The 137911-nt window shown below is 37.2% G+C and overlaps 19 protein-coding genes and 1 pseudogene across 28 annotated transcripts in view; 10 read left to right on the top strand and 10 right to left on the bottom strand.

The window, feature by feature from the left end:
* Window positions 1-431, top strand: part of LOC137711009 (uncharacterized) — a 6750-nt gene extending 6319 nt beyond the window's left edge. For all 3 annotated transcript variants that reach the window (XM_068450198.1, XM_068450199.1, XM_068450200.1), the window contains one exon: window positions 1-431. This exon is cut by the window's left edge and continues 1646 nt beyond it. The gene's annotated coding sequence lies outside the window, so the exon portion shown is untranslated.
* Window positions 432-1941: 1510 nt separating this feature from the next.
* On the bottom strand, window positions 1942-6397 carry LOC137711048 (uncharacterized). 2 transcript variants are annotated; one of them, XM_068450246.1, is made up of 5 exons: window positions 6056-6397; window positions 5235-5301; window positions 4547-4945; window positions 3263-3606; window positions 1942-2950 (listed from the first exon to the last, which is right to left on the bottom strand). In XM_068450246.1, the coding sequence occupies exons 1-5, from the start codon at window positions 6134-6136 to the stop codon at window positions 2735-2737; spliced, it is 1107 nt and encodes a 368-aa protein (XP_068306347.1). In that variant the 5' UTR covers window positions 6137-6397; the 3' UTR covers window positions 1942-2734. The 2 variants fall into 2 exon arrangements, with proteins under 2 accessions (XP_068306347.1, XP_068306348.1); XM_068450247.1 differs by lacking the exon at window positions 5235-5301.
* Window positions 6398-8201: 1804 nt separating this feature from the next.
* Window positions 8202-10914, bottom strand: LOC137711212 (uncharacterized). 2 transcript variants are annotated; one of them, XM_068450429.1, is made up of 5 exons: window positions 10653-10914; window positions 10081-10147; window positions 9755-9885; window positions 9099-9539; window positions 8202-8934 (listed from the first exon to the last, which is right to left on the bottom strand). In XM_068450429.1, the coding sequence occupies exons 2-5, from the start codon at window positions 10105-10107 to the stop codon at window positions 8520-8522; spliced, it is 1014 nt and encodes a 337-aa protein (XP_068306530.1). In that variant the 5' UTR covers window positions 10108-10147; window positions 10653-10914; the 3' UTR covers window positions 8202-8519. The 2 variants fall into 2 exon arrangements, with proteins under 2 accessions (XP_068306530.1, XP_068306531.1); XM_068450430.1 differs by lacking the exons at window positions 10081-10147; window positions 10653-10914 and having other exon boundaries at window positions 9099-9534.
* A 2057-nt stretch (window positions 10915-12971) lies between these two features.
* Window positions 12972-22142, bottom strand: LOC137709874 (protein MODIFIER OF SNC1 1-like). Of its 2 annotated transcripts, XM_068448851.1 has the most exons (11): window positions 21733-22142; window positions 20750-20826; window positions 20476-20550; window positions 20341-20385; window positions 19847-20210; window positions 18298-18400; window positions 17775-17849; window positions 16337-17645; window positions 15995-16253; window positions 13331-15925; window positions 12972-13255 (listed from the first exon to the last, which is right to left on the bottom strand). In XM_068448851.1, the coding sequence occupies exons 2-10, from the start codon at window positions 20779-20781 to the stop codon at window positions 13412-13414; spliced, it is 4776 nt and encodes a 1591-aa protein (XP_068304952.1). In that variant the 5' UTR covers window positions 20782-20826; window positions 21733-22142; the 3' UTR covers window positions 12972-13255; window positions 13331-13411. The 2 variants fall into 2 exon arrangements, with proteins under 2 accessions (XP_068304952.1, XP_068304953.1); XM_068448852.1 differs by lacking the exon at window positions 17775-17849.
* Window positions 22143-23296: 1154 nt separating this feature from the next.
* On the top strand, window positions 23297-26297 carry LOC137710674 (probable apyrase 7). 3 transcript variants are annotated; one of them, XM_068449769.1, is made up of 3 exons: window positions 23297-23405; window positions 23834-25411; window positions 25762-26297. In XM_068449769.1, the coding sequence occupies exons 2-3, from the start codon at window positions 24294-24296 to the stop codon at window positions 26288-26290; spliced, it is 1647 nt and encodes a 548-aa protein (XP_068305870.1). In that variant the 5' UTR covers window positions 23297-23405; window positions 23834-24293; the 3' UTR covers window positions 26291-26297. The 3 variants fall into 3 exon arrangements, with proteins under 3 accessions (XP_068305870.1, XP_068305868.1, XP_068305869.1); XM_068449767.1 differs by having other exon boundaries at window positions 23358-23405; window positions 23770-25411; XM_068449768.1 differs by lacking the exon at window positions 23297-23405 and having other exon boundaries at window positions 23507-25411.
* Window positions 26265-29022, bottom strand: LOC137710675 (uncharacterized). 3 transcript variants are annotated; one of them, XM_068449770.1, is made up of 6 exons: window positions 28791-29022; window positions 28082-28240; window positions 27760-27906; window positions 27410-27562; window positions 27082-27204; window positions 26265-26568 (listed from the first exon to the last, which is right to left on the bottom strand). In XM_068449770.1, exons 1-6 carry the CDS (start codon window positions 28923-28925, stop codon window positions 26491-26493), a joined length of 795 nt encoding a protein of 264 aa, XP_068305871.1. In that variant the 5' UTR covers window positions 28926-29022; the 3' UTR covers window positions 26265-26490. The 3 variants fall into 3 exon arrangements, with proteins under 3 accessions (XP_068305871.1, XP_068305872.1, XP_068305873.1); XM_068449771.1 differs by having other exon boundaries at window positions 28082-28234; XM_068449772.1 differs by lacking the exon at window positions 27410-27562.
* Window positions 29023-29908: 886 nt separating this feature from the next.
* On the bottom strand, window positions 29909-31779 carry LOC137709761 (plant UBX domain-containing protein 10-like). The gene is made up of 3 exons (XM_068448744.1): window positions 31114-31779; window positions 30604-30777; window positions 29909-30396 (listed from the first exon to the last, which is right to left on the bottom strand). Exons 1-3 carry the CDS (start codon window positions 31666-31668, stop codon window positions 30001-30003), a joined length of 1125 nt encoding a protein of 374 aa, XP_068304845.1. The 5' UTR covers window positions 31669-31779; the 3' UTR covers window positions 29909-30000.
* Window positions 31780-38385: 6606 nt separating this feature from the next.
* On the top strand, window positions 38386-42999 carry LOC137711155 (protein neprosin-like). Its single transcript, XM_068450363.1, has 7 exons — window positions 38386-39044; window positions 39404-39490; window positions 39742-39954; window positions 40164-40328; window positions 40456-40509; window positions 40637-40783; window positions 41913-42999. Exons 1-7 carry the CDS (start codon window positions 38571-38573, stop codon window positions 42288-42290), a joined length of 1518 nt encoding a protein of 505 aa, XP_068306464.1. The 5' UTR covers window positions 38386-38570; the 3' UTR covers window positions 42291-42999.
* A 1931-nt stretch (window positions 43000-44930) lies between these two features.
* On the bottom strand, window positions 44931-47765 carry LOC137709779 (arginine-specific demethylase JMJ20-like; annotated as a pseudogene).
* A 1452-nt stretch (window positions 47766-49217) lies between these two features.
* LOC137711666 (cell division cycle protein 48 homolog) lies at window positions 49218-53188 on the top strand. Its single transcript, XM_068450922.1, has 9 exons — window positions 49218-49276; window positions 49868-50033; window positions 50128-50356; window positions 50479-51245; window positions 51335-51556; window positions 51690-51761; window positions 51842-52123; window positions 52253-52612; window positions 52892-53188. The coding sequence occupies exons 1-9, from the start codon at window positions 49218-49220 to the stop codon at window positions 53186-53188; spliced, it is 2454 nt and encodes an 817-aa protein (XP_068307023.1).
* A 2697-nt stretch (window positions 53189-55885) lies between these two features.
* Window positions 55886-60574, bottom strand: LOC137710391 (LRR receptor-like serine/threonine-protein kinase RGI3). Its single transcript, XM_068449363.1, has 2 exons — window positions 57557-60574; window positions 55886-56601 (listed from the first exon to the last, which is right to left on the bottom strand). The coding sequence occupies exons 1-2, from the start codon at window positions 60426-60428 to the stop codon at window positions 56117-56119; spliced, it is 3357 nt and encodes a 1118-aa protein (XP_068305464.1). The 5' UTR covers window positions 60429-60574; the 3' UTR covers window positions 55886-56116.
* A 14341-nt stretch (window positions 60575-74915) lies between these two features.
* LOC137711092 (kinetochore protein SPC25 homolog) lies at window positions 74916-77467 on the top strand. Its single transcript, XM_068450295.1, has 8 exons — window positions 74916-75137; window positions 75349-75414; window positions 75633-75779; window positions 76004-76102; window positions 76180-76269; window positions 76374-76496; window positions 76658-76884; window positions 77058-77467. Exons 1-8 carry the CDS (start codon window positions 74969-74971, stop codon window positions 77067-77069), a joined length of 933 nt encoding a protein of 310 aa, XP_068306396.1. The 5' UTR covers window positions 74916-74968; the 3' UTR covers window positions 77070-77467.
* A 482-nt stretch (window positions 77468-77949) lies between these two features.
* Window positions 77950-81550, bottom strand: LOC137711093 (short-chain dehydrogenase TIC 32 B, chloroplastic-like). The gene is made up of 7 exons (XM_068450296.1): window positions 81381-81550; window positions 80129-80360; window positions 79917-79996; window positions 78868-79021; window positions 78698-78776; window positions 78523-78610; window positions 77950-78422 (listed from the first exon to the last, which is right to left on the bottom strand). Exons 1-7 carry the CDS (start codon window positions 81508-81510, stop codon window positions 78193-78195), a joined length of 993 nt encoding a protein of 330 aa, XP_068306397.1. The 5' UTR covers window positions 81511-81550; the 3' UTR covers window positions 77950-78192.
* An 8631-nt stretch (window positions 81551-90181) lies between these two features.
* Window positions 90182-95320, top strand: LOC137710990 (FKBP12-interacting protein of 37 kDa). The gene is made up of 14 exons (XM_068450179.1): window positions 90182-90331; window positions 90453-90492; window positions 90590-90648; window positions 91406-91473; window positions 91591-91627; window positions 91875-91962; window positions 92126-92190; window positions 92300-92377; window positions 92710-92757; window positions 92922-92975; window positions 93359-93520; window positions 94013-94082; window positions 94397-94452; window positions 94997-95320. Exons 1-14 carry the CDS (start codon window positions 90317-90319, stop codon window positions 95162-95164), a joined length of 1008 nt encoding a protein of 335 aa, XP_068306280.1. The 5' UTR covers window positions 90182-90316; the 3' UTR covers window positions 95165-95320.
* A 2687-nt stretch (window positions 95321-98007) lies between these two features.
* On the top strand, window positions 98008-101919 carry LOC137709920 (galactinol--sucrose galactosyltransferase-like). Its single transcript, XM_068448901.1, has 4 exons — window positions 98008-99228; window positions 99727-99904; window positions 100522-100886; window positions 101347-101919. The coding sequence occupies exons 1-4, from the start codon at window positions 98008-98010 to the stop codon at window positions 101917-101919; spliced, it is 2337 nt and encodes a 778-aa protein (XP_068305002.1).
* Window positions 101920-102892: 973 nt separating this feature from the next.
* Window positions 102893-105692, top strand: LOC137710944 (uncharacterized). Its single transcript, XM_068450114.1, has 4 exons — window positions 102893-103281; window positions 103566-103847; window positions 104370-104645; window positions 104736-105692. The coding sequence occupies exons 1-4, from the start codon at window positions 103084-103086 to the stop codon at window positions 105486-105488; spliced, it is 1509 nt and encodes a 502-aa protein (XP_068306215.1). The 5' UTR covers window positions 102893-103083; the 3' UTR covers window positions 105489-105692.
* A 3795-nt stretch (window positions 105693-109487) lies between these two features.
* On the top strand, window positions 109488-122063 carry LOC137711516 (tryptophan aminotransferase-related protein 2-like). Its single transcript, XM_068450754.1, has 5 exons — window positions 109488-110400; window positions 119376-119679; window positions 120941-121221; window positions 121335-121639; window positions 121741-122063. Exons 1-5 carry the CDS (start codon window positions 110141-110143, stop codon window positions 121926-121928), a joined length of 1338 nt encoding a protein of 445 aa, XP_068306855.1. The 5' UTR covers window positions 109488-110140; the 3' UTR covers window positions 121929-122063.
* A 4926-nt stretch (window positions 122064-126989) lies between these two features.
* Window positions 126990-129399, top strand: LOC137710750 (uncharacterized). The gene is made up of 2 exons (XM_068449871.1): window positions 126990-127962; window positions 129210-129399. The coding sequence occupies exon 1, from the start codon at window positions 127105-127107 to the stop codon at window positions 127957-127959; it is 855 nt and encodes a 284-aa protein (XP_068305972.1). The 5' UTR covers window positions 126990-127104; the 3' UTR covers window positions 127960-127962; window positions 129210-129399.
* A 166-nt stretch (window positions 129400-129565) lies between these two features.
* LOC137711004 (AP-1 complex subunit mu-2-like) lies at window positions 129566-132972 on the bottom strand. Its single transcript, XM_068450192.1, has 11 exons — window positions 132536-132972; window positions 132223-132369; window positions 132032-132094; window positions 131759-131935; window positions 131571-131674; window positions 131138-131245; window positions 130895-130991; window positions 130609-130706; window positions 130291-130432; window positions 130057-130179; window positions 129566-129970 (listed from the first exon to the last, which is right to left on the bottom strand). Exons 1-11 carry the CDS (start codon window positions 132662-132664, stop codon window positions 129872-129874), a joined length of 1287 nt encoding a protein of 428 aa, XP_068306293.1. The 5' UTR covers window positions 132665-132972; the 3' UTR covers window positions 129566-129871.
* Window positions 132973-133686: 714 nt separating this feature from the next.
* On the bottom strand, window positions 133687-136524 carry LOC137710177 (lysM domain receptor-like kinase 3). Its single transcript, XM_068449124.1, has 7 exons — window positions 135876-136524; window positions 135487-135669; window positions 135152-135375; window positions 134517-134872; window positions 134252-134390; window positions 134061-134159; window positions 133687-133962 (listed from the first exon to the last, which is right to left on the bottom strand). The coding sequence occupies exons 1-7, from the start codon at window positions 136522-136524 to the stop codon at window positions 133795-133797; spliced, it is 1818 nt and encodes a 605-aa protein (XP_068305225.1). The 3' UTR covers window positions 133687-133794.
* Between the last annotated feature and the right edge of the window lie 1387 nt (window positions 136525-137911).

Here is a 137911-nt window from a genome sequence, read left to right as displayed (position 1 = left end):
CATCCTTTTCTTTTCTGGATCTGCAGGGTGCATTCAGTCTCTCTATAGTTTGAGCAGACTGGTGAATGTGTCCCAGCCGGACAAAAGGAATGTTGAGGCTATGAATCCAAGTATTCTTGCAGGTCAAGCAATCCCTCTGCTCCCTGAAAGCCCATCATCATCACAGCTCAATCCTTTTTTTAATACAAGTAAAATTTAACATGATCTGACGCACCAAGTGGTCTAGATGTCTCAAGTTCGAATTCTCATTGATAAAAGATTTGTTGAACACATCTTTTACTTGTAGCTCAAGTTGTCAACTTGCTATTCGGTAGATGTTTATCAATGTCAGATTGTATAATTTGCAATTCCAACCCTGGAAAACCCATGTTGTGAATTATGAATACTCTAATGTGAAATTCTTTGTTCTAGACAAATTAGTTGTCGGTGTAGTGTACTTGTTTTATAAAAGTTGGACGATGTTGAAAATTTCCTCTTTTTTCTTTAGTTCAATGTACTTGTCTTTTTATGATATGGTTACACCCACATCTGTAGCTGAATAACAATAAAAATTTGGTGCCTTTAGGTTTAGTTTGGATTGTAGGATTTCACAGGATCAATCTCTAACGTCGTTAGACTATTGATTAAGCACACCAAAGGGAAGAAGAGAGAATTTTTTTCATATTGGATCATTTGTCTGGAGAAATGAATCCTTCTTTTATAGACTTCATCTTAATCTTGAGAGAGAGTTGTGAGACTTCTTTAAATGGTCTTATCCTTTCATGATAAGACATATCACTTATAGAAGGGTTAAAACTCTTATGATAAGTCAGACATCTTATCACACTCTTTGATTAAGTGTATATCACTACACCAATCTTATGATGTACCTCCACACATCAAATACACACATAGTAAAACCAACATCATCATGAGCATATTCCAATTGAGCCCTTGAAGTGTTTGTATAAAACTTATAGTTTCGGGCTGTTTTTTTTTTTTTTTTTCTAATTTAATACACTATTTTCTCATCTGCTTGCCAGTCACTCTCTTCTAATCCCTATCGACCTTCTGGCAAACTCATGGTGACTGAGTTGTGGGAAAAACAGGTTGGAGTTTGAGAAGAGCAAACAAAACTGGAATTACTGTGTGTTGAAAAGGTAGGTTCTTTGGAAGGTGGAAGAGATGTAGCTTCATTGCTCTGCAGCATATGAATCACCGAAGACATTGTTGGTCGATCAGCTGGAGCTTATTGAACACACAAAAACCCTACATGGATACATCTCAAAGCTTCATCAGGCTTACTGATTCATCAATCACCTCCTTTCCTCTTCCTTCTTTCCACAACTCTCATGCCTAATTAAAATGTTGAATTTTGCGGTCATTTGCAGTTGCAAGGCTTAAATATTAAATGGTCATAAGTTGGGATGTTTTTTTAGCACTTACCCATCCAGCAAGAGTTGGTGAATGTTCAAAGCGATAAAAAGCAACATTCTTCTTTCCACTCACAATCTCCAGCACCAGCACTCTGAAACTAAATATATCTAGTTTCTCAGAGAAATGGCCATACATCTAATTTCTCAAAGAAATGGTCATATCATACTCAGGAGACATGTAGCTGTTGCATCAATTAATGGTACAATAAGCAAAGGTACTAAAGTAGCGATTGCATAAGGTTTAGATGATTGAAAGCATGTTCCATATAGCCTTACAATGTGCCAACAACCCTATTGGTATTTGCTTCGGTCTGATTTATCTTGAAAATCTTTGCCATTCCAAAGTCTGATATTTTTGGGTTCATTGAGCCATCCAACAAAACATTACTTGCTTTTAGGTCCCTGTGAATGATTTCAGTCTAGAGTACTTGTGGATGTAAAGTACTCCTTGAGCGACACCTATAATTCAAAAACGCTTTCCCCAATCTAGTTCTATTTTTTCACATGGATCTGGTTGGACAAACCATGAAGGACAATGAGCTAGTGTTTTTTCGATGGAGAAACCTAATCAAAGAATATAAATCTTTGAAATAACGAGGATATAACAAACAAAAGTTTGTCCAAACTCCGAATGGGCATGTACTCGCAGATCAGTAGCAGCTCCTCCTCTTCGACACAGCAACCCAAAAGCCCAACAAGATTGGTATGCTGAAGCTTGGCTACAAGCTCCAACTCATTCCAAAACTCCTGGATGTCCTTGCCCTGACTTCTTTGACAGCCTTTTTATCGCTACATCTTGATTTTCCGACAAAATGCCGTGTAGAGGAAGGGAAATGCCGCTAAGAGAACCACCACGGTACCAATACTACTTAATTAGGTAAAAGGTTACTAAGACAAGTGAGTTCTCTGTCACCAATATTAGGTAAAAGGACAGAGCAGTCACCAATATTAGCTGCTAAACTCTGATGAGGTTTCATCAAGAAATCAGATGAGCTTGCAACTGAGTTCTCTGTCAAATTCTAAACAAATAGGATTTAATGAAACAAAAATAATCTTATGTACTCTCTCTCTCTCTCTCTCTCTCTCTCTCTCTCTCGAATTTTAAGAATCTCATTTACAAAATCCTGCAACTACCTTCTAACTTTGCTTGAGACCAGTCAAATACTTCAATGGCAATTTGCTGTCAAACTCCCGCCTGAGCGGAACTAAACCACAGAAAAAAAGGAATCTGGACCCAACTGAGATTCATTTAATTTTCTTGAGAGAAGTCTGATGGTAGTGTCACCGAGTTACATGATCCGTACATGATATTGCGGGCTTTAGGGTGGATTAGTGGTGGTGGAAGAGAAGAACCTCATAAGGAAACTTGAGAGAGACCAAATGCAGATAACTCCAAGGCATTGAAGGACATTCAACAGTGTACCCAAGGAACTGTTTATTGCCAAGTTGTGCGGTGTCGTCTCAGCTCCTCTGACTGTAAAGGACAGAGCAGTCACCAGTTGCGCTGCTCTATTCAGTTGATGCAATCTATAGACCTGCCAATCGTAACGAAAATAAACCTTTTGAATTGTAGGCCAGAATATTTACACAATTATAAACTATATACAGGAGGTCCTTCATATCATTTTTATCGTTTTTCAAATTGATTCAACTGACATTATCAAATCACATGCAGTTTAAGGACGGAGATTGATTGGTGCATATCTAATTAGACAGGCTAGAATTTAAGAACTGTCATCCAGTAGTAATCTGACAACCTACTAGACAACAAGAGACACAAGATTTTTCCTACGATCAAATTCAATTTTTATGCAACATCCGTAGTGAAAAGGAAAGGATTGGATTACTTGAAAGATGACTGGGATAACAGGCCACGAAGGTGACTTCTTATATCTTGCATACTGCTCAAATGCAAATTGGACCACTATACCAACCAGATACGGAGCAAGAGTAGCAGAAGCTGCAGGGCCAGTCCATGGCCAAACATAACCCATAGTCACCATAGGAATTATAAGACTGAGTACCAAGGAAGCAACAGACGAGATTCGCTGTCCTAATTGAGGGGCTGGGGTTCTGTTACTGGGGACAATCAATTCTGGTTCAGTTGTCCTCCTTAAACGGTCAATCAGAAGAAGAAACACCGCAACACCACTGTAGAAGAGAGCTTCCGTGAAGAACAAGATGAGAAAATCTGAGAAGAAACATATTATGGTTTAGACAAGAGAAAAAGGTTTACTTTCTAAACTGAAAGAATTAAATGAGTTCACAAAGGAAAATAGAATGTATATGTTAAGAAGGATATAGGCCAAAAGTTGTGATATGCTATAGACTTTATGAAGATGTCAACTTTTTACATAATGCCAACATTCATTTATTCCCAAGAGTTGAACCAACAACAGACATTACTTTGCCAGTCCATTGAACCACATCTAACGTTACTTCTTAGAACTTCAACTCATTATTCAATATTTCATCCATATTCAATTGATTATTGCCCTTCACTTGTAGTTATTTCTCCCCTTTCTCGTCTATTTCTATCATATTCATGTTGAAACTTTCTAACCTACGTCACACGTCACCCAAAACCACTTCCAGTCACCCAACCCTTCCCTACCACTAGGACTTGTTCAAGCAACAAGTTGGTATGGCCCCTTTCATACCTAATCCCATGGACATATCTGATCATTGAATGGAGGCCCTCCACAGGGATAGATACCCGAGTTAGGTATCAGTCCCACCTACCGATTATTAGTACAACGACCTGAAGCAAAACTCTCCTTAAAGTTTCCTAGAATCATTCCTTCACCAACAACTTTTAGAGTCCCTAACCCTCATCCATTCGAGTGGGCTGCACTAACTTTCACCTAGTATAATCACTCTAATAGAGTCACTCCAACACCCCAAGATAGTCTTACGCAAAATAAAAAATAATGCAAGTTGTGGCGTGGAGAAAGTGATACACAGAAAGGTGTATATAGATATAAGGAAACAAAATCTCAAGCTGACAAGACAAATTTTCTGTTCTGCCTATCCTATCTACTGCAATTATGGTTTTAGTTAAAAAACATGTGATGAAAAATATCTGGACTTTAATAAACATAAAATCACGACATATAAATATGCATCCTCACCTGTCAACAATGAATCCTCAAATATAGTAGATAGTATTTTGCGCAGATAGAGTGAGGGGAAAATGAAAGAAGCTAGGAGAACAGCTGGACCGATGAACCATAAGAGGCTGTTTTGGTTCCTTTCTGGATTATTTGTAGAAACTTCTTCTTCCTTTTTATATGGACGGTTATAAAATGAGACTAAACCTGGTTTTCCACCAGTACCATCAAAATGGATATATGAACTGTTAGAAGGAAATATATCTTCAGAATCAGGACGGTGATTTTCTAGCTCCGTAGCATCTGGTTTTATATCACTATATTCTGACTGGTCTTCAGCAACAGCAAAGAGAACACTGTGACTGTTTGGAATCCTTTTGCTTGCCTGCCCTATTTGATGTCTGAACACACATGAATTACCTGCTTACAGCAACAGAAAAAATAGACCAAGCATATTTAGAGCCAAAAAAATCTCGCACTTTTCAAAGTAATGGCATTACAGTTCAAAGACTATTTGGTAAAAAAGTTACCTAATAATGGTCAAATTAGAAAAAGTAGATACAATAAAATGAAATCCATAGGTTCGCTTCTACAATTTCGCTATACTCATTACCTCGGAAAAACCACATCTTATGCTGGCTACATTGCACCATAGAGAAAAAAAAAAAATTGAAGGCTTGAGTAATTATAGACCAAATATGAAGGCTACCTTTAACATATCTTAGCTGCTGAGCACCACATCGTTGGCTGCAGTACGGTACATGCAATAAGCTCAACTGGACATCAAGGGAAATATATTTATAAGCTGAAGAGTGGATAAAGTTCTTCTAAAAGGAGGCAGTCATTTGACACCATCAGACTAGAGTCATATAAGACAACTAGCTGTGGATTAAAAAAATCTCAAGACAAATGACTCTATTTAGAAAAATGACTCCGATTGGAAGTGAATTCGAGCATAGTTTACTTCAGCATAGCAAAATGACACCAATTAGTCAACAACAGTAAAATCTACCGCACAAGGTGCATTTCAAATGTGTTGATGTGAATCAATCCTAGAAGCTTAAGCTGAGTATAAGTAAAAAAATATACCTCATTCATGTAGGAGATAAAACAATAGAGCGTATGAACAAATTACTCTTGAGATGGCATAATTGCCCTAAGAGATACCTCTAGCTTCTCACAAAGCCATTCCTAAATCGAAAAAACTTGAATACTATGATGCCGAGTACAACTAAATCTCTCCCAAACTAGATTCTTTAACGTCATAATACCCTATTTCTTACATAAACGACCTTAAAAAGTATCCCACTTTTTCTTTCCTTCTTAGTTTTTTGACCAGTATTTGCAGAATCAAAATTCACCTACCAATTCCACACTTTTTGGCCTAAAACACCAATTCCAAACCATTTAGCTACCAGAAACAACCCCACTACACATTCCACAAGTTCATAGCAAACATGAAAACAAAAAACAAATATTTTGGGAGATATCAACACTTTTTCTCAGTAACCAAACGGTCCTACAACGCACCTGGGAACCCCTTCTCGTTTGGCAATGGGAAGCAGGAGAAGTGGCCAAGCAAGAAAACGAAGAACCACATTTAAGCGTCATATCTATGAAGCAATAACAAGAAGCCAAGGCAGAGTCAACGGCGGCATGTTGCGGGATTATAACGCAAACCCGTTTGATTCGATGAATATTTAAGGCTGCCCATGAAGAAAATTTTCCGGGAAAATGAAGGAAAGGATGAGAAAGTAGAGGAATTCGAAGAAACTGAGGAGTGGGGGTTTTTGGAGTTACTGAAGCGAAAGATGGCGGCTTTCGTTTGTGTGTTCGGTGGGACGAAGCGGACGACTATCGTTTTGGACAAAATCCTACTCCCAACGTTACATTTATGCGGATATTTTGTTTTTATTTCCGTCCTTTGCTTCTCACGGAGTATTCTCTATTTTTGTTTTTGGGAAATTTCTTAATACCGCATAACACCAAACAATAGAAAATTATTGAAAATAACTTCAAATCTTTACATTTTAATAAAAAAAATTCCGTCAATTTTATTTATTAATAAAGACAAATGACTAATAAAATAAAATAAACCTAACAAACCCAACTTGCGTAGAGCGCGTTCCACCTTTTTGTCCCATCGTCAGCTACATTAATAGTTTTTTTTTTTTTACCTTAGAACAAGAAAAATAGTAGTCATGATGACAAAAAACTTTTCAATATGCCCAAAATACGGGATGGTACACTTTATACAAGTTGTGATATTCTTGTGTTAAAAATTTAATAACATAAAAAATAAAATTTTCCACTACTTATATAATAACATGTGGCATATCATTTATGTTACGTGCACAAGGAAAAATTTCTCCAATATGACACCCAAGCTCAAGAAATTGAATGGAGAGTTACATTTATTATTGTAGATATATAAAAAAAGTGAGGAAATTTTAATTTGATAATTGAAAACATCTTTTTAAATATAATTACTGAGAACATAATATTCTCAAGGTTTTGATCTAAAGAGTCACTTCTTGGTTCATCATTTTTGGCGTAGTGGGTGCTTTTACAAGACCAAAAAGGGTTTCAAATCTTATGAAATTGAACCAAGAATTAAACATTATTTATAAAACTTCACCAATAAATAAACACTATTTATGAAACTAGATCAATAAGTAGACACTATTTATGAAACGAAAAAAAGAATTAGGCATTATTTCAAAAACTAAACCAATAGGTGGAAATTGTTTATGAAATTGGACTATGCACTATTTAGGAAATAGGCATTTTCGTTAAAATTTAATTCTTTTTTTTTTATTAAATAAAGTTATAACATGGTTTTTTGTTAAAATAAACTTAGCCCAAAGCCTTTTCATGAAAGTTCCCAACAATAAAATGGTGAACTACTGAGATTGAAAATTGAAGATTTAAATAGTTGTGAAAATTAAATCTAATGGTTAAAATACCTGTCATATTGAATAATACGTAACATTCAAGTCACACTTTTTTTATATCTTTAGGGCATGCTCAACATTTGTTTTTGAAAAGCCTAAATGCAATTATAAAAGTGCTTCAAGCTGCGTTTAACAAAAAAAGTTAATAGTGTTTATGAGTCATAAAAGCATTATTCGGAGAAACACATATTAGATCCTTATTCAAAAAACACACAATTTTTTTTTGAAACTGTTATTAACACTTCATAAATCTCATTCTACACTTCTCACAAGTGTATTTTTCTTTCCAATTATAGAAAGTTTGAAGTGCCAAATAAGATTTTTGAAATACTAATAACAATTTTCCTTTTTATTGAAGATTTTATTTTAACGTGTTCATAACAAAATAACTATTGAAGATTTTTTAACATGTTCAACATATGAACCAAGTATTTTCTACACAAGCTTCCCAAGGGAATCCTTTCTTCTTCTTTCTCTTCAACTCTTTTGAAGTGTTGCAATCACACCGGCACATGATGTTTCTAGTACATTATCATCCGGGCATCCATCCCGGCCCTACTTATATCTATTCCAAAAATCAAGCCCCTACAACTCGATCCATCCTTGAACCCTAATCGGTTTTCGGAAGAACGAGAGGAAGAAAGGATAAGGGAAGAATGCAGAAGATTTAAGGTGATATGCATGATGATTCTCAGACTAGCTACCAAAGCACAAAAAAGAAAAGAGCAAGTTCTACAACATCCAATTCCAAACCCCATCTCATCATGGAACCTCAAAAGCATTCGCGGCAGCTGAATACAATACAGAAACAAAATGATAGGGACCTCATCCAAAAATTAAGAATGCTACCTTGTAAAAATTACAGAAAGCGGACAAATCCGCTTGTCATGATCCTTCGACTAGCTAGACATCAAGAACAACCCCGGTCTAAAATGGGGTCCGCTGGCTCTTCGAAAAGAAACTCAAACTTCTAAAACCATCATCAGGAGCAACTCCGACTTTCAGCCATTGCTCTCACAGAAGACATTTCTCAGATGCATCTAAATGAGATTAGCCCTCTTTAGGAATCTGATTGTTCTGCAGTAATAAGGCCATATTGATTCCACAAAATCAAGGTATCTCTCGACTATCAACTCTTGCAGTGCTTTCAGCTTTCTTCTTGATAATTTCTTGTAGTCTAAATTCTTAATGTTCAGTAAAGGTTGCCAGAAACGAGTCCGTATTTCCTCTTTAAGCTTCCCATGTGCAACGTTTGTATAGGCCACCATGTAGTAGGAGGGTAAATTCTTGATTACTTTAACAGTCTGCTTGAAGCTGAAAACATAGAGTGCAAACAACCACTGAAGCATCTTGATGTAGAGAGCTACAATGAAGGGTCCTAAAACCCACAAAGGCGTCAACTCCTTTGAAACTTCGGCCCCATAAATCGTATTAACTGCCAGGTACATGGGTATGCTGCATATTTAGTGAACAATTAAAATGCCGTCGTAGATAAAAGCAAATAAATCCAAGATGTCTCACGTTAACCCCATAAAACTAAAAGTTCGTGCAAACAGAATAATCATGGACTTGGAAAAACAGACAAGCAGATGGAGAGATAGAGCACACATTATACTTACAATATAAGTAAGGGTATCTTTATTGTAGCATTTAGACTGAGAAAATTGCACCAAAACGTCCGTAGAATCCCATCCTTTTCCTTGTTTTGAACCTCATGCTTAGTTTCTGATGCCTTCATTGAAGGCGGTTCTTCCCCCAAAAGCCCATCTTCTACTTCACTTGATGATGGTGTTCGAAGCATTCTCAGCCATTTCTTAAATAAATTATGAATGATGGGGGACGATGCAATGCTTTCATTTGCTTCAGAGGCGTAAGAAAGAGGAATATCATTTGCCTGAGATTTCGTAATGGTATCCTCATTCTCTTTCAGTTTGACTGAATTCTTGGGAAGCTTTGATCCACTTGTTCTACCTCCAGATTTACCATTCTGGGCACTGCCCTTGAAGGCGGAAACTCTGAAAGGTTTAACTTTTGGTCCCCGCATGAGAGAAGCCCCTACACTGTGAAACAAGTTCTCTGAATTTAAACGATCACGATAAAAAAAATGTGTATTTGGTGTGGATGTGGGTGTGCGTATCCATTCCCTCATAGTGCATATGCAACTCCCACAAGTGCAAGTAGAAGAATTTCAATGCAAAGTGACAACCACGAAGCCTAAAGGAAAGTAAATAGAACAATTAACAAGATAACAAACTTATAGAGGAAAAACTCCCACCTCAAACAAAGGTTGCGCTTCAATATAAAGCACCTCTCTGTCCTCACCATTTGATGTGTTGTTACGCACTGCTTCAACTTCATCCCTTTGCTCCATGAGAAGGGCCTCGAGGGATACGTAACGTAAGTACCCTGAAATGCAATAGTAAAAAAACAAGAAGAAACTTCAGCATAAAAAGAGAAAGCTAGTAACAGAAAGATACAATCCCAAATTCAAGAAATCGCCGAGGTAAACTGAAAACCAAGGGGCAAACATGGATCGTCTCTCTAATAGGTCAAACGGATACAATGTAATATGAAATTCAGGGTACTCTTAATATCAATTACCTGCATTTGATGCACGACCAATGCCATCGTCTCCACCTCAACAACCAAATCATTTACTCAGCAGGGCCTAATTTCATAAACAACCACACATCAGCACCAGCTCTTGCAGCAAGCAAAGCAGAAGGAACAACTCAACACCAATAAACAGAATTCATAAACTTATCACTAACAGTTAACAATTAAAACCAAGAACACCAATTCATCTCAAGCTAGGAATATTTCGAATAATAGAATCGTAATTATTCAAAAAAAAAACCCAGAAACAAAATTAAGCAATAGCTTGAAAACTCGCATCCCTCTCTTTTTCCTCAAAATTCCCAGCAACCCAACAAGCAATGGATTCCAAAACCCACTAAACCACCCAAAAACACCAAAAAGGAGCTGAATTTTCAACAAAACAACATAAATTTCATAGCTTTAGAGTTCGCTTCTTCCCCATTTCCTCCAATTACAAAAAACCCAAACAACCAAACAATCCCAAGCTCACAAATCAAACCCTAACCAAACCAAAACAATTATATTGCATAACTGAAAGTCAGAACGAAAGCATTGGTGGGAAAATTCAAACTAACCTGCCATGAACTTCCCTCCCTTCACAAAAATTAGTGAAATTTGGGGATAAATGCTGCTTTTATCTTTGTCGCGCTCTCCGAATTGAATTTTGCCAAAAATAGAGAGTGGATAGAAGAAAGAGATAGACAGAGGAAGGTCTTCGACCCTTTTGTGGTGAAATTAGGGTTTTTATATGCAATGTTTTTTTAACAGCGGAATGTGGAGTGGAGGATAATGAAGCACGAACAACCAGAGGTTAAGGTGAAACCAAAGCCGGCGAGGAGCCACGCCAGGGAACCAGATGACAAAATTCCCTGATAAAATTAAAAGAAAATTAATAAAAAAAAGTTTTAAAACTTTATTAAGAAAAAAAATAATAATATAAAATGAATAGTGAGTATGGCTAAACCACAACAGCTTAATTTGGTATCGAATTCGTCATTCACGAGATTCGAACCTAAGATCTTTCACTTTCCAATGAAAAAGAATACATCAGACTATAATACTGAATGGCTGCACAATTAGATTTTTTAAAGTTCAATAATATTTCCGTAACTTTAAGATGAACAGTATGAGTTGTATAAGTGTGGGCATACAAGTCCTTGGACCCATGAATCTAGACCACATCGAATTTGATGTAAAACTATCTGGTTCTTACTTTTAATTTTCAATATGGTTCTAGTTAGACTCGGCTTCTGTAAAAAAAAAAACAAGTCCAAAACTGAGTTCAAATTTTGTTATGTACTGGTAACCTAGTCCAGACCGTTTAAGAGTTTCTAAACGATTGCCATTTATTAGTGGTCCACAATGAAATTAAGTAACATTATACAACATTAAATTAAATTAAGTAACATGAAACAAATTAAACAATATGAAACAACATTAAATAACATTAGCCAGCATACAAATTATATAACATAAAAAAACATTTAACAACATGAAACTTAAACAACATTTTAAAAACATTTAATAACATAAAACTTAAACGCTTGCTCTGTTTTGTTTGTTGCGCCTTACTTGAATTTCTTCATTAGACTCCTCATCTTCTCGTCTCATTTACGCCCATTTTGCTTCCAATTTGGAATTGGATGAGGACCCCCCAGTTGGAATCCGAAGAGGATCCAAAGTTGGAATTCATTGCAAACTTGAATTGAATACGATTGAATTGAAATAGATTGAATTCAAAGTTGTGTGAATTATAGCCCAATATCCATCCTAATTATAGCAAAAAAAAAAAAAATTCAAATTCATCAGCTAGATAACGTCAGCATGATTTCAGCTACCAATGGCTAGCTGACGCCAGTTAGCCTTTGGATTTGAATTTAAATTGTAGTTTTTAAATAATAAATTATGTTTGGCCCTATGGCCATTTGACCCTCGGTTGGAGACGGAGACAAATATGACCATGTACTGTTCATTAAAATATTAATATCTTGGAGGACTAGAGGGCTAAAACGAGCCCTCTGGCCAGCCCTCGGTTGGAGATGACTTAAAAATATATGTGTGAATAGCACCAGTCTTCCTTTTACGACAATAGGCTTAATTTGAGTTGTTTTTGTTCACGCCACTACAATCACTCATCTCGAATTGACATGAAAAAGCCAAAGTAGAGGTAAATAAAAAGTTCATTTCTTTTAAAATGATAAAAAATACTTTGACGAAAATATTTTTTGAACCAATCCTTAAAAATATTTTCAAACGAGTCAAAAGCTTATGCTTTGCAAAAGAAAAAACACAGATCCATTTGATTCGTAAAACCGGACCGTCCTGGCTCAACCAGCGACCACTTGAATTTATAATTTTAATATTGTTTTCCTGTGTTGATCAACCGCGGGATGACATGACAATTTGCTTTCAGGTTCACTTAACCATTTTCAAATACAATTTTCCTTGTTGATAAACAAAAAAATATTTTTACTTTAATTAGGTAACAATTTTCTTTAGAAAAACTAATGAAAGTGCTTGAAAACTTTGAGTTTTAACAAAAAACAACAAAATAAAAGATAAAATGAATGATACCATAATTGACTTTTAATGTAAAAATATAATTTTTCATTAAAGTAAATAATACGAAGAGCTTTACGTTAAAACTTCTTTTTCTTTATCCCTTACAATTTTGGTGACCTACTAACCATAAAGTGAGTACCATATCTAACCGCATAGGCATATTAGACCGTTAGATGATGAATATATTAAGTAACGCATGTTTTGTTAGGTGACACCCGATTTTCGCGTTGTTGGATTTACGTTATATATTTTAATTTTGGCCAAAAAACCTACTAATCAACAAATAGATATAAACAAAGCGAAGCGAACGGGCCAAACAAAGCAGGGAATCGAGAGAGAAATCATAAGCTATCTCTAATTTCATTCCTTTCCCGCCGCTCCAATATTAATATTTAGAGCCAAGGCAAGGGATTACGAGTCACTCTAAAACAGTAAATACAAAGGCCAGAACAAGAAAAACAAAGTTAAAATCGTTCCGTACGAAACAAGGGGTGACCATATCACAATGTTTCACATCCCATTCAATTGAAACAAGAAGATAAATAAGAACTACGACACGATCGACTACCTCCAACCGCGGCTATCTACTTCAGCACCGTCTACTTTGCCGCAAGCCCTGCTCGGTGGACAGAAGCCGTCAGTTGTCTACTTAACATGTATGAACACTAAATTTGACCAATTGATAGAATACCTGAATGCTATCATGCGTGAGTGGGAAAAAGGTGGGTTTCAGTCGATAAAAACCTCATCTTCAGAATCTTAAATCATTCAGCTACTGCTCCATATCTGCATCTACTTGGGAGGCGCCACTTTGCCGTCCATGGAAGTTACCCCCACCACGTCGCAGATGGGTCTGGCCTCTTTCCTTGACTCTTCCACCAGTATTGTAAGAACCATCTCGCGGTTCCTCGGAATTGTTGAACTTGTTATTGATGTTGTTCGGCCCTACTGGCTGGTACTCAAAATGCGGGCTGTGCCTCTGTCTCTCCCGGTTTGCAGGGTGGTTGTGCTGCCTACTATCATGCCCTGAGTAATTCCAATCCCCACGAGACTCTTGACCTCTCCCAAAACGGCTGTTTTGGTTTCCATTCTTGCGGAACCCAGTGTTAAAATGCTGCTCTTGTCTAGTATCCATACTAACAGGAGCTGTTTCAACTGGGGTAACATGACCCTGGATTGGAGAGCGGGGGCGTCCCCTGAATGAGGCTTTCCTCTCTCTCTTACTATGTCCTTCCCCTGCATTGTTTCTCTCAGATATCACCTGATCATGTTGATACTGGGCCACATATTCAGTATTATCCTTGTTAGGTGTTGCCGGACGTGGCACCGCACCTCGGGGACTGGTCTCCTTTCTGAAAGTCCGACCAACTTCCACAACAACGTTTTGACCACCACTGGCCCAATTTCCCAGTTGACTATTGCCTGAATGTGCCTGAGATTTGGGTTGCCAATGAGGCGCTGCACGTTCCCCAACAGCTCGATTCTCTCTGGAAGCAGCAGCTAAGTCTGTTTGACCCGTTTCTGAGGCTGAAAACTGATTGTTATTTTTGTAGGTATCCCCTCTGCTATTGTTCTTTTCATCCAGATCATGATTGTTTCCCATGGCTCTGTGTCCCTTGAATGGATGCTGCTTTCCCCTTCTGGTATTTCCCTGGTCTTTTGCAGATACAGAGACTGGTGCAACAGCAACAGGCTCTTCAGGCATGTTCCATCCGTCAGAATCATTCCAATCATAACTCTTTGGTTGCTCTATCTCTGAGACAACATCAGGCTTCTGGGGTTGATGATTCTGGACTGAATTTTTATCAACATTTGAAGCATACGACGGTCCATCTTCCGAACCATGCATGGCAGTTGATTCTGTTGTCCCCCGGTCCTTCCATGATCCATGTGCTTTTCCGTGCTTACTCTGTCTACTACTCCCATGCCTCGGCTCTATGGCAATCCCCACTTTTCCAATAGTTAGAGTAATAGATTGAGAACTTTCAGCAACTTGAGAACCAGAATCTGATCTCTCAATGGTCTCATTTATTGCAGTTTGATTGATTACAGAAGCCACTGGCTGTTGAGTGCTTCCTTGATGCGCCATCTCTTTAGCTACAGGTTTTGGAACATATCTCTCCATTTCAGCCCTCTTATTTTTTGAACTATTTTGCACTTTATGTTCAGTCTTTACAGCACTAACAGCCTCGACTTCATTTTTGGGGATGACTTCATCAGGTACATCAGCTTTGTTCTGTGACCGCACAGGTGCCCAGACAACAGCATCAGTGCTGTGAAATTTTTCTGAGTGCTTAATAGCTTGCGAATTCCTTGACACCCTGCGAAAATGCTGAGGTTTCCACTGGCTATTTCCTTTACCTTTAGATTCTTCATTTGATAGAGACAAGTGTTGCTCCGAAGTGTGGTATGCATCTCTAGGAATGGTCTGTGACTGACCCGAGCTAGGATCCAACTCCAACTCAGATACCCTTGGCCTTCCACTTTCAACTGTAGCATTTGCAATATCTGTTTCTTTCGATGCAGATGATGGCATTGCAGCTGCCGTCGATGTGCTCTCTGTTTTCTGCTTATTCTTTCCAATTCGGTTGTTTTTCTTTCTGGGATGAGAAGTTGACTCAAGTATGACACTGGGATTAGCAGTCTGGCTTGACTCACTGCTTGAGGCTGTTTCATTTGGTACAACTCCAAGGGATTTGGAAACATCAACCAGGTAATCTGTCTGACATTTTGTTGCATCATCTGTGCTGGTGGAAGTAAACTTTCCAGTAGGCTTCTTTTCTAACTGATTGTTCTGCTTTTGTTTAGGGGCCTGCTTAACCCTAGTAATATTGCTTTCATGAGCCTGGGGAGCATTGTTGTGATCAACGACATTAGCAACAATAACCTCCTTCGGCTTAGGCATAGATTCATCGTGCATCAGAACAGGTTCCTTGCAGACACTCTTTAGCGTGTCTGAAGGGAGGTCACTAGCCAGAACAGTTGACTTTTCAGCTTTGCCAGTGCTACTCTCATTAATCAGTGAAGCACCATCAAGATTAGATCCCAGAGCTGATTTCCTGCCACCACTTAGTGGTTCACCTGCGGTTTGAGAACCTTCTTGCTTAATCTGGATGGCACCACTTGAGTGACTTTCAATCTTCTGATTTGAACTCTCCACTTGAGTACGTCTGTTCAACTCTTCCAATTTTGCACGAGCCTTGACCATCTGCCTTCTTGTCCGTTCCTCCTCTTCCTCCTGTAACTGTTTGGTACGTTGCTTAGCTAATTCCCTCATCTTAGCACGCTGGTAAAGAAGAGATGTTAGTTGCAAAGCTGACACAAAATCTAACAAGAATATGAATAACGTGTATACCTGTGCCTCAGAATCATTTGGATCAACCAGTGGCATGGCCAATTCCTCCTCACATCTGCCTTGTGGATAAGATCCTGACTTTTCAATTGCTTCCGTTGAAACAAGGTGGTCATAAGGAATTTCAAAACGTGCAGTTGATACAACAGTTGTCGGTTCTGAGACCAAGGACTTCTTTGACCACCCTTCACCTTCTTGATTATTGAACCTTCCTCTACCACGATGATCTGATCTATTATCATGCATGGCACGATTGGATTGCCTGTAGATCAGAAAATCAGCATATTCCATTAATTTACAATAACATGTACATTCTCAATGGAAACCATAAAGTCGCCAACCAACCTGGAGATGGAAATTGTGCTGCCCACTTCAAGAGAAGGATTTATGCTCTCTGTGGCATGAGATCTTTCCGGATTTACAATACCACCACCAACAGGTTCATTAACTGAATTGTGAGCTTTAGCATTGACTTGGAATCTGTTCTTCTGCTCCTCCCTAGTGGAAACAGATGAAGTATCACTTCGTCCATCAGAAACACGTGCCTTTGCATTTAATCCCTCTATTTTCTGAATCAGACTGGAGTCTTTTGCAGCATCCAGGAGTGGTTGTGCGACTTCCGGCGTGCCATAGGCTTCAGTACCCAATTTCTTCATTGAGATGACATCAACTGTCTTTATCTGTTCCAAACTTTCAGGATACATCACTTTCTCAGGAACTGAAGCGGCTCCTTGGTTGTCAAACTTCCTTGAAGCAGCTTCTTCACCGACCATTTTCCTTTGATCCCTCACTCCCTCCTTTCTGTGATCTGATATCCAATCACGCTCTGCTCCCAACGTACTAGGATGATCCTCCCTCTCAAGAGATGATGCATCAGTTGAAAGTCCTGTGACAGCACCCTCATTCCTTTGCTCCTCATTTCTTCTATCCCAACCATCATGCTGCTTCAAAAGAACTTTGTAAGGTCCACGAGAATCAGGCGGATGAGCAGATTCAAATTGCTCCGACATCAACTTGGGGTTGGGGGGACCGTATCCACTGGGTCTGCCTTGAGAAATGGCAGGCCTGTGAGCGCTTTGGCTAGGGTAGTTATTATAAACAGGGGGACCAGCTGTCATTCCCACATACGGAACATCTCTTTCATTTGAATTGCAGTAGCCCCTTGGAGAATTGTAATAGCCCTCAAAGGCCACTGGACCAGGGTAAAAGCCAGGTCTAATTGGCATACCAGGACGGATATATGCATCCTGCATATGAGGTCTGTACATATCTCCATTTTTAGGATGGTGTCCTCTTGGTCCTGCTCCAGGTGGAGGAATGGATTGCTGATTGGCAATAGCAGCAGGTGGAATCTGTGGAGGTCCTGGAGGATAATATGGAAATGGTTCCATAGGAAAGCCACCAGGAGGGATCGGAGCTCCATAGGGAGCTCCTGGAGGTCCTCTATACCAAACACCACCTTGTGGATTATTTACTGGACCACCATGCCATCCATCATAGTGCTGGGGAGGAACATTAGCACTAGGGTAAGGGTGGGGATTTCCCTGCCACTTCTCCATACCATGTCTACCTCCATCTTCGTTGTACGAGGGATTTTCTCTTTTCCATGAATTAGCAGTTCCACCCTTCATGTTTGCATTTTCAGAAATCTCGCCTAAATATGGAAACCAAGCACATACTTATATACATGAGCGAATGAGAAACCACGGACATTAACTAATAAAAGATCAATATTGCAACACTCTAATAAAACACAAAAGAGTTTAAGAGCATGTGCACAAACCAACTACATAAGTCCCAGTCGTCTCTTTTGCCACTCTACCACTAGAAGAGCCAGGACGACTGTAAGAACTGTGATCTGTCATAAATGATTGATCAAGCAATCAGTAAACCAAAATGGAGCATCAAGTTCATTACAACAACATAATTGTCCCATAAGAAAAGAAATACAAACTTGAACTCAAAAAAATATGCATAGTTTATTTTTTCAGCTTCTTTTTTCTTCTTCCATTTGGCAAAAAAGAAAATGTATATAAACACTGGAATAAGTAAAATTGGCAGCCATTCTGGACGTGCTGGAAAATTGGCAGCTAGGTGTAAAGTTTTGCAAATTATTTTGTAAACATGGAACGGCAATTTACATGTCAGTGCCACATCAATTAATAAAAATCTGATGGCACTGCCAAAAACAGTTGATGAGGTAATGTGTGGCGTGCCAACTTAACCATCATGTGAAATTTGAAAACAATCTTGGTACACAGTGTCTTCAAATGTTAAATTATATAAGTGAAATATAGGCATAAGACCTTGTGGCTCGGCACTCTTTCCAGGATTATCTTTTTCTGAACCAAGCGTCGGAAAATCTCCAGAAGTAAGTGAAAATCCATCATTCTTCGATGACATCATCCCCTGCACGTGTGACAGCAGTTAATCAAATTAGACTTCAGATAAATACTGGGCTGACTGCAAGAGAGTAGAAATAGCAGAGGCAGTGTTCAACCACCTTTGGGCTCCCCTAAGATTGGAATGGGTAAAGCATATGGGGCAAAACCTCAATCCTAACCCTATTTTACCTTTAATACAACTCCCCTAACAATTAAAATTATTTTCCTTTAAACTAACTAAAAGCAAACTAAAAAAAATTTCAACCTACACTTCTTTTTATTTCAATATTTCCCCTCCATCTAATTTCATTAGCTAGAGTGGATGAAGGAAACACTCAACATCTATAAGTTTTTCCCGTAACAAGTCAAATTACTGCTTTCACATATACATATGTGGGTCTCATGTGGTCAATAACAAACCGTATGTTTTATAAAGGGTGTAAAGTTTCCCAAAAAAAAAATTAATAATAATTTGCTACATATAGAATGTAGCTATTTAGTCCTGAAGTACTTATCAACATGACCATATTTTCCAACTTGTCAGAGCGTTTGTAGAAGCAGCATAAAGAGGTGGGATAGTAACCGTATATAACTTACAAGGTCAGATTGGATGGTTGGAAAGAGTGGTTTGGACGAATAGCTGATATCATGCTTAACAGAATTGGATGAAGATACCAAATTGACCAAATTTGGAAAATACAGGTTAATATGGTTTAATTAAGACTAGAAATACCATATTAGCACAAACTGGAAACTACATGGTTAACATGATTAAAACTGAAACTAGAGCCATGGTGAAATGTTCAGTAAACTACAAGGGACCTTGACAATCGTATACTCTTAAGAATGAGCGTGTTATATGAATAAAATTTATTCAACACAATCAAACATAAGACATGATCAAGGAATGCAACATTAATACAATCTAACCAATATATGGGGGTATATTTCTGATTTGGGGGATTACCTGGAAGATCTGATTTCAATCCAAACAGTTGCCAAAATATTTGAACATTCATTCTAAGAGATGGAAAGGGAGAGAACAAAAGGTACTAATCAGCTATATTGCCGACGTATGGATTCTCCAGTGACATTTTCTGAGCTTTTCTTTTTCGTTTTCTTTTTATCAAAAACCCCACCACCCAAGATAAATTCTTATCTAACGAAGACCGTAGCCAAAACATCCAAGGCTCACCTACCACCCAGCTAGCTAGCAAACACACACCTAAAGGCTAAAAAGGATACGGTCTTCATCAAATCAGGTGTTAGGTGAGTCTTGGATGTTTTGGCTATAGTCTTCCTATTTTTCTGACATTCCACTAACATCAACATTATAAAGGTTTCTAACTGAACCATCTATATTGAAATGAGAGATTCCCAGGATGATCACTCACTGGTCGTAAGCTTTATTAACCAAGTAAGTGTTGCTAATACATATTCAAACACAAAGCTTACAAATGAAGGACAATACCAATTTTTCTGCGGTCCCAGGAGCACTCCACGCCACTGGATGGTCAGAGTGTTCAGCAAATCTTGATAACTGTGAACTACCAGGTCTTGTGTCAGCACTGCGAGGACGCAATGAGGTCAGTGTTGTCTGATTTGATGTCAAGGCCCCAGAAGCCGATGATGGCCTAGAATTTGAACCCCATGCATTAGAAGAAGGTTCATGCCCTTTGTCGCTACCAGCAGTTGATGGTCGAGTGCCACTTCCAGGTGAAAGGTGGCCACTGAGATGGCTTGGTGATGTGCCACCATCAGCTTTTGGGGACAATGATGGCGAACCCCATGCATTTGATGCAGAAGATGATCTACTGCCCCAACTGAGGGTGCCCCTGCAATAGTTGAAATCAAGAAACACCTAGGTGATGCGCTTGTACTAGTAGAAATAAAATATTACACACCGATCCCAACAGAAAATGGATTGGAGGGATGGAGGGAGGGAGGGATGGAGGGAGAACTTACTTGGGAACGATTTCCACACTTGGGTCTGCACCATGATTTTCTAACCTTGAACAGTCAAGACAAGAAAAGAATTTTAGCCGAAAGACAAAGGACCACAATAAATTGATTTAAGGGTAGTTTAGTAGAAAGACATACCTCTTACTGGGCAAGTTTACAGGTTTTGGAACTTTCCCTAAAACAGTCATTCCACTTCTTCTGGAGGAAGTCATCCTGCAACAGCAATGACAGAATTAAAAACCACCAGAGGATGTTGATATCTATGTGCTTGTCTGTCTCTGTATGTAAATCAGTTTTCCTAGAAAATCTCAATGCTTTTTCTTTAAATCTCCCAATATCGGACTACTCAAAAAACTTAAAACCAACAATTTCCGATGGCTGAAACATTGTGAATGTTGCCAGATTTTCATACCTCCGATCCCCAAACAACATACTCGATGTCATGTTTCAATTGTTGCCACACGATCATTCAAGCCAATTTATCAAAGCCTGGAAAAAGAGAAGACAATTGAAGATTCCATCAGCATGACATTGCAGTAACTGAACCACGTAGTCAAATACAGCATAGTTTTCTTGACAAAAATAAAAATAAAGCACAGTTTTAGCAGGGTTAGCAAGTGACATAAGACGCCACAAAAACTCAAAATTATCATATCTTCTATGAATATTTTATAGTTCATGTTGCATGCTTGCATGAAACATTTTTTTTTAGTGTTACAACTAAAAATTACAACATGACTACTTCCGGTGCATGTGTTTGCACCAACAAAGCACAAAGACGCAAACTTCATCCTTCTTAAGTAAGCCTCTGCTGTATGATCAATGCTAGGTCTTAAAATTTGTTACTCTCTTTTCTTAACCCTTTTTACAATAAAGCACTACTAAAGTTTGAGCAATTTATATAGCTTCGATCGCCAAACTAAACCTATCAAGTTTTCCATTCCAAAAAATGTACAGCACTGTTAAAGCGAGACCCAGTTTTCGACAACAACAAAAATTCCCTGACATCGAAAACATTTGTAGTAAACAATGGCCCAATACTATGATAAGAATCGATCCAACCATGACAATATCCGAAAAATCGTTCATCACTCAATGAAACAAATGATAAGCATATACCTAAAATGATTGGTAAACAGATACACACATATACATACTTAACAAAAAAGCACTGAATCCCACCACACGAATGCGTTCGCTTAGTTGGGCAACGAATCATGTGAAACGATAAGAACATTCCAAAACAGATTAAGCGTAGAAATTACAGTTTTCAATAGCAAATTCTAATTAATTTCATCCACTTTTTACAGATTTTCTATTCCCTTTATTTTCCGGGGAAACAAACAGGCCAAATTAGCATAAAATAATCGAGAAAATTAAATAACAATGACTTGCCTGGTAAAAGAATAGGTTTCTATGAGGCTCGTGGAAACCCTAGAAAGTTGATGTGGGTTTTGGGAGAGAATGAACGACCGAAACGCAGCGTTTAAGGGTTCGTGAGATCGCGAGGAAGGTTCGGAGAAACAGAGATCTCTGTGAGTTGGAAGAGAATCTGAGTGTGATCGGTTTCAGATCAAAGGAAGGCGAAGGGGAAGAGAGAGCGAGAGAAGGAGAAGAGGGGGGGGGGGGGAGAGAGAGAGAGAGAGAGAGAGAGGGAGATCGAGGATGTACGAGATGCAATCCGATAAATTGTAAATTTGTAAATACAGGAACTTCTCGCAAAATTAAATTTGAAATTTAGGCCTTTTCCAGAATTTTTTGGAATTATGAGGAGTTTTAGGATTTTGGAGAACGTATGGGTTTGGTTTTTAGATGGACTGCAGCAATATCCAATTTCGTCAAATAATATCTCTATTAATTAATAAAATACTTATTGTTAACTAAAATTCTATAAAAATATCAGTTTAACTCTCTAATTAAAACAAAACATGAATAAATAATATGGAGCAGAATTGTAATTTTACACAACCAAATTTTACTATTTTTTTTCAAAATCTCACATACATATAATTCTAACATATCTCTAATTAAAATAAATAAATAAATAAATTTCCCGCTACCACATTCTCTATCACTCTCTTCCTCTCTCCTTCTATTTCAAAAACAAAAATAAAAAATTTTCTCACACCTTATGTGTGCCCATATACCAGTTTCTAACTCAAAAAAGCACCAAGTGGTGACTCTATTTCAATTTTTTCAAAAATCGAGAAGACTCACAAAGATATTTCAGTCTTTCTTTGCCGCATCGTGCGATTTACCTGCTAATGTGTCGTTCTATGGTGATTGTGCTATAAATCCTTGATAATTTGTGTTTTATAACTTTTTTTTTTGTTGAAAAAGGGCAGAGTTCATTGTATTTTTGTTTTATCAAGTGATGTGGAAGGGGTAAGAATGTCATTTTACATTACTAGTAGCGAGATTAGGTGTAAAATGTCCTTATCCTAATTGCTTTTGTTTTAGGATATTGAATGGAGGGTTGGGATCATAGGACTATCCCTTTCACAAGTAGATTTAGTCAATCCAACGACGCTAAAGAAAGTTTAGGTGACTCTAGTTCTTACTAAACAAAAAATAAACGAGCACAAGTGTTTGTTGCTCAATCAATTAAAAACATTCACTAACGCATTCAAGTTTCGAAATTTATTTTCTCCACCATATCATTTATATAGAAAATGGCTTATATACTCATTCCTAAAACCCAACTCAAGTATTACAGTTTACAGTCCAGTGTTATTTATTTTTACTTGTAAGTGAGAAGTTTTAAATTCGATTATCGTCAAAGGTGAATTTGAACTACATTAGTGCTAGTCTATTATGGAGCTTAACTCACTCATTTTTTAGAATAGATTATATCGTCTATTAAAAAAACCTCAACCAAAATAAATGAGATCACGCCGACAAAAAGATAAATTAGACAGCCCGAACCCAATCCGAACTAGAGAATGGGTAGTATTGGGTTCGGGCCCAAACAGCGTAGAAAACCCATCGAAACACGCACGCAAGTAGTTTATACGGTTGTATGCGACGGGAAGGTTGATGAATGTTTTGCAGCCGAAACCAGAAGCCAGGTAAACACTGCTTTGCTTTAATTTCTTTCAGGCATTTCTTTATTTGGGTGGATTGGATTGGATTCAGATCTCTTTCTTTCAATCATGTCATTTTCCACATAATTATAGGCCTTTTTTTGCACGTCTCCTTTTTCGCCTACCTATCATTTTCTTCTGTGATGCCCATTTTAAGCAAACTACTTTTCCGATTTCTTGACAAAGATGGAAACTTTCTGGCTTTTGGCTAATCATGGCTGCTGGGTTTTTCATTCCTATGCTCTGTTTGGTATTTAGGATTGTCTGATTGAATCTGGCGAATTATCCAATCCAATCCTGGCATCGAACAAGGCATGACAGATTTGTTTGTTCAATGCTGATTTTATAGGTTTTCCGGCTCACTTTTTATTTACACACTGAAATTTGCTTACTAAGCATGACCTTTTCTGCAGCTTTGCCTGGCTATTTTCAATTTTGTTTCATCGAATTGAGATCGCGAAAGTTATGTCGATTAGGTCACATTCAGTTGAATGGTTTTCGATTTGGGTTTGATTTTGATCAATTGAGTAGTAAGGAAGTAGGACATTGATTGGTTTACAACTTTAGACTATTGTGCTATCTCCTAGTTGACTTGTAACAATAACATTTAGGGCTCGTTTGGTGTCCGGGATTGGATTGGATTGGATTGGATTGGATTGGAACGGATCATAATTCAAGGTCTGTGTGAAGGTAGAGGTGAATGATTTTTCATTGATGGGATTAGAAGGGATTCAACATTAATTCGAAACTTATCTCTCTTCTAATCCTACAATCAGTGTATTTCGAAGTGGGGTTTGACGGAAAATTGAAGGTGAAGTGAGCGTGAAAGAGCTGTTCTTAAATTTGGGATGCATTTTTGTTAGTGATGCATCTATGGAACCCAAATCTCCTTCAAAACTTAAGCTCTCAATCATGGGATCTACTCAATATAAACAGGCATTTAAAACAAGTATTGTGATCATAGTTATAATGCTCTTGTTCTTTGGTGCGTATTTCGGATTTAACTCCACGAAAGGCCGTAGTGCATCTAAGAGGTCATACTTTACTGTGGTGGTTGATTGTGGAAGCACGGGTACCCGAGTTAATGTGTACGAGTGGCTGGTAACGGGTGTTAGTGGTAAGGAATTGCCTACATTGTTGTACTCTTATCCGGATAATTCAACTAAGGGTATGGTTTTCAAGAGCTGTAAGTATCACTGTCTGCAAACTGAGCCTGGTTTGGATAAATTTGTTGGAAACTTGTCAGGAGTAAGAGCGTCTTTGGAACCACTAATTACATTGGCTGAACATAAGGTTCCTTCCGAAAGACGCAGAGAGACTCCTATTTTTGTTCTAGCTACTGCTGGATTAAGGAGATTGGCAGTGGAGGATTCTAGGCAGGTCTTAGATGATATCGAATCCGTCCTAAAAGCATGTTCTTTTTTGTACAAAAATAGTTGGATTAGGGTGTTGAGTGGCAAAGAAGAAGCTTATTATGGTTGGGTTGCTCTAAATTATAAAAGCCGTAGTTTTCAGAATCCTTCAAGGTCGCCCACTTTGGGACTTCTTGACTTGGGAGGTTCATCGTTGCAGGTTGTAGTGGAAACTGATGGTGCAAGAGAAGATGCAAACTTGCTGAGATCAAAATTTGGCTATGTTGAACACGAGATTTTAGCCTACTCCTTGTCAGAATTCGGATTAAATGAAGCATTTGATCGGACAGTTGCTATGCTGAGCCAACGCAGAGAAAGTGCTGCAGGTGTATTAGAGATCAGACATCCTTGTCTTCGTACTGATGTGGTCCAAAACTATACATGCTATGGTTGTGTCCGACAAAATGGTGCTGATCAGAAAAATGTCATTGGCCAATTGCAAGAAACTAAATTTCCTTCAGTGCATCTGGTAGGAGCACCGGATTGGGAGCAATGCAGAACACTTGCTAGGGCTGCTGCTATCAATTCAAGCACATCTGACGCAGAACAAAGAACAAGGTCATGTTCTGATAATGGCAAGTACTCCTTTCATTCCCCACCAGCTACAAATTATTTTGTTTTCTCAAAATTTTGATCTTTATGCACTTTGACTCGACTCATTCAGTTAAACAAAGTCTTTCCTTTGTCGAAAAGTCACATACTTTCGCGGAGAAATATATCTCAGAAAAAAATTTCGTTCATTTGGGTGAAAGGCGGGTCTCAGTTTGGCTGTTTGCATGCCCAAGTTCGAATTCCCCTTTTTTCGTTCATTACATCGTTATAACTCTATTTGCATTACTCTGTTTACTTTCTTTTTCCTTCTCATTGAAGTTGATTTTGAGGATTCATATCACAGTTGTAATTGATTCCCTGCTCATTGTCACAGGCAGTGAAATGGTCAATTTGACAGCCGTTGTTCACCCCACAGCTCGCTTTCACGCCTTATCTGGATTTTTCGCTGTTTATGACAAGTTGAATTTGAGTGGCCGAGCCACCTTGCCCAAGATATGGGAGAAAGGCCAGCAACTATGCTCCAAATCATGGTCTGACCAAACCAGCATCTCACAAAATGGTTATTTTGCTTGGCAATATTGTTGTCGGGTACCTTACATGGCATCACTCGTTGAGGATGCTCTGTGTCTTGGTGACAAAACAATCGTTTTTGGTCCTCCAGACGTTACTTGGACATTAGGAGCTGCCCTGGTCGAAGGAGAGTATTTATGGTCGAGTACAATTCGATCTCGGACTAGCATTTTGACCCTAAACATGGAGGTTGCATCCTCTCCCATTTTTGTACTTGTTTTACTTCTTTTTCTTCTGTTGGTTGTGTATTGTAGTCAAGTCAAGCTGCCCATGATCGGCAAGAAGGGTGCAGCTAGGGCATCTTTGCCAGTAAGAGAACAGAAGATGATGGATTAGATTTTACGTACTGTGAAAATTCTTTGATAAATACAGAAATTGTGATACATATGCTACATGCTTCTGTGTTAACGGATCACCGAAACTCAAAAGCACGACGCTTCTTGTCAATTGAAAATTGTTACATTGAAAGCCAGTTATATTTCTACATAAAAACATGTACTATAGTGCATCATGTCAAAACTTGAGAGTAACATTTCTCAGTCTCTAAATTTAGCTGGCACCGTTGCTTCTGTAAAGTACTCCTTCCTGACGGTCTCCACGGAGCAAAACCTCACCTTCAAAAGACAATTTCAAATGAAATGAAAGCAGACAGATAACAAAAGACAATTACTTCAAATGAAACTGCAGAAAGTAGCGGTAGGGAGGATGCTTCAGATTCACAATAGACACCTAATCACTTTCGTAACTTAATTGACAGCCCACATTGAAGAAAAAATTTAAGAACTCCGTGGTAGAAAACCTCAATAGTTTGCCTAACGTCACGGAGTAGAATAAACTTTCAGAAATTCGTGGCTAAGCATGCTTCTGGTTTGTAACGCTACATCGGTTGTTTACTTGTTCCCCTTTTCCTTTTCTCATACACAAATTGGTGGAGGAGTTTCTTAAAGCAAAACTTTCAAGAACTCTGTCGGATATCCTCTTCCTCTTAATTAGATATGCACATACTAAAGGTATCAAATTCGAATGTCGTTCCAGTACAGAACGCATTATGAAACTTCCTTTTGACCCAGAATTGGTTTTTTGAACAATATGGTACGTAGATATTCATCTTTGACTGCAATACATACCAGCGAAGAATACGATTTTAACAGTGGTTTGGCGAGCAGCCAAATTGGCTTGAATATAAACGGAGCTTCCACGAAGAGGACTTGGCCCAATCGCTTTGGATAATAGTAGTAGAAAATATCAAACTGCAAGAGATAAGGAATCAACTCACAATGGGCATCATATAATCGTCTTGACGGTTAATATGTAACTAATCGAGAAAATCTGATTAGCAGACCAAAGTTCTTTAATTATGATGCATGACAAGCAGAGGCAGCAACAAGAAAAACCGCTAATTTCTTTAAAGTAAGTAGTCAAAGGAACAATCAGCAGGTGGCTCGTAAAGCTTACCAAAAATGTTATGAAATCTAAATCTGTATTTTCTCTACCAAACCCTCGTAGATCGAAGATTCCGAGTATTTCTTCGCTCCCTTCTGGAAGGGCACTCAACGCCTTCTCAATCAAAAACACGCAGAGCTTCTCATTCTCAACCGGGTCATGCACCTGTGGCACTTTTTGTACAGTTACCAATGTACCATACAAAACTTGATCTAAGCCAAAAGTGGCAAAAGATTGATCACAATTTTCGACATGGTGTACAAACTCACACTATTTTGTTGATTAAAATTGGTATGAAACACCTCAAGAATATTAAGTTTATATGGTATGGAGTCGGACATGACCAAAAGAATAAAACTTACAGCAGGAAGATGCTTAGAAGCATCCACTATGAGAACTGGCCTGCCGTTAACATCGAGAAAGTCGTGTACATAAGCTTTTCCAGTTTCCGCTATACCCTTCACTGAATCCTGAGACAATTCGGACACTCTGAATTCTTGACGCCATTTCTATCACATGATTAGGGAAATACCAAAAAAGAAACTGTATTCAAATTACTTTTCCTGCTTAAGGTGTGAAAAATCTAAAAGGAAAGAACTTTTCCAACGTAAAATGTAAGTGACTGAACATGTTCAAGCAACGACTAATGCAAATTATGCAATTGATTGAGCTAGCGAAGGATACAATTGCTTTATTTAATCTTTCAACAGCATCTTCGACCGAAAACTTGCGGTCCTTGAGAAACCAGAGGATCATATCCTCATCATCTCTCCCATTTTTCCCTACAGGAAGACTTCGATAATCCTTCTCAAGCTTCTCCTTCACTTCCACAACCAGCTGCAACTTCTCGAAGCACAGAAGATAAGAACAACCACAATTTTCTTATCAGCAATTCAAAATACAATGCAAGCAAAACCAATTCGAACAAGATTAAGAAACATACGAATCTGTTTTTATGCTCATCAAAATTCAAACTTGCATATCCAAGATAATTTACAACTTTCCCAGTCACTTTCCCGCATTTTCCGAGTATCCAAACAGAGTACAGAGTTCAGGATAATGTAAGAAACCCAAAGATTAAGAAACATAAAAAAAAATTAAATCTTTATGCTCCCCAGAATGTGAATTAAAAAACCCAAATTTTAAAAATTCAAACTTGTATATCTAGGAATCATAATTCACAACTTTCCCAGCCACTTTCCCACATTTTCCGAGAATCCAAACTTCAAAACTCCAATCTTTCTGATCCACAAACTGTGAACCAAACATACAAACTTCAAAACTCAGCTGGCATATCTAATAACCATAATTTACAACTTTCTCAGTCACTTTCTCACATTTTCTCAGAAACCAAACAGAAACCCGAGTTAGTGGGAATTGCAGGTGCACTGACCTTGTGTGATTCGTTGACGTCTAAGCGGCAGCTCCGAACTGAGAAAGTGCGAATTGGGAAGGATTTAATTTGGTAGGAACAATTTGAGAGCACGGGAAGATGACGCAGGGGATTACAGATACTACGGAGCTCCATTTTCTCTGATTAAGTGGTCTCAAACCGCTGAATCCCAACGCGGATCTTGGTAGGAGGACGATGAGGGCATCTCACTGTGACGCCACGTAGCCCAAAAAAAAAAAAAAAAAAAAAAAAAAAGCTAATGAAACAATTTGAAAATTTAAGTTTTAAAACAAAAGGTAAAGTAGATAGCAGTATGATTAACTTTTTAGTGTAAAAATATGATTTTTCATTAAAATAAACAGTATCAAAAGTTTTTCGTTAAAGTTCAAAAAAGAAAAGAAAAAAAAGCTATTTGTCCAAGAGGACTGGTTGGTAAATAGATTTAGAAAAGAAACGACATTGGGGCGGATGCCTTATGTTAAATTAGAGATAATTCATCCAGAATTATCTTCGTAATTATCGTTTGTATTACAAGAATACATAATCTTGATGCTTATATAATTGTCGTTTGTATTGGGAGGAATGTAATTTTCGATTGTAATTAGTGTAAAATTTCAATCTAAATAGAAATTGATATAACCTTATATATTGTAATACTTCACACAACTTAATACAATGAATCATATTTCTACATGGTATGATATCGATACATATAGTAAAAGTTAAATACAGATAATTACCCATTGTTTTGGGTGATTTCAAATTGGCCATAACTATTTAAAACATTTTCAATAACTATTGTTTTAAAAATTTGACATTGATTAGGTCACATACGTTAAGTATGATGTTGACAAATATTGAAGTTGGTTTTCATTGATCGTCATTTTTTGGAGCTCTAGTCCCTAATTCGACACATTTAAGCCAAATTAAACTGCGAAAGTGATTAATTCGGGGACTCAAAGCTCTATAAATAATTGAGAGTTATAATGTGCTTCAATATTTGTCCACGTCATCACTTAACATTAGTGAACGTATGTTAAATTTTCAAAACGTTAAGTAGTTGTTTAGAATATTTTAAAAGGTTGGGTCAATTTGGAATCACCTCTCCTTAACCCCAATATTAATCTTGATCATTAATAATAATATAGTTGCAAGCTGATAATCTGCCTAAGTTTTTTATACAAATATAATTCAACTTGATATCGATCGGTCACACAAGTTCAAGAAATAGGCTTGCTCTTGGATGCAGGCCAGCATCCTTGAGTGTGATCCCCATTTGATCAACTCCGTACACTTTTCTTGGGAAGCTTGATATCAATCTGTAGTTTCCTCCTATATCAGGAACACCCAATGAATCAATGTATCTGTAAACTGCCTGCAGTTTGTCTGTGCACAAGAAGCATTGCTCTCGTCTTTCGCCGTTCGGAAACCTTATCAGTATCCGGGCAGCCTGAGGATCTTGAGGATCAATGGCAGCCTCTCTAGTTTTTCCATGCTGTTGTTTGGCAGAATGGTTCTGAAGCCTCTCATGACTTGCTTTGTTTGGGGCTTCTGCTGGTTTATGAGGTCTAACAGCTGGAGGTAAATTCTTTAGTCTCTCCTTTTCCTGCAAGTAGGCAAGAGTATGAGTTCCTCTAAGACTTTCTATTTGGTTTTGAGCTCAATTAAATTTTAAAACGCGTCAATTTTCCCTCTATCGTTAAATGTATTACATTCTCTATTAGTTTCCCCACCTGAACGGACAAAAGTAAAACCGTATGTTTAGGGGTGTTGCTGAAAATTTTCCTTTAATACAAAAGAAGTGTAAACAAACCTCGTCTATTTGTAGAGCTGCAAGATATGCTGCATCTTGTTCTTCCCTTAGACGGCGGTCTGCCATTATTTTTTCTGCCTTCTTGGCCTTTGAACTGCGAAACGCCAGCCCTTGTTCCTCCACCGTCCGCTGCAGAATCCCCACCAACTCAGTTGGGGTAATTGGCCCTTCCATCTAAACATGGACAGAGAAGAGAACAAAGAGAGTTGAAGTATCCTTATCATTAGTATTGGAAGTTGAAACTGTTGTTGTTACTAAAGAGAGAAACTTACCTACAAAGGGAGTGTCACTGTGGCGGCATCTCAAGTGAATATTATATATGATACGTTTTAATTAGCTTGTGTCACATGACATTGAGTCACTTAGGATACCGTCACAGTGACATCTCGTAGCAGGGAAGTTCTGTTAATATAGGCATTGATGGATGCAAATTTGGGCATTCAATAATAAATCTAGAACTAATGGATGACAAGTTCATTCAAATCCTTCAAGTTTAAGGTTTCAATTAACCTGCTGCAACACTGCTATGTTATCACCAGCAACGGGAGCTATAATAGCACAGAATGGAAAGCAAGTAGGACGCAGAGTTGCAGCCATTTGAAGACCTTCCTCTCCATCTGCAATTGCTCCCCAGGAAACAAAGTTAGCATCAAGAAACTGCACCACCACCTCCGAAGACAGCGTCTCCCTACAGAAAGACGGTGTGAAAGGGTGTTCCGGTGAGTGGAGATAAATGAACAAGAACTTATGCTCATCTTCTGCCATCTTTAAGGCCTCCATAAAACTACACGCATAAAAGAACGGATGCATGGTGCCATACTGCTGCTCGAAGCTAGTTAGAAAAGAAGCCGATACTTCTGGAAGGATCAGAGGCTCTTCTGGATTCTGCATTGGAAAGTTTGATGGCAGGGTTTGAGTTCTTCTTCCTGATCCTATTCCTATGAGGTGTCTACCGTGCCCCACTGCTCTCGAAAATCCTCCCATAAGGCTTCTCGGAAGGCTTACCATCCGGCGAACTATCCCACTGCAAGAGGGCTCCGCTGCCGATCTTATGCCTTCCCTCATTGCCGACAATTGAAAGTTTCTTTTGTAATAAGACCAATTGAGACAGTCCTTAATTTTTTTTTATTTACGAAAGACAGTTAATTACAACGAGAAGCCTATAGGGAAGCCATTACGAACATTATCAAACACGACAGCGGAGCTAATTGAGATATATGGTTGTTCAAAGTAGTTCAACAATCAATCAGTTCCATTGTTGCTTTATTAGATGAAAGTTCAACTGTAGAGATAAAAAGAGAATTATTAAAGAATGTGAAGATGCTTCTTTTTTAGCGTCTACAAAGATGAAAGGAGAGGATTATGCTTTGCTTGTGATACAATCCACCGTTGAATGAGCAAGAGATTCATGCAATATGGAGCATCTCTATAGACTGTAACAGATTGGTCCATCTTTTAATCGATCCTTCCAGAGTCGAATTTGAAAGATTTGTTTTAGGTGGTGCTATCTATACCCCCTTTTTTACCTGTCACACATCATTTTGGTCGTCAAATCGAAGGAATCGAAGAAAGATTGGATGACAGAAATTAACAAGAAGAGTGTGAGAGGTAAAAATGGATGTATAGACAGCATCACCCTTTTATTTTTTGACGTAAAATTTCGAAAGAATTCATGCTTTTTGCAAAAATGGATATTTCCTTAATTAAGGCCATTTCCACTGACTGTACAAATTAATCTGTTTATTTTCAGAATCTGTTCTTCCATGAATGTTTCTTTCAATACCAATTTTTGAAAAACTCTAAAAATACCAAATACTTGAAAGCTGGAAAGTGAAGGGCGGCCACAATCTTGGAACAAAGATAAAAGTTAAAGTGAATATTATGTGCGACAATTTCGTTTTCACATATCTTGGAGCTTTCCCTTTTCCTTTATGCAAAACGAAAATGGGGAAGGGGGATTTGAAAACAGGAACTCGTGGTGATACATAAAAGTTCATAAAAAAAGGATAATGAGGAGGGGTGTATACGAAGATGAAGACAGAACCTCAAATATAGGAGTAAAAGTTCTTAATAAACGATAATTAAAAGGGTATTTGAAGACAGGACCTCGAATGAAGAGATAAAAAAATTTAACCGTTTGAGCTCTCCAAGCACGTTGTAGAGCAAAGACAAAAGCTAAAGTGAATATTATGTGTAACGATTTTTGGAATTCAAATGTAGGACATTAAGTGCATGAGTATTTGAGTTTTTAATCACTTCAGCTAGGATCATCTTTTTTAGTTAGTCAATAAAGCACAACTGAAAACCTGTACCTATATATCATCATGGGTAGCCCTTTTCCCAGATTAGTATGATTATTAACTTCAAAATGTCAAGTTTAGCAACCGATAGTGGTTTTAGTACTTTAGTTGCTTGAGCACTTCCAGTCTTCCAGACCAGTTTTCTCAGAAGAATTCAAAGTTGGTCTTTCTTTCATTTTTTTTTTCTGGGTAAATCATGATGCTAAGAAATCTTTTTGACCTCCAAACCGCAACCCATATTTTCTGTCAAACTTTTAATAAAATAAAAATAAAAACCCATATAAGTTCTAACATTTTGTGGCGATGGTGGCTACCCATGTGACTGTGATAGTCCCTACATTGTGCAATTCCATCATACCTTTGAAGGTTTAAAGTGTTTTCCTTTTAAAAAAGGCAAATAATTTCAACTTTTTCTTTCATATATATAAATAGTGTAAAATAGTGTAGCTCCTATACAAAATAAACATCACATGGTCACCGTATTTATATCAGATTATGAATTTGTATGAACTATCACCATCTTCAACCTTCAAGGTAGGCACTAAGATATACATATATATATATATATGATTGTGTGTGTGTGTGTGTGTGGTGGGACTATAGCTTACTGCTGCATTATGTTCTGCAGCCACTTCTCTTTTAAGACAAGATACTCATGCTTGGTAAGCAAGCATCGCATTCAGTACTTCACCCTAGCTTGCAAGTGCTTGTACTATATATGTCTCCTGAGCTAAAAATGGACTGTTTCATGATGGGTGCTGAAAAATTAGGTCAAGAAATTTGGTGAATTTGCCAATGGGATTTTTTTTCAGTTTGTACCATTTTGGTTCATATATTTTCAATTTTTTAAAAAAAAAAAAAAAAAAAAAAACATCATTCAAGTTACGCTAATCAAAAAACAACATTTAAGGTACAAATTGTTATACTATTACTCCAAGTGCACGTTTAAATCTCAAGTCAATATATGTTTTTTGATGTAACACTTAATGGACCTATCTTTTGCTAACATAAATGCTATGTTGACGATAGATGAGTGATTTTTCATATTTAGAAGGTTAGAGTTTTCCCGTAATTCGCATTTTATTGGCCGGGCATCCATTTAAACAAACAATGAACTTTCCAAGTGCTATGACAACGAAACAAAAGTTAACTTGACAGCTAAATAGATGAAGGGATCAATGATATAACAATTTGTAACTTTAGAGTTTGTATTTTGCCAATATTTAGAAACATTGGGATCAAACTGAACCCAAATGTTGCATAATACAAGATTCCCTTCTCTTAATCTGCAATCTTAATCATTGAATGATTATGATTATATTATATTGTTCTTTCATTCCTTAATAACTACATGTACACAATTCACAAGAGAATCTTCAATCTACCAGCTGGTGCGTGCCTTCTGCTACAAACAATACAAACAGCAGATGATGGAGCCATTGAGTACAATTTTATATCATCCTAATCACACCAAGCTTGAAGAATTAGAGCAAATCTCAGCATAATCCGAGCTAGCAAGCCCCACGAAAAATTACATGGTAACTAATTGTCCTTTTGCCGGTTGGTGCCCCCTTTCAAAAAGCACGAGAATGGCAGCCTTTCACTCCAAGTCAAGTGACACAGTATTATGCACCAGAAAAAAAAAAAAAAGTTACAGTTTTATATAGTTTATGCCATGAAATGACATTAACTTTATGGATTACCAGCACAAATCACAAACCCTAAAATTATAGGATATAATCCACCCTAAGAGATCTTAATCTTTTCGATTACTTCAAAATTCAACCATGTAAAATTTCAAAAAAAAAAAGTGTTCTTTTCACTTAAATATATATAATATATATTTAAATTTGTAGCTGGAATCAATTCTGGGAGGCCTTTACAGAAGGTAGGGCCATGGAAGTACTTAGTGAGCGTGGTTTAGAGGCTGGACCAATATATATACATATTCTTCATACTGGTTGCTGCAGAGGTTGTTGGGAGTGTGAGTTAGTGGAGGGTCTTTTCTGAAAAGAAGAGAGAATTTTAAAGAATGCATGGTGTATAATTAACAAACAGTGATAAGGAGTTGGGAGGGCCATTTGAAAGTGGCAAGCACCTTTGCTTGACCAGGACCTTAGAAAGAGAGCCAAAGCGCAAAGGGCCCATACCTTTCTGCCTCCCACAAACTAGTGCCCTCGAGATTCATATCTTCATATGGTATAATTACAAAATTACTAGGTCTAGGTAGGAATCTTTTAACTTTAATCGTAATTGGTAATCCTACCTTAAAATAAAAGGCCGTAATGACATATTTTCGGTATATCATTAGGTCGAGTTACTGAATTCACTTGTGTCATGAGTATTTTTATTAGTATCATATTCTAAAGTACAATCTAGTTAATTACTTCTAGTATAATTACACATCAACTACTAACATTATGTGGCGTTGGTATGATAAGACAAATAACTTCCAAGATTTTGAGCCTAATATGATTACACATTAGACTGGTATATACATGTGGCCCTCAAGCTCTTTGTCACATCCCGGCCCGGGACGGATCACTTCCCAGGCCCGCTCCACCACCGTAGCACGATATTGTCCGCTTTGGGCTTACCATTCCCTCACGGTTTTGTTTTTGGGAACTCCTGAGCAACTTCCCAATGGGTCACCCATCATGGGATTGCTCTAGCCCCCTTCTTGTTTAACTTCGGAGTTCCTACGGAACCCGAAGCCAATGAGCTCCCAAAAGGCCTCGTGCTAGGTAGGGATGGGAATATACATTTAAGGATCACTCCCCTGGGCGATGTGGGATGTTACAATCCACTCCCCTTAGGGGCCCGACGTCCTCGTCGGCACACACGCAGCCAGGGTTAGGCTCTGATACCAAATTGTCACATCCTGCCTGGGGCGGATCACTTCCCGGGCCCGTTCCACCACCGTAGCACGATATTGTCCGCTTTAGGCTTACCATTCCCTCACGGTTTTGTTTTTGGGAACTCATGAGCAACTTCCCAGTGGGTCACCCATCATGGGATTGCTCTAGCCCCCTTCTCGCTTAACTTCGGAGTTCCTACGGAACCCGAAGCCAGTGAGCTCCCAAAAGGCCTCGTGCTAGGTAGGGATGGGAATATACATTTAAGGATCACTCCCCTGGACGATGTGGGATGTTACATCTTATTATAGAGTTTAGATTATGTAATCTCTTGTGACATTAAGCTAGCAAAGGTATAGATGCGGATTGTTACTATTGGTCGTGTACATGCAAATGGGTGGATCATTATGTCCATGTTTTATGTGTTCTACAAGTATGAATGGTCAGAATCCACTCAGTTTTACATGCGAAATTAATCCTAACATCTCCTCCCGAAAGTTAGGTTAATCACCAAAATTGAAGTTAGTTAGAATATCAATTCCAACAGTAATTCTGTTACCATTCTCTATTGGAGGGTTATTGGGATGTATCATATATGGCATCACAAATTGTCGGCATACTAGGCTTTTACACGCTTGACCATTGGCGTCAGTTACTCAAGATCAATAGATTATGACATCAATATATGGATTTCAGGATTGGACCCATCTAATCAATATGCACCGTGACCCATCTAATCAATATGCACCGTTTTCCTTGGTAAATTCTGCAATAAATTTGATCTGCCCTGGGTGAAGTAGATATTGACCCGGTGATTGTGGCTAGTTCGCAAATTCTACGTTCCTCTGCGGATACATATTCTAGTTCATTTTATTACGTTGCAGATTAAATCGTTTTTACTTTTATTAATTTAGCTGAGAGTAATTATATCGTTTGTAATAATAATAAAAAAATTGTGGCTAGTTAGTTAGAATTAGAATACTTTAATAAGCTTTGTCATCATTTTCTGTTTAAATTTTTTAAGTTTCTGTTTAGTTAAAAACTTGAAACTATATATATCATTGACTTTTTGAATTTTGGATGAATTTCAAAGCATTGACCATCCAGTAAACAAACAGTAAGGCACACCAATTTAGCAAGTTAAGCGCTGAGAGAGCACAAGAATCACATGCGGCAGAATTTTTCCTCAAATTTTCACTTGATCATACCAATTACAATACCATATTTTTTTCTTCTCTTTTCTGTCATAACTAATAAGTAATTCAGGAATCTTTTGATTACCAATAAGTCTTTGTAGTCAAAAGAAGTTATCCAATTGTAAAGTGGGAACTTATCTTTCTCTTTTTCTTTTTTTTTTGTTGTTGTAATTTTCATGGTCCAATTTGAATGATCAATATATAAGATTAAAGCACTAAGTGTTAATCAAGCGACAAACAGGGGTCCAGGCGATTTTATTAATTTTAATTAAATTTATTATACAGCATATTAAGAAATTTCTACTTATACTTAATTAGAATGACATATAGATTATAGAGCAGTAGAACATGTGGAAAACATGGGGAACAAATATATAATGAGTGTTCATTCAAATATTCAACAAGTCTCTTACAATTTATTGAAAAAATAAAATGCAAAATGAAAGTTATCTATTTTCTGTCTAAATGAGAGTCACTACCTAAGCGGGTCTAGAAGGGTAAGGTAGGCCCCTAGGTAGCTTTAGACACCCTTTCTTAATTTTCAAACCCCTAAAAACTAGTCGAGATGATGGCCAGCCACCTTGCGTCGCGCTAGACGGAAATTTTTAGAACAGTGTATAAGACACTTAAGAATGTAAGGTTGTTTGTGCATTCCAACTGTTCCACTTCCTAGTGATAACTGGTGACAACACCACCATGATCGGTCATTTTGTTTATTGAACATTATAGTTAGATAAAAAGAAATGAAATAATGAGACCGGAAAGATGCTGCAAGGGCCAAACATGGAATGAGCTTTCAGAATTGTAAAATAAAAAGATTCTTTTCGTGCAGTCCCTCTAACAATTAGTAATATCATGACGTGTTTATTTATTTAGAATGAAGTTATGAATTAAAGAAATAAACAAACACATGAAAAATCAGGACATGGAATAATCAAGACCCATGTTTTTGTAAATGCAGGAGAGACGAGAATTAAAATACTTCAAATGCGCATGCAAAGTAAGTACAAAATGCTAAAATGCGCAATTAGGTGTAATAACAATCGCGTAAAATAACATTTGGATCCATGACATTTTTTTATATTCAAAACGGAAGTTTAAAAGTGCTTCCGACTATGAAACGGAGCTTTGAGAAGCTTATTTGCGAAGCAACGACGTTCTTTTAGCCAAAAAGAAAAGCATACAACCCGTAGGCCGTCACTTGCTAGCCATACTACTTGACTTAGCTCTCAAGCAGTCGCATATCTCACCATTCTGTAAATAAACCTGAACTTGAATCACCCGTATCTTTCTTGCCCCCCTTTGTGAAAAGAATTTAAAACATTTTTGACCAAAGCCCTAATAGTTAAAACTTGGGGAAGTACAGCCCCACCCATCTTCCCCTATTTTAAAATCCTCATGCTTGCAAATTTTTCTTAGGTGTCAGGACCACCAAAAACCAAGAAAAACGCAAGAATCTCTCTCCTCAGAAGTTGTAGAGAGAGAGAAAGGGGGAGAGAGAGGGAGTTGTTTATATGCTGGAAATGGTGAGGCAGTGAGTCAAGCGAACTTAGCTGGCTGGCAGTGGCAGCGGCAGACTCTCACATCTTTGATGGTTGCTTCTGTTTTGTAAGGACATGAAGGGAGTAGGAGAAGAAGGATTTAATCCTAATCCACCACAACTTCCATGGACAAAACTGAGGAATGTGATATCCCACTACACAACAACAACTAGACAACCAGTCCAATGCAACCAAACACAAACTTCTGATTCCGTTTTTGTACCAAACAGTAGACAGAGACAGCAGCAACAACAACCTACTCCACTAATCAAACCCAAACATTCCTCTAAACTGGCTCCTCCTACTTATTCTCACACCTCCACCTCCTTCTCATTCGTCTCCATGCTTCTTGTTCTCTTACTTCTTGTTGCTTCTTCTTCTCTCTTTACTCCTGCATTGTCCCACCCAGTTGTCTCGGATTCCGGCCTACCGCGCCCCTCCCCGGCCAATCGGACTTTTCGGACCAGCTCGGAGATCAACAAGTTGACGGGGTTCCAAGTCCAATCATATTTAAAGAAAATCAACAAGCCTGCTGTCAAGACTATTCAGGCATGGCATTTCCCTTTTCTTTGATAGTGATTTCTTTGCAAATCTTCATTTTCTTCTTGTCTGCAGTTTTCAGCTGGGAAGTGATTTTCGCACTTCTCTTTTTTTCCTTATGCACTCTCTTATGCACTCTTTATTGAATATAAACAAATAGAGAAGGACAAAATGTCATTCATAAGATTTGAAAATTATGCGCCGCTAGACTAAATAGTTATTAACATTTTCTTGTTTTTGAGATTTCTTGATTGGCTTCTTGTTTATTTTTTACTGCAAACTAAATGTCGTTAGACCAAACAGTCATTTACGTTTCTCATTGTTTTTGAGATTTAACGATGTGGATTCTTGTTTTATTTCTTTTGCAGAGTCCAGATGGTGATGTGATAGATTGTGTTTCATCTCATCTCCAACCAGCTTTTGATCATCCTGAGCTCAAGGGGAAGAAGCCATTGGTAATTTCCACAATAGCCCTTCTCAATTTTGGGATAATTTTATTTGAGATGTGCTATTCACACACATCTTTTGTTAATTTTTGTCTCTTGATATTTTTCAATTCATTCAATGCTAAAAATTAAAAGAGTGTGTAAGAAATAAAAAGAAGTGTGTGAATATCACACCCCTTCTATTTTTGTCAATTTTGGGATAATTAACTTGTAAATTTATGATTAAGGGACTAATTAGGACAATGATTTTACTTTTACAGGAGGAACCAGACAGGCCCAAAAGCCATAACAGCACAGATATAGTAGGTGAGAGCTATCAGCTATGGACAGACTCAGGTGAATCATGTCCACAAGGAACAGTACCGATCCGGCGGACCGGAGAGAAAGACATTTTACGAGCAAGCTCCGTCAGAAGATTCGGCAGAAAGCCGAGAAGACATGTGAGGAGAGACTCCTCAGGCGGTGGCCATGAGGTTAGTTTTTTTTTTATTAAATTTTTAATTATTTTCGTTTGTTAATAACGACTCAATAAAAGATTAGACAGTAAAACTGCACACTACGTATGCCATCGTACTATCAAAAGCAGCCTACTGTCATCTCGCTCGGAGCTATTAAATGGTGTCCAATAATTCAATGGTCAACTACTAATATGTTGACTTTATTTTGGGTTGGATTTTTACAGCATGCGGTTGTGTTTGTAAATGGAGATCAGTACTATGGAGCAAAGGCCAGCATCAATGTGTGGACGCCACGTGTCACTGATCAGTATGAATTTAGCTTGTCTCAGATTTGGGTTATCTCTGGTTCTTTTGGCCATGATCTCAACACCATTGAAGCTGGATGGCAGGTTTGTCTTTTTCTTGGATTCTTAAAAAATTTAAGCGGAAATCGTCGTCTAGTCCTTCTCCTAATATCGCTTGTATAAAATATTTATTAATTGCGAAATTTAATATTATCTTTTTTTTTTTTTCCAGGTTAGCCCAGAGTTGTATGGAGATAATTACCCAAGATTCTTTACATACTGGACAGTGAGTTTTATTAAAATTTTTAATTAAATTCTTCTTTTTTCTTCTGCATAGAGAAGAATACAGACATAAATTATGAGGAAATAAAGTATGATTAGTGCTAATTTTGTTGCTTAATATATAATTTCAGACAGATGCATATCAAGCAACTGGATGCTACAACTTGCTTTGCTCTGGATTTGTCCAAACAAATAATAAAATTGCAATTGGGGCAGCAATCTCCCCAAGGTCCTCTTATGGTAGCAGACAATTTGACATTGGCTTGATGGTTTGGAAGGTGAGTTTTTCAAGTCAATATTCAAATCCAAAAAAAAACAAAAATAAAATCAAGTCAATAGATGATAAAAATATGGACATATTACTAGTTAATTTGGCTAAAGCGGTGTTTTTTTTTTTTTTTTTTTTTTTTTTTTTCGCTTAAGTTCCATCCCCTTTTCGCAGTTTAGATAAATTTAGTCTTATGTATAATTTTTCCTATATGAAATTTCGATTTGTTACCTTCAGGTTTAAGGTAGCCAAAACAAGAAGTGTTTTTTTCGCCAATTTTTCTTTTTAAAATAAAAAAAAAACCTTTTTCGAATTTTTTTTCATCTAGTCCACTTGTATAAACAACCTGGCCAAACATACCTTTCAATCGATCTATTTCTTTCTTATTTGAGGATATATTTACTCGTAACTCTTAATTTACTCTTAAGTGATGATAATATTCAGCATTTTATTTATGATGAGTTTAAATTTTAAGATCTGTACGATGAATAAATAAATTTTCATTTTTTCTATTTAAAGAGTGAGATTCTTTCACTGCCCCAAGGTTTTTTTTATATTTAAAGAGTGAGATTCCTTCACTTCCCCAAGATCATCCCACACGTGTCAACTTTGCTGCTTTATTTAGAAGAAATTTTTAGTTGCGATGTAAACATAAGTGGTATATCACGTGTTTTAATAGGAGTGGTGAGAAATTTTATTTTTTAAGTTATTAACTTTTTAGCACACATATCTCACAATTTGTATAATGATATGTGGTGTACCATTTCGTATACCGGTTACATTGAAAAATCTCTCCTTATTTAAAAGGGCATTTGTATTATTTACATGTTTATTCTCTCTCCTCCAACTGGCTTTGAAGCTTTATCACACAAAATTATGGTTTTATCCTGCATGTCGTTTTCTTTTTGCTTTTATTTTCTCTTTATGCACTCTTCTATAATTTTTCAAAATTTAAATTAGATAAATTAAAAGAGAATCAAAAGACAAGAAAAAAAGTATATTGGTGCAGTCATATAAGCCCAAAAACTCATCATTATGTAGTCAAGGAAAACATTGCAAGACAAAAGAAGCTAAATTGATCGCAACTATTTTTTGTTTAAAACAGAGTTAATCAACATGAAATCATGTATTTTTGGCAGGATCCAAAGCATGGACATTGGTGGCTAGAATTTGGAAATGGCCTACTGGTTGGATACTGGCCAGCATTCCTGTTCAGTCACCTGAGGAGCCATGCAAGCATGGTGCAATTTGGGGGTGAAATTGTAAACAGCAGATCTAGAGGGTACCACACATCGACACAAATGGGGAGTGGACAATTTGCAGAAGCAGGGTTTGGAAAAGCATCTTATTTCAGAAACTTGCAGGTTGTGGATTGGGATAACAATTTGCTCCCACTAGCAAATCTCCACCTCCAGGCTGATCACCCTAATTGTTATGATATAAGACAGGGAATAAATAATGTGTGGGGAACTTACTTTTACTATGGAGGTCCTGGAAGAAATGTGAGGTGTCCATGAATATAATAACAGCATAGTAATTTTTGTTTATTTTTCTTATTTCTTGTGTTTAGGTATTTGATTATTTTTTTCTCTATAGACCATATAGGGAGAGTTTCTTGTGTCCGGACGTCCGTATAGGGCACCAAACACAAAAGGATGAGTAAGACCAAGGGTAGTTTGGGTGTGCAGTTTGACTATCCACACTTGAGAATTTATCAACAACAGAGTTTGTTCTTTGTTGTATTTTTACAGGTGTTTCTATAAAAAAAAAAAAAAAATGTGTTGATAGTATTGCATGGGATCTAGGTCATAATTGGGAGAGTTTCTAGTGTCTAGACGTCCATATAGGGCACCAGACACAAAAGTATAGTGAGACCAAAATACAAGGGGCATGGGGTGCTTTATGTGTGTAGTTTGGCCGTCCGCACTTAAGAATTTATCAACAACATGATTTGTTGTATTTTGTAGTGTTTCTATATATAAAAAAAAGAAAGTGTTGACAATATTGCGAGGGATCTAGCCTCTAAGTCATTATAGGGAGAGTTTCTTGTGTCTGGACGTTTGTATAGGACACCAGACACAAAAGAATGAGTGAGACCAACATACAAAGAGCATGGGGAGCTTTGTGTGTAGTTTGGCCGTTTGCACTCAAGAGTTTATCAACAACAGGGTTTGTGGTATTTTACAATGTTTCTATATATATAAAAAATATATTGATAGTATTGTATGGATCCATAGCGTCTTTCTATTTCTTTCTTCGAATTCTTTCCACATGACAGGAGAATACACCACCGAATATAAGAAAAGCAAAGCTGAAAAATTTAAAGACAGTTTGATAATCATTTCAGTCTCAAATTAAAAAATAAAAAAAAAAGCATGTGCAAAAATTATTTCTCTTGCAAAATCCACACTGCTTTTAAAAGTACAAAACTTTCTTCTTCCCAAGCAAATATAATGCATGATTTTTTTATGTATTTTATAGGTAAAGCAAATCCTTGTTCTAAGGCCAAAGCATGTGGGCAGCAACAAGGAAGCAGACAAGGAAGTAAAGTGTAAACAAATCCAGCACACGTAACCACTTAACTACTTGGAACCTCTTTTCTACCATTATAATATTATATCCTAAGCCTTCTACATCTGCATGTAATCACAAGAATCTCAGTTTCCACACAACAACAACAATAATAATAAATAAATAAATTGTTGAAAGAAATTGGTGACATTAACATGTAGTTGTCAACCCCAATAAATATATAAAAAGCAGAAGTTTGCATTCCCAAGCCAGAGTTCAAATTTTCGGTGTCCAAAATTCGGTGCGACCTTTCTATCATTTATCTACTTGAGCGAGACATGTTTTATTTATTTATTTTGTTGAAAAGATAAGTTGAAGAATTAAAATTGTTAAGTGAAATTTAAATATATAATCATATGTCAGCAAATGAAATAGATCACAAAGAGATCACAAAAACTTTTGAGTGCAGAAGATTTAAACTCTCCCGGCTAGTGGTCTTTTTTTTATGGGTTGAAATGACCAGAGAGTGTACCACCTACCTGAGGACAGGGTGTTCAGTTTTGTAGGGACCCGGCTTTTCTATCCTTCCATTTCCCATAAATTCTTATTTCCTTTTTTCTATTTTGTGTGATCACAGTTAAAATATATCAACATTTTATATTGATTTTTATATAGATAATAAGACAAAAAACAATAGTAATATAAAATGTTAACGTGACCGCACAAATAAGAGAGGATGAGAGTGTAGGGGAAATGGGAGGGCAGAGAAGCTAGGTTTGTTTTGTAGATGGAAACTACCTACCTACCTACCTAACTCCATACTTCTCAACCAATTCTTTCATCACATCACCATCTTTTTGTGCTGAAGCTTAGGAACAAGGATGTGACAATGATTTTATGGGGGAAAGCATACTTTGGTCCATGTGGTTTGGGCAAAGTTCTAGTTCGATCTCAGGAGTTTCAATTGTCGCGATTTAAGTCTTATACGCCGTGTTTGATAGAGAATGTTAGCTTACATGCAATAATTCATAAAATTCAAGGCACATTGAATGAAAAAATAGACAACTTTTTAATTAGGTAAGTTGAGGGTAGATGATAAATCACTGATGACAAAAAAACTATCCCTTCTAATCCTACAATTTTTGTAGTTTACGAATGATTTTTATTCTTGTTTTTTCATCTTCTACCTTTAGTTTAGACAAAATTCGAGGCATGGTGTACTAATTCTATGTTTTTTTCACACATTTACCCTCACACACTCATACACATGATAATTTTGTTAAAAAAACCTGACGGGTTTAAGCTATTATCAAATTACAACCATTAGTAAACTACATAACTTTATAAGGACCAAAGTGGAATTTTGACAAACTACAGATAACAAAATCAATGTTTGGCCTACAATATATATATATATATATATATATATATATATCTATGTATGTATGTATGTATATGTAAAAGTAAAAGCACCAGAAGACCGCTTAACGTGAAAGCAAATAAAGCAGGAGGAGAAGGAGACATTTCTTTTTAGCTTTTACTTTCTGGGGCAGATGAATCATGAAATGCGTTAATAAGATTCACCACTTCCTATTTACCAAATTTAAACATCATTAAAGTACAATGCAAGTAACAAAGTAAAGCAAGCTGAACTGCTTAATCATCATTTGAACTTCATCCAAAAAGAACATATATACAGCGGTGCACGGAGGAAAAGAAAGTGATCGTTTAGTTAAGATGAAGATTCATAGAATGATACCAGTGGATTCAGCGACTCGGTAGAGTTGTTCAGACTTCGAGTTGGCATGACCATTCTTGCCATTCGGATCCCACAACCGAAAATCAAACCTTCATAAAGGAAAAGGGCAATTGTGCCGGAAGTTTAACAAACCCTCATAAGCCGAATAAGCAGCGCTGCAGGCAGATTTGTATCTTGGCGTTGAAGCACCACAAAAAAGGGTCAAGATGCACAGAACCAGTAGTTCACCATGGACATCTTGTAGCTGGATAACAATTCTCATGAAACTCTTTTCATTATACAATTTAGAGGGCGAAACATCTTCTGCAGTTTAAACATCCATGAATTCCGCAACAGCATGCTCTATAAATTTAACAAGACCCTTGGCAGTACAGACTTGAGACCTACAAGTTCCTACAATGTCCATGTCCCTCATATCATCTAACCAAGCTTTCTTAGAAGGGAGAGTTCTATTCACTTACAACACATTTTTGTCATTTTGATTAAAACTCAAAGTTTTCAAGCCTTTTTCATTAGTTTTCCTTTCTTAGTATCACAATTCCAGTCCGGTTGCATGTGTACCATCCCATATATACTTCCCAAATCAGTATTAAGTTTAAAGAACTCAGGATCAGTTAAGGCTTCCCGGAAATCCAAACGAAATCCATGACTTCCTGTCAGATCTTCAATATATTTTATATTAGATGCAACTTTTTGAACAGTTGCAAGGTTAAAGGTGAAATTCTAAGCTATTGGGGATGAATTCCGAGTGTGATTTCCATTCTTTCTAGCAAGATAACGAAGTTGGATCAAGTTGGCCGAGAAGAACCGTGCAAGGAAGATTAAGAAATCACTGAAGTTCATCCTGCATTAAAAAGAAACAATTAGCTAGTAGATTATGATTTTTCCTTTTCTTTTTCTAAAATCCCGAATTCCACCCCTCTCTTCCGGAAGCTAAGTTGATTATGCCCATGTGCTTCGGAATAGCCACTGGGGAAGTTTAAACAAGCTTTAGGCTATAATTAAATAGATATAAATTAGTACTCCCTCAAAAGCAAATCCCACTATAATTAAATAGATATAAATTAGTGCCATAGAACACTGGCATCGCCAATTTAACACGATATACTTGGCATTGAACCAATTGTGGTTAATGGAAATTCTATCTTCCTGAAAGCATTACGAACATGAATAAGATGATAAATTTTATGATAGAATGGAACAACAAGCACAAAACAAACTTGAAGAAATACCAAATTATGGACTTGATGATACCATCTGCTCGGTACAAAGATAATCTCGTTTGGTTCTTGAAGGCGCTCCAACCGGATTGCCTGCTCAATAGAAGAATACACAATCTCAACACACGAAAAGCAGCAAAAAATACAACTAGACAAGAGAAAACTTGAAGATATAGATTGATGATTTACCTTTGAAAAACCAGGAACATTAGTTTCGCTAACATCACCAGAGATATTATATACACAGCTTTTAGCTACAGAAAGAGAGAGTAAGAGTTGGATAAGCAGAGAAATACACGCTTCTTTCATCAAAGCAATACAGTATCAAAATATCCCGACATAGATCTAACTGATTATTGCAGGTAAATGTAAACTTGCCTGCCAAGCACAAGATGACTTTGAAAGGCGAGATCAAAATCCACCGCTTTTTGCCACACACATTCGCTGACCAGCTGTATGACCTGAAAACATCAGCATGAAGGGGAGTCTAAGTACCTGCATAAACCAAAGAAAGGGACAGCTAATCTCAAAAAGTTTGAGTCTGATCATATCTAAGACTAGAGAGCGAGAGAAAGAGAATGAACGTATCACTAATATTCTGTAACCTTTTGCTCCCATGTAAACAAAACGATAATCCGAGCAACTTATTTCATTATTTTTCTGAGTAAATATAGCAACATTTGGCTCATAGCTTCGTGACCTGAAGCCTCACTATGCTCCTGAATGGAGTCCCCGAGCCATTTCTCGACAAAGTCCGCAACGGTCATTTTTTCGTTCTCTTCTGTTCTGTGAATTCTCTAGTACCACAATCTGCAACCTTTAAGTGACAAACTATACCCTCACCTTAAATTAATCAAATACACAAAGCCTGAACCTTTAAGCCATTAATTATACTACAAACTACAGAAAACCAAGCAAAATAAAAGGGATTATGGGTTCTAATATCTAATTACCAAAATGCTAATCTTCTTAGTTATGTTTAATTCCTCTAACATACTTCTTAATCATGACAATCACACATCACCTTAAAACTAATTAGCATTGCAATATTACACCAAACGTATAAAGCTTGAATCTTTAACTACAGAAAACAAAAAAGAACTGATGGGTTAGCTAATATCTAGTTACCACATAATCAATCCTCTTAATTATGATTAATTCCTTCTAAACACACTTCATAATTCATGAATTTCACTGAAATCAGCTTTCTTCAAGAAATTTAGTACCTGAACTTTGGAATTTCCGAAATGGGTGGCGAAAATTTGAAGACTTGACAAGCCATTGTCGGTGACCCAGCCTCTGCAAGCCCTCCAATCGTCCATGAGACCTGTGAGCATCACAGGCTGGTTTTTCTCCATGTACCCTTCCACGAACTCATTGTACCCCAATTTTTTCCCGTTCACCTTCCCTATTTGCCCCTCAATTTGAATACCCATGTTTCTTCTTGTAACTTATGCTATCGAGTTAATCCGGATTTCCATTTTTTATGGTCAAATAATAATTTGGATTTCATACGTTCTGTTTCTCCGCGCGCCCTCTTTGATTTGCAGAAGAATACTTGAGGCCAGGCCAGAGAGAGCCGAAGTGATTTTATGGCTGGGCCCAATAAAATTTTGTCAAAAGTATTTGACTTTTTTTTTTTTTTTGGTCAAGGGTAATTTGAATACCAACAGAACAAAATTATATAAAAGGAGGTCCAAATTTCCACTCTAATTGTGATTTTCTACATTTCTCTGCTTAATTCTATCCCTTGATTTTTGGCTGAGGTATTCAATCAAATGACTAAAAATACAAAAGTGCAAAAATCACTCTCTCGTTTTCTTTTTATTTCATAGAAGCAATAGTGCAAAGGCGAGAATCAAAATTTTAAGGCATGTTTGATATTCTACTTGAATCCAACCTTTTAAACTCAAAAATAAATTTCAAGTTTTAGGCTTTAAAAACTTGTTTAATAGAACTATTTTCAAAAACTGAACTCAAGACTAACTAAAAAATATAGCTTATTATCTAAAAACATAAAAAGTGAGTTTTTAGAGTTTTTAAACTTAAACTCACTATTTTCTTTTCTGTTACTCTTCCCCTCTCACTCCAAATCTATCTCTCTATTTTCCTCTTTCTCTCTATTTTTTTTTACCTTTTTTGTCTCTCCTCTAATCTGCTATCTTCATTCTCTTGGTTCTTTTTCTCACTCCTCTTCCTCTCTATCTCATCCGATCCTCTCTATTCTTTCTCTTTCCATCAATCATCTCTTACTTTCTTTCCTCCTCTCTCCTATTTCTCCCTCTCATGCAACCCCATCTTTTTAGATCTCTTTGTCTAATTTAAGTCGTAAGATTTAAAAATTTTAAATCGCAAACCAATCAAGTTTTTGAGTCTTAAAGAAAATTGTTTTCAAGAAATGTTCTGAGAAATGATTAAAATTTTCAAATAGGATACCAAACATGCCCTTACCTTTTTCATGCATTTCTCAATTTTCAGCCGTCGAATTGAATGAATTAAAAATGATTAAATGACATAAATTAACAGGTGTATATAAAAGATAAAAAGATGTGTGCAGAATAGCACCACCCTTAATTTAGCAAAAAAATTATCAATTTAAGTTTTTTTTAATAGTAGATTACAAGTACTTAAACCCCAACAACTGAAGCTATAACGACCCAAGTGGAACTTCGCCCAAATTACAGGGATCAAACAATAAATAATCCATAAATTTTCTGTTGGCAGAGAAGTATCTTTTTCCGCAAGTAACCGGAATAAAACTCCTACTCCTTTGCTGGAGAGACCCCCTACTCCTAATCGGAATAGGTGCACTCTTTTCTCTATAGCTCCTTATAAATACGAAACACCTTTCTCACCGTCTCATACTTTACAGATTTCCAAACTCGCAAAAGCCTTTCGTTGACGATCGAAAGAAACCACCAAAAACCAAAACCAAAACCAAAGAAGCAGCAACAATGGCGCCACCTAGTCCATCTGCTCCTGATCAATCTCAGCCGTCTTCGTCCTTGGACCCGTACGTATTCGTAGCCATATGTTATTGCTCTCGCAGTTCGTATTAGCCTCTGTTTGTTTCGTGTGAAAATTTCATGAAAAGAACCTAACTTCTAAAATCTTCATGAAACTGAATAGGGTTTAGGGTTTACGGCAGTGTATATGTGTCTATGCGTGTGTTTTTTGTTTTTGTTGATTTAATGTAAACGGTATTCTACTTTAAACTAATCTAAACTTCCCCGACTAAATTCAAACTCAGTGCACATGGGGAGCACATCCGCTCTAGCTAATCTTGAACTCCATAGATTCAACCTTTCTTTTTTTTGCACCATATTTTTGTTTCCAAAGAATGCTCGTGTACTGCTGTGTTTGTATTGCTTGGTTATGGTAGGGGGAGAGAGCCACATAACAATTTTGTAGCGCAAAATTACCGGGGAGTTCATGTTTAACTTTTGCCGAAAGTCTTGTATTGCTGGATTTTGGTTTTGAATGATACAATTTGATATTCGTTAGATTCTTAATTTATGCACATTGGTGATTTTCCTTTTTGGTTTTTGATGAGTGCTTCGTTACGAGAAAGGAGAAACTAAAGTATTTATTTTTGCAAATACAGGAAAAGTAACAAGAAAGATTTTTCGACCGCCATTTCGGAACGAAAGAAGTCTCCTAATCGCCTTGTTGTTGATGAAGCTGTCAATGATGATAATTCTGTGATTTCCTTGCACCCTTCTGCAATGGAAAAGCTTCAGTTTTTCCGTGGAGACACTGTTTTAATTAAGGTATATTTCGCTCTTCTATGTTTCTAATGCCTCGAACTTTAAGTGTCTAATGGTTAGAAATTAAATCTCACTATTTCATTTTTTGGGTGTACAGGGGAAGAAAAGGAGAGACACAATTTGCATTGTTATGGCTGATAACGAATGCGAGGAGCCGAAAATCAGAATGAACAAAGTTGTGAGAGCTAATCTTAGGGTTCGCCTCGGGGATATTGTGTCTGTTCGTCTCTGCCATGATGTCAAGTATGGAAAGAAGGTTCACATCCTTCCAATCGATGATACAATTGAAGGCGTGACAGGAAGCTTATTCGATGCATATTTGAAGCGTGAGTATTCTCTTCGAAAATTATTTCCTTTTTGACTGTTTATGTCACACATAAATATTTTTTTTGCAATTACACTTTGTGCTTCTGTGACATGTCTCTTAACATTGTTACTTGGTTGACAGCATACTTTGCGGAAGCTTACCGCCCTGTGAGGAAGGGTGATCTTTTCCTGGTTCAGGGCATGATGCGAAGCATTGAGTTCAAGATCATTGAGACAGACCCTGATGAGTACTGCATTGTTGCACCGGATACTGAGATTTTCTGTGAGGGAGAGCCTGTCAAACGCGAGGACGAGGAAAGACTAGAGGATGTAGGATATGATGATGTTGGAGGTGTTAGAAAGCAAATGGCTCAGATACGCGAGTTAGTAGAACTGCCTCTTAGACATCCACAGCTCTTCAAATCGATTGGAGTGAAACCCCCGAAGGGGATTTTACTCTATGGGCCACCCGGGACGGGGAAAACATTGATTGCAAGGGCTGTAGCAAATGAGACTGGAGCGTTCTTCTTTTCGATCAATGGACCTGAAATAATGTCCAAGATGGCAGGTGAAAGTGAAAGCAACTTGAGGAAGGCGTTTGAGGAAGCTGAAAAGAATGCACCCTCAATCATTTTTATTGATGAGATAGATTCTATTGCTCCGAAGAGGGAAAAGACCCACGGTGAAGTGGGAAGGCGTATAGTTTCCCAGCTCCTGACTTTAATGGACGGCCTTAAGTCCCGTGCACATGTCATTGTAATGGGAGCAACGAATAGGCCAAACAGCATCGACCCTGCTCTAAGGAGATTTGGAAGATTCGATAGAGAGATTGACATTGGTGTCCCGGATGAAGTTGGAAGATTGGAAGTTTTGCGAATCCATACAAAGAGGATGAAACTTGCAGATGATGTAAGATCTTCTATCCTCAAATTTTCATATTGTTTATCCTGCATTGCGATAAATTATGTTAATTACTTGGTGTTTTGCTACTATTACAGGTTGATCTCGAACGAGTTGCAAAAGATACCCATGGTTTTGTTGGTGCAGATCTTGCCGCTCTCTCCACAGAGGCTGCGCTCCAGTGCATCCGTGAAAAAATGGATGTTATTGACTTGGAAGACGATACGATTGATGCTGAGGTGTTGAATTCGATGGCTGTGACGAATGAAAACTTCCAGACCGCACTGTCCTCTACAAATCCTTCTGCCTTGCGTGAAACTGTAAGTTTTTATTTATTTATTTTTTTTTTGAAGTTTTGGGGTAGCAAGCTTTACTTGTTTTTTAGAAGTTGCTACTCAGAGAGTTAGAATATCTTTGGACTTGAGAATGATAACTTGTTTTCTTGGTTTACAGGTTGTGGACGTACCTAATGTTTCGTGGGATGCCATTGGCGGGTTGGAGAACGTCAAAAGAGAACTTCAAGAGGTTTGTGATTCGATTCATCTTCCTCTTCAATACGTAATATTTTTGGACCAAATTTATACTAATTACTTTACCTCTGGCAGACTATTAAACTCCCCGTGGAGCATCCAGAGATGTTTGAGAAATTTGGGATGTCACCTTCAAAAGGCGTTCTCTTTTATGGACCACCTGGCTGTGGGAAAACCCTTCTCGCCAAGGCAATTGCCAATGAATGTCAGGCCAACTTCATCAGTATCAAAGGACCTGAGCTGCTAACAATGTGGTTCGGAGAAAGTGAGGCAAATGTGCGCGAGATATTTGACAAGGCTCGCCAATCCGCTCCTTGTGTTCTTTTCTTTGATGAGCTGGACTCAATTGCAACTCAGGTACTTACGATTATATTTTTGTTCCCTTCAATCACATTCTAAATTCTGTTTGCGGGTTCATTTACTTGTTTCTTTTGAGGTTAACTATTTTTCACTTTGAACTAACTCACAAACCCCCTCCTCTATCAGCGTGGCAATTCTGTGGGGGATGCTGGTGGTGCCGGAGACAGAGTCTTGAACCAACTTCTAACCGAAATGGATGGAATGAATGCAAAGAAAACCGTCTTTGTCATTGGGGCGACAAACAGGCCAGACATTATTGACCCGGCATTGCTCAGGCCTGGACGTCTTGACCAACTTATCTACATCCCGCTCCCAGATGAGGCTTCGCGCCTTCAGATTTTTAAAGCATGTCTGCGCAAGTCACCCATCTCTAAGGATATTGACCTAGCAGCTCTTGCCCGTTATACGCGCGGTTTTAGTGGTGCAGATATCACCGAGATATGTCAACGTGCCTGCAAATATGCCATCAGAGAAGACATTGAGAAGGTAAGAGGTTTTCTCCCACTTGAGTTAATTGAGCAATTATTTGCAGCACAAGCAAGAAGCCTAATTGCAGAAGAAAATTTATGCTCCTTACAGATTTTTTTCGTTTTCTAATACAAAATTTCCTTAACATTCCTTGACACACAAGAAATCTAATCGCAGCATAAACATGATCCATAGATGATGGTTGAAGTTGATTCTGAATTTTTATTATAAATCACATGAAAATCACAACACTCGTGAAAATTATGCTAATCTTTTCCTCTTTTCAAACATTTATAGGATATTGAGAGGCAAAGAAGAAAGAACGAGAACTCCGAAGCCATGGAGGAAGATGAAACTGATGAGGGACCCGAGATCAAGCCAGTGCACTTTGAGGAATCGATGAAACATGCCCGAAGAAGTGTGAGTGATGCAGACATCAAGAAGTACCAGGTGTTTGCTCAGACTTTGCAACAATCTCGTGGGTTTGGATCTGAATTTCGATTTCCACAGACAGAGAACAATGGAGGAGAAGCAGCTCCAACCCCATTTTCTTCAGCCACAGTTGCTGGAGAGGAAGATGATCTCTACGATTGAGAATTACAACCAATTCTTTTTTAGCTTTTAGATACTTTAGCAGCCTAGGTAAATATTCAGCTTTGAGGTTATACTTTGATGAGGAAGAATTGTCATATTAATGTAATAAATATTAACTTTGAGGTCATATTTTGTTTATTGTATAAATATTTGGATGAAAGTAAATTAGACTACCGAATTGGTTATTGTTCTGCAATCTTTGTCTGATAAATAACAATTATAGCCTCATTTGATAGTGATTTTAAAATGATTGAAAGTGGTTTTTTTTTATAAAAAAAATGGGTTTTAAAAATAAGTGTTTTCTGTAAGAAGCACCAGTTATGTGTTTTCTGTAAGAAGCACCAGTTATGTGTTTCTTGTAGGGTGCACTTTCAAGGGTTTTTTAAAATTCATTTGGATTTTTTATTAAAATTTAATTTCAAAAATATTTTTACAAAAAAACGTTTTTAACTATTTTAAAGGTAGTTCCAAATAAACCCTACTTTAGTGACCTTCTACCAAAGAAAACTAAACTCTCACATTAACAAAGACAACGTCTCTTTTGGGTCTTAAATTTTCAGATGTACCCTTTCTCCCTCCCAACAAATTGAAAGTCACAAATCATATTTTATGCGTCTTACAAACATGAATGACGAAAACTAACCAGATCAAAAAGTATGGACGGCCATAATCAACCCGTGCAAACGTATTTGCGACTGACCTAACATTTCCATCTGTAATAGTAACTAAGAATGTGAATTACAAAAACTGGGCTCCACGCCTGCCTTGGTTTCCTTAGGCCTTTGAGCATCATATAGCCGTTAGATCATGAACAGTGGACCCTACAACGTTGCAAACTGCTGCATATACAGCCATACAAGTCCCTCATGATCTACACTGGGAATCTTTGATGTGTGCTTTTGAAAGAAAAAAAAGTAATATCAACACCAAGAAAATAAGAGATCTCAGATCTCTCATCTCACATGCTAGCACGTGTATCACGTGAGCTCAAGCGAGCAAAAGGATCACCAGACAGGTATCCTTTCTTTTCTTTTTTTTCCTGTCTACCTTTCTGCACCAGTATGGAAGATACTGCTAAATATTTTCATTTTATAACTTTTAGGTTTTTAGGTTTGGAGTGATTTTTAAAATGGATTATAAATTTTTAATTTTTTCATATTGGAGGTCTTAAAATTGTTTTAATATGTGTGTTCGGTCGGATTTATTATATGATAATTCATTAAACTGATGATTGGTGAGCTTGAGATCCTTATATAAGTTAACATGTAAGACAAATTTGCATTGTATTGACAAAAATACTCATCAGTTTAATAGATGGTTAGATGTTTAAAGAGATAAAAGGTGTAAACGGATACAATTTCAAAACTTAAGGGTGCGATATTGAGAAAATGAAACCTCAAAAGTCACCTCAAACTTGAAAGGTATAAAATGTAGCTAGCCATAAATTAAAGCAGAAATACAGAATAAATACTCTTATGATACAATATTGTTTTCATACAAGCAACATTTTATTTTATACTAATCCAAACTACATGAATGATTTATCATAAAACCAATTGCCAAAATATAGACTAACCCAACTCGTTATAAGGACATACAAGTTTGGCTCAACTCAATGTTAGACATTTCTTCAAATCCTAAAACGGCCACATGCGTGTGATAAGGTGTGAGGAATTTTCCGTTCTTACATATAAACAAAACAAATCGGATGACGTAGAGCACTTGTAAGCCTAGGCTTCACACATGGATTAACTTACTATAATACCATGAACAAATTTAAATTATCCTATAAAATTAATTGACGGTATGAGAAATAACCCGACTCTGTATTAGTAAATGCAATCTTTAGTAAACTTCCAAGGTGAAATTCTTTACAATTCAAACTCGAGTGCATCCGTTCTAAACAATGTAGCTACAACCATGATTTCATAAAAAGATTTAGATATTATTTGTTTATTCTGATTAAGATAAATTCTTGTGTCCAATACTATCACATGGTGGGCCTTGATGCTGCTGATTATCTTTAAAACAGCGACTGTGGGAAAGATAAGGAGGTTGGCTTCTCAAATTATAATAGCTGCCCACATTTCCCCACCACACATAAATCCCCTACCTTTCTCTCGCCCACCTTCACATCCCCGAGAAGAGAAAAATAAGACATTGTATCTGCAATCTGCATGCACACAACACACGCATTTTTGAGAAACAAATTATGGAAAATGACTTCACATTCAAGCAATAGAAGTAGTTTTGTTGTCCCCCCTTCTCTCTCTCTCTCTCTCTCTCTCTCTCTCTCTCTCTCTCTCTCTCTCATATTATCGAATTATAGAATTTCTCTGTGTATGACGTTTGTTCTTTACTCTAGAGAATGAATGCGCATCGATATTGTTGAAATTGCTTCGATATCATGTCTGTACGTTATGTTGGTCATAGTAACATTGACATGGTGTTGATACTGTATTGAAATTTGTCGTTTATTAAAGAAAAGAATCAGGCCAATGGCATGGGAGTTTGTTCCATAGCCCGACAAATTGAATTAAGCGTCATTTTCAAGGATAATGCATGTGATTAACTGATATTTGAAAAGACTTACGAGCTAATAAAAATCATTAACAACCGTTCGTACGCGTGCTGTATGTGGATTGCAACTCATTATCCGTAACATTAATAAGATGTGAAAGTAAATTGAAATTCAAGAAATTGATGGCTGGCCTCTCATTCATTACTCACTAATTAGTACAATAATGTCAAGTTGCTGTACAATCACTGTGCTCAACTTGTGATATCAATTAATCCATATCACTCTTGCAAATTAAGCACTCTTTGGCAATGCCCATATTATGTTGCCCTAATCCTACAAATAATCTCACACCTAATCCTAATTCCTAACGAATAATTATATGTTTTCAACAACATATGACATTATTGTTATTGAGTTCCTGACAGATAACCAGCTGAAGCAGATGAGTAAGCAAGTGAGCAATGAGAGGAGCCTTGCAGCTGAAGCAACTGAGCCGGTGTCACAGAAGACGATGAATTCTTCAAGGCGTTGGTAGCCGGCTTATGCACCTCGCTTGCCACCGGGCCCTGATCGTGTCGAATTTCTCTCAACAATGCCGCCACGTCCTTCATCGTGGGACGATCCTCCGCCCGGTTGCTGGTGCAGAGGAGTGAGATTCCAAGAGCTTGGAGCATTTCTTGTATCTGTGTGTCTGGATAACCTTGAAGTTTAGGATCAAGAATCTCAACAGGGTCCTTCTTGCTCTTCAGGTGGTCTCGGACCCACTGAATCACATGTTGCCCATCTGTGAATGATGGGTCCACTGGCCTTTTCCCAGTTATGATCTCCAAAAGGACAACCCCATAACTATACACATCGCTTTTTGCAGTGATTTTTAGCATGCAGGCATATTCTGCAGATAACAACTGAATTATCAGCTTTGGTGTTGTGGAAAACTATGCAAGTTTTTAAGGAGATTTTCTGATATATACCGATGAATTCTATATATCAGGAGTTTTAACCGTTAGATTTTTCACAAAAATACAATACCCGAGACTTAATAATTAATTTTTATTAAAAACACGACACTCAAAAGCACCGTAAAATTTTCGGTTTTCTGAGAGGAAGACAAATGCAAAAAGATGAAATGAAAACCATGCAAATATTGCTGAAAAAGTAAGCATCTTTTGATGTTAGCTAGCACCAAGAATGTGATGTTTTGGACACTTGATATATCAAGGTGAAAGACATGTCATGTCACACAGTTTAAAGCCCCTTTTTCCAATAACCCCAACAGCATATGGACCATATAGGTGATTTAACTAAACAAATACCAAGCAACAAGAAAAGCTACAATTAGAAGGGTCCGTCTACTAAAGCTGTACTACTACTTGCCCATCTTGAGTCCCACTTAGTGGATTCTAGCTTTCCATCCCAGATACAGCGCTCTCTTTCTATCTCTATCTTATCATGTGATGTGAGTGACACTGATAGCGAGAAAAAATTCCGAGTACATCTAAGTGGATGAAAATTTGGTAATGGCGGAGGTTCTCTTCCTGCTAGACATATTAACATCTGTCATACTCACATCAATTCCATCATATTCATCTAAAGTCACCTAATCAAACTCATAATTGAACCAAAAGTCTAATGGTAATCACTAATTGATGTCAAATTACTGTCTAGAAGCTAAATTTGATGTGTTTAGACCTAAGTTCTTTTCCTAGACATGCTTAATTAAAAATCTAATTACCACAATCAGAAGTCATTCATAACGGGTATAATGACTGAGCAAAGACAATGATGGTTAAAAGTAAAACCCATGATTAAGACAACTAAAACGAAATTAATTGTTTTTTAAACTTTACCCGGCGCAATGTAGCCGTAGGACCCGGCAAATTGGGGGTTGGCTGAAAATGGACCGTTTGGATCGTCCTCCACCAGCCTAGCAAGTCCAAAGTCCGCCAAAACGGCCTCGTATCGATCCCCCAGCAGAATGTTTTGCGCCTTCACGTCGCGGTGTAAGATAGCCGGCTGGCAATCGTGGTGCAAGTACGCCAACCCCTCCGCCACGCCCGACGCTATCCTGAACCGGGTGTCCCACTCCACTAATCCTGCGCACCCCTCGTGCAGCAACGAACCCAGATTACCGTTGACCAGATGGTCGTAAAACAGTAACTTCGTCCTCCGGTTCGCGCCCCAACCGAGTAACCGTACGATGTTACGGTGTCGTATTCTTGCCAACGTGGCAATCTCCGAGGAAAATGCGGAGGCCGAGTATTTCTCTGACGGACGGAATCTTTTTACTGCGATGGATAAGCCTGAGGGGATGGTGACTTGATAAACGACGCCCGAGCGGCCCCGTCCGATGACGTTGCAAGGAGTTAAACTTCGCGCCACGTCGACAATCGACAGGTCGAGCTTCTGGTAAAGCGTAACCTCCCACGGTGGGCCCACGTCTAACTCGCTGCCGTCCTCCGGGTCGGGCTCATGGGACCCTCCGAAGAGTCCGGCCGGGCCCCGCATCTTTGCTCCGAGGATAATGTAGAACGCCGTGAGAAGAAGCGTGCACGCGGTGCACAGTAGCACCACCATGGCCACGCGCGCTGCTACATTGCGGCGGCGGGATCCGTCGGGATTTTTGTTCGCGGCGGAGCACTGGTTGTTTCCGGAGAGACAGAGCGAGGGATTGCCGGACAAGACGCTCAGTGGAAGCTTCGAAAAGAAGGGCGTGTCTGGGACTCTCCCTGAGAAGTTGTTGTGCGAGATATTGAGGACCACGAGATTTTGCATGTCCGCAAGAAATTGGAGGTCGCCGGAGAGCTGATTGTGAGAGACGTCTAGAATCCCGAGCTTGTCCAAATCGGCGAACTCCTTCGGTATCTCGCCGGAGAGTTGGTTCAAGCTCAGGTTCAGAGCGATTTCCAGCGCGGGAATCTTGCCCAAGCTGGCCGGAATATTCCCTGTCAGCTCGTTCCCGCTCAAATCCAACAACTGTAGCTTCGAGCACGAACCGAGTTCACTCGGAATCGCACCCGCGAACCGATTATTTCCCAAAACGAGCTTGGTGAGTGAACTCAGTGATCCGATTGCAGGTCTCAACGTCCCTTCGATCAAATTGTCTGAGAAATCCACGAATTGGAGATATACAAGCTTATCAAAACCTCCAGGCAAATCTCCCCCAATCGAATTGGAATGCAAATCCAGAAACGTCAGATTCCGGCAGCCGGAGATCTCCTCCGGTATGGTTCGACTAAGCCGATTCGATCCAAGATCCAAGAAATTCAAGTTTCTCAAATTCCCAATCTGCGGCGGAATCCCTCCCGCGAGTTTGTTGCCGCTGGCCCGAAACCGAATCAGCGACGAGCAGTTTCCGATCTCCGACGGAATTTCACCGGAGAAGTTGTTAGATAGCAGCAGCAGCTTGGTGAGATTCTGGAGATTGAAGAGCCCTCCGGGAATCGGCCCCGTCAAGCCGTTCTGTGACAAATCAACGGACTCGAGGTTAACACAGTTGGAAATCGACGGCGGAACGCTTCCTTCGAGCTTGTTCTGCCACAAGAAAAGAAGAGAAAGGTTCGATAAGTTTCCGAACTCCGCCGGTATCGAACCGGTGATCTGGTTATTGTCGAGCTCGATCTGCGTCAGTTTCCGGCAGTTTCCGAGCTGCGCCGGAATCTCGCCCGATATTTGATTGACGCTCAGCTGCAGCTCCTGAAGCGAAGTCAAGTTTCCGAAAGACAGGGGAATGATTCCAGTCAATGAGTTCATCGAGATGTCGATGACTAATAGCTGCAGGCAGTTGCCGAGCTCCGGCGGAATGACTCCCACCAAGTTGTTCTGCCAGAGAAGAAGGTTCTGAAGGTTGTTTAACTTCCCCAATTGGCTTGGGACCGATCCCGTTATCGAATTCTCATACAAATAGATGTCCCGGAGCTCGGAGCAGTCTCCAAGCTCCGGTGGGATCGGACCTGAGAGTAAGGCGGTGTAGATTGCGAGTGTTTCGAGTTTCTTGAGGAGGCCAAGAGATGGAGGGAGGAAGCCCGAAATGCTGGTTTCTGCCAATCCCAGCATTACCAAATTGTTGCAGCTTCCAATCTCGTGGGGCACAGGGCCTTCGAGGTTCTTGTTCCCGCCGGCTCTGATCACTTCAAGATTGTGCAAATCGCCAATCGATTTCGGAATGTTGCCGCTGAGCTGGTTGTCGTAAAGAACCAGCCATTTCAAGCTGGTGAGGTTGCCGATTTGGGTTGGGATTTCGCCTTCCAATCGATTCGCGCTGAGGTGAAGCTGCTCGAGCTTCGGCAGCGAGCAGATCTCGGTTGGGATTTCGCCGGTTAATGCATTGTCGCTCAAGTCCAGTACGGTGAGGTCTCTGAGAGTGGAAATCTGTTTCGGGATCGAGCCGGTGAGGTTGGTGCCGGAGAGCGTGAGCTTGGTGATGGTCGACAACGAGGTGAAGTTACAAGGGAGCTGACCCAGCAAATCAAGGTACTTCAAATTCAACTCCACAACTTGGCCGTTGGAGTTGCAGGTGACCCCAAACCACCCGCACGGCGCTTCGTCATTCGGGTCCCAATTTCCCAATGCGCTCGTGGAAACAGAGCCGTTGAGACTCTGCTTCCACGAGAGCAAAGCTCGGCTTTGCGGGTTCAAGGCCGAGGCGGCGAGAGAAAAAGAGAGGAGGAGCAACATGAATAAGGAGGAGGAGAGGAGGGTCATCCATGGATGAACAGGCATTACAACAAACAGCTGGCTGCAGGCTACGGAAAGAAAGGGGTGAGAAGTCCGAGGAGGAGGAGGGGGAGGAGGTGCAGCAGCTGCCTAGGAGGGAGGGACAAGGAGAGGAAGCCAATCATGTTGGTGGGCTAGGATGTTATATATTAAATAGGGTTTAGGACCCAAAAGCTCGGGATCCAAGAAGAGCAACAGCCAGGCCATGATGTTTGAGCAGAGTGAAATGGAATTTTAGATGGTTGTTTTTTTCTGCATTTTTTTATTTGTTTTACAGTTGAAGGAAGTATATAGGTGGAGGGAAGAGGAGGAGGGGATAACTTTTTTTTTTTTTTTTTTTGAAAACAATTGGTGGGGGAGAAAGAGATTGGTGGGTGAGATTTTTCTATATATATTTTTTTCTTTGTTTTTTATGATAAACTTTTCCTTTTTTATATTTTTAGGCATCGGACATGGACAATGATCTTTCACTGTCTCTTGGATTTGTATTTCTTTTTTTCATCATATTCTTTGATTTTTTGCATGAAATTCAGAAAACGATTGGACTGAAAATACAATATTCAGACACAAAAAATTGACATAGTTGTTGACAACTTGATGTACACTCTCTGTAAAGAAAGATGTAACCTATTTTTATTTACGTGTGTCTCGGCAAGCATGTGAATTTTGTGTATCAAAATGGTAAAATTGTATATGTCCAACCACAAATTGATATCCTTTTCGGATCTCTCTATCCAAAGTCGACGGATCTCGAAATCTGAACCGTTCAAAAGCTCGATTTTGTATAAAATAAACTTGTGAAATAAATTAATGAGTACCAAATAATTTAAATTGAATGGTCGGACGGGCGACTACGGACACAGAGATCTGGAAAGTTTTCGATTCCAAAGTCACCATTTAAAAGTTTTTCAAAAGCTGTAAAATGAAAAACAAAGCTGAAAGGTGAAATACTATATATTTGTTTATATTGGCTCCATGTCCATATTATTTTAAGCAATAATATTCATATCTACTGTAAAATTGCAGATCCTAATCCTAACGTTAAAACTGAGCTCAGATTTGGATCCAAATCTATATTAGAAAAATATGGACTCGAACAGAAATGTATGGTTCTCAATAGAGTTTGCATTCAAGTACTGCTCCATTAAGATATTGCATTATACAGTAATCCATATACTGTATATACACATTTATACATATACACACATAATACAGCGCTAAACACTAGTATGGACTCGGACCACATAGTAATTTCATGATTCGATCAATTTATTTTTTAGGTCATCATTCATATAACATCTTTATAAAAAATTAATCAACTCAAAAAAATCATTCAGTCATTCTATTATTATTGTGAACATTTCATTGTTTATCAACAATTATGTTCGTCTCTAGTCACAATAAGATAACTAAACAAATTTCGATTTGAGTGAAATATTTGCACAGAGAAATTTTATTTGAACCCATATAATCACCTCTATACCCAAATTTATCCTATTGCATAATTACTATGAAGTATAAGATGAAATTAACAATGAAACTAAAATTTATCAATAAACCCACACTCAATAATCAATCTCTACCACCACGCAATCTTTATCTTATGTCCATTCTGGCTAAAATAAAGAGTTACAAGAGAAAAAAAATAAGAGACAAAAGTTTTAACTGAGTTATCCAAAAAGATCATTGATCTACACTATAACAAGTTTGGAACCATGACTCGCCAATTTTTAAATTAAAAACCAAAACTCCAATTGAATTAAATTCTTAAGTCAATACTCCATTTTTCTCATCAGAATGTGATCATGACAACCAATACTTACAATAATTTTTTTTGTATTTTAAAACATAAAAAGAAATAAAGAACATGGATATGGATATGGAGACTATACCATGAAATTTTAATTTCCTTGGCATCAGTCTATGATTTAATAATCAAGGCCTGCAATTGTTCACCTCTTTGTTGTACCTTGTTGCTTTGGTATCGACCTTCTTTGCAACATGCTTCGGTACAGTTCTTAATGCTTCATTTCAAGTATCATACGGTTCTCGATTTTGGATTTATATTTTATAAATGGGTGTAAAGATAAATTTACGTATTGAATTGGGTTTGTGAGAGTACTTTAGGTTGTAAATTTGGGTTAAAGAGATATTGATAGATTAGTTAAAAGTAATATGGGTGTAGAAAGTAAGTTGAGTATAAAAAAAGGTTATATGAGTCCAAATAAAATTTCTCATTTGCATATTATTCTTTCAATGATAACCTAAAATAAGATATGTTCATATTATTCGAAATAGATCTAGATTATCTCCCCTCTCGTTCTTCCCTCTCCTCCCCTCCTATTTGAATGCTCAAGATTAAGCCGCATCATCATCTTGTTTTAGCTTCTTTGTAGATAGAGAAAAAAGAAGAGGAAATTAAGAGAGGAGGGGAGGAAGGAGAGGGGAAAAGGCCAGAAAAGGGGATCATTGGAGATCGAACTCGCATCAGAGTGTATACGTAAAATTGTGTTTCACCACTACAGTAAAATGTCATTTGCTCTTATTGCTTGAGCTTATTTCATCCTATAAATTTCATATTCTTTTAGAATGATTCCTCTGGATAAGAATTTTAAAAATAAATAAATAAATAAAAATAGCACACCAATCTGATTTATTTAGCTCTCAAATCCATCATATTTTTACTAGATCAAAATCTAGCTAAATAATAATTTCATCCAATTATAATTAACCAGATTTATATTGCTTGGTGGGATTGTTTGACTTGGTGGCCTGCAACCCACTAAATCTGCCACCTTAATTTTCTATTAAATACTTAAATCCCACTAACACTCGAGAATTGCAATTAGTGGGGGGAAAACCGGTCACGTGGTGTCGTATGACAAGAGGCCATAATGAGAATAATACGAATCCCTTGTGTTTTTAATTAAGATTTGGGTTTTGATTATATTATTTAATTATGTTTAGTCAGCCACACACATAATGCCTTGCTTGCTTGCAACCTCGTGACTTGACTGAGTGGTTTGCTATTAATCCAATCAAATTATCTTACAAGTGTGTTTAATTAGGATTCCAAGCACTTGATTGCGAGGAGGGCTAGTTAGGGTTTTGCTTTGCACATGAGAGGTGAGAGAAAGTGGGAGAAGAGGGAGATAAGAATCGAGAAGCTCTTTGAATTTTTGTGTACGAAGCCAACGAACCAGGTAATTCGAAGTATAAATTTTAAATTTTGTGTTTTTTATTGTCCATTTTATTGGCCTACTTCACATAAAGTAAGAATTCGAATCTCTATCTTAAACGACCGAAATTATCTGATCTTTAAGCTCTACAAAGATCTCAATTTTAAGTACAGGACATACATCTTTTCAGTGTATTATTAGTCCTTTTTGCATTGTCGTTGGCAAAGGGAAAGAGACAAGCACATCCCATCACAAATAGTAGACGTATCACTTCACTATATTATACATCCATCTCACTCATTCTCTAAATTGTCTTCTATAATATTTGCTATCTACCACTACCATTCCAATATTGAACTAAAAATTATCAAATACAATCATCCTTTTTTAGATTTTTTTTGAGATTTTGTGTTTAATTTCCCGTTTGTATTATTGAAAAAAAAGAAATTTGATTGTGTTGTAGGCCTATTTGATGGAATGATTTAGGCTTTAGAGAGAGAGGGGGCTGTCTATGGTTAGAGAGAAGAGAGAGTGATTTAATTGTGAGGTGTGTTTGATTCACCCCATTGTGCCTTTATTTATAGTAGTAGGATAGGTAAAAACCTTTCCCTTTAGGATTACAACATTTAATAGGTAATCTACTCCTAATAGGATTATAAGATACATTCCTATATCTACTAGGATTTACATAATTACATTCTTATTCTAAATATGACTGCAACACTTCCCCTTAAGTGTGTAAATACTTAACAAACCATCGCATCAGATCTTCAGCAGATAAGGTAGAATAGTTGATGAAGTCATCAGCACAACGTGTGATTGCGGGTCCTTCTTTGCAACATGCTTTGGTACAGTTCTTAATGCTCCATTTCAAGTATTATATAGTTCTCGATTTTGGATTTATATTTTATAAATGGGTGTAAAGATAAATTTATGTATTGAATTGAGTTTGTGAGAGTACTTTAGGTTGTAAATTTGGGTTAAAGAGATATTGATAGATTAATTAAAAGTAATATGAGTGTAGAAAGTAAGTTAAGTGTAAAAAGAGGTTATATGGGTCCGAATAAAATTTCTCATTTGCACATTATTCTTTCAATGATAACCTAAAATAAGATATTTTCATATTATTCAAAATAGATCTAGATTCTCTCCCCTCTCGTTCTCCCCTCTCCTCCCCACCTATTTGAATGCTCAAGATTAAGCCGCATCATCATCTTGTTTTAGCTTCTCTGTAGTGAGAGAAAGAAGAAGAGGAAACTAAGAGAGGAGGGGAGGAAGGAGAGGGGAAAAGGCCAGAAAAGGGGATCATTGGAGATCAAACTCGCACTAGAGTGTATACGCAAAATTGTTTTCCGTCATTACGGTAAAATGTCATCTGCTCTTATTGCTTGAGCTTATTTCATCCTATAAATTTCATATTCTTTTAGAATGATTCCTCTGGATAAGAATTAAAAAAAAAAAAAATAACACACCAATCTGATTTATTTAGCTCTCAAATCCATCATATTTTTACTAGATCAAAATCTAGCTAAATAATAATTTCATCCAATTATGATTAACCAGATTTATATTGCTTGCTGGGATTATTTTACTTGGTGGCCTGCAACGCACTAAATCTGCCACCTTAATTTTCTATTAAATACTTAAATCCCACTAACACTCGAGAATTGCAATTAGTGGGGGGAAAACTGGTCACGTGGTGTCGTGTGACAAGAGGCCATAATGAGAATAATACGAATCCCATGTGTTTTTAATTAAGATTTGAATGTTTTGATATAGACGTCTCGTTTTTTTAATTTTTTAGACAAAACATACACTCTTTTTGAAAATTTGATCAAACATTTTCCTAAAATTTTGGTTATTAATTTCATTTTTTCACGTAAGTTTATTTTGTTTAGAATTTTAGTTTTTCACGACTTTTCCTAGACATTTCGTTTTTTTTTTCTTTTCTTTTCCTCTTATTCCTATATTTATGCATTTATTATCCATCTCTATGCATTTTTTTTTATTGTTTGTTATAATTTTACTTCTTCTTTTTTTGTGAATATAGTAGAATATTTATAAAAAAAATTGTAAGATTTTAATTATTTAGAAGACTCAACACATAATAAAGATTTGTTTGATTATATAGCTACATCTAGTTACCTATAATATGGACACATTTAGTTTTATAGTGGATTTGATTTTTTGTATTTCTCAGTACATTTGGAATGTAAATGTACCAAAAGGGTTATTAGATAGAGACATTTGGTTTTGTGGTACATTTGTGATTTTTTGTTCATTTGGTCTTTTGGTACATTTGGAATCTAAACGTATCAAAATGATTACTTGACAATGGGCACATTTGGTTTATCAGTACATTTGAAATCTAAACGTACCAAAATGGTTACATAACAATGGGTACATTTGGTTTTATGGTACATTTGAATTTTTGGTACATTTGGTTTATCGGTACATTTGAAATCTAAACGTACCAAAAGTTGATACTTTTGTTCTCAAATGTACCATAAGTTTTAAGTATATTTTTTATATATCTATACGTGAAAAAATATATATTGAAAACTTTTTATTGAGACGTTTTTAATAGAAAGGGATTTTTTTTTTTTAAATACTGATAATAAGGTAATGAGGAATTAGTTAATTAATTATTTTTTATTTTATTAAAAAAAATGTCATTTAATGTGTAGAAGGGGATTGACGAAATTATATTCTTATATCGTAGGCAATTAGTTGCTAAGTTACCTTATGCCTCTATATAAATGCATTTAAATTAATGACATGGAAATTAAATAAATAGAAAATTATTGAGGTGGCAATTGATCAAAGCACCTTAATCAAATCTTTAAAGGGATGAATGTTTAATCTAACAACTATAGAAAATATTTAGGACATTCTAATTTTCCCTTTTGATTATGCTATTTAATTATGTTTAGTCAGTCACACACATAATGCCTTGCTTGCTTACAGCCCCGTGACTTGACTGAGTGGCTTGCTATTAATCCAATCAAATTATCTTACAAGTGTGTTTAATTAGGAATCCAAGCACGAGATTGTGAGGAGGGCTAGTTAGGGTTTTGCCTTGCACATGAGAGGTGAGAGAAAGTGGGAGAAGATGGAGATAGGAATCGAGACACTCTTTGGATTTTTGTGTACGAAGCCAACGGATCAGGTGATTCGAAGTACACATTTTAAATTTTGTGTTTTTTATTGTCCATTTTACTGACCTACTTTACATAAAGTAAGAATCCGAATCTCTATCTTGAATGACCGAAATCATCTGATTTTTAAGCTCTACAGAGATCTCAATTTTGAGTATAAGACATACATCTTTTTAGTGTATTATTAGTCCTTTTTGCATTGTCGTTGGCAAAGGGAAAGAGACAAGCACATCCCATCACAAAAAGTAGACGTATCACTTCACTGTATTATACATCCATCTCACTCATTCTCTAATTTGCCTTCTATAATATTTGCTATCTACGACTACAAATCCAATATTGAACTAAAAATTATCAAATACAATCATCCTTTTTTAGATTTTTTTTAGATTTTGTGTTCGATTTCCCATTTGTATTATTGAAGAAAGAAATTTGATTGAACGATCTGGGGTTTAGAGAGAGAGAGAGAGGGGCCGACTATGGTTAGAGAGAAGAGAGACTGATTTAATTGTGAGGTAAATAGAGATCAAATCCGAAAACTTGGTGAATTTCTATGCCCTATATTGTTGCTGCAGGACAATATTGGTGACATGGAAGGTTGAATAAGTCTTCTCTAGGAGATTTGATTCGGTTAGTTCCACTTTGCAGAATTTCAACAATGAACGGATTCTACAAACTTCAAAGTTGTTGTATTCATTCACGAACTTAAAGTCCTGGAAGCGAAGATGCTGCCAGTCGTGTCTTACTTCGGGCAAGTATATGTCTTTCTGGTGATCGAAACGGTCGGCCGGAGCAAGCCAGAGGGTGCGTGGGTCCTCCTCAGCGAGATACTCAGTCTACAGTGCATCATGGATGTGTCTTCGAATGAAGATCATTGCAGTAGCCTTATGAGCTTCGTCAATAGGTTTGTCGGCGATAGGTGTCTCGATGATGGCTCTAGTACCCTTTGCAATCAAATGGAGCTTCACGTTTTGTACCTACTTTAGATAGTTTCTTCCAGAGACTTCTAGAATGGAGAAATCGAGCTTGTTCAAGTTCGACATGTCACTAAAATAGAGGGAAAAACGTGAGTAGTCATATGGTAAGCCATAGACATATATTGTAGAACATGCAAGTTCTATAGACATGTATTGGTTTAATTTATGCATGAAAACTACAGGTTTCATGTGGTATGTTTTGGATGAAAACTTCAGGTTTCAAAGGCACTAAATTTGAAACTATAAGTTCAATTTAGTTTTTATGAACAATTAGTTCATAATGAGAGGTTCCTGCAAAAAAACACAGAATGCAATATACTAATTTGAATATAGTGGATTTGAGGTTCTTCGGGAACTTAAGTGTGAGAGCTTCGGTACTACAAAAGTATGTGATGGTTCAAAGTATAAAAATAAATTATTGAATCGTTAATGTCCAAAAGTGATCTCCAGGTCATTAATTTTGGATTCATTACCAGATTAATGGACTACAGGTCACTTTTAATTAATTCAATAAATCGGGCCATACGGGGTCGATTGTAGAAGCTAAATAATATTATTGGATTGAAAAATATAGCCCCAAAAATATTTGGGCTTGGTGCTGTGGATAAGGGGCATGGGTTAGGTGCCTTAAGTAGAAGGCAGGGCCTAAAAAAGGGCCTCGGGAGTGAACTGCAGGTCACAGGGGTGGGCCCGGCCGTGTAGGCTGGCATGTTGGGCCAATGGGGGTCACGGGTGAGGTCCAGCGTAGTGCTGGCTGTGGGTTGGGCGCGTAAGGGTTAAGCCCAGCTTTGTGGGCTGGTGCAGGCCGTGGGAAAAATCCCAGCCAACTGGCCTGGATTGGATGGCAACAGGCCAGGGCTGCAGGCCTCGTCGAGATGGACCCTAGGCCGAGTCCTGGTGGCTGTGAGGGTCAGCTGGGCTTCAGACCAGCAAGCTTGCCAACTGTGGTGGTGTGTTGCATCATGTCTAATTCCCCCTTCTTCATTTTTTTCAAATCCCCTAGAGTTTAGGAAACCCAAATTTGCTTCTAATTTAATTTGATACTTTGACTCACAAATTCCACATAACAATTTAATTGTGCAATGCATGAAACAAATATATATTGACAAATATATGAACGTATACAATATATATATATATATATATTAGAAGGAAAATATAAACATAGAGGGGTTCATGCATCATGGGGAATGTTTTCATGCTTTGTGGACATTTCAAATATCTTCTTTTATTTTAAGCGTACCTAATTAGCAGAAAACGAATAAGCCTTTGAATTTGGTGGATGATAGCCTCCTCCTACGATGCGTCAGTTCCTCAGCTTCTGGCAAGAGCGTGCTGATGACATGTTGTAGGCCTATTTGATTGATCGATTTAGGGTTTAGAGAGAAAGAGGAGGGCCAACTATGGTTAGAGAGAAGAGAGAGTGATTTAATTGTGAGGTTGTTTGATTCACCATATTGTGCCTTTATTTATAGTAGTAGGATAAGTAAAAACCTTTCCCTTTAGGATTAGGATTACAACATTTAATAGGTAATCTACTCCTAATAGAAATATAAGATACATTCCGATATCTACTAGAATTTACACAATCACATTCCTATTCTAAATATGACTACAACAGATTATGTTTTGTTAGACAAGTTATTTTCTTAACTAGACCTAAATCATAAGACAATGAACGAAAATTGATAACCTAAATCATGCATTGGTCGTGGATCGCTAATTATTGCTCACCCCCTTGATTGGTGCATGATAAGCATTATAGTCATTGACGAGTGTGATTTAATCTTTGCGCTACAAACATTTTGAAATTCGTACTAGTTTAACGCTGCTTGTATTATGTGCCCTCGAGACTTTGCAATTTAAGTTTCTTTTCTCTCAAAATATTCACTTGTTTAACGACAGTTAATGAGGTGATAAAGCTAGCTCATCACTACTTAAGCAAAGTAATGAGCAAAAATGCTCCCTTGGTATTGTCAATATCAATATATTGGTTTGAATGCATAGCTAACGTAACATTACTCTGAGCGTATATCTTCTTAAATAGTTGCATGGAGGAAAGCAAAGCACATCATGTGCATAGCAGACGTTAGACACCAAATCTTGGCCAGGCTGCTTTGCAAAGGATATTTAGCTTAATTTCAGCCTTCACCGATTTATTTTTTTATTTTAGCCATGGGTTTGGGCCACGAGGCGCGTTAGGTCAAACCTGTCACCCTTTTGAGATAATTTTTTCTCTTTCAATTTCATGAGTAATTTAAATTTATGAATTCATCCGATAAAATAAAAATTGAGTGTTGTTAGAATAAATTGTCGTGCAACAAAGTAAAGGTTAAATGTTGCTAAATCAAATAGTTTATATATAATAAATAGTTATCTTATTATATCATTTATATTATAACATGTAAATCAATAACACATTATATACAATATAATCATGTAGTCGAAGAATTTGGGAGGATGATATGACTTCCCTTTTTTATGATAATATTAGCATAGCATGGATTGAGTATTCTACTTTTTAATTTCCAAACTTTTTTATTAGTTATTTAAATAGCGATCATATATTTCTATCGACCAAGTGACTTTGTGTGTGTGTTTTATTTTTTGAGGAGAATGCATTATTGCTGGAATCTCAACAACTCTCTAAATCATACTTTATATATATATATATATATATATATATATATATATATAATCATTCCCTCATTGGATTTGTTGTTATATATTCTTAATTGTTGTTCTTTAATGTCCTTCTTAATGTATACCATTTTTCAAATATACTGACTTAGAGCATTTTTAAAGAATATGTCAAATATAATATGTTAAAATTTTATTTGATTGCTAATGAATGTGTTAAATATTTATTTATTAATATATTGGGCCTTATAGTTACATTAATTATTAAAAAATAATTAAAAATTCATCCTATTGGTTGTCAATGAGATCCATACATTAAAAAATTAAATTAAAGGCATTAGACTCCATCTTTGTTAGCGGACAAAGAAAACAACTAGAAAGCAATGACTAAATAACTCAGCTACCACGTCATATATGACATTTTCTTAGAGAACGCTTTGATGTCTTTAAGTCCTAGTTAGCGTATTTGACATCTCCTTATAGTTAATTACAAATTTAGAGTAAATGGTGCAATATTACGTGACCTATTAATCTATCTATAGGTATATGTTGTTAGTTAGTATTGAGAAAAATCTTGTAAACGTTGTAATATCTACTCTCTCTGTCTCTCTCTTTCGACGCCTTCAAATTCTAAAGATTCAGAAAGGAGAGATTCTATAATGCACATTTGTAACATGTTATGTAGTTTTTGCTAGCTTTTTTCCCTTAAAATAATAATAATAATAATAATAAAAAACCATATGGTGGCTTCACAATGGCAATCCATACTTCCGGAAATTGTGAAGACTTACAATAGCATTTTAGCCTCCTCTTAACCACTATCTTATGATTCACCAACGCTAGGAATCAAACTCATAACATGTCGTGTGAAATATAGATTTGAAATTCGTTCCCAACCACTGAATCATTCCATAGTGATTTAAACAATAAGAGCAAAAACGATCCCAATGAAAAAGGTTATATCATCAAGGGTTCGTCATCAACCATGAGGCTTTTTGACTAAGAAACTTTTCCATTTTCCAAGCATGAATGCATATATGCATGGCCCATTTGGGTCACCAACAAGAGTGGAAAACGCACGAACTGATGATGGTAGATATACATATGATTAATTGAACAAAGTTGTTAATTAATGGAATTAAGTAACATTAATTTGTTTGAATTATATGTCATCAATTACGAACTTATGTGTGCATTATTGCAGTCTAATTAATCATTAGTAATGAGTTAATCTCGTATTTAAATAATTAAACACACGTAGTGAAGGCTAACTATTCTTTTCTTTGAGGGTATGGTAGTTGTCCTAGCTTTCATCTTTGACGAACTTTTGAGGTGGTGGTGGGTTTTTGTTGTATTGCTTTTAATATATAGAAGGACTTTCTTCCCTTCTTTCAAGGTTAATGGCCTAATTAGCTTTCCTTCTTTCGGCGCGATATATATAATTAAATCTGATTAACATACAATATATATTCATAGCTTTATCTCTTTAAGACTGAATGATCATCTTTCAATTTTGAATTAAGCAAGAAAACTTTTGTCCATGCATGCATGCATGGACCTCTACGTACCAATGCATACACACACATGCCGTGTGTTACTCATGGATCCTTTTCGGATATTTATTAACGGGTGATGTTAGAAAGATCAAATTGTTAGATAATCTTTTATAAATTCAATGATGTGCCAGTTGATGGTTGAATTCATTCTTTAAATCAATTAAAAATTAGTCCAGCCATCAACCACTACATCATATACGTGATTTACAATATATGATCTAAAAATTTGTCTGGCTAACTTTTTCTTTAGTAACAGACTACTATTTGTTGACTTTTAAATTGTTGCGAGGATTTCGAGCCTTCACATTTAACTTAAAATGATAAAGAGAGACGGAGAGAGGTTGATCCTTGCTCGTTGCATTGCGTGCACCTTGTAATTCGAAATAAGTGGTCAAATTTATGGAGAAATTTTTTGTTGCGACCGGAACAAAAGTGATACATTATGTGTTATTATATAAGTGGTGAAAAATTTAATTTATTAAGTTATTAATTTTTTAATATATATATCCCATAATTTGTATAATGACACGTAATGTACCATCCTATGTTCCTGTCACATTAAAAAATCTCTCAAATCTATGAGTACTCTCTCTCTCTCTATGAAAAAAGGGTGTCAAACCTAGCCTAGACTGCATGTGAATTGTGATGTGCCCAACAACAAACTGCCGTGAATAGTAATGGTTTGTTGCGTGGAATCTTATATAGCTGGATTGATTAAGTAGTTAATTAGCAATATAATAATTTTTTACAAGTTATGAGCCCATAATTATGGAGAATATATACATTAACATGCACTAATACAACTCCGTCTTTGATTTGGTTTGCAAGAAAGATCATTACGACTCCCTTAATTTTCTTGGAATACATCATATATATATGCATGCATGAAGCATCTCAAACAATCATTGTACTTTCTTGTTATTTTAACAACATTCTAATTTAAAGAAAAGGAAGATTGTAGTCCAAGTAAACATATATTTGATACAATGATCATAATCCATGTGGGTCTTACATGTTCTTTCCACTCTCACACAATTGTTTGGCTTTAAAGGTCAAAGAATTACTTATTGATTATGCACCTGGTAGCAGCTGACAGTTAGGTGTCATGCGTATGTTCTTCCAGTTCGAAGTTGTGGGTATGCCCTAGCGCTGGTGGTGAGAGTAATCAATCTCCCCCTAAACTTTTAATAGAAAACTTCATTTTAATCCTTAAAAAAGATGAGTTTTAGACTATAACCTTGTGTAAGATTAAAATCCAATTTTAGTCCCCTAGTACATTTAATCATATCATTTATTAGCTATATTTTGATGTTTTATTTATCTTTTTATTTTTATTTTAATGTATTAATTACATTTAAATTTAATTTTTATTTCATTCATCATAATATATTTTAATGTCTACATTTAGGGAACTAATTTTTTTTATAATATATATTCCGATATAACAATTTTTTATGTTCTTCATTTAGGTACATTAATACATTTGAATATTTTGGTATATCCATCGGTACAAACATATAATTACATTGATTCAATATAATGCATTTCGGTCAATATAATGCATTTCATTACGTACATTTTGGTACACACATTTGAGTATTGACTTTTAGGTACATTAATTCAATATATTATATTTCGGTACATACATTTAGGTACGTACATTTTGGTACATACATTTCGGTATTGACATTTAGGTACATACATTTTGGTATTGACATTTAGGTATGTACATTTTGGTACATACATTTCATACGTACATACATTTCGGTATTGACATTTAGGTACATACATTTCGGTATTGACGTTTAGGTACGTACATTTTGGTACATATATTTCGGTATTGACATTTAGGTACATTAACTCAATATAATACATTTAGGTTCATTATAATATATTTCGGTACAATCATGTAGGTACAATATTTCGGTACAAAAAAGTCAATTATATATTTCGGCACAATCATTTCTGTACACTAATGTATTTATATATTTTTGTATCACAAATTTCTTTTAATATTTTCTCATTTACATTCATTTATCATTAAAAAACTAAATATGTGCATATTAATAAAATTAAAATTTAATGTGGAGAGATTAATTAAAAATACACATTAAATAACAAAAACTGAATGTAAATTTTGATAAAAGTACACTTCAAGGATTAAATTGAATATATAATCTAGCACCAGGTTTTTTTTTTTAAATTTTAATTTTTTACAAGGACTAATGTTCACAAACCACAACTTTTAATTACCCAAGAAAATGATGAATTTGAATGATACATGGTTGTTTAGGTATAAGATAAACTAACATGTTTATTTATTTGGAATGCAAGTAGTCATGAATGACAATAATACATTAATTTCAACAATCCTCCGTGGTTATCTCATACTTGCTTGTTTACGTATGACATACATAATCTTAATGTGAGGAAAACTTACTATTTCAATATTTATTCCATGTTAGTAAACTCATGATATATAAAAAATTTAGGAATGTGACATTCAATATCGGTATTTTTTCTTGATTGTTCATGTATTACAACAATTTTTACGTGCCGTGCGGTAAAATACTGTTAGAGGGACCAAATTTAACTCTCGTTGGAGATTGCTTTATCTAAAACACACTTATGGTTATAAGCGATTTTACTGAAAGTGTTTCTATTATTAACGCAATCAAATTTTTTATAAAAATCCTAGTGTTTTTCCTTTCGTGAAGAAGCATCCACCACCTGCTTTTCCAGAAAACGCTTTGGCAATTTCAGAGGCATTTCCAAACAAAACCTTAGTTTGATCAGTTCAACAACCACAACCCAAATCCCAAAACCCAAATCGGGTTTATCCATGAGGCCCATATATTTGTCCGGCCCATATGCCTGCAACCAAATCCAATACGGCCCATATGTCTGCAACCAAATCCAATGCGCTCACCGAAAAAAAAAAAAAATAAATAAAAATTGGCGGGCGCAAAAATTTCATTTTTTCAAAAAATAGTCCGACGCTCCCTCTTTCCTCACACGCTCCTCAGTCCTTAGCAAATGGACGGCAAACCAGAGGAGTCCGTACGGACGAAGATGGAGTCGCTACGGATGGCCTGCGAGAGTGAGATTCCTATCCACCAGCAGGATTTGGATGCCTTCACGGCGTCGTTTCGGGATTCCCTGGCTTCCGTCCGCGCTACCGCACAAGAAACCCTCCAGTCCCAAGGTCCAGCTTCTCATTTAACTCTTTAATATACTCGATTTGTCAAAAAGCACTTCAATTTAGGGTTTATATTTGTGTTTTTGTTGTCATTCGTGCATAAATTAGGGTTCTTGAGCAGAGTTAGGATGTGTGGTTGGTGCGAAATTAGGGTTTCGGATTTAAATTTTTGTACATCTCATTTGGCTGAAGTTTGTTTTCTTTTGAATAAGTGCAGGTAAATTAGGAGAGGCTAAAGCTAAATTGAGGGAAGCTGAGGATGATTTGTTTAAAGCCCTAGCAGGTATATTTCTGCATTTTGTATTTATAATTTTAATGGAAATTAGAAATTACTGGGGAAAATTTGTAGTTAAAATTGCAAAGAAATTACACAAATTTTGTGAAAGCTAATCAATTTAGTTGCTGCTTTTGCTATGATTAGCTGTAATCTTTTTTCTTTTAAGATATTTTGTTTCTTCAAATTAATCTGTGTTAGTTTATATTTCTTATTATTCTTTGTAGTGAAGACCCGTAAAGAGGCCAAGCGAATGGCATTGATGGAGGCCATTGAAGCTAGGAAAGCTAGAATTGGAGTACTTAAGAGAACAGTGCAAGATCAAAGGGCTAAGAGGGATGAATATGCTGCAATCCTTTCTCAGCAATCTTTCGGTAATTTCCTCTTATTATTTCAGTTATTGGATTATTGCTGGTTTTTGGTTATAGCTTTCTATCATTTTTATAGTTATTAATAGTTAAACTTTTTCTCTTTGTTTGATTGCATTCTGGCTTTGTTAAAGGAGGGAGACTCGGTATTTCAAGGGACATCAATATATAATTGTGATTCCAAATTTTGTTACTTTTCTTAAATTTTAGTAACGTTCAAACTTTGGCAGAATCTGAAGAAAATTGTATCCCAGACAGAAAGGATGAAATAAAAGAGGCCATCTCGTGGTATAATAGGGTTCTTGGTTTCTACATTGAAGGCGGATATGGTAATTTAAGTTATTTGATTGTGCAATATTTCTCATATACTGTTTATGGGGAATGACATACATCCGTCTGTGACTAGGTGTAAAATTCACATTCAAAAACATTAGTTTGAAGAATCCAGATCAGGAATTCTGTTTCACTGTTCGCCATGCATATGATACTTACACCTGTAAGTATTGTCCCTCTTATTTGTAGGTTATAGTTTAATCTTGAATGTACATCTTATATTGTCTATCTCCAACTTTCTAATTTTGCATTTCTTTTAATGTTTAGTGTTAGATTGTGATCCGTACTTGAACGAGACCAAAGAGATGATTCGCGAATTGAACAGAACCAATGAGTTATTTAAATTTGCCAGAGATATGAGAGTGAAGTTTCAAGATGCTGCAGCTCAAGGTAGGCCTTCTCTCTTGTATTTCCCTAAAATCTTCTGTGCTGGAAGGGGAACATCCTCAAATAATGGCCCCGTATATTATTCTAAAAGCTGTTTTAGTTCCTGACTCTACTGCACTTATTGATATACGGTATTGATTTTTGTGTCCATTATGGCTCAACAGGATTACCAGCTGTTCTTCCTCAAGATTCTTCCACAGTTTCTGGGTCTGCTCCAGTTTTGTCTGTCTCAACTGAGAGAAGTGAATCTCCGGCCAAGATTTATGACCACCAAGTTCAATACGGAGAAGAAAATAGACATTTCAAGAAACCAAACCATGGGAAGGGGAGTAGAGCAGCAATTCTATCTCCTGCCTCTGCATTATCTATTCGTCGGTCTCCTCGTTTAAGGGTATTTCCTTATTTTGGTTTATAGGTTTCATTTTCTTTTCTAAGTTTCTGCTTGCTATTTATTTTCATTGCTCGCAGTTCTTTAATGCTTTGCAATAATCTTTGTTTCCTTTTTGGAAAATATAACTGGTGATGTAGAATTCCTTTGATAACATCTATTGAAAACCATGGCAGGTCAAGAAATGAAGATGGGAGGAGACACTTGACAACGTTGAATGTTTATAATTCACAACCCAAGATGCTTAATGATGTTGATGTTTGACTTGTCAGCCAGGAAACTTGATTTCTGTGTGTAGTAGACAGAAAGAAAGAGCTTCATTGTTAAGAGTTGCAGCCCAACTTGACAGCACCACCTTGTTGCTGGGTTTGTTTCACTCGTGTACTCAGCGTCTTCCTTGAACGGAACAGCTAATCCGTAATGAATATGTAAGCCTTGTAATCCACAACCTTCTTTGCTAGTGAACGTGTGTGTTTCACTTGTATTTTCATCGTATCCTAGATTTCGGTGTATTATCATTTCATGAATTGTGTTTTTACTGTGTAGTAGATGGCATGGGTTATGAGAATGTATCTTTGTTTCCCTTCTTCACAATTTGTTCGGTTGTAGTTTCACTTTCACCTTCCCATGACACACAGGATGTCTTCTGGTATCTCATTTTTGTTGGTTTTGATCATGCAGTTTACGGTAAATTATGATATAACTACTCTGATATTACTGATATTTTTTATCCAATTGCCAGAATTTTTTGGTTTTTGGCAACCGTGGCTTGAACCTTGTCCCTGCCTTGACATTAGGGATATGTCCAGGTGACGAGCAAGAATTATATACGCTAGTGGGATGTATGATTTTGGTTATGGATTTCTCAAGTTCATATTGTTCGATGTGTAAGTCCTTGATTTAAATATTTGACTGTATATACTGCCACAGATATACATCATTATGCTCTGAATTTATCTATCATGTTTTCGGAGAATACAAGCAGGCAAAATTGCATCTAGAAGTCGAATTTCAGATTTTGTTATGTAAATATCGATTTTCTTGTATGAAAACAGTGACAACATAGGGTATGTAAGTTCTTTCAGTTATTAATTACCTTGGAATTTATACATTCTTTTCTCTATTTGGGTGGTGGGAGGAATTTATCAGTGTCACGGTCGCACCACCAAGTGATGATTCTTTGGTTCCGGAGTCTGATCATTATGTAGTCTCCATATACTAAGCCTCTCTAACTACCTTTTGCTTATATAAATCCCCTTATATACATGGCTGAATGGCAGAGGTATGGAATACACATTTTTCTCGTTGTTCTTAAGCTGTTGGTTGAGAAAGTCGTCTATGGATTAGCAGACGAGTCTGCTTCCACAACTTACGAGCTTCAGATTCATCGTTTGCTAGTTTCGAGCAGGTGCTTTCGTTGCAGTCTGCAAAGTATCTCCCACTCACTCCTTCCAGCTCCGGGCTTAAAGCAACATAGCACGTTGTTGAAGCACCCTGAGATGTCGATTTTAGTAACTTGGACGCGATGAAGAACACAGAATCTGCATGTAAACAAAAAGGTTCCGAGAAGTTAGATTTCGTTCTGCAAAACTGTATGATGTCATTCACATGTAAGCTTAGATCAAAGGAATGAATCCATGCCTGTGATAAAGCCCTTATGAGCTCGCATAATTCCCGTCTTCACAATTCCCGGATGTATGGCATTGATCGTTACTCTTGCATTTCTTGCCTGTAACGTTTAAGAAACGTCCTGGTTAGAGATTGTTATATATAACCGGCGCATTACAAAAAAAAATCTTCGAAAAATGGTAGCTACCTTCAGCTGTCTTGCCAGTTCCTTGGCATGCAATATGTTAGCCAATTTGGATTGAGCATATGCTTTTGTACCATTATAACTGCATGAACAAACACGATTAGTGCTTGTACGGATATTACTAATCACGCCTTAGTAATGGTTAATTAGGATTAAGTGTGTGATTAATTTACTTGTTAGGGTTGAGCAATTGGTTGAAGGAGAAGTCATCTCTCTTAACCCAGCTGTGGATCACAGAAGAAACGTTGATTATTCTCCCTCGGATGCCGGTCTGAGCTGCTGTTTCCACCATTTTTTCCAGCAGCTTTTCTGTCAAAAAATGGTGTCCTGCCAAAGAAAAGGACTGAATGGTCATGCGCTTTCCCAAATGGGCTGTTTTTTTTTTGTCACGGGCAAGAATGAAAAGGGGTTCTTGTAGAGAATCCAAAAACGTGCCTTGTGGTCCATTTCACACATACTCTAGGCCACATGAGCATGCCCAAGTTTTCTTGGCATCTTTTGGAAGGGAGCAAAAGGTTGGTGTTATCTACACCCTCTTTTTATCTCACACATTGTTTTAAATTTATGACTGTCAGATTGAATAAATTGAAGAAGGTCAAAATATAGAAATTAACAAAATGTGTGTGAGAAGTAAAAATGGATGTGTGGATAGAACCACTCAAAACAAAATTTGTACTCCAGCAATTGAGGCCATTGCTTGCATGTGAATACCTCATTCATGTCCCAAACTACGGTTTTTTTGGGTAGTTCACAGTCATTGTCCGTGTGATATTACTGATTCATATGTTTTAATATGAGTAAACGATGTATGTTTTTTTCCTTACAAATGCAGACTAATATCATTAGAATGTAGTATTAGTGGCAACTAAATGACATAATTAGTTGTCCGTGAACTTATAATATATAATATTAATAAATGAATACGCGTGTTATGGAAGAGGATCCCCTCCTGAGCTCAGGATGGGGATCCTCCTAACCAATTCATCCGGACCGTTCAAATTTAATCTAACGGCTCCAAACAAGGGGACCCTCTAAAAGTTATAATAATTGCAACCATTGGATTAAATTTGACTGTCCGGATGGGTTGGTCAGGAGGATCCCCATCCCGAGCTCAGGAGAGGATCCTTTTCCGCGTGTTATAACAAGAAAAATTTTGTAACACTAGGTGGTTGTGTGATGGTCTAACATAAAAAAATTTCATGGGTAGTGAAATAGAAGTTACCCAAGTAATTTGTAGCAAATGTCATCTCAATTTTGTCTTCAGAATATTCCAAAGCCTGAGAAAACATCCCACCATTGTTTCTGCAAATTGTGCAGATTTCATACATTAGAGCCAACCAAAAACACAAACACACATATATTCATACATATATATGCATATATGTATGTATGTATGTGTGTGTGTGTGTGTGTGTGTAAATGAAAAAAACTTACATGAGGATGTTGAGGGGAAGTCTTAGAGCTAAGAACTCAGAACAAAATCGATCAACAGAAGCAAGTGAGCTCAGGTCAATCTCCAAGATTATAACCTCAGCCTCTGGACTCTCCCTTTGAATCCCCTCCTTCACTTCCGCTGCCTTCGATAAATCTCTGGCCGGAATCACGACCCTAACTCCTCTCTTTGCCACCACTCTTGCCGTTTCAGCTCCGATCCCTGATGTTGCTCCTGTAATTCCCAGGTAATAGAGTAATTAATTAATTAATTAGGGTAAATAGTGCATGATTAAATGGTCCAGAAAGCAGTTGTGATATAGAGAGCAACTCTGAACCAATGGGAGAATACTATTCAAAAGAGACAAAAACCATATCTTGCTAGGGCCAAAAAGAACCACTTGCAAGAAATTAATATACAACTTAAATTCCTTGCATGGAATATATGTATTCATTAAAATAGTAATTAAAATATTCTAGCGTATCAAAATTTGGTGGGATTGGACAGGAATTTAGGTATGTTTTTATATTTTTCAGGATTATTGTGATGACCTTTATGTTTCCATCCAAGAAAGCATGGATTGAAGAGTTCTTCTGTAAACGGTCCCTTCATTTTTCATATCATTATGAAGCGAAACAAATGAGATCGGGGAGAAGAAGAATTGTTTAGAGAGAGATATAAAGGGTTAAAAAAAATGAATAAGTCTTTGAATTATGTTACTGAAAATTAACAAAAACATTATAAAAAAAAAATTAAAAAAAAAGAAAATACGACACATATCCAAATTAATGGAGCAAAATAAGGTGAGAGAGATAATAGAAATATGGTTAGAAATATGTATATGTATACATATATTCATGAGACTGAAAAACTAAGAGAATGCTATCGATAACAGTAAAAACCTTTTTTCATGTAACTGCAGTAAAGGCCACTGAAAAACCAGAGAGAGAGAGAGAGAGAGAGAGAGAGATTGAAAGAGAGCCTGAAAAATCTGAAATCAACCATACACTATATATATATATATATATTCATGTGTTCCAATGTTTTTCTGATCAGAAATCTCTTCGACCTTTGTTTAGTGAAAATTATCAACAAGGGATACATATAGAACATATTTGGAAAAATTGCATCCAAATTACCATGCAATTGTAAAGGATAATGAGATGCATGTGTGTGCATATTTGTAATTTGCTCATATTACTATCTATAATTCTCTTGGGTTTTATAAGAGATGGTTGGTTCTGATAAACTAACCAGTGATTATGGCAGTGAGTTGAGAAGGGACTGAGGAAGAACAATCCCGAGTGACTTGCTCAGCAGTTGATTTTGAGCCATAACCACTTGGCCCTGCAATTCCTGCCAAGTACCTTAGTGTCTCCTTCATGGGGCTCCCAAAAACAAAGAATCCTAGCTAGAAACTGCAATTCTGCAAGAAAGTGCTACTTTTGGTGGAAAATCACATAAATTTATAGTGCATATATACAGAAGACAAGTATTTTTAGGGCACCGATTGGACCACCCTAGTTAGGGTGGTCTCAACCAATAAACACAATTTGTAGAATTTTCTGATACCAGTCAAATGAAAATGATTGGTTGAGGTGGGCTATGTGTTTTTGAGCATTTACAACTTTAGGGTTTAGAGGAAAAACCCTATTCAGAAAAAAAATTCACCCATTACTTTTTGTCTTTGTTTAATCTAATTATTACTGTCTGTGCCCCTCATTGAGTGGCTTCCATTTGTATATATTTTGTGATGGATAGGATGTGAGTTTGTCATTTCCAGTGGCATGACTTTCAATTTCAAGTGCATTTTATTGCTTACCATTATGTAAAATTAATCATCATCCATCCCAATTCACAAAAAGAAAAAGTATCAATATTGTAGTATATTCTCAAGTAAAATGGTGGTTGAATGTTGCCCGCACCTTTATTATCTTCTGAACTTGGATCTGCTTGGTTTGGATAGCCACGAGTAAACTTTGCGTATTAGATAATATCTTCTTATCCAATCATCTCAGAGAAATTACTGTCCTCTGATGCCGGCCAAAGCTAAAGGAAAGTAATAATAATGATGTTGTGCTTAGTTATTAGGCGTTTGATTGCTTGTTTAAGTGTAAATTAAGATTAATCAACCATGCATGTTAACTTCAGAAGTCTAATCTTACTGTGCATGAGAAACATGACAGCATTTGGCATATACCCATGTCACTGATACATCATCTATAATATTGCTGCCGTGGAATGGCTGATTAGGTTAGGTTTTTTTGTTTATTTATCACATTTAGCAATATCTCAGATAGTGATGTGGCCTCACTTGTTAGCGATGATTTTGATGTGGTCTCTCTTGGTGGCAATGACTCTGTGTATGCTTCGATACAGGTTTTTTTCTTTTCTTTTTTCAAACTTCGGTTTCTATCCTATATGCTGCCCATGCATACATAGTACTCAAACTACATCCACCAAATTGAAAATTTTAGAAAGAAAAAAAAAGGTGTAGATTAGAAAGCCCTACACACGTGCACACGTAGGAAATGATCTTGTAGATGATAATTACACTACATGCAATCGTTGATAATTTGAATTTTATGAGACAACAGAGAATTTACCATTTAAATGTGGACTTTTGCATATATTGGCCATAGATATGTATAAGTGGCATAGACAAAAATGCTTTGTTTGCGTGCGATATGTCCTCTCCACGTCTCTACTTTAGTCCTTTTTGTCCCCATAGCCATTTCATTTTTCCAAACTTTTGTGTTGAGAAATAATCATGATAGACGGTGTTGGATCTTTGATGGACTAAAAGAGAGCAATGAGGTTGACTCCTCAGCAATGGAGTGTGAACTGGCTATTGCACAAGGGTCCCATTGTGTTTCCAAACTTGCATACACCTCTCATGACAGGCCACACACGAAGATGCACTTCTTTCTCACTCACTTTCTCTATTTACATCCAATGCTTCGTATACTTTTACAATAAAACTACTCGGACACACAAAATCGACACACTTATCAACACAATGTTCGGTAAATTTGAGCTCTATCATTATAGGTAAGATTCACTTATATTAGAAACTATGTTAACAAATATGTTAATTTTGTGTTTACGAATAAATCACTTACACTGCGTTAATTTTGTATTTACGAATAAATCACTTGCACTTTATGTCCAAAATTTCTTACCCTAACTTTATTTGCTTCATATTCATGACATGGTATGCTAAAAAGTGTAAACACTAAAGTCCATATATTGGACTGAAAAAGCCATTTGTTTGGGTACATATGCGCATATATACATGCACGCTTGCAGCTTGTAGGATACAAAAGGTAAAGAAGGATGAGAGAATGTGAATGGCTTTAACTTGTTTTCGAATTCGAACTATTTTTGCATGTAGTTTTGTCGTGCGCGTGACCTATGAGAACAATGCTTTTTTTGGAGAAATTTATACTTCTATTTCTATACCATGTTATATATATCTATTTCTATACCATGTTATATATATCTTGCAGGAGATGAATCATCTTCTACTCTCTTCATTTAGAAGACAATCTTATAATATCTTATTAAGATAAATATTATATTGTTGTCGCTGATAAAATCAAGCATTTTTACTAAAGTTACTTGATTAATTAAGCGTCCATATCTACAGTCTAACGACAAATCCAACCACCATAGTTCATTTTTAGGGTTTATCTTAATGCTAAACCAACCCCAAATCTAAACCACAAACTCAATATATGTTAGTTTCACTCGATAAATCCATGTTTAAAACTAGACTAATTCAAAATCATGATAAACTCGTTTTATTAAAACATAAATATCAAATTTTGACTAATTTTTGTTGATCACTAAACTTCCATCTTCTAATTCAATATTATAAGTTTGTAGGGTAATGTAGAATAAATGGCCGAATGGATTAAAGAGGGAATGAACTGATGAAAGACAAAGAGACAGTGGGAATTTGCAGATTTGGGGTCCGAGTTTCGAATTGAAGCCATGATACCTTTTTGGAAAAGGGAACAATATCGTGGTTCCAATTGCTGTGATATATGATGGATTTTAACCATTTGAGGCCGTTTAGGCTTCCAAAACAACATTTTAATTTCTGAAATAATAAGCAGACCTTTCGATTTCCGTCCGATTAATGTTGTTTTAATTATCAAAGTCCTTTGAGTTGTTCCTACCGTTGTAACCTTTTATTTATGTCATAGGATGCTTCAATTGTAATTATTCAAGAATTAATCAAATACAAACCCTTTAGGTTTTCTCTCAGAACCTAATGGACTCCAGATCTAATTCTTCAAGAGCTTACATTGGTAACCCTTTTGTTTACTTAGTGTTGCGTCATAGGGTCTTGTTTTATGATTTTAAATGACTCTAATCAATTAGTTGAAAATTGGGGCTTATTCTTTTCCCGATTCTTACTTATGCTAAGCACAAAATTAGTATATATAAATATCTTTTATTCAAAAAAGCACAAAATTATGAAATAAACAAAGGAGAAAAATACAACTTGATATATTATTTTCTTTCTAATTTTGGAGGTGGATACGTACCTACTTAATGTGATTCATGTGATAGATTAATTAAGAAAAGGTGGTACACTTTATACGTTAAAAAACATAGATTTAGTAGATCAAAATCTATTAAAATAAGACTATTAGTTCAATAACTTAATTCCTAATCATCTTTTGATATTGTTGGTCAACTTAGTTACTATTCCAAATAAATGGCCAACAACTCCACCAAACTAATATTGGTCAAGAAGTCTATGAGAGGTTAGAACACAATCTCCACCTAACCTAAAGAAAATGATGTTATTTTTTCAACAACCCGTAATTCACTTAAGAATGTGGTCACATTTTCTCATTGATAATTTGATAGGGAAGAAAATTGAAATGAGTCCAAAGGAACCAAAGGCCCCAAGTGTTAAAAAGATGTCTCCTCCCTCCACAAAAATTCATACCTGAATTGATGCGTTCTGTATATCTTTAAATTCCCATTGCCGACAAACCCTAATTTTTTTCCTCATATCAATCATATCAACCAACCCTTTTTGCCATCCATGAAGATTAAGGAAAAAGGTTTAATCTTGATGACTGCCACTCACAAGCCAACCATTGGATAACTAATTAAGGGACCGTCACAAGTGAGTAGTTTTCAGTGTGTTCATAACATGATCACACAACGTTATTATTTCAAGTTATAACACCTAAATTCGTATTTTTATAAATATATTCTGAATGTGGAACAAATAAACTATATTATGAGAAATTTTATTTGAACCTATGTAACATCTTTTTACACCTAGCTTAAATTTAAATTGTTAATTGTCTATTTTGTCCTATTGCATAATTAATATTAAGTACAAAATGAAATTAATAATAAAACTCAAATTTATCAATAAACCCATTAAAACCCTACCATCACTTCTTGTTTATCCTACGTTCATTCTGACTAAAACCCTAATAGGTCTTGTAGAGAAAAACAAGTTTTTTTTATTGATGGATGGTGATTTTGAAGTTTTGAATCCTCCAACTAAGGTATGACTCAATTTATGAATATTTTGTTCGTTTGATTTGAATTTTTTTTTAAGTTTAGAAGATGAGTATTTGGGTTTCAATTTTTTTCATCAATCCCGAATGGTTTGTTAAACTTTTTGCAATTGGAAAATTCTATAGGAAAAACTTCTTACCAATGTTCTTAGATTATAAACTTCCTTGCTTGTTGATAAGTATAAGAGGATGAATTGTTTGATTTTGTTACTTATGCATATCAATAGAAAGAAAAAAAAAGGCAAATGTCTGGGTTTGATAGCAGGAAAAAAAAAAAAAAAGTCGTCATGAAAATGCTTGTTGGAAGAAGGGGGGGGGGGGCAAAGACGCCTCTTTTTAAAAAAAAAAATAAAAAATCAATTACAGATGTTATTTATAAATGGAATGAGTGTAAAGATAACTTAGCATTTTGAAATGGGTTTGAAAGGGTAGTTTAGGTAATAAATTTGAGTTTAAAGAGAGATTAATTCTTTAATAAAAAATAATATGGGTGAAGAGAATAAATTTGGTGTAGAAAGATGTTAAATGAGTTTAAATAAAATTTCTCATATATTATCCATCTTTGTTAAAACACGTAAAATCATACATTATCTAACTTTTGTGTTTTCCGATACCATAAAAGTTTCTCACAAATTTATCCTCACAAGAAGAGTCAATCACGGGAGAAATTGTATTATAAGCTAGATTATTAATTATGATCTCTCACCTATGCTAAAAAGCTAATTTACTAATTAATTACTATATATTCCTAATTTTTTTCCTTGGCTGGGTCAATCTATGCAAGATTTGGAGAAAAGGGAGTTTTTTTTTTTTTTGAAAACCGGAGAAAAGGGGGTTTGTCTTCATCTTCCATATATATGTGAACCTTATCGGACCAAAACGACGTGGGATTATTTTAAAATGGAAGCCTAGAACCAGCTAGTTAGTGTGAGGGTTTGATTGAAGACATGGACATACCTCCTTCCCACCAACATTAATTAAAAAATTAACTAAACGCATACATTAATTTGTGATTAGCACTGGTGGATCACTTGAACTAGTTGTTAATACTAGCCAGGGGTGGTGGGAAATGAGAGATTTTTTAATGTGCTGGGAACACGGTCTGATATACCGAGTGTTATAATACAATTGTTTTGAGTGTATTTCAAGTTTTTTTTTTTATCGAGTTTTTTCAAGTTTTCAACCGATCGCATTATTACACTTGGTGTACCAAGTCGTGTTTATGACACACTGAAAAATTTCTCGTAGGAAAGGAGACATGAAACAGACCAATCAAAATCCAAAGACAAGCATAATACATGTGTTTGCCATTCTTGGTGAGTGGATTATCCTATGTAGAACTTGGTTGGAGCAAATTCCAGACATATTTTCTGCAGGGAAATGATGATACTAATTGATCCATGGAGTTTAAAAATACTTTTGAGCTTGATCTTGTAGATGGCTCTTCGATAAACATCAATTAAAGTGAAACCAATCGTTATCTTGAAGAGTGTTCAAATACACATCAATATACATTATATAATTTAATACGACACAGACAATCTTGAAACTCATCATGTAATTCGAATAATTCATTTTCTTCAAATTCTCTTCCTAAAAACATTAGTGCAAAAAAAAATTGGAAATTAATTATGCTGTGAGAATGGACATTTGCTTAGGTAACTCCTCATCTTTTTTATTTCATTGATTTTTTTGTGCGTGATTTTTTACAAGGGGTTTGAGAAAATTGAGGATTTAGCGTATGAAACCACATTATCAAGGAGAATTTAAAAAAGCGTTGTGTGCCGTGGTAATAACTTTTAAAGAAAAATTAGGTTCCCATCCTTATTTTTCCTACTCCATTGATTAAAACTTTATTCATTTTCAATTTTTGATTAAAGTCCCTAGATTTTAATAAACATCATTAATTATTTCAATAATAAAATATTTTTTATTTCTAAATATATTCATTTAATATTAGAAACGTTACATTTGTTATATTTATATCCATGGCTAAATTTTTTATCATATATTTTTATTTTTAGTTTGTATCCATTTTTAATTTGCAACTTTTATTGTGACATCCCACATCGTCCAGGGGAGTGATCCTTAAATGTATATTCTCATCGCTACCTAGCACGAGGCCTTTTGGGAGCTCACTGGCTTCGGGTTCCGTAGGAACTCCGAAGTTAAGCGAGAAGAGGCTTAGAGCAATCCCATGATGGGTGACCCACTGGGAAGTTGCTCGTGAGTTCCCAAAAACAAAACCGTGAGGGAATGGTAAGCCCAAAGCGGACAATATCATGCTACGGTGGTGGAGTCAGGCGGGGGAAGTGATCCTATGGGGAGTGATCTTTATATGTATATTCTCATCTCTACTTAGCACGAGGCCTTTTGGGAGCTCACTGGCTTCGAGTTCTGTAGGAACTCCGAAGTTAAGCGAGAAGGGGGCTAGAGCAATCTCATGATGGGTGATCCATTGGGAAGTTACTCGTGTTTTCCAAACAAAACCGTAAGGGAATGGTAAGCCCAAAGCGGACAATATCGTTCTACGGTGGTAGAGCAGGCCCGGGAAGTGATCCGCCCCAGGGGGGGATGTGACAATTGGTATCAGAGCCTAACCTTGGTCGTGGTGTGCCGACTAGGACGTCGGGCCCCTAAGGGGGTGGATTGTAAGATCCCACATCACCCAGGGGTGTGATCCTTAAATATATATTCTCATCCCTACCTAGCACGAGACCTTTTGGGAGCTTACTGGCTTCGGGTTCCGTAAGAACTCCGAAGTTAAGCGAGAATGGGGCTAGAGCAATCCTATGATGAGTGACCCACTGGGAAGTTGCTCGTGAGTTCCCAAAAACAAAACTGTGAGGGAATGCTAAGCCCAAAGCGGACAATATCGTGCTACGGTGGTGGAGCGGGCCTGGGAAGTAATCCGCCCCGGGCCGGAATGTGACTTTTTTATTTTTAATTTTTAAATTTGTACCAATTTTCTTTTTAGTTTTAATTTGTACCTTTATATTAATTCCTTTTTGTGCCCATTTTTTAAAAAAACTCTTATTTATATTTGTACCCATATTTTTTAATTTATTTGTACCCATTTTTAATTTTGCTAAATATACCCAAGCTAATTATATGTATTTATTTTATGTTTTAAAATATATCAATAGTTAATTTTTAAAATATGTTAATATTTATGTGGGTACATTATTTTTTTTTTGCTATAATTTTTGTGAAGAACAATATTACTCTAAAATTGATTTTTAAGTATTTATTATATTTAAAAATATTATTTGAATTTGTTTAAATTTCATAATGTGACATCCCACATCGCCTAGGGGAGTGATCCTTATATGTATATTCTCATCCCTACCTAGCACGAGGCCTTTTGGGAGCTCACTGGCTTCGGGTTCTGTGGGAACTCCGAAGTTAAGCGAGAAGGGGGTTAGAGCAATCCCATGATGGGTGACCCACTGGGAAGTTGCTCGTGAGTTCCCAAAAACAAAACCGTGAGGGCGTGGTTGGGGCCCAAAGCGGACAATATCGTGCTACGGTGGTGGAGCGGGGCGGGGAAGTGATCTGTCCCGGGGCGGGATGTGACACATAATTTGTGGGACATTAAACGTATAAATGCATGAGTTAAATCTCTTAGACCATCTCCAATGGTTGGGCTAAAAGTCAAATTTTTTAGCCCGAAAAAATTAGTTTTTAGCCCAAAAACAGCTTTTCTACTCCAACCATTCTACCCTAAAATTTTAGCCCGGGATTATTAAAGAATGAATTTAGGCTATTTTTTTTGTTAAATTATTTTTTTTTAAAATAAATATGTAGACTATCATAAATTAATTTTATGAACATTTTAATCTAAAAAAATTTAAATTCCGATAAATATTGGGTAGAGTCCACCCCGATTTCTGGGCTAAATTTCGGGGGGAATTTGACATTGGTTTAGCATTTAGCTCAAAATTTCCCCTTGGGTTGGAGTACGTTTGGAGGGAAATTTTGGGGGGTAATTTGGCTTTTAGCCCACCATTGGAGTTCGTCTTAAATGAGGTTAAGGACCTCGATCAATATATTTAAGCAAATAAGGTTCCAGTCTAACAATTAGGTTGATTATGAACCAAAATCAAAATGACCCTAATTTTAATAATAACTGGTGGATAGATTAGGTGATCAGAGATTTCCTCTTAAATTAAAAATCTTATGTTTCCCGAATCATGACAAGTGGCCTACAAGAAAAAAAGGTGAGGTCCTGGTTCGAGACTTTGTAAGATGTGAATCAACTTGATCCTGACCACAAGTAGTGGAATTCCTAACTAGCCTCTTCCATACACGAAAGTACTGGATAACTGTGGTTCGCCACTAATTGTCCCGCTTTAAAAAAAAGAAAAATTTCGAAAATGACATAGTTATAGATTCATCCCTTAAAAGCCCAATGGATCATTTTTATAAAATGGGCTATATTTCTTAGAAGGCCTATCGAGAATATTACACTAAGGCGGTCGAACTGTGGAACCGCGCGCAGCTGATAACTGCTCTTTCCCCCCAAACCCAAAATCCCTTTGTTTCCGATCCGCACTGCATCAAACGGCTTGTGCTTCCAGCTTCGCAGCTACAGTTCGCTTATCAAGTTCTAGGGTTTTGAAGATTTCAAATTCCATGGCTACCCATGACGTAAGCCCTCCAAACCCCTTTAGCTACTACCTCAATTTCCGCTTTTAGTTCGATTTTAGGGTTTAATTGTTCTAATTCTCAGTGATTAATTCGACCACGTTTTTGATTCGTTAAAATACAGGATGATGACTTCGGTGGCGATTCTCCCAGTCCCAGGCGTGGTATGTTTAACTTTCTTGGCAACCAAACAGCGTGGCTCTGAATGTGTGATTGAATTTTGCTTATTGATTTCTGTATCTTTGTGTTTTATCAATCTAGGTAAAAAGAGAAGCTTTGGCGATGACGACTTAGAATTTGATCCTTTCGGCTCGAAACAGGTATTGCATTTTATTCCTGCCAGGCGTCTGCTTGAAATTGCTTCTCTGACTCATAAGTGCTTTTGCTGGAAGTGCTACTATGAGAAGCACATCGAAAATTTTAATAAATCTAAGTGCATTTTGAAAAAGCACTTGATAGAAGCACATAGTAGGTGCTTCTTCTGAAAAGCACTTTTGGCTTGTTCCTTCAGAAGTGATTTTAGCTGTTTTAAAAGCACTTAGATCTGGGTATCTTTATTCTTTGGCCTACTGTCTAGGTTGGACCTATATGAAACAATGGTAAAGAAAAAAAAATTCTTGGATTCACAACAGTATTGGTGTACAACAGTGTGTTTTAGCAAATAGTTTAGGTGAAGAACCAAAGTATTGAAGAATGCAGAGATGATGTTTCGTAAGTTAGGTTCCATTTGTGGAGAAAGCATTTAAAGTTTTCGGGTGAGAAAAAAGACGTGACGTGAAAGAATTTAAAGTATGTTGATGCACTTCAAAGAGCAGTTATAGTTGGGACGTGATGTGAAATTTATTTCCCACAGCCAACAAATTTTGTAAAAGAGTAGGATATATAATGTGTATCTAAATCGAATAGTTTTTATTAAATTGTACTTGTCAAACGGAAGGATGCTCCTAAGAAGCTGCCTCTGATAAACATGCATTGCCCTCCACAGATTCTTTCTTATATAAGAGTTTTCTTTGTATGTTCCCCTTTCTTCAGTTTTCGTTCCATTGAAGGAAAATAAAATGATCTTTTACAATATAGGGTAACTCGAAAGTTGAAGAAACTGCTCCTGGTGGTGCAACAGCGATGATTTTGACTCTTCGTGAGAGGTATTATGAAGTAATGTGTTATGTTCTACTGATCAAACTTCCATACCACTGGCAATACTAATGCTTTGAATTTTCTTTAGGCCTGAGTTTTTAATTTTTATTGTATTTGTTTTGCAGTCTTCAAAACTGTAAAGATACTCTTGCAACATGCCAAGTACGCATTCCTAATTCAACTCTTTCCTTCTCTTATCAATTCTTTGATAACAAATTCCATTTAATTTGTAGTCAAATAGGTAAAATATTTGATGCTTACAGTTGTGGACATAGATTGAATGAACATAGTTTCATCATGAGCTTGAAAATTTCATGGCACTATGCATTCACTACAGTCATACTTGTTAGATGGTTCTTCCCCATTATTAAATGCTCTGTTTGTTAACAATTACTTGGCTTGGCTACAGACAGAACTTGAAGCTGCAAAATCTGAGATTCAAAAGTGGCATTCTTCATTTCAGAATGAACCCTGCTTAGCTTCTGGAACTTCTCCTGGTTAGTCCCATACTAGCCTTTCAGGGCCTTCTGCTGCTTTGCCCATCCTTGTTTTGTATGTCAAGAGTTAGATTATATGTTTTTGACAATAAACTTATCTTATGATCATTTTACATGCATTATCTGAATGTATTAATGAATATGATTTCAACCTATCTTGTAGATCCTAAACTGGTTATCAATTATCTTCAGTCCTTGAAAAACTCCGAGGAGTCATTGAAAGAACAGGTTAGTGTTAAATGTTTCTTTTCATAAGTCATCGGTAATCTTGAGCTTTTTTGTTCACGGGTTGTTCTTAATCTTGAGCTTTTTGTTCACGGGTTGTTCTTATTAACAGTTAGAGAAAGCAAAGAAAAAGGAAGCTGCGTTCATTGTCACATTTGCAAAACGGGAGCAGGAGATAGCAGAGCTCAAGGTAATATCTTTTGCATGTGATGTATCATGTACCTCTCTCATGTCAGAATGTAAGTGCATGATAGCATGTTTGCTATTTTTGTAAATATCTTTTGCATGTGATGTATCATGTACCTCTCTCATGTCAGAATGTAAGAGCATGACAGCATATTTGCTATTTTTGTAGGATGATTTTATTTGTAAAAAGTAAAGAGAAATTAATTCATGCGCCTTTCTTATGTCAGAATTAAGAGCTTGATAGCATATTCGCTTTTTTAGTAGGAAGATTTTATTTGTAAAAAGAGTAAGATTAATTCTCTGTGACTATAAAGACCTAACTTATTTAAAATGCAGTCTGCAGTCCGGGAGCTTAAAGCTCAACTCAAGCCACCATCAATGCAGGTAGTTTAAAATCCTTTAGTTTTATATGATTCTAAAATTGCCTACCTTGAGCTTTTGAAATTTCAGACCAATGGTAAAGTTATTAATTTTTGGTTTGGTTGTAAATTCTCTTTATGATTCATTTCAACCTGGTCTGCAATTCTGTGTGCTGATTAATTGTACAGGCAAGAAGATTGCTACTCGATCCAGCAATTCATGAGGAGTTTACTCGTCTAAAGGTTAAAATTTTGAAGCTGCTGGTCTGCGTTTCTTTTTTAAGCTTTTACTATATCTGTTCATTATAGCACACACATCCCTTTTTTTCTGTGTATACACAAAGAAATTACATTATAAGTCTGAGAAATAGATACTGAAGGGAGGAATCCTTGTGAGAAGAAAACAAAAAAGGTTGGGAAAATTTTTTATATAGCACTTCAGGTGGATAACTTTTCTTTATGTTCTTTTTCGTGAATCGGCTTAACCTGCTTGTATGGATTAAAGGAAAATTTTATATATTATATGAAGGCAATTGTGAGACTCTGCAAGTATTTTCTTTTCCTAGGTTTTCCTTATATTTATAAATAACTTATCTATGTGTTTTCCGTTGGTGCTTTAATGTTAGACTTTGGTTGAGGAGAAGGAAAAAAAGGTTAAGGAGTTGAAGGAAGATATCGAAGCTCTTTCATTTACTGCAGCAAGCAAGATGGGGAAGCAGTTAATGGCTAAATGTCGGACACTCCAAGAGGAAAATGAGGAGATTGGCAATGAAGCTTCTGAGGGAAAGGTGCTGCTGTTGCACTTACAATATATTAGATGTTATATTATGCTTTCCATGTGCTACTTCTATCCACAGATATACTTAATATCTTTTGTTTTTCCTAGCAATTTTGTTTACTTGTTCAATTTTCCTGGGGTTGAGACATTAATAGAGGATTTTGCATGTCTACATGCACATTTTATCAACTCTTCACATTTTCAATGTTGAAATGGGATTGGGTTAGACAGTGAATGCTATTTACAATCATTGGACCATTCAAATTCTTTTGAGCACCCGAGTCCCTTTGAATAAATAATACTGATTTTGGCACAAAAGTATGTTGTTAGAACTGAAGCGAACATGGACATCTTTGATGCCTTAATATGTTGTGCTTATGAATAAACTTATCTCCTTAGGTTTTTAAACAAATGTACCTTATTCTCTTGGGATGGTCATCTGTTTGTTTATATTATACACCAACGATCTGGTTAACATGATTTTGGTATTGTTGGTGTGCAGATGCATGAATTATCTATGAAACTTGCGTTGCAAAAATCCCAAAATGCAGAACTCAGAAGTCAATTTGAAGGTCAGTGTTAAACCAATCAAAATTTTTAGTTATCAACTTATCAGTATCGCTCAGATTAGTAGAATGTGTGTGCTAAATGGTACATCCAATGCCCTTGCACCCGTTTTATATCTGGGAACCGTACTGCATGACTGCGTATGTCACTATTAATTGTTCAATTGAGCATCTCTTTCCCCAAAGCTGTTATTTAAACTGTTGTTTTTTAATGTCAATGATAATTTCTTTATGCATTGTACTAAAAAAATGTTATTACATCTTGGATTTTATATTGTCAGGTCATTCCCCATTCATTCTTTTTGTGTTTCTACGTACAGGGTTGCACCAACATATGGAGGGGCTCACAAATGATGTTGAAAGATCAAATGAAATGGTTTTCTTTCTTCTCTCGACTTTTTTCGTTTTTTGGTTTACAGAGATCGTACATCATCCTAGCTTCATAGATGCACAATTTAAACTTTTCCGTTTTGTTTCGATAATGCACCAAATTTGCTGCCATTTTATCGATCACAGTTTAAATTAAGACCACTCGTACGGATTACATGTAGTCCTTTAGTTGATTACCCTTCCCTTCCTATGTTATTCAGTTCAGTTTGATATTACGAGTCCTATTATTTGTTCCTCGATTCTGTGATTTTAGAGTAGTTGTCAACCTGATTTGGTTAATATACTTTTTCTTTTTTTTAAAAAGGGGGACAACTGGTGGCAAGCCACGGTTATCCACCCATTCCAGGGGCTAGGAAGACTCACAGGGGCATTTCAGCCTCCTTCTGGCCACAAGTCTGGCTTCCACACCAGCAGCGGGTTTCGAACCCAAGACCTCCAGTTTTTAGTTTTAGGAAGCCTCGTAATCTGTCCTTTATCTAACGAATTTGGTACTTAATGAGAGTCAGAATTTAAAGCGTCTTCCATTGCAGGTGCGTATCACGCAAGAGCAGCTAGAGGAGAAAGATTGTGAAATCAAACGGTTAAAGCAGGAGCTGGAGCAGAAGAGCTTGATAGGGAAGGAGAAAGCAGATCCAGCTTCTGACGCTAAGAAAGCTAGCGACGATGATGAGATGGTACCTGGAGAAGTCGACAGCTGAAGTAAGAAGAAGAAAATTGTAGGACACAATCATCGTTTATAATCCTCATTTTGTATGTACATTAACGTTCGAGTTTATTTTTCGCTCAGAACATTTTTGTTATGTAAAAGTAACTTGTGAAACTTAGGCCGCCGGAATCGAGGTTAAAGTTCCTAACGCTTAACGTGCAGTTGCGTGGTTTCATATCATTCATTCATACAAAACGGAATCGTTCTTGTTTTATTACTTAAATTGAATTCCTGCATGCCACCCCCCTCTATTGCAGGAGAATGACTCACATGAAACGATGGCGTCAAGTTAGGTTGTTGCCCAAATTTATCGTGCCTCGTCATGAAATACATTAAAGTGGTTTAATCTACTGCTACATTGGCTTCTTGTTTTTAGCATGGAACGGTACTTTTGCGTTAACAAGTCTTCTCACGTCTGACGATATTTTAGCAAAATACATGAATATATATTAATAACACGAACACATGTTGTCCTTAAAATTTTCACATATTGACCAACCAACTTTAATACCACATAAAAAAATTTGAACTATCATCGTAAAATCAATTCGCAATATAAACATAAACATGCGGAACTACCATCATAAAAATTTAAGAGCGATGGGCTATTGGCCGTGGGAGGTTCAGTAATCCGGAAAGCTCATGGCTCATGCATGCGGACAGCGTAGCTCCTGGGATGCCAAGTGTAGGCTGAGGTGTGTGCGCGTGGCACTGAGTGCGTTCGCCATGCATGGAAGCGGTCGAGAATTTGAGAGCAATGTCACTTCCCTCTGTCTAATCTTCATCCCAGCTGGCAGACAATAGGCACCTACTTGCCTACTTAATTAGTTGGAATATTTTGGATGCGGTCCCTAATTATTAATATTCTTTGATTGAAATCTTGTTGATTTTCAATTTTTGATCCAAGTTCTTGAAATTAATGTGATAATGTATTTCTACGTAGGTTACTATATTTTTTAAATTAAAAATTGAAATTTATAACTGTTTGTATTAATGAGATTTTAAATTAAAAAAAAACCCATAACTTGTGGATTAAAATTATTAAAATATAAATTATACTCTCCAATATATGTATGTATATACATATGTATGTGTGTATGTATATAAACATGGGTACATTCATTAAAATTAACAAAAAAATTATTGTACCAAAATATGGGTACATTCTTCAAAACCACACAAAAAATAATAGATATTAGACTTAATAACATTAGTAAAGTTCTTTGATTAAACTTGACATGGATACATTCTCAAATCAAGAAAAAGAATGTACCCATATAAGTTTAAAAATGGATTAGAAAAAAAATGATTAGATTCTATATATAAAAAAAAGGTACATTTTACTACAACAAATTGGTATATTTAAGAATGAGTACATTTTAAGATTTAAAATTTGAAAAATTACATGAATGAGTACATATAAGATTAAAAATTTGAAAACCTTTTATAAAAAAATTAAGGGGTATAGACTTATTCTAATTTTTTTTTTTTTTTGGAAATGTTTTGAATTGAAAATTTGTTAGGAGTTTAATAAAGGTGTGAGTATTAAAATCCTATATCAATTATTAATTTTTATTTTAAAAATGATGTAATTGACATCTAAATTCATTATTACATTAATGCTAGGGATCTTGATCAAAATCTGAAAACTAAAAAACTTTCAATAAAAAACATTGTTAACTAAGAATCGGATACTAATTTTTCCTAATTAGTTTGTTCTTTCTTGTGTTGGAGTGTGGTAGTTCATCATCTGGATCCAACCTTTTGGTTTGATTAAGATCCAGATTATTTGTTGTTCCCCTCTCTTTATTTTCTAAAGAAAATTAAGCAAGATCCCATAACATTGAAACTTTAATTTGGAGGAATCATCTGGGCGGAAATGGCCGGAGTAAATTAGAAGCTGAGGGATTGAACATATAGCTAGAAAAGTGAGATAGACCCAGAAAATGCAAAAAAGAAGGAACAACAAACAATGGTAATCTTAAGGAGATTCAATTTGTAAACACAATTTTAAAAATTAAAAGACACGAAAGTTGATGATTGATTTATTACTTAAAGCGTTAATAACGTGCTGCTTATTCCTAATATTATATCATTAAATTACTTTATATCACAACCCTATCCCATGCCACTACTCTCTTCATGGTTACGCTTTACCACTTACGAGGGTTCATAACTTGTTCTATATTTTTGTTGCATTCCATCCCACTCCTGTATCTTTTTCTTTTACCAAAATTACCTATTACTATTCATTACGTTTTTATTATTAATTTCTTACCAACCTAATAAAAATGATAAATGACAAGTGTCTCATCTTGGGAGAACTTCTATTTTTTCAGCTTCTTATACATACATACATATATATATATATATATTATTTCTGACCCTCGCATTAAATATATCAAAAAAAAAAAAAAACGGATAAGTTAAACAAGAGCATGAATTCATTGTAGCCTTTTCATATTAACCCTAATTAAAATAACTCACCAATCAAATTACATTAACGTTCACCAAAAAAAAAAAAAAATTACATTAACGAAGCTTTCTTTATTTCCTTTTATTTTTGGCCGGAAACCTAACCCTAATTATGTAGTAGTCCAAATGATTCATCCTTGTACATTTTCATCACTCATTCTTTGGCAAATCAGAAACTTTTTTTTATCTCTCTCTTGGTCTAAAGCAAATCACAAACCTTAACTAATTAAAAGTGTCTTCACACACACACACCAACCTCTTTACAAATCATCTCTATATAACCCCCCACTCCCTACTACCGAGTTCTACTCACCAAGCTACCACAATCTCTCTCACTCGTTATCTCTAAGCTAGGCTTCCATGGCTCCAAGCCTAACAAAGAATGCCCTAGACCTAATGGGCCTTGCAGTGGATGACACGACGTCACAACTCCCAATAACTCTCAATGGATCCAACCTTCTCGCTAATGGCCACCCAATCCTCACTGAAGTCCCTCTCAGCGTCACAGCAACCCTGTCACCCTTTAACAAGACCACGCCCTCTGGCTGCTTCCTGGGATTCGACGCGGACGAGCCCAAGAGCCGCCACGTGGTCCACATCGGAAAACTCATCGGCATCAGGTTCATGAGCATATTCCGGTTCAAGGTCTGGTGGTCCACCCACTGGACTGGAACCACCGGAAACGACGTGGAGCACGAGACCCAGATGATGCTCTTGGACAAAAACGACTCTGGCCGACCCTACGTTGTGATTCTTCCACTCCTGGAAGGACCCTTCAGAGCCTCTCTCCAACCGAGTCGTGCAAACGACGACTACGTGGACATGTGCGTGGAAAGCGGCTCGATACGTGTCAGCAGGTCGAGCTTCAGAAGCTGCTTGTACATGCACGTCGGCGATGATCCGTATAGTTTGGTCAACGAGTCAATGAAGGTGGTGAGGGCCCACTTGGGGACGTTCAAGCTCCTAGAGGAGAAAAATGTACCAAAAATAGTGGACAAGCTTGGGTGGTGTACATGGGATGCATTCTATCTTATGGTGCACCCTAGAGGGGTGTGGGACGGTGTGAAGGGCCTAGTGGAAGGTGGGTGCCCTCCAGCACTCGTCCTCATCGACGACGGATGGCAATCGATATGCCGCGATGAGGATCCGGTGGAGGGGCAAGAAAGCATGACCAGGATATCAGCCGGGGAACAAATGCCAGGCAGGCTGATTAGTTTTCAAGAGAATTATAAATTTAAGGACTATGAGGGTGCGTCTAGCAAGGGCATGGGTGGCTTTATCAAGGATTTGAAGGAGGAGTTTGGGAGTGTGGAGCATGTGTATGTGTGGCATGCGCTTTGTGGATATTGGGGTGGGATTAGGCCCGGGACTAATAGTCCAGTGATGCCTGAAGAGTGCAGGGTGATTAATCCTAAGTTGTCTCCGGGGTTGGAGAGGGCAATGGAGGACATGGCGGTGGACAAAATTGTGAGGAATGGAGTAGGGTTGGTTCTGCCGGAGGTGGCGCACAAGTTGTATGAGGGGATGCACTCTTATCTTCAGTCGGCAGGGATCGATGGTGTTAAGGTTGATGTCATACACGTAAGTTTGTTCTCGAAATTAAGCTCTTTTTATCCTTTTTCACTTTTGAAAAACGTCACAAATATTTTTGCTTACATGGTACGAGTTTGGACACATGTGCACCGTTTTGAACTTTTCATTACTAAACTATAATATTATGTAGCTCTATAATATATTTTATTGGTTCAAATTATGGAATTGTTACTTGTACTTGGACATTAATTATTTGGATAAGCGTGAATGTCGTAATGGTCTATGTATGATGGTTTGAAACACTGTTATATGACATCTTTGTTCGTAGAGATCATTAACCTAATTCATATTATCATTACTATTAATCATTTTTGTTGACTAAAATTTTGTCGGGCATGTAGTTTTTTCTACTAGTGTGTTTTATCATTCGCAAAACAAAAGAAACAAAAAGAATAAGCTATCATTGTCATATTTCAAAGGTGAGTTTGCATATTAAATCGAGAGATATTCTGTTTGATTTAATTTCTATTTCGTGCCATGGTGCAGTTGCTTGAGATGTTATGCGAGGACTTTGGGGGTCGGGTTGAGCTGGCGAAAGCCTATTACAAGGCACTGACTGCTTCTATGAGGAAGCATTTCAATGGCAATGGCGTGATTGCTAGCATGCAGCACTGCAATGACTTTATGTACCTCGGAACCGAGGCCATAGCCCTTGGACGTGTTGGTATGTAGACTATATATTCCGAGCAAGTATTTTGCATTCGAATTTCTCTTTTGCAATTTACATTACGAACTTCTAAGTTATTAATTTCCACCATAAACTTTTATTTGAGCCAATTATCCGTTTGAACTTTTACAAGTAGCCAATTATCTCCAAACTGTCAAATTTTCAAACTTTTCATCAATTCTTCCATCTATATATTTGTCACATGAGCCACTTAAGAGAATAAAAACGTAATTTTGCTGCTATCTGGTAAGTCCTTGTGATAGAGAGGTAGATAGATTAGATCTGCACACGAGGGATAATTTGGTTTGTAGGAGTGTGTCTTAGTGAGGCTAGGAAGTAGGATTTACTCTCGACTGGAGAAGTGAAATCATGTGGACAAAATTTTGGATGTAATGTTGATTAACGGAACGGTATGGAGATAATTGCCTATTTATCAGTTCATAGAATAATGGCTGGACAAAAAGTTCTTAGTAGAAACTGACAGGGTGATTGATACAGGTTCAGGGAACAATTTGTAGAAAACCTCAATAGGCTTTTTATTTGAAGAATTTGCATTCTCTTTTCAGTTATTTGCAGGTCTAACCAATTTCTTCGCATTGATACAAATGTCATAGGAGATGATTTTTGGTCTGAGACGACGGCGGAAGCAGATGGAACATATTGGCTGCAAGGGTGTCACACGGTGCACTGCGCCTACAATAGCCTTTGGATGGGCAACATCATACAGCCAGATTGGGACATGTTTCAGTCTACTCACCCTTGTGCTGAATTCCATGCCGCGTCAAGAGCTATATCGGGAGGACCAATCTACATTAGTGACTCTGTTGGAAAGCACAACTTCAAGCTTCTTAAGAGCCTGGTGCTGCCTGATGGGTCCGTACTGCGATGCCAACACTATGCCCTTCCTGCTAGGGATTGCCTATTTGAAGACCCTTTGCATGATGGCAAAACAATGCTCAAAATATGGAACCTCAACAAAGTAAGAAACTCTTTTAAAAGCACGGGAAGTGATTTTGGCACTCTTTTTCTTTCTCTACATGGTGTTTGTTTATTGTTTGCATTTGGAACATAAATACCAGAGAGAAGCTAGCGTTGGTCATACGAGAAAAATTGAGTGCATAAATTATTTCTCTAGCAGAGAAAACTAGCGTCGGTTATCATGTACCTGCTTAACTCTATTACAATTGTTAATGGTAGTAAGTTTCATGTACATGTGTGACTTAAACTGTTATTGGTTGTGAGTCTCGTGAATGGGCTCCAACCCCCTACCAACGTGATGATCACCGATGCTAGGATTTCTCCTTTCAAAGTGTAGTAATGTTTGGTAAGCTAGATAGCAATAACCCTAAATATTGCTTGAACTGTAAGATAGGGTTTAAAAAGATGCCCTTTTTAGTTTTAGTTCTAACTCAACGTTTTTCGACATGTACTTGCACCAGTGTACTGGAGTTTTGGGTGCTTTTAATTGTCAAGGCGGAGGATGGTGCTCGAAATCCAGGCGGAACAAAATCGCCCCCGACTGCTCAAAGTCTGTGACCTGTTTTGCTAGTCCAAAAGACGTGGAATGGAATCAAGGGAAGAACCCCATTTCAGTACAAGGAGTGACCATATTTGCTGTGTACACGTTCCAGCAGAACAAGCTGAAGTTCTTGAAGCCATCAGAGAAGGTAGAGATTCCACTTGAGCCTTTTAGTTTTGAGCTCCTCACTGTTTCTCCGGTGAGGGTCTTGCGGAAGAAACTGATCCAATTTGCTCCGATTGGATTGGTCAACATGCTCAACACTGGCGGTGCAATTGATTCAGTAGAAGCTGAGGAGCATGAGGGGAACCCTAGTTTGGTGAGAATTGGAGTGAAGGGTTGTGGAGAAATGAGAATGTTTGCTTCAGAAAGGCCAACTGCTTGTGAGATCGATGGAGATGGAGTGAAGTTTGATTATTTTGATAAGATGGTCAGAGTCCAAGTGCCATGGCTTACTTCTTCAAGATCAGTTCTAGTTGACTACTTGTTTTGATCAAATGTAAAGAATTTGATCCTTGTTGCTAGCAATTTCAATCTGTAATTCAATCGTGTTTTTTATTTCAGCAAACAGTGTGATATGATATGCTAGATTGGTAAGTGATCATGAACTTTGTGGATTTTATACAAGAAGTGTGTTTTAAATTAATAATTTGTTATGGAAAATGCAACGAAGACTATGTTTTTAAATTATATTTTAAGAATTATATGATATAGATTATGATTGAATTCTTTTTTTAGTATTTTAAATAAGGAATCAACCTATCTACGCAGTGTTTAAAATATTCACGAAATCATCGATAATCAAGGATCGATATGAAAAGGGAGTGGGATATAAATTTCACTATATATCGGCGATATATAGGAAAATCATTGAATACCGACAACATTTATCAATTCACTACATAAATTTTGTCAGAATCTATTGCATATTTCAAATTTTGGATATTTTTTTTTTTTTTTTTGAGAAATTTTTCTCTAATTTCGACTAAAACTGAATGAGTTGATCCCTATTCCATCACAAATTTCGATAATTTCCTTCGAAGATAATCGGTATTAATATTGATATTTTCATAAATTTGCATATCGATATTTTTGTCTATATCATAACTTTTTCAGAATTTTGAATCATAACTTGCCAACATGATCCTCTCCGAATCTTTTGGTGAGGATTCTGAAGATCTGTAAATTGTGTCCGTTTATCGTACTTCATACGGTCAGTTTTTGTCAGGTATTGTTTGTATTTAATTTTAAATAAAAATATTTAAAATGATTTTTGATCGCACGATATACAATGAACAAATATGATTTATGTATCTTTAGAATTCTCACAAAGAGAATCCGGATTCCATAACTTGTTTCACAATTCTCTTAGTTTTACAAAAAGTAATAAATAAACAAAAAAAATATCAAACCTTACTATTGAGCTTAGCTAAAAGAAATCTCGTTTGGGCTTTACCCACCCGCAATCCAACCCAAAAGAGAAAGGAAACATATCAAGAACAGTGGAGGAATCAGCCTCTGCGGCTCCGCATCAAACGCCGGTCATTCCTCCGTAGGCATCTCCGTCGGGCCACTAAGCACTACACAATCAGCTGTTTGGATTCTCAGACAACATGACGGAAAGCACCGGAAAATCTCGGAGAAAATTCCTAGCACGATGAAGACGACGGAGTTCATGGATAAGCAGATCATGGAACTCTCTCGGTCCCACTCCGAGGATTTCTCTCAACTTTCGTACCCTCAACAATTCGATAACGACGGCAAGGACGACTCCGACTCCGACTCCGTTTCCAGCTTTCAGTTCCGCCCCGCACGACGTGTCGCCTCGCAGGAGCCGCGCATTACCGCTCTCGAGGTTTGTGCATTTCAAATTTCAGCTAAAGCTTTAACCTTCTGTGTTTGGTAAATTTGGGAAGTTGAATTCTAACTGTAATTAGGGTTTTGTATGGAGTTTATATTCAATTTTGTGTTATTAAATCGAATTAATGTAAATTCATCTGGTAATTTTAAGTTACCAAAGAAAAAAAATTGGAAATTTGAACTGATATGCTGTTGAATTTTGTAAGTTATATGTTTCGATTCGTGTTCGTGATTGTTGAAGAGTTTCAAGTGATTGGTTGCTTCTGTTATGAATCACAGAGTGGCAGTTCTATGGACTACCTTAACCTTGCAAAACCTGGAAGCAAGTATGCTGTCAGGGCTTGTGAGGATTCGCCATTGATTTCGGTGATTGAGGGAAAGATGAACCAGCATTTTGGCAGTCTATTGCATGCGGTTGAGGGTCTCAGTGCACGAATTTCCCAGCTGGAGACTCGATTACGCCGGCTGGAGAATTCTGTTGACGACTTCAAGGATTCTACTGAAATCAACCATGGGAAGGCTGATGGGAAACTGAGGCGGCTAGAGAATATGCTAAAAGAGGTATTGTGAAATTATCGGTTTTTTCGTTTAACCGGTCAATGTATGTTGCATTGTTCTATGAGTAAAACTTAAGAGGATGGATAACTTGGGTGGTACAAATTAGGTCCTAGATGCACAGAATTGATATTGATGGCAAATTTGTTCGGTCGAAGTTTTTATTTAGCAGGTTCATAGCCAGATAGGTTTTCATGGCAATTATCTGATTTAAATATGCTTGTGAGCTCGACTTTTGTAACACGAGGCACAATGTACTTAAATGACCGTGATTCTATTTACTGGAGCACCAACTTTGACCACAGTGTTCAAGTAGCCTTCGGATTTTTGATTTGAACTGTGAGATGTTAATAATTAAAATCATGTTGAAGGCGGTAGGAATTAGGTTTAAGTCTTGTTGCAAGTGATAAAAAAATAAAAAAATAAAAAACAAAAAAAATGAGGGAAAAATAGTAGTGTGCAGGAGATTCTGTAATACCTGCCAACAGCTTCTTGACATGGTTCGTGTTGCTTGTAAATAAACTGTAGGTTGACAGTGGTATGCAGAATTTGAGAGATAAACAAGAGATAGCAGAGGCTCGGTTGGAGCTTGCAAAGCTTCAAATGTTAAAGGGTCAGCAGCAATCGGAAAACCAAGCGAGCAATGTACAAAAAGTTTCATCTCCAGGAGTACGATCATCCGCTCCTCAGCAAAGCTACCAACTGCATTCAGCTCAGGCCCCCACCCTCCAAGTTCCTTCTCTTCCTACTAATGATCCCGGAACTCTACCTCATCAGAATTTTCCTCCAGCACCTACAGCACAGGTCCAGGTCCCCACGCATTCACCTCAGAGTCAAATCCGATCTATTCAATATGCAGATTCTAACTACTCACCACCTGGGCCAAATCCGCAGCCCACACCTCAGATGTACTACAGCCCTCAAGTACAGCATTCGCAACCGCCACCCACTGCACCGTATCAACTTTTTCCATCAGCACCACATCCTTCACTAACCTCACAATCGCGGCAGCTGCCTCAACAGCACCCACCCTTCAATGCTGCTGATCCCCAAGCCCAGTTTTCGTTGGTTCATAATCCTGGAGAAACCTCCATGCCATCTCAAAGATATCCTCCAAGCTTCCACAACACCTCTAATGCACCTGGCTTGGCTCTCCCACCCCAACAACAGCAGTATGCGGGTTCCATTCAATATACGCATGATCAAACCGCAAGCAATCACTACCTGGAGTTCCCCCCTGGGCATGTGCAACCAGTTCAAAATTCACGTTTTGATGATTTTCGTTCCCACGTTGGATCTTCATCTCACGACAGCGGTTCAAACATGAAACATTCGCAAGTCACGCCAGCCTCTTTAGACCGTTCTGGTGCAAGCAGCTTTTCGAAACTGCCAACTGCCAAGGTATTGCCACACGCAATACCCATGGCTGCTAGTGTGGATAAGGAATCGAGTTCCAGTGGGACTGGAAACAGAATACCGATTGATAATGTCATTGATAAGGTTGTCGCGATGGGATTCCGGAGGGACATGGTCCGAGCAACAGTGAGGAAAATGACCGAGAATGGGCAGTCGGTGGACGTTAATGTTGTGCTGGATAAGCTGATGAACAATGGAGAACAGCCTCAAAGTGGTGGATTTGGCCGGTAAGAAATGCGCTTGCTTCTAATACTTTGCTTGATTATGATTTACGAGTGTGATATTCAGCTATATGCTTAGTTTTTCTATGTGCTTCTGCATCCATGTATAATTACCACCATTTGTTTCTGAATGTAAATATGAAATGACTGGTGACATTGAAATTTGTTGTGTGTTGTATTTGTGAATGTAAATTTCACCAAACGTTTGCTTGGATGTTACTTGCATGAAAGGTTTAAGTCGTGATCGAGTGACAAAATATTAGAATGTGAGTATCCAACTCAAAATCAACCGACAGTTCTCCCGAAACCTATTCGGTTTGCTAAGGACACGCACGTAGGCTATATCTTAGGGTGGGCTAGGTGTAGCTTGGCATTGAAAGGAGTGACAGCTGGGCTTTTTTCATTCACAAAGCTGTGCAGACTCTAGGGGCCTGCTAGACTGGTTGCTGGTGATAGAGATTCCCTCGCCGTTTCATTTTACTTTGACCATCCCTAGTTAAAGACGGGAAAGTGATATTCTTGATTTTTTTTTAGTTCATTTGATCTGACAGTTAAAATTAAAAATGGTATGTGTGAAGTAAAAAAAAAAGTGTAGATAGCACTACTCGAAGAAGAAAAAGAAAAACTTACCTATCACATGTATATGCGAAAAATCCTGTTTTCTCTTATCACGTAACTTTTGGCAGAATTAATTAAGATGTCATTGTGATTACACTTTTACTTTTGACCATCCATTTTTACAATTTGCTCTTATTAAATAGAAAAATTCAAGGGTAGTGTTATCCATACACATAATTTTTACTTCTTATACACTCTTCTTAATTTCTACCGTCGGATAAAATGAATTATAGAAGATCCACGGCAAACAAATAACAAGGATGCATGAGATAAAAATGAGAGTGAATAACACTCTCCCTCTCTTATCACTTAAGCCAGTCCTTGCCGTTACAATTCTACCTCTGACCATCCATTTTCTTACAGTTTCCTGTAGTTCCTCTCTCTTATCTAGTGAGTTGTGTGATAAGAAAGACTAAAGGAGAGGTTAGATAAACCCAGGTTCATGTAACCCATCTCTTATCACAGGATGTGATAAGAGAAACTTATTCGAGTTTTATGAAACCTTGCATGTAATTCTTTCTTCTTATCAAAAATAAAAGTCTCGATTGGTTTAACATATTTATTCTTAAGCACAAATAGTCCTCACTGAAACCATTTTTTTTTTTTCTGTCATGTATCTTCAACTCTTAATCATTGATGCACATTCCTCGACCTATCTTGAAGAAGGACCATGTCCTTAATTGCTAGAAAATGGAGAGGTTTTCAAATTTTCATGGCTAGAAAAATAGGACCACAATTTGGTATAGGGGGGAAAAAAGATAGTGACCAGAGACTTGATTGCAAAGAGGGTGAGTCTGTTCATGTGGACTAGGAAGGAAGGAGGGTTTTGTTTTCAATCTTTCATTCCATTTGGGAGGAGGAGGAGATTTTTTTTGTTAGATTAGATTAGATTACAATGACTGAGCTCTCAGTAACATAAATAGTAATGGTCCCAAGACTCATAGGCACAAAATAGTCTTCCTTATTTATTTATATTTTTAATTGATGGCGCAGTCACGACAGTTCATCATTTTAGAGGTCAGAAAAAATTCACAGAAGCATTTTAGCCTCTGTCTGGCCACCATCGTGTGATTCACCAGTACCAAAAACAAAACTCGAGACGAATTGTGTAAAATATGAGTTTGAAATTTGCTCCAATCACTGAACCACCCCTTGATTGTGCTGATTTTGTGGACCCTTTAAAATAAGCTAATAAGTGAGAGAGGTCCATTCCCTCTTGTACTCCAGGAATATACGTGACTCATCCCCTTCCATCTATATTTTGTCCAAAACCAACAAATGAAATTTGTTTCATCTACCACCACCACCCTTGTAGTTATAACGCCTTATATCTTCTTTTTAAGGTATTAATATGGAAGTTTTGGGATTGAAGGACTCTAAGGTAAAAAATTGGATTGGTTGTGTAACCTATAAATGTATTTTAACAGGGTTGTCTTGTCACATCGCTACAGATAAAAATAAGGTGATACATTATAAATTTAGGGTATCCATAAATGAATTTATGTGATATAATATGAGTTGATCGATAATGTCACATAACAGTATGACAATCACACTAAAAACTGCATTTGTTGTGACCCACAAATCTTTATTGCAAATTGCACAAACATATCTAGACTCGTGTTTTAGTCAACAAAAGCTCGTGAGACATATCTTTGGACTTTTGCTTCAACAAGGACAAGTTGTAATCAACAAAATTCTTACCCTAAATCGTTTAAGGGTCTTGAACTGCTGAAGATATATGCATGCAACAAATTCTCACTCGCGCAACACCTAATGAGTTTTGATGAAATTTTTAACCGAGATTAAAAGATGTGATGCATCCACACTAAAGGTGAAGTGTATGCGGTGAATTAGCAACATTTTTTATTCAATTTTTTTACGCCATTTCCCGAAGGTTGGTCAACCAATTTTCAGGCCAGTTCGTGTCATTTTCTTGCATAATTTTGCTAATTCTTGCATTCCAATTATTAAATTATTCTCTGGCAGTGAAAATACTTAAAACTAATCAACTTTATTCAATATCTCTCTCATGTAGTAAGTAAGACTAAAATACTCTTAACAAAATTGTTTGATTTCAATTCATTCTCATTAATAGATTTTCGAAAAGTTTTCTTCTTGTTCAAATTATCGATTCTTACTACGTAAGCATGACATAAGTTAGCCATGTAATTTTATTTTCTAGATACTTTCAATTGACAAACAAACAGTTAAAACGTCCTTATAATCTGTGAGAAGTGTTATTGTGACTTCAAAAATCTCATTATACACTTCTCACAAGTGTATTTTTTTTTTCCAAATATAGAAAGTTTGGAGTGTAGAATGAGATTTTTGGAGTGCTAATAACAATTCCCTAATCTGTTATTGAACACATTCTACGCAGTTTTTATATATTTGTTTAATTAGGTTATTGACAAAATTCGTTATAATCCGTTACACACATACGTCAACATCGGCACACTAATATATTGTTGAATTTGAATACGTTTTGTAAATTAATTATCAACAAACAAATGGTTAAAAATCGTGATAACTTGTTAAACAAATAAATCAGAATCCACCCGTAATTAATTTTCGTTAGATTTAGAACAAATCATTTAACTCAAATAATCCGAAAACATAATACGACTAGAAGATAACTTTTTGGATCGCAAAGTACAATATTTTTGTAAGAGTTGTCTATTCCTTATATAACACAAGAGAGATTATATTCACACCCCAAATTATTCTCTCACACCTTTTTATTTTTTTAATATTTTTCTATCACGGGTTAGTGGTGTGTAGAAAATATTAAAAAAATTTAAAAAGTGTGGGAGAAGTAATTTAGGGTATGTGAATATAATATCTCATAACACAATGATACTATACGGTTATGCTATGTAATATAAGAACCCATGATTTGTAGATAAATTAATCCTTGTAAAACATTTTAAACATGGAAAATTCATTAGTCTATGCAAACATAAAGACCCACTTAAATAAAATCTAAAAAGATACAACAAAAGAAAGAAAACAAGAAAAAGATAACGCACCATTTCACTTTCAAACAGAATTACTAACAGAGAAATACAAGATTTTTTTCAAAAGTGAGACTTATAGACTTTCTGTATTCATTGTTTCCACACAATATTTTAAAACATCGGCAAAAGAATTAACATTAAATTAATGACAAAGAATTTATAAAAAGTCATGCTCTTTAAGAAAGTCTCTGAGTTTATCTTAAGCAAAAATTCCAAATGAACAAATTTTGGGTTACCAAATTTCCTCCGTGTGGTCACCATCTCTTCCTTCTTCTGTGGCTCCCAGTCGAAATCTTAACTCAAAATTGTTACAACTCAATAACACCTCAAACTAATTAACAAAGCAGAATCAAAAGCCAAATTCTCCAAATCAAATCAAATAAAAATTTGAAAAATCAGAAAATAAAAAAGAAGGGTAGATTAAAGCAAACAGAAAGATGGAGACAAAGCATGTAGTAACAGCAGCTTTTCCAATTCCTTATTAACCCCCCGTGCATCTATATATATATAACTCCCATATATCTATCTATCTGTATATACATATATATATATTCACACTCGCACACATGGAAGTATATGAATCTGGTCTTATTGGGTTTTCATTATCTTCGAGATCTAGCATCGGAAACCTGCGATTTTCCTGGAAAATCGTTCTGGGATTTCTCGTTTCCTGAGAAAAAATCCGGTCAGAAGTTTTTTCAACTCACCCATTTCATCAGTTTTTCAGTAAAAGTTTCAACCTTTGAAGCCCGCGAGTTTAATTAAAGTTGTCAGAGTCCTTCCAAATCTTCAAAACCATCCTTCTTTGTTGATTCATCTCCTGTTTGATTTGAAGCGCAACCGTAGTAATCCGGGGTGTCTGAGCCAAAGCTTCAATCTTCACCGTCCATCTGGCGATCAAACTTGGTTTTCATCATCTGGGTTCTGCTGTAAATCCGCCCTCCAGTGTTTGAGTTCTTCACATTCACTCGCTCACTCACTCTGGTTTGTTTTTCGGTCCTCCAATTTCTTTGTTTTTGCAAAAATGGCCAACTTTCTGGGGATTTTCACAGTGAGGAACTTGCTTGGGCTGTCACTGGCTCTTAATCTGAGCTTGGTTCTGAGGGTGGTTTACGAGAGCGGGAAGGATGGGGGCCCAGATGGGTTCTCTGTGGAGGAGCAGAGAGGGCCGTCAATGGCGGACATGGGTTTTGGGAAGGAAGCTCAGGCGACGCAGAGGACGCGTCTCTCCGCTTCTTCTTCTTCTGGCCAAGATGTCATGGAGAAAGTTATCAACCTCGACCAGTAAGTGCTTCAACACTTGTTTTGTTTTTTTCTTAATTTTTTTATTTGTTTTTAATTATATCATCTAATCCTCCCGCTAAGATTTCTTCAGTTTAGAAGTACGAAGTGATATTTACATACCTTTTTTTTTTTTCCTTGTTTTTGTGCATAATTCTGTTTAATGATAAAATTTAGTAATAATTAACTGGCTTAACTCACGTCAAATTTTTTGGAGTATATGAACTCCATTGAGTTGTCAAGGTATTTAATTAAGTAAACTATTAAAATTAGCTCAAAACCAGGGGCAAAATTGTCTTTTGAATTTTGTGAAAAATGGGGGGCACAGGAAGTGTCAGGCAAAGCAAGGGTGTGATGGCATGTGAAATTTAATGAAGGAGGTCAAAATAAGGGAATATTATGTCATAAACTTCACTTGACGTCAGTGATATTTTTGCAAAAGAGCCCTCAAACATTACCGATTTTCTGTTTTTGACTAAAATATTTATTGTTTTCCTCATTTTTCTGATTAATTTTGTGTACTGTTTACTGTGCTGACTATTTAGGGCTAGGATAGGGGAAGGTAGGAGAGATCCTTGTTTAGGGTTGAGATTTTACATGGCGCATGTTAGAGCTGGCCAACTCTTTTGTACTCGATGACTGTTTTTCCGTCGGTCATATTCCTGTTCCCAAGCAATTCTAACATGCACCATAGATGGTAGTAACTGAACCTTTGACCAACAACATCATTGTGTCATAGAAACAGAAACTTGTGTGCATCCCAACAAATTGGTGGGATGCCCTTATGTCGGTATCTCAAATTAATCGAGTACTGTTATATATTTTAGGGTAAAATATATTTTACTCTGCAATTACATTCTCATACAAAATTTTAAAAACATTTGAATCTCATACATTTAGTATTATTTTATTTCAATTTCATACCACCGTTGAAAAATTTGTTAAGTTAATCGTTAAGTGATGACGTGACAAATATGAAGTTCTCATTTGTGCTAACGTGACTGCCATATTTGTGCTATGTGACTAAACACTTAATAAAATAAAATAAAAAATTAATAAAGTGAAAGAAAAAAAATCCTCTTAGTCTTTCCCACCCGAGCCCACCCCCTTCTCCCATCCCCATCACCCATCCTTTCCCCCATTAATTCTGAACTCCTCAAATCCAAAAAAAAACAAAAAAACCTATCTTTCCCGTCAAAACACTAACTCTCCGTCTGGTTTTCCAGCGATTTGACCTTCTCATTCGACCACCCCTATCCACCCACCAAGCTCATGTTTGATTGCAACAACATCGAGCCTCCTCGAATCAGAACTTATAGCATCGACACCAAGCCAAGCATGATCTGCACCACAGAGTTGCGTCATGTCGTTGCTGCTGCTCGAAATCGGACCCGCCTCATGCAATTCCTTTGTGATAGGCAATAGGTGGCTGCAACGTGTGACTTGGGGCTAAGGGTTGGTGATGGCAGAAGGAAGATGAAGAAGGGGACTTATGGTTAGAGAAATGTGCATAAGTGATAGGGAAGAGGGTGGATCGACCTGTGACCTGGGGTGGGAAAATTTTAGGGCAAAGGATTGGTGATAGGAGAAGGAAGATGAAGGGGATTTATGATTAGAGAAAGGTGCAGAAGCGATAGGGGAAATGGGTGGAGCCGTGGAGGGGATAGATGGGTGGCTCGGGTATGGAAAATGAAGAAGGGGCTTTGTTTTTTTTTTTTTTTTTTTAATTAATTATTTTAACATTTTAAAATTTTTATTAAGTATTGGAATCTAAAGGTCTTCGCCTAAGTCAGTCAAAGACAGAGTATATGAAGTGCAAGTTCAGTGCAAAAGGAGGCTCAAATAAGTTAGGGGCGAAGATTGGAGATCAGGAAGTACCAAAGAGCGACAACTTTCACTACCTAGGATCTATCTTGCAAAAGAACAGAGAGTTGGATGGAGACCTCAACTATAAGATATAAGCTAGATGGATGAAGTGGAAGAGTGCATTCGACATGTTGTGTAACCGTCGTATGCCACTGAAGCGCAAGGAAAATTTTTATAGGATGACAATAAGGTCAGCAATGCTTTATGGCACATAATATTGGGCGGTGAAGTATCAACACGTACATAAAATGGGTGTAGCAGAGATGTGAATGTTTTGTTGGATGTGTGGGCACACGAGAAATGATAAGATTAGGAATGAGGATATCCGAGGTAAAGTAAGAGTAGCTGAAATTGAAGGAAAAATGAAAGAAAATTGGTTACGATGGTTTGGACATGTGAAACAAAGGCCTACTGACTCTTTGGTTAGAAGATGTGATTACAAGACAGAGGTTCAAGGTTGAAGGGGTAGAGGAGACTTAAGAAGACTTTGGAAGAGACTATAAGAAAAGACTTAGAGCACTTGGATCTAATGGAAAATGTGATACAAAATCGAGTGCAATGACGTTTTAAGATTCATATAGCCAACCCCACTTAGTGGGAAAAGACTTTGTTGTTGTTTAGCCATGTGGCACAAATGTGGCAGCCACGTCAACACAAATGAAGATCCTACATTTGTCACGTCATCACTTAACGGTTAGCTTAACAAATTTTTTAACGGTTGTATGAAATTAAAATAAAATAATACTAAATGTACGAGATTGAAATGTTTTAAAGATGTATAAAAATGTAATTACACCGAAACCTAAAGAGACAAAATGTAATTTACCCTATATTTTAACTTTTTAAATAACATGTATGAGTGAATTGAAATGCCGCTTCAATAGCTTTCATTCCCCAAAAAGTTTGAGAGTTTATAGCAAAGATGCCAAGAGTAAATTGTAGTAATGGTCCCTCAATTTTAATCAAATTGGAGTAATGATTCATCAACTTAAAATCCATTACCATTGGTCCCTTAACTCGTCAAAATGTGTAGCTATGATCATTTTCGTTAACTTTGTCAAAATGAGTTATGTTAGAAGGACCATTGTTGTGCATGCAAATTTTGTCTTCTTCTTCTTGGACGAAATTGCACCTACAAAACAATTAAGACCTAAGGTCAAGGCCTAAAGCCTCACGTGCATACGATGAATGGTGGAGCTTTGGCCAAAGAACCTTCAATGCCAAAGTTAAAATTTGAGAGAAAAAATGTTTATAGAATTTTAGGAGAAGAATGGACTTAGATTTTTGGAGAAATGAGATGATATTTATAGGGGTGTGGCTGGTCCCCTTTGGAGAGATGGGAACCGGCCACATATGGTGGGTTTTGGGTATAATTGCAAGATATTATGTCAAAATAATATTTTGCAATCAATTAAGAAATTAATTAGGAAATTAATCAATTAGTTTAGGTAATTAATCATCTTTTCAATGAATAATTGAAGGTTACCTTGTGGGGAGAATTTGATGAGGATGGATGAAATAAGTTTTGAATAAATATCTATTTTGATCACTTTTGACCTTGAATGAGTCGTGATTGTTTGCTGCTTGCACGTAGAAGTTTCGGTGTGCCTCGAGTGTAATATTGTCTTTTTTCATCCAAAAGTACATGTATTGCCTCTATAATTTTTTTGATTATTTTTTACTCTACAAATGCCCCTACACTTACTGGGCTGCTTGCAGAAAAGGGCAACAAGTGTAAAGATCTCTAGCTTTGATGCAGATTCTCACTTGGACTTGGAATTAGATTCTTCTAGAAAAGGAAAATAAATCGCCTTTAAAGCCTATTTAAGCTTACCTTAAGTAGGGAATTAAATCAACTTCAGAAGGCAATTATTTGTCCCTACAAGAAAGAGAGAAAATTAGAGGATATTTGTTCCCTCCCATAGCACTCTTCTTTGCTTGCCCGTGCAAAGATTCGTCTTCCATTAATTTCTTTGTCTTCTCTGCATTGCACCGATGTAAGAAAAACTTAATTCTCCTTATCTTCTTATTGGGTGGTGTTGGCGCAGCCATCGGGATGGTGAGGCACGTCGGCTGGCAGGGGTTAGGAGTCGGCTTGGCATAGGCCAAAGAGGTGGTGTGGCAGGGGCCATTGCTTGTGCTGCTCAGCTTGACTGAAGCTAAGGATTGGCTCGGCATGGACCAAGGAAATGGCGTGGCATAGACCACGGTTTGGGCTGCCTCATGTGGGATGCTTGCCAAAAATGAGAAAACTGCTTGAGTTTGATTTCTTAGCTGCCGTAGATGGAGAAGTCAAGGATGAAGTTGCCAAGATTGGAGCTGCTAAAGATAAAGTATCGGATGCGCGAACTGTTGAGTGTAAAGTCCCCTGACCATTCGCTACCTAGTTGGTCTTCAAGTATTCGATCTTTTGAGTTATGTGGCCTTTTCACACCGAAGAGTTTACCCATATGGATGTCGGGATATTAGTTTACCCTATTGCACTGGAGAACAATTAGTTTACCATATCGCACTGGAGAGCAATTAGTTTACCCTCTCACACTGGAGAGCAGACCCAAATAGGTGTCAGGGAATTAGTTTAGTGCCTTTCGCACTGAAGAGCAGACCCAAATGGGTATCGAGGATTTAGTTTATCCTCTCGCACTAAAGAGCAGACCCATATGGGTGTCGGAGAATTGATTTACCATATCACACTGGAGATCAATTAGTTTATCCTTTCACACTGAAAAGCATGGAAGTCGTCGTCGTGAATGCAACTAAGGAAAGCTGGACTGCTGGACAATTGAAATAATCCTCAGCATCTGAGGTCTTGTTTGGCGATTAGCTTGAGACTTCGAACTGTTTTTGGAACCTATGTAAAGGTGTAAATGGGTAGCGCATCGAGCTGTTCCCGGACTTTCCTCAAGTATTGCGTTGTTAGATGTTTCGTCGTATGCCTTTATGAGGCTTAGTGGTGAGCAGCTGAGAATCTGAATGGATTGCAAGCTTCTCCACCGTTAAGTCTTTCGTTAGTAGAGGCTGCTAGTAAGGCCTCGTATTCTGCTCCATCGTTGGATGCTTTGAAGTTTGAAGTGTCGTGGGCTTGGTCGGCGTAAATAAGAGTCGTGGTGCAAGATTGGCACGGTTGGGAGTCATGGTGACGGATCAAGGGCGGGCGGGGGCCGTGAAGCAAGTAGGCACGATTGTGAGTGCAAAGTTGAGGCTGGCTTGGGCCAGGTTATGCACAACAAGATGTATTGGACCACTAGGTCTATGATGCTCGGTTACTGGTGATGTGCTACTTCAGTATTGAATCATGTAGAGTGTTGAGAACAAGACATGCTTCTCAATTCTTGGTAGTTGGGTTGGTGTGTCATTCTGGTACTTGTCTGCCCTCAACGAGCTATTAGGCTGAGTTGATGCGTTTGTTAGAACATAAGTAATCTTTGTATCCGACAAACTATGTCAATGAAAGATGATCCGTTTATGTTGGTCATGTCTCGTTTGTGCTCCTTGTCGGTAGTTTTGTTGCGTTGGAAATCACACAATCGCTCGGTTATGACCATTTCTACTTATTCATGTGTCACATCCCGGCCCGGGCCCCCACCACATCCCGGGCCCGCTCCACCACCGTAGCACGATATTGTCCGCTTTGGGCCCCGACCACGCCCTCACGGTTTTGTTTCTGGGAACTCACACGAGAACTTCCCGATGGGTCACCCATCCTGGGAATGCTCTCGCGCGCTACTCGCTTAACTTCGGAGTTCCCATGGAACCCGAAGCCAGTGAGCTCCCAAAAGGCCTCGGGCTAGGTAGAAATGGGAATATACATTTAAGGATCACTCCCCTGGGCGATCTGGGATGTCACAATCCACCCCCCTTAGGGGCCTGACGTCCTCGTCGGCACACTCGCGGCCAGGGTTAGGCTCTGATACCAAATTGTCACATCCCCGCCCGGGCCCCCACCACATCCCGGGCCCACTCCACCACCGTAGCACGATATTGTCCGCTTTGGGCCCCGACCACGACCTCACGGTTTTGTTTATGGGAACTCACACGAGAACTTCCCGATGGGTCACCCATCCTGGGAATGCTCTCGCGCGCTACTCGCTTAACTTCGGAGTTCCCATGGAACCCGAAGCCAGTGAGCTCCCAAAAGGCCTCGGGCTAGGTAGAAATGGGAATATACATTTAAGGATCACTCCCCTGGGCGATCTGGGATGTCACATCATGAGTATGTCTTTGTTGGGGTAGTGGAGCTCTCGACTGCCCCCGGTCGTGACCTATTGGTCTTAGTTGCTCTTCTATGTGTTCGGCTCATTTATGCCTCAGCTGCGATGCATGTAGTACGTTCCTGGCAAGAGAGCGAATTACTCGTAAACTGCCGATTGAACTTAAGTTGGATCGAGTGATTACTTCTTTCCGTCCGTCGTGTTGCCTACTTTGATGTGAGGTGGATGATGCTCCTTACGGGCCTAGCTGCGAATGAACACTTCATTTAGAAGGTTGCTCATTGTTGATTATCGAAGTGTAGCCCCAACAATGAATGTATACTTGTCCGTGGGCTTAACTGAGAATGCACACTCCTCTGCATGCTAAGACGAGAGTATACGCTATCTTGGAGGCCCAGTCAGTAGTGTACACTACCAAAACATTCGGTTCATGATTGGTCAAGTGGATGTTTGCCGGGACGCTGTTGGAGAGGTTCGTCGTCTGCCCTTGTCCTACTTTGGGACACCTCGTCTGAGGCATGCTGCAAGAGCTAATTCGCCAAGGTAGTTTGCTGCGCAAGAGCGCTTATCAACTCTATGATTTGTCAAGACAATTGTTGCTCGCCATTTGAGGTGGAAGAGCTTGGACGGTATACATCTCATTGAGTAATGGAAATGTAATGGACTCTGGGCGTGAGATTTGAGTTTGGAGGTCAAATATGTGGAGAAATGGGGTGAAAATACCCCCGATTCAATCGTCGGTCCAGAAATATGAAGTCGGGACGGTTGAACCGGCCTTGGAACAGTTGAGATGGTTGGTGGGCCACAAGAGTGGGTTGGGCCTCATATTGGATCGCAGAAGCAAGTCGGATTCCTGAAGCGGGTCGGGCAGCTAGCATGGATTGCCCCTTGTGTGGTGCGTGTGGGCGCTGGGCCTGGGCTCTGATCGGGAATGCGTTGGGCTTGCGCTAGCGTTGGGCCTGCAAGGGCTAGGTTGCTTTTCCTGCCGCAGCTGCTTAGGCTTGAGTTGTTGAGGTAGTGGCTTGGGCCGGCTCGCGTTGGGCCTGGCTTGGCTACCTTGCAGATTAAGCCGTGCACCAGGTGGATGAGGCTTGGGCCTACATTATTGGGGCAGCGGTTTGGGCTGCTTTTAGCTCATGGGCTTACTGTTGCAAAGTGGCTTGGGCCTAGGCTGGTGGCTACCTTGTTGCCCTCTGTTCACCGTGGACTTGCTACCATAGAGCTGGCCCACTTCCCACTGCCACGGTAGCCCCTGTGGCTGCCATGGTGGTGGTGCTTTTTGGTGGCAAAGTTGCTCCTATTGCCATCGTATTGAGCCTTGTGGATTGTCGTAGTGGGGTTATGTCTCGTCCTCCATCATTCGATCCGGATCTTTGAACGTAGAAAGTTCTGTTTATCATGGTTTTCGAATTTCTAATCATTGTACTTTTTTTTTTTTTTTTTACGTTTATTCAAAGAATTTTATAAAAAAAATTCTAAGAATAAGGACGTACGAAAAATCTACAAATGAACAAGAAATGAGAAACTTTGAATGCGAGAGTCTTCTTTGAGCATGTGAATCGAACTCTCAATGAAAGCACCAATTTGTGAATGCAAATTTCCGCCTTCTTCTTCTTGGACAAAATTGCACCTACACAACAATTAACACTTAAGGTCAAGGCCAAGAGTCTCACACGCTTATGATGAATGTGGGGGGACTTTAACCAAAAAACCTCTGATGTCAAAGTTAAAATTTGAGTGAAAAAATGTTTAGAGAATTTTAGGAGAAGAATGGACTTAGGTTTTTAGAAAAATGTGGTGGTATTTATAAGGTGTGGTTGGCCCCCTTTGGAAAGATGGGAACCGGCCACATATGGTGGTTTTTAGGTGTAATTGCAAGATATTATGTCAAAATAATATTTTGCAATCAATTAGGAAATTAATTCAAGTAATTAATTCTATTAATAAATAATTGAAGGTTACCTTGTGGGGAGGATTTGATGAGGATAGATGAAATATGTTTTGAATAAATACCTATTTTGATCACTTTTGACGACCAATGATAATTGATTTTTAGTTGAGGGACCATAAGTACACGTTTTGATGAGTTGAGGAACCAATGGTAATGAATTTTTAGTTGAAGAACCATTGCTTCAATTAAGCTAAAGTTAAATGATCATATTTCTTTAGTTGAATTAAAGTTTAGGGACCAATGGTAATTGATTTTTAGTTGAGGGATCATAACTACACGTTTTGATGAGTTGAGGAACCAATAGTAATAAATTTTTAGTTGGAGAACCATTGCTTCAATTGAGCTAAAGTTAAATAATCATTGCTACCATTTACTCAAGAGTAGAATAGCCTATGTGCATGTTTTTTATGGCAACTTTTACCCGAAGTGCGTGTTAGCATGAGGCACTACATGGGGCTTCTAGATGGACACCTGCTTTATGGCCTTCTGTGAAGTGCAGAAATGACTAAATTAAAGTGCGCCGTGGGCTGTCTGAGATATTCAAAACTTTTAGCCGTCCAAGTTGTAAAATTAGCTTTTCATGACCTTTCTTTTTAGTCCCCATGTCGAGATTCTCTGGATCTTACCGCCCTGTGGGACCCACAAAAGATTTAACCCCTCTTAGAATGGTCTGATGTTTGCCGGGTATCCATCTAGTCATCGATCTGCTGACAGAGTGGGACCCACCTTGCCCCATGCCATACCTACCTCCATGGCTCCATGCAATTTTAGGGAATCTCATTACTGTGCGACAGATTTTTATTTTTCGGATTTTATGTTTTGTGAGGACAGATTCGACCGTGTAACCGCCGTAGTATCTTCTCTTTTTATCTACCTCGTTACGCGACAGTGGTATCGTATTTTTTTGTTTAACATGTTTTTTTTTTTTTTTACCGTGTTGGTGAATGCAGCGGTGACCCTACTATGTATGAAAATTACTGGCAGCGGATGGGTGAAAGAACCACAGTCGTGATCTCTGGGTGGCAGTCAATGAGCTATTTCTCAGATGTCAAAAACCCTTGCTGGTTTCTGGAGCCAGAGTTTGCCAAACAAGTTGTGAGACTGCACAATGTGGTCGGCAACGCCGTCACCGAGGGCCGCCAAATCGTGGTCGGGACGGGTTCATCCCAGCTGTTTTTAGCCGCCCTCTATGCCCTAGCTCCCAAAGATGGATCTGAGCCATTGAGTGTGGTGTCGGCCGCCCCATACTACTCGGTAAGCTTGATATTTTGGGTTTAACTTTAATCCTTTTTTGTTTAGTTTAATTATATTTAGTGCTTTAAAGTTATAGATTTTTGAATATTTTAAGGTCACTAGTTTACTTACCAACAAATCAAGGCAAAGTCAAATGCATCATGCATCAGTGATGAAACCACATGTTTTATTCTCCTAATTTTGTATTTGTTTATATGATCACTTTGCATAGTGGACATGCTTTTTTTTTTCAATGGCGTCTACTTTAATTAGAAAATTAATTAACATTAAGTCAGATATTTACACCGATGGCGTCATCTTGCTTAATCTCTTGGCTTTTCATGCATGATAAAGAACATCTTCAAAAAGCGTGTTACGAGAGGTAAAATCTTCTTTTTAACTCATTTTGTGTGCTATTTCTGTGCCTTTATCATTGATTGACACGTGTTTATTTAATGATGACAAAATTGAGGATTACCATATGTCAAGCAATGATAGAAATCATAGAAATGTCACACACAAAAATAAGTGCAAAAACTTTAAGGGAGTTTTAATGAAAAACCCACGGTACTGTTCACTTTAACGAAAAATCACATTTTTACATTAAAAAGTCAATCATGATACTATTCATTTTACCTTTTATTTTGTCTTTATCATTAAAATTCAAAGTTATCAAACCTTTTTTTTTAGTTTTCCTAAACCTTAAACCTTGGTTACGAGCATTCATCCTTGGAAGCCTCGAGTTTGATTCACCTGTGTGACATTAATAATATGGCATTTAATTTGCCTGCCTTGCTTCTGAAGCTTTTGAATTTTGGTATCTCAATTATTTATCCTTGTCCCCCCTCTCCCTAATTTTCACTACATCTTTCGTCTCCCTTCCTGGTTCGTCCCTATTTATCCTGTCCTGCACACATAAAATATGTCCAAGCATGTGCCCATCGGACAGATCAAATAAGTAAGAAAATATATATCTAAGCTTTCATAAATTAACTCAAATATTCAACTTTATAGCATTACTTCAATCATAATTCATGGAGTAACGAATTAAAAAAAACAAAAAAAATTACACGTCACGTTATACAGTCTGCTCTCGTATCAAATTCGTAACATTTCGGCATGCCTAGTCCTAGCGAAGATCACGCTTCATTTTTTCTTGGAAACTAAGAAGATAGTTCATCACGTGATGGTGATAATTTGAACTTGCATTCTTTGCTGCTCGTCTGTAAATGTGTGTATGATGTTGTGTGTTTTAAGGTGGCTATTGATGGTTTCTTTGCAGTCTTACCCCTCTATGACGGACTGCTTGAAGTCCGGCTTGTACAAGTGGGCCGGTGATGCCCGAAGCTTCAGCAAAGAGGGACCTTATATAGAGCTAGTGACCTCCCCAAACAACCCTGATGGATTCGTCAGGCATTCCATGGTCAATCGAACGGGGGGTTTATTGGTTCACGACTTGGCCTACTACTGGCCACAGTATACCCCGATTTCTTCTCCTGCGGACCATGATCTGACGCTGTTCACCGTCTCCAAAGCTACTGGCCATGCTGGGACACGCATTGGGTAAGCTTGATACTGATCACAGAGTCTTAGTTCTTGTGTCTTGGTTGTGTTGCTCTGCGAACAATAGTTCTTGCATTATGAAAAATGATCTCTGATTTGAATTTTTCTTCCAGGTGGGCTCTTGTTAAAGATCCTGAAGTTGCAAAGAAGATGATCAAATTCATAGAGCTCAACACCATTGGTGTGTCCAGGGATTCACAGCTCCGAGCTGCCAAGATTTTAGAGGTGATGACCAACTCCTCTGAAAACGTTGGCCGCATTGGTTCCCATGAATCCTTTTTCTGGATTAGCCACCACCTCATGACAGAGAGGTGGCAGCTACTTAGGGCGGCGGTGAACAGGAGCAGAGTGTTTAGTCTGCCCGACTTTACACCTGGGTTCTGCCACTTCCTCAACCAGGACTCCCAGCCTCAACCTGGCAAGTGAAAAATCATGAAATGATTAGTTAAGAGTCATTATACATAACTGTGTAAACATTTTTTAAGCTGTTAAGCTGACTACTGTTTACCACTTTTGCAGCTTTCGCGTGGCTAAAATGTGAGGACGATGGTGTGGAAGATTGCGAAAGCTTCCTAAGAGGCTACAAGATGTTAACAAGAGGAGGAAGGCACTTTGGAGTTGGTCCAAAGTACGTCCGCATAAGCATGTTGGATCGGGACAACAATTTCAACTTATTTGTGAAGCGACTGTCTGCGATTCAGTCATGACAGTGGACCGTGAGCTGTTGCAGAGGAAGGAGAGGGAGTGTCACATATTCGTTCATATGTAGATTAGTAATGAAAAGTAATACAATCTGTATCCATCTATTTAAATGATATGATTTTTCAACGTAATTTATGAGAGTCCAAATCCATCCATCCCTCGAGAATGAAATTTTCGGATGAAATTTGCAGAAACACTTGCCATGAATAATGAAATTTACAGTGCAACAAGTAAATGGATGTAACTTCCAGCCAAGGAGGAGGTTGTAGGTCCTCAGGTGCCCACCATTGGAGCAGCATTCCCACTTCTCCCATGCCACTCATTTCTAAAACCCTAATTTCAACTCTCTCAAGTTTTCCTCTCTCTTTAGGCTTTTCCTTCCCTCTCTTTCTCCTCGTCTTCCTCCCCCTAAAACCTAGAAACCGACTCAGAAGTTCTAAATTGGTAACCATGACCAAAGGAGGGAGATATGAAACAATATATGAGTAACTTTAATGTATCCGAACAAGAGGAGGTTCGGGAGGTATTTACAGGAAAATTTGGAATCAACAATCAACTAAGACAAAGTTCACTAGTTTCACGTGAAATTAGAAATAACACAAGTTTTGTAGGAATTTTGAGACTCCTATTGTCCCACATCGGGAAACATTGAATTGTCAATGGCCTTTATATAGGTCTAGCCGTTTATACTAGTAGTTAGGATTTGGACAATTTGGAAATAGATTGAAGGCTTGGGCCTTATGGTTGTGGGATTAGGTTTGTATAATATAGCATAAAACTATTAATATTAATTAATCAAGACAAGGACCTTGGGCCTTGGAAGTTAAAATTAATCAGATTTATTAATTTTATTTTTGGATTAAGTTATTTATTTATTTATTAATTAAAAAAAACGTTTTGATCAAGACACAGTTCTTAGAAAGAGTTGTGTATTTTCAAATACGTTGAACATGTATTTGAAAGGTGTAAAACAACCTATATATCTGCAATCACAGTTTCCAAGTAAAATCATATTTTCTTCATCTTTTCCTTCCGTACAAAATTTTCATAGAGTAAACACACAAAACAATTCGCTAGAATTCTATAATCCAGTGCAGATTGTAGAATTAGATAGTTATATCCTGGTCGAGCATACGTTGTAGAATCACAAGCACAAGAGTGGGATGGAAATATCGTTCGAAAGACATAGCTATTGCGCTAGCCTCTACCTTTGATTCAATCAAGTTAGTATCATTTTAATTTCTGTATTTATTTTGTTATTTCATTATGTATTGCAAGTATATTTTAGTAATAAAGTATAAGTATTTCAAGTTATGTATTTTTGTTATTTTTTGTTTCTGAATTGTTCTCTAACATGTTTAGACAAATTGTTCATCGGTTACCACAAAATAAAGAGCGCACGTTCAGAGTTAAAAATTAAATATTAATTGAAACAATTTTTTGATATAATTCATGTGACTAAATATTCTAGATAATACCTTATAGCATAAATATTTAAGGAAACTGTTATTAGCACTCAAAAAATCTTATTCTACACTTATTACAAATGTATTTTTCTTTCTAATTATAAAAAGTTAGAAGTTTAAAATGAGATGTTTAGAATGACAATAACAATTTTCATATTTAATTTTGAGAAAATTAATGTTAAGCCATATAACTGATAAGATATTTAAACTTGGTCAACTAAAGACAAATTTTTAATCTAATTTTAGTGAATATAAAATGCATGTATTTACACAAAATTTAAATTAAAAAAAAAACAAAATTATGTACGAACAGTTTGTACAGAAATAATCTAATGGCATCTTAATAAAAAAATGTAGAATTTCAAATAAAAGATCATATTTCAAAAAGAGAGAAAAAATACATAGGTCAATAAACTACTAACATGGTAAAAGCTTGACAATAAGTCCAATGAGAGATTAAAGTTGGGTACCAAATCAACGATGGAATCAAATTTGTTCAATTACAGACAAATAATCCACTGGTTTCACGTGAAATTACAGAGACGCTATAGTAACAGTTACTAAAATTAAGCCCTAATTAAATATAGCTTATAACATGTGTATTACTTGTCATGTCATTTCACGTGAACTATTATTTTTGTCAGTTCACGTGATGTTAATAATAAAATTGATTTAACCATAGACAAAACATTCAACAGTTTCACGTAAAACGACATAGGATGTTACACATGCATACTTTCACATAAAATGACAAAGGAGTTCACACATACATATAACAATTACAAAATTTAAATATTATTAACTCGTTTCACGTTGACACAACAGAATATATCAAGAAAAATCGAACGATAATCCTTCGCTAGAAAACAACTAGCAAGCTCTAGAGTCCACTAGGAAAATAGAAAGAAACTCAGGTTTACTGAATAATAGTCGAATATATTACAAACCTAAGGCCAAGATGACCTATTTATAATGCTTTTATCCCTACCCTAAGTATCTAAATATGAAATGAAATAAATTAACAAAATAAATATAAAAAATCCTAAAATATTAAAATTCGAATGCAATATAGTAAACGACCTCAAATTCCGGCTGGGCATGTTATACAACAATTCTTATAGATCTCATTGTTCTCTTTGAATCCATATATTATGGGTCAAAAACAGACACATCAAACTACAGTTGTGTTAATCTTGACAACACGAAAAGTCTAAAACATCTATTTTCAGTATATGGCAACAACAAATAACCTATTAACACATGAACTACCGATTCTTCAATCACTTCTTGATTTCTCGTTGCTTCCTTCTTTTAATTTTATTTCATGTAAAATAACCTAATTTTTGTCCGGCACGACATCACACGTGAACATACTAAGAAGTCAGGCAATAGTTTAAAAAAGTAAAAGCTAATCGAAATAGTTTATGACACATATATTAATTTTCTTGTCAATTCACATGATATAGATAATAAAGCTAATTTGGTGACAAAAGAAGTGTCATCAGTTTCATGTGAAATGATTGAGGGAGTTACACAGACATATAACAGTTACAAAATTTAAATTTCATTCACTTGTTTCATGTGAACATATTGAGAAGTCAAACGATAGTTTCATAAAGTAAAAGGTAACCAAAAAAATTTATGACATACGTATTAATTTTTTTATCCGTTACTTGATGTGATGACAAAAAAAGCGTTATCAGTCTCACGTGAAATGACAAAGAATGTGATAAATGCATATAACAACTACAAAATTTAAATATCATTCACTTATTTCACGTGAACATAAAAGATGAGTAAAAGTTAACCGAAACATTTTATGACACACATATTAAATTTTTTTACCAATTTACATGATGTTGATAATAAAGTTGGTTTTTCAACAAAAGAAGCATTAACAATTGCTTGTGAGATGACCGAAGGGATCACACATGCATATAGCATTTACTAAATTCGAGTATTGTATAATCAAAATGGATTATGACAACTGATCATACACATTATTTTATGTCACTTCACGTGATTGAATCTTCTAAATAAAAGTTGTTCGAAAAAAAAAAAAAAAACCTTTAAAAAAATTATATTTAAACTAAGTAAAGTTGATATTCATACATTTTCTTCTGTTACATACTCCTGTTTTATCATGTCTCCTGTTTTTATTTGATTTCTGCAATCCAATCTCGTTTCTCTTATACAATAACAAATAAATCGATTGACAATGATTTTTGATAAACTCTTTGTAATGTGTATTCTTTGTTTTTACATTTTCGCAATTACAAAAAAATATATATAATGATTTACAGCGATGGAACTCGACAATCTTTTTCGTACGCTTCCAGAGGCTCCATTTTTCTGATCTCAGAAATGGTTCATGACGATGATCATCTTGGTACTCATCCGGCTTTCTGGGGAAGAGAGTGAGTTGTCCCTCGAACTTACGCCTGCAAGTCCGTTGGGGAATAACGGGATTTGTTCACTCTAACCTCTGTAAAGGGGCTGTGATAGTAATGGAAGAGCTCACAAAACGTCATGGCCGTAAGGAAACTGAACCAGCCACCTAACACCAGCATATAGAGAGCCAAAGGTAAAAAACAAAATACTCTTAAATGGAAAAAAAGCCTAAAGTAAAAATAAGAACGACTAATCGACGAGTAAATGTTATTCAGTACTACGGTCTGATAGTATTTCTTTTCATTTGAAAATGAGAGGTCTTAGATTCGAATCTTGTATATGACGAATTCGATAACAAATTAGGCTACCCATTATGTGGCTTAGCCGAAATCCTCATTCCCTTAATATAAAAATAAAGATGTACTGAAAAAAAAAATAAAAATTCAACGAGTAAATGGACATACCGTGGCTGGTTCAGAGGACGTCAAACCCTTCCATGCTCGACGTCACAAGGGGCAACTCTCGAGCGTCGTTTCTCCCATGCCACCCATTTCTACAATGCAATAAGTGCTTTTGACTAAGCTCAATTGTCTCTCATGTTTCATTTTCCCTATCATTTTCTTCTCCCCCCATTTTCTCCTCCCTCTAAAACTTGGAAACTGGCTCTCAAATTCTAAAGAATTGGTAACCATGATGAAAGCAAGCTATCTATGATTTACTTCATATGTTAAGTTGGGGGTTTGGAAGGTATTTATAGAGAAGTTGGGCGATAAAATTGATGTTCGTAATAAAGTTGGTTTAGTCACAGACAAAACGTTCATCGGTTTCACGTGAAATGACAGAAAAAGTGTCACATGCATACATCGGTTATAAAATTCAAAAATGGTGATAAATCCAAGCCAATAAGGATAATACATTCATTTTTATGTGACACGTGATTCAATCTTTCAGATAAAAATTGTTTAAGTAGACCCAAATTAAGTCAAGTTGGCTAGAATAATGTACTCGGCCCAATGAAATTCGAGGTAAATGGATTAATCATGACAATGATCCATAAGTTATACCCTAAATTGCAAGTTTGTCCTCAAACCAACAATGCAATTCGAGATTTAATTGGAGGTTGGAGGCCCAAATCCTGGGTCGGTTGTAAGCCCAAATCCTTCTCGTGGGCCAACCAACTGCACAATTAACTTGAATTTGAAATCGATTTTCGGTCAAATCCAAAACCCTAGGGTTTTCAAATCCTCTCTTCTTCCTCTCCGTCTCCAAAACCTCGAGAAGCCCAGAGCGCGGAGGACGGCAGAGGCCACCACCCGCCGCCACAATGTCGATGTCGAAGAGCTCTAAGATGCTGCAATTCATCAACTACCGGATGCGAGTGACGATCCAAGACGGCAGGCAGCTCGTCGGCAAGTTCATGGCCTTCGATCGCCACATGAACCTCGTCCTCGGCGACTGCGAGGAGTTCCGCAAGTTGCCTCCACTGAAAGGCAAGAAGACCAACGAGGAGCGCGACGACCGCCGGACACTAGGCCTCGTCCTCCTCCGCGGCGAAGAGGTCGTCTCCATGACTGTCGAGGGCCCGCCTCCTCAGGAAGAGTCTCGTGCTAAGGCAGCCAACGCCGCTGCTTTGGCTGGTCCCGGTTTGGGCCGCGCCGCCGGACGAGGTATCCCCACTGCTCCGCTGGCCCAGGCCCAGCCTGGGCTCTCTGGTCCGGTTCGCGGCGTTGGTGGACCGGCCCCTGGCATGATGCAACCCCAGATTTCACGCCCGCCAGTTCCGAACCTCTCCGCGCCTCCTATGTCCTACCCGTCTGCTCCGGTGATTCGTCCACCTGGACAGATGCCTGGATATCCCGGGCAACCTCCGATGAGTCGCGGTCCACCGCCTGGTGTTCCACCTCCGCAGTTTTCTAGGCCTCCTGGTGGGGGTCCACCTCAGCAATTCCCTGGCCCGCCCCAGATGCAGTTTGGGCAGAGGCCGATGGGTCCTCCGCCGCCTGGGCAGATGATGAGGGGTCCACCGCCTCCACCTCGCCCTGGAATGCAAGCTCCCCCGCCCCGTCCTGGAATGCCTCCTCCGCCTGGTGGTGCAATGCATATGTTTGGACCGCCTCGTCCTGGAATGCCGCCTCCACCCAACCCTCAGAACCAGCAGCAAAATCAGCAGCAACAGTGATTGGTATTTCCTCACTTCATTTGTTTTTATTCAGTTTTGAACTGTTGGATTTGGCATCTTTTTCTCAATGCTCGTATATTTTATCTCTTCCTGTTACGGTGTTGTTTGTTTGGTATATGCAATGTGTATCATTGGTAGTCTTTAAAGTTCATGCCTTTCTGTTATGGAATTGAACCTGTGCGACGTTGCTATGAGAGGGACCATTGAGAACTACCAAGACTTGACATTCTTGTTTTGATTCTGCTGTCGAAATCTATGTTGATTGTTGAAGGAGATTTCTTTCTCCCTCTATAACTCCAAATCTAACATATCTGAGCCTATTCTTCGCGTGAATGAGATAATGTATTGTTATGATGTGTATAATGTTATATTCTGCCACACATAACTCATCTGGGACTCGGTCTTGCATCCTGTATCACTGTTATAGTCTGAATACTCAAAAGTCCACAACCAAACATATATAAAGGATATATCATATTTATAGTCTATAGAAATGGGGCATGATCGCATGATATTGGACCGATTGCAGTTGCGAGAAATTTTGTCATTGTCTAATATCAGTGTGTAGTAGTCTTGGTATGTTATTTTACTCTCCCTCTAGTTGTCGCTCCTACAAAGTCTACTTGCTAATTTTACTCACCATGTTTGTACAACCAGTAAGTACATCTGTTTCTTAGTCTTGGGCTTGTTCGTCTTAACTTTTAAGTGAGTAGAAAATAGAATAGCCATTGGATGTCGTGTCTAATATAGATTACCTTGCTATACAATGGGTCCCTCTAATTGCGGTAAGAATGTCCACAATCTTGGTGAAACACCCCAACAAACAAAAGTAAACCATGATACAAATATCCCGGTCCTTATTAACCCCCAATATGTCATTGTTCAAGAGTCAAAGCCCATCCAACACAACTTCGTATCCTTTACAAAATTCTTGTGAATCTTTATTTTTACATTGGAGTTGAAGTTAGGACGTTGTACTTGTTTTAGCTTGACAATTTTCCAAACAATTTCTCAGTCAGTTGGAGAAACTGGTTGAAGTAAAGAAGCATGATTGTGTAATTTGTAATACCATTACAATTATGGTTTTGTAAGATTATATATTTAGTTCTAGTATCTGTTTAAAGAATTGCTACTGTTACCACTATCATCTATGAAAACTACATTATTTTTTTTTCGTTGGATCGATCGTCCATTTTCTTCTTGCTTGGAAGTTGACTCGATCTCTTTGTTCATTGTTCTTTTGCTTGCAGGTTTATTAGGTGTGGGTTTGAGGTTTTGGAATGCTGCTGCCTTGCATACTCTTTCAGTCTTTTGTAGCTTTGCAGTTCTATGATATGTAGCCTAAGTACTCACCTAAAAAATATTTGTAATTTTGTACAATCTTTCTGACTATTTTTACAATTCTATCAATTCGGTTTGCCAATTAATGTTGACATGCTCTCTCTCTCTCTCTCTCTCTCTCTCTCTCTCTCTCTCTCTCATGGAGCAATTTGGAATTTTCTGGTGTATCCAAAACACGGCTTCGTGGTGTGTGACTATTCCACTTAAAATATAACACGTGAAATGGTTCACCATGCGGCTTGTATTTGTTTCTCGTTTTCATGTATATTTCGAAAGCATTTATCATTCACTATATTTCAAGCATGGCAACAATAAAATTACCGAGTCAAAAACACAACCATTCGCCACGACGTACAATCTACTTTGTGGGTCTGAAACAAAATCTCCTATTGGTTGTAACAAAAAAGATAGACAAAACACAAAAAATGATTGAAGAAACTTGTAGGGTGTCCTTTGGAAGAAAGATCACCGGAGACGAGACTCTACTGGTAACAGCGAAAGTATCGAAAGAAAACTCTCCGCACGAATGTAAACTATTTACGCGATCGAAAGCAGCCAGATACGTATGCATTTACATTAGTCTCAGTTCGTATTCGCCAGCCATTGTTATGTATCTCACCCATGGAAGAGCCTGGTACCCACTTTTCTCAATGATTTTTAGGTATCGGACCTACAAAATCCACATGCCATATAGCGTCAGTTTGAACCTATAACAGCAAGCAACCTTTCGAGGAAATAACGAAGTTTATAACGCACCTGAATTCCGGAGACAGTAAAATACGGTATCTCAAACTTCACCCGAATAGGAGCTCTTCTTTCAGGAACTGCTTCTTCAGCGGTTATACTAGGAAGCGTAAACTCAGATCTCAACATGTATTCCTAAGTAATTTAATACCGAAAAAAGGTCAAAATTATCTTTGCAAAGGTTTCTGCAATCAATATATATTTAAGGGGAGGAGAAATAATATGAAGCTTTAGACGAATTGTTACCTTATTACCAGGAAAAGACTTGATTTTCCAGACCAAAGCATCTCTTTCAGGAGCATATTTAGCAGATCCTATTGATGTCCGGACATTAGGGTTTGTAGCATCAGCGGGCACAGGCAACTCAATTTCGACATTTGTAGCCGTGCTGTACAATGTAACCACAGCTTACAGTGAGAATTCGGATAATGGCACTCAAGAATAAACTCGTAATGTGTAAAAATGTTGAGTTTTCACTATGCTGTAAAAAATTGTAACTCGGAGCCTTGGTATTCTATATAATGGATTCAACATAAATAAATGTTAGAGCAGCAATTCTTTTACCTGCGCTCCTTATACTGGCTCCTTGCTTTTACCGTGAATTCAATACGACTTCTAGAATGATTTTCAACTTGTGCTTCCACCCAGATAAGAGGCTTCACCTGAAATCATTGAAGGACAAGTGGTCTTTTCTGCTTTATATTTTGAGCAAACGTAACGCACATGTCAATAGGGGTTGGAGCTCCACCAATTGACTAATTTATGCTCCCCTTAGTTACCAAAACCTTAACAAGGCTTTATAGACATGGCGGAAATAAGGAAATTATTAGCTAAAAAAAACAAAAGGTACTTGAGTACTGAGTCTGTATGTCATCAGATCAAATGCTCCATCAGGGGGAATGAACGATATAGTCCGGTCATTCTCAAATCGAGACAAACGCACACACCTAATTGGGTCGGAAAAAATAAAGTAAATACAAAGTATTATAAGCATTTCGAGCAGCAGTAACATTATAAGAGTTGTAGCATAATATGGAAAAAGAAACTTGTGAAGCAACAGATATATGAATTAGCTTGTATTAAGGCAACATACTGATGGAACTTAATGTCATCCAGATCAATGGATTTTCCTTTCGATGTTTGACCTTGCGCTTCTAGCAGCACTCTATCATTTAGTCCAAGCTTACACTCGGGCATACCACTACAACAAATGAAGCAAGTTTAACCAGTCAGTGTCGAACATGAAGTTAGTAAACATCACAACATCCAAGGACGAAATCCATACATATCTACATATTTTTAGGATACTCTCAATAAGTACTCATTTTCCAGGCTCATGTTAACATTGTGAGCCTTATCTCAAATGAACATGCTGGAGTTTCCTTCTCAAAATCCAAACCGTTAATCAAAGGGTTGGCCAGAACACATTTTAATTCGGCGGGTTAGTGGCTTTATAGCAAATGCAGTTGCTACTTCCTACAGTTTGTGCCTTAATACTAAATTCAAGAAGAAAAGAAGTTATGCACCTCAAATATGTTCTCATCTTTAGGGCCCCAACGACATCTGACCGTATTATTTGTCCGATGCTGTTGACAAGTATGTTGACACTTTCCACCACATCCAAAAAGACCTGATAAAATACGAACAGAGCTTCATGACTCTACAGTCGGGATTTAATTAATCAATGGTAAACATGAAAAGAGGATCAACGTACTTCGTTCTTCTTGTACTGTATCCCTTCACTGCGCCAAGACACTGCATTTGTAACGGCCATGGGAGGACGTTGTGTCACCTCCATCCTGTAAGCATCGGTCTTGATAAATTCACTAAGAATCTTCGCTTCAGTGAATTGCGGGAAACCAAAGTCCATAATTTCATCAAGTAACTCGTACTGTCAACACACAAGGGCATTATTTAGCAATTCAGCATACTGCCATCAAAATTCTATCCATAATTCTACCTATAAAACACCTTACAAGTTAATTACCACTACGACAAAGTTGTCTCTTAGCGATTCCTCTTCTAGCTCTTCAAAATAATGCTTAAAAACCTGAAAACACAAACAAACATATTGAAACACACGAAAACCTCCAAGCGGGCAATAAGCAATGACGATGGCAACGGCATTACACCAAATACAACTAAAAAATCTAGCAAAAGAGTTCAAAGAATGCATACATCAATTACGCGGTGCAGAAACAGCAGCAAGCTAGCAGCATTGCAGTTCTGCCTCGACGCAATCATCAAGTAGATATTGTTGTGTTGTATGAACATATAGGTGACTCCATTGTCGTACACCACTGGATCTTGGGATTGCGGATCGCCCTGAAAAAAATACAAATTTTCCAGTAAACGCAATCCATTCAGCTATTTTTTTTGCTAAAGTATGAAACTTTTTATTCCAATTGAGAAATTGATGGCAACCCAATTGCAATTGCAGCTGAATACATATGTGTATATACATACATATATATAAATACAAGATTTTTACCTCTTTTTCGATGAACTTGGTGAAGAAGCGTTCGGCCTGAGCAGCAGAGACATCGCCACGGTAGTCGCGCCAAATCAAAACTCGTCCCTTGATGTCGAGCAGAAAAAGCGCCGAGGCGGCGCCGGCCATCGGATTGAAGATCGAGAGATTTGAATCCGCCCGGTTATCAATACAACCCCCAAAGATCAAACAAACAAAACAACCTCTCTGATTCTCTGCTTCTGATTTCCGCGGCACTATGCCATATAATACTTTACATATTAAGGCAATCAAATGGGTGTATAAATTTGAAGCTTGAATGCTGTAAGTAATTAATTAATTAATTACTATAAATGTCAGGCAAATTTGAGCTGTTGGTGATGAAATTCAATGGATTGAAACGCGAATTGGTTTGGCTAATTTGCTGGGTGGAAGCAAATTGTAAATTGTGTTGCAGTGTTGTCAAATAATGGGTTGCCACCAGTCATTCTTTTCATATTTGAGATTTCAGTCTTCTGAAAGTCCATACAAGGAAAAAGCCCATAAAAGTTGGTTTCTACTTTGCCCAATTTAGCAATTTCTATGGGCTCCAGTGGTGGGTTTATGAAAAAATTGTGTATTTTTTTTTTTTTTTTGCTACAAAGGATATTTGATAATGGGGGCATGATTCTGGATGCTAGATAAATGTTTTTAACCATTTGAGTTACAAACTTATGGGGAAATTCTGCGTACTTTTTGTTTTTCACATAAGAGGCAAACACCATGATGTTTTTTGTTTAGTGGACTTGGTTTAGTTTTTTCTAATTCTTTAGAACAAGTTGTTTTTCCTTCGAACAAAATCATTGTTTTGGCACTTATGCAAAAATTATACATTAAAAATGAAAAAATATATTTTTCATACATGTTAAATTGTGATTGACAAGTACATAACACCGACTACTTTCAAGGGAAGGAGACAAGTATTACATTTTTGTTAAACTAGAGGTGCGGCTAGCATTTTATTGGGTGGAAGTTTCCCTCATACTGCTAAAAAAAATAAATAATTCAACCGGTACAAGCCACTCGATCTCTAAAATTGATTAAAAAAAAGTCATTCTTTAACAAAATTTGATGTGCTTGTTTTTTTTTACAATGCTACATTCTAAAATACTCTAATTATGAAAATAAGAACAAAAATGCAAATTAGAGCGAGCACACTGCCCTGACCAACTAGACTAAGCCACAATCGTTCTTTGTGCTTGCTTGCATAATTGAAAAACTTTTTAACATATCCTCAAGTTTTATCTGCCACTCATGAGTAAGCCACTGAAGATCTCGCTCTTCCCTCCAAGTGATGCTTCCCATTCTATGGAGGACATCAATATTTGGGAGAGTGTTTGCACAATGTCTTTCATCTCCGGTCTATTTACTGGATCTTCACTCGCACACCCCCATGCTATTTTCGCCATCTGCGCCATATACAATAAGTACATATTGTAAACCTAAGAGTCCGTTTGATAACTATTTCGTTATAAGTTTTTAGCTTTCGTTTTTCAGTTGCACAAACCTTGTAGACTTCTTCCATAGGGTAACTTCCCTTCATGTTACCGTCTATTTGAGCTTCCAAAGCAGCTTCTGGATCTTCTTCTTTGAAAATTGCATATATCTGCATAAAAAACAGAAGCAATATGTTGTTAATTTTGAGTCACTTGGAGCACGTAATTAATGTTTAATTAAGAATTTAAGAAGCTGACTTACAACTGAGATGAGTGACTTCATTCTTTTAGGTTCTCTGTTGTCACAAAAAATTGCACGTTGACCGGTTATTAGCTCTGCTACCACCACCCCGAATGCATAAACATCAGTTTTTGATGTCATTTGTAGCTCACGCACAGATCTTGAAAAGTAGCGGATTAGGGTAAGTTCATAAGCTTAACTACCACTAACTGACGATTTTTTTTCCTTGACAAGCAAGTAAGCAATCTTAATTAAAGCGTGAATTCCTGCATCATAGTTTACTTACTCAGGAGGAATGTAACCAGGCGTTCCAACCACACGTGTTGCTATGATATCTTCTTCGTTCGACCGTTCTACCAACCTTGCTAGGCCAAAATCTGCTACCTTTGCTCTGAGTCCTTGATCAAGTAGAATGTTGCTGGTTTTTATGTCACGATGAACATAGCGCGTCTTCGTGTGATCATGAATGTACTCGATCCCTCGTGCAGTATCCAGTGCTATTTGTGCTCTTGCTGTCCAGGAAAGAGGCTGGTTTCCTTTCAGCAATGGATCATGAAGATGATCATTGAGGGATCCATTCTGAACAAACTCATATACCAAACACAGATGCTCACTTCCGCTAGCATATCCCAGCAGCTCCACCTAAGAAGAAAAAAATTGTTCACTTAATTTTTTCTTTATAAAACTTTTTACTAAGAAAACAAGGGGTCTATTTGGGAATGTTGACAATCAAAAGCGTTTTTAACTATGTTTGGCAGGAAAACTTTAAAGTGCTTCCAAGTTAGAAGTCCTTTTTGGAGAAGAACCTTGGAGGCACTTCCGCTCATAGTCATTCTCTTTTTCTTTCTAAAATTGCTTCACATGGAAGCAGTCCCAAATTAATGGACCAAAATCTTTTACATTCTTTTTTCTTCTTCTTACCACATTGTTATGATGGATCTTGCATAAAACCTTGAGCTCAGCAAAGAACTCCTTTGATCTGCTAGATCTCATCTTCTTAATTGCTACCTCCAGTTCTCCTAAAACACCGAAATAAACGCTGCCATATCCGCCCTGTCCAATCATCCTGGTGTCATCAAAGTTATTCGTAGCCTGCTCGATTTCCTCCATCGTATATATAACTGGCCTTTCATTCTCAAAAGTTTCTGTAGCAAGAACAAATAGTGTGTCACATTTCTTATGTTAATCTAGAAATTGATATACAAGTGAACCCATTAAAATGGTTTTTTGATATGGAGTTGAGATTTTTGTCTTACCTTCCATTTGCCTTTTGAAAAACTGTTGCTTTAGTGAAACCTTTTTGGCATTTGGGTTCACATCTTCTTCTGTGTTCTTACCTTTTCTATATCTTATAAGAAGAAATATGGTGAATGTGGCCACCAAAAGAAACCCAACAGCTGACACTATCCCTATAATTGCAGCCAAACTGAGTCTCTTCCCTGGTTCGATCGAGAAAATGTCATTTATCGTACTTTACTTAAAGAAAATAAGCATTTGCGACAAGAAGCTTTTATTAACACTCCAAAATAGTCATCCCGCACGTCCCTCTTAGATAAAATATCAGAGAACAAAGAGTGTAGTATGACTATTTTGGCGTGTCAGCAACAATTCTGTTACAATTTTGAAGCAAAAAAAGAGGCACTACCTTGCTGTTGGGCTCGAAGTCCATTGAGCTCCATTGGCACAAACAAAACCCATCCAACATCTATAAAATTAGGGGACTTAGTGAAGTTTTTGTTCAATTTCTGAATCTCACTCTCATATGCAGACAGAAGATTTTCAATATCTGATAAGGTGTCATGATCTTGAACTGTGTATGTCACAACCTCCTGTGATTTTTTCTCTACACACCCACAAACAAGGTGAAAAGTAGTCATGTTTTCCACAGTAAATTGCTGCTGCTCTTCCCCAATTTTCACTGCCTGCCCACTGTAAAACTCACTCACCACATTTCCAACAGTGTCTCCTTCCTTAACTAGGTAATTTGTATCATAGAGGTAAACTTGGGTGCCCTTGACATCCTTACAAGTGCAAGGCACAGAAACAAGATAGTCTTTTGGGTGTTGGTCGTCATGAACAATTGGCTTGATGTTGGATGGGTTTACTGAGTAAAAAGTGGCTATTTCTTCTATTTGGTGGCCTTTTGAGATGTGGTATAGAGAGGAATTGCAGGTCTGGGTGTGGTGAGCAGTGGAGCAAGGAAAAGGGTACACTCCACCTGAGAGAACATTGGTATAGAAGAAAATGGTGAAGAGAATTGAGAAAAAATGGAACTTCTGGTTTAAAGGAGCCATTTCCATGGTGAAATAATGATCTTTGGCTTTGATGAGGTGGGTAAGAATAGCTTCTGGTTTTGGCTATACATGCTTTGTCATTTTATAAAATTTATAAAAATATCATAACAATTATAAAATGCACTTATCATGAATGAGGAGGTCAATTTTAAAATGAGATATGAAGTGGATTTGGGCTTATTCAAGTTCGTTAGAATATGACACTTTTTTTTACACTTAAATTCAAATCTATCTTCTCGTCGTTTAATAAAGGTAGTAAAAATTAATATCACTAAAAAGGAGAAAAAAATATCAATGTTTGAATTTCTTTACATGAAGTATTCAGCTCTTTACACGAGAACATCACCACGTAGCACTACAACATGTATGTGGCAAACTTTTTTTTGTAACACTAAGGAGATCATTTATTTAAACTATATTTTTGTAAAAAAATATGATGTGATTGTTGATTAGATTATTATTTAAGTGTTAATTAACTGCTTATTACATCACATCGTTTACAAATGTGATATAATAAATTAGTATAATTATCATTACTCACTTTTAAAAGGCAATCCGACCACCACAAACCAATTCTATATTTTCATCAATTTTCACCGGACACAAAAATGACTTGAATTGTTAAAGTTTTAATCATTTAGATATTAATGGGAAAAAAAAAAAAAAAAAAACCAAATGTTGTGTCTCATCCAACCAAAAGGCACCAAAGATATTAGGTCATAAAATACCATTAAATATTTTAATTGTAAATTTAACACGCTTGATGGGCTGCAGTCTGAGGATTGGCAATATCTTGGTGTCTGTTGGATAAGTACTCGGAGCAAAATCTTATTCACAAAATATTCTTATATGTCAAATATGCAATTAGTTAAAGATTAAGAAAGTCTTAACACAGATTTTGGGATAATAAGGGATTAAAAAAGGAAGGTTAAGGGGGTCATTATTCTTTGTGCTTTGTTTAATCCGTCTGAAAAGAATGTAACTGGCCGGGTTTATATGGAAGTTTGTCGGCGGATCATGCATGAGTCATTTTCTTCCCTTGTTAATATTAGGGTCTACTTCTTAAATTGATGAAGGTTGTTATGTCTTTGCATTCGCTGGCGATGAAGATTCAAGCTGCATCTGTTGTGTTGCTGGACACATCATATATGTAACTGTTTTTTATAGAGGTTTTTGAACTTTAATCCTTGAAGAAGATTAAAGTTTAATAAAAATTCAGTGTTAGATTACATATTAATTTTAGTTATTTAATGTGTGGTTAATTCAAGTTCATATGTAATTTTGTTAAGGTCTTTTGGCCAAAATGGTCTCTGAGATTTGCATAACACGTCACTTTGGTTATTGGAATTGAAAATCAATAGAAATGGTCCCTGAGATTGTCTACCAT

This window comes from Pyrus communis, chromosome 12 (genome assembly GCF_963583255.1).
Source record: "Pyrus communis chromosome 12, drPyrComm1.1, whole genome shotgun sequence".
Lineage (NCBI taxonomy): Eukaryota > Viridiplantae > Streptophyta > Magnoliopsida > Rosales > Rosaceae > Pyrus > Pyrus communis.
This window is presented reverse-complemented; position numbering and strand designations above follow the sequence as displayed.

Coding starts and splice junctions, on each gene's coding strand:
- LOC137711092 (XM_068450295.1), top strand. CDS start 74,969: ATGGACGGCAAACCAGAGGAGTCCGTACGGACGAAGATGGAGTCGCTA. Junction 75,138..75,348: donor AGAAACCCTCCAGTCCCAAG/GTCCAGCTTCTC, acceptor GAATAAGTGCAG/GTAAATTAGGAGAGGCTAAA. Junction 76,103..76,179: donor CTACATTGAAGGCGGATATG/GTAATTTAAGTT, acceptor GTCTGTGACTAG/GTGTAAAATTCACATTCAAA.
- LOC137711155 (XM_068450363.1), top strand. CDS start 38,571: ATGAAGGGAGTAGGAGAAGAAGGATTTAATCCTAATCCACCACAACTT. Junction 40,329..40,455: donor CCATTGAAGCTGGATGGCAG/GTTTGTCTTTTT, acceptor TTTTTTTTCCAG/GTTAGCCCAGAGTTGTATGG. Junction 40,510..40,636: donor GATTCTTTACATACTGGACA/GTGAGTTTTATT, acceptor ATATAATTTCAG/ACAGATGCATATCAAGCAAC.
- LOC137711004 (XM_068450192.1), bottom strand. CDS start 132,664: ATGGCCGGCGCCGCCTCGGCGCTTTTTCTGCTCGACATCAAGGGACGA. Junction 131,246..131,570: donor AAGATGAGAACATATTTGAG/GTGCATAACTTC, acceptor CATTTGTTGTAG/TGGTATGCCCGAGTGTAAGC. Junction 130,180..130,290: donor AGTCTTTTCCTGGTAATAAG/GTAACAATTCGT, acceptor TAAATTACTTAG/GAATACATGTTGAGATCTGA.
- LOC137710990 (XM_068450179.1), top strand. Junction 91,628..91,874: donor ATACTCTTGCAACATGCCAA/GTACGCATTCCT, acceptor GCTTGGCTACAG/ACAGAACTTGAAGCTGCAAA. Junction 94,453..94,996: donor TTGAAAGATCAAATGAAATG/GTTTTCTTTCTT, acceptor CTTCCATTGCAG/GTGCGTATCACGCAAGAGCA.
- LOC137711212 (XM_068450429.1), bottom strand. CDS start 10,107: ATGGCATTGGTCGTGCATCAAATGCAG. Junction 9,886..10,080: donor TGGTCGTGCATCAAATGCAG/GTAATTGATATT, acceptor ATTGCATTTCAG/GGTACTTACGTTACGTATCC. Junction 9,540..9,754: donor AAGCGCAACCTTTGTTTGAG/GTGGGAGTTTTT, acceptor CTTGTTTCACAG/TGTAGGGGCTTCTCTCATGC.
- LOC137709874 (XM_068448851.1), bottom strand. CDS start 20,781: ATGACATCGAGTATGTTGTTTGGGGATCGGAG. Junction 18,401..19,846: donor CTGGGACCGCAGAAAAATTG/GTATTGTCCTTC, acceptor TCACACGTGCAG/GGGATGATGTCATCGAAGAA. Junction 17,646..17,774: donor GACTGGGACTTATGTAGTTG/GTTTGTGCACAT, acceptor TTCCATATTTAG/GCGAGATTTCTGAAAATGCA.
- LOC137709761 (XM_068448744.1), bottom strand. CDS start 31,668: ATGAGGGAAGGCATAAGATCGGCAGCGGAGCCCTCTTGCAGTGGGATA. Junction 30,778..31,113: donor ACATAGCAGTGTTGCAGCAG/GTTAATTGAAAC, acceptor GTCCATGTTTAG/ATGGAAGGGCCAATTACCCC. Junction 30,397..30,603: donor CAGCTCTACAAATAGACGAG/GTTTGTTTACAC, acceptor GCCTACTTGCAG/GAAAAGGAGAGACTAAAGAA.
- LOC137711093 (XM_068450296.1), bottom strand. CDS start 81,510: ATGAAGGAGACACTAAGGTACTTGGCAGGAATTGCAGGGCCAAGTGGT. Junction 78,611..78,697: donor AACTGGCAAGACAGCTGAAG/GTAGCTACCATT, acceptor TAAACGTTACAG/GCAAGAAATGCAAGAGTAAC. Junction 78,423..78,522: donor TCATAAGGGCTTTATCACAG/GCATGGATTCAT, acceptor GTTTACATGCAG/ATTCTGTGTTCTTCATCGCG.
- LOC137710675 (XM_068449770.1), bottom strand. CDS start 28,925: ATGGAGCTCCGTAGTATCTGTAATCCCCTGCGTCATCTTCCCGTGCTC. Junction 28,241..28,790: donor ACGTCAACGAATCACACAAG/GTCAGTGCACCT, acceptor TGCTTCGAGAAG/TTGCAGCTGGTTGTGGAAGT. Junction 27,563..27,759: donor CTTCTAAGCATCTTCCTGCT/GTAAGTTTTATT, acceptor AAAGTGCCACAG/GTGCATGACCCGGTTGAGAA.
- LOC137711516 (XM_068450754.1), top strand. CDS start 110,141: ATGGCCAACTTTCTGGGGATTTTCACAGTGAGGAACTTGCTTGGGCTG. Junction 119,680..120,940: donor CGGCCGCCCCATACTACTCG/GTAAGCTTGATA, acceptor GTTTCTTTGCAG/TCTTACCCCTCTATGACGGA. Junction 121,222..121,334: donor CATGCTGGGACACGCATTGG/GTAAGCTTGATA, acceptor TTTTTCTTCCAG/GTGGGCTCTTGTTAAAGATC.
- LOC137710391 (XM_068449363.1), bottom strand. CDS start 60,428: ATGCCTGTTCATCCATGGATGACCCTCCTCTCCTCCTCCTTATTCATG. Junction 56,602..57,556: donor CTACGGCTACATTGCGCCGG/GTAAAGTTTAAA, acceptor TGTTATCTGCAG/AATATGCCTGCATGCTAAAA.
- LOC137711048 (XM_068450246.1), bottom strand. CDS start 6,136: ATGACGCTTAAATGTGGTTCTTCGTTTTCTTGCTTGGCCACTTCTCCT. Junction 5,302..6,055: donor AAACGAGAAGGGGTTCCCAG/GTGCGTTGTAGG, acceptor CTTGATGTCCAG/TTGAGCTTATTGCATGTACC. Junction 4,946..5,234: donor GCAGCTAAGATATGTTAAAG/GTAGCCTTCATA, acceptor TGCTGTAAGCAG/GTAATTCATGTGTGTTCAGA.
- LOC137711666 (XM_068450922.1), top strand. CDS start 49,218: ATGGCGCCACCTAGTCCATCTGCTCCTGATCAATCTCAGCCGTCTTCG. Junction 50,357..50,478: donor ATTCGATGCATATTTGAAGC/GTGAGTATTCTC, acceptor CTTGGTTGACAG/CATACTTTGCGGAAGCTTAC. Junction 52,613..52,891: donor TCAGAGAAGACATTGAGAAG/GTAAGAGGTTTT, acceptor AAACATTTATAG/GATATTGAGAGGCAAAGAAG.
- LOC137710674 (XM_068449769.1), top strand. CDS start 24,294: ATGGAACCCAAATCTCCTTCAAAACTTAAGCTCTCAATCATGGGATCT. Junction 25,412..25,761: donor TCATGTTCTGATAATGGCAA/GTACTCCTTTCA, acceptor TGTCACAGGCAG/TGAAATGGTCAATTTGACAG.
- LOC137710177 (XM_068449124.1), bottom strand. CDS start 136,524: ATGGCTCCTTTAAACCAGAAGTTCCATTTTTTCTCAATTCTCTTCACC. Junction 134,391..134,516: donor CCTGGTTACATTCCTCCTGA/GTAAGTAAACTA, acceptor CTACTTTTCAAG/ATCTGTGCGTGAGCTACAAA. Junction 133,963..134,060: donor CTATGGAAGAAGTCTACAAG/GTTTGTGCAACT, acceptor TATATGGCGCAG/ATGGCGAAAATAGCATGGGG.
- LOC137710944 (XM_068450114.1), top strand. CDS start 103,084: ATGAAGACGACGGAGTTCATGGATAAGCAGATCATGGAACTCTCTCGG. Junction 103,282..103,565: donor CGCGCATTACCGCTCTCGAG/GTTTGTGCATTT, acceptor TATGAATCACAG/AGTGGCAGTTCTATGGACTA. Junction 104,646..104,735: donor CTCCAGCACCTACAGCACAG/GTCCAGGTCCCC, acceptor CCAAATCCGCAG/CCCACACCTCAGATGTACTA.
- LOC137710750 (XM_068449871.1), top strand. CDS start 127,105: ATGTCGATGTCGAAGAGCTCTAAGATGCTGCAATTCATCAACTACCGG.
- LOC137709920 (XM_068448901.1), top strand. CDS start 98,008: ATGGCTCCAAGCCTAACAAAGAATGCCCTAGACCTAATGGGCCTTGCA. Junction 99,905..100,521: donor CATAGCCCTTGGACGTGTTG/GTATGTAGACTA, acceptor CAAATGTCATAG/GAGATGATTTTTGGTCTGAG. Junction 100,887..101,346: donor AAATATGGAACCTCAACAAA/GTAAGAAACTCT, acceptor TACTTGCACCAG/TGTACTGGAGTTTTGGGTGC.